This window comes from Panthera leo, chromosome B2 (genome assembly GCF_018350215.1).
Source record: "Panthera leo isolate Ple1 chromosome B2, P.leo_Ple1_pat1.1, whole genome shotgun sequence".
Taxonomy (NCBI): Eukaryota; Metazoa; Chordata; class Mammalia; order Carnivora; family Felidae; genus Panthera; species Panthera leo.
Window position 1 is genome coordinate 1,932,000 of NC_056683.1, and position 141,227 is coordinate 2,073,226.

The 141,227-nt window shown below is 46.6% G+C and overlaps 7 protein-coding genes, 1 long non-coding RNA gene and 1 other non-coding gene across 22 annotated transcripts in view; 3 read left to right on the forward strand and 6 right to left on the reverse strand.

Annotated features, from left to right (window-relative positions):
* ZSCAN31 (zinc finger and SCAN domain containing 31) overlaps window positions 1-983 on the forward strand; it is a 9,210-nt gene extending 8,227 nt beyond the window's left edge. For all 4 annotated transcript variants that reach the window (XM_042937548.1, XM_042937549.1, XM_042937550.1 and 1 more), the window contains one exon: window positions 1-983. This exon is cut by the window's left edge and continues 240 nt beyond it. In XM_042937548.1, the coding sequence (XP_042793482.1) occupies window positions 1-536 (536 nt within the window). In that variant the 3' untranslated portion in view covers window positions 537-983.
* Window positions 984-6,602: 5,619 nt separating this feature from the next.
* On the forward strand, window positions 6,603-41,748 carry LOC122219458. Of its 3 annotated transcripts, none has more exons than XR_006202374.1 (3): window positions 6,603-6,702; window positions 40,878-41,199; window positions 41,458-41,748. It is a non-coding gene; the product is annotated as an uncharacterized LOC122219458 (long non-coding RNA). The 3 variants fall into 3 exon arrangements; XR_006202376.1 differs by lacking the exon at window positions 6,603-6,702 and adding an exon at window positions 7,202-7,569; XR_006202375.1 differs by lacking the exon at window positions 6,603-6,702 and adding an exon at window positions 36,462-36,639.
* PGBD1 (piggyBac transposable element derived 1) lies at window positions 13,490-43,867 on the reverse strand. 4 transcript variants are annotated; one of them, XM_042937523.1, is made up of 6 exons: window positions 43,788-43,867; window positions 38,628-39,028; window positions 37,125-37,281; window positions 19,204-19,300; window positions 15,253-15,753; window positions 13,490-13,889 (listed from the first exon to the last, which is right to left on the reverse strand). In XM_042937523.1, exons 1-6 carry the CDS (start codon window positions 43,798-43,800, stop codon window positions 13,838-13,840), a joined length of 1,221 nt encoding a protein of 406 aa, XP_042793457.1. In that variant the 5' UTR covers window positions 43,801-43,867; the 3' UTR covers window positions 13,490-13,837. The 4 variants fall into 4 exon arrangements, with proteins under 4 accessions (XP_042793457.1, XP_042793454.1, XP_042793455.1 ...); XM_042937520.1 differs by lacking the exon at window positions 13,490-13,889 and having other exon boundaries at window positions 13,951-15,753; window positions 43,788-43,855; XM_042937521.1 differs by lacking the exons at window positions 13,490-13,889; window positions 43,788-43,867 and adding an exon at window positions 42,368-42,527 and having other exon boundaries at window positions 13,951-15,753.
* Window positions 43,868-48,900: 5,033 nt separating this feature from the next.
* On the reverse strand, window positions 48,901-70,572 carry ZSCAN26 (zinc finger and SCAN domain containing 26). Of its 2 annotated transcripts, none has more exons than XM_042937543.1 (4): window positions 70,507-70,572; window positions 53,637-54,116; window positions 53,197-53,314; window positions 48,901-49,914 (listed from the first exon to the last, which is right to left on the reverse strand). In XM_042937543.1, the coding sequence occupies exons 2-4, from the start codon at window positions 54,054-54,056 to the stop codon at window positions 49,013-49,015; spliced, it is 1,440 nt and encodes a 479-aa protein (XP_042793477.1). In that variant the 5' UTR covers window positions 54,057-54,116; window positions 70,507-70,572; the 3' UTR covers window positions 48,901-49,012. The 2 variants fall into 2 exon arrangements, with proteins under 2 accessions (XP_042793477.1, XP_042793476.1); XM_042937542.1 differs by lacking the exon at window positions 70,507-70,572 and adding an exon at window positions 56,088-56,306.
* Window positions 63,824-65,409, reverse strand: NKAPL (NFKB activating protein like). The gene has a single exon (XM_042937565.1). It carries the CDS (start codon window positions 65,285-65,287, stop codon window positions 64,076-64,078), a length of 1,212 nt encoding a protein of 403 aa, XP_042793499.1. The 5' UTR covers window positions 65,288-65,409; the 3' UTR covers window positions 63,824-64,075.
* On the forward strand, window positions 70,558-79,055 carry LOC122219347 (zinc finger protein with KRAB and SCAN domains 4-like). The gene is made up of 5 exons (XM_042937537.1): window positions 70,558-70,989; window positions 72,561-72,708; window positions 73,772-73,854; window positions 74,801-74,924; window positions 75,807-79,055. Exons 1-5 carry the CDS (start codon window positions 70,558-70,560, stop codon window positions 76,667-76,669), a joined length of 1,650 nt encoding a protein of 549 aa, XP_042793471.1. The 3' UTR covers window positions 76,670-79,055.
* A 17,150-nt stretch (window positions 79,056-96,205) lies between these two features.
* ZSCAN9 (zinc finger and SCAN domain containing 9) lies at window positions 96,206-105,113 on the reverse strand. Of its 4 annotated transcripts, none has more exons than XM_042937558.1 (5): window positions 105,040-105,113; window positions 103,078-103,584; window positions 102,752-102,899; window positions 98,804-98,902; window positions 96,206-97,238 (listed from the first exon to the last, which is right to left on the reverse strand). In XM_042937558.1, the coding sequence occupies exons 2-5, from the start codon at window positions 103,492-103,494 to the stop codon at window positions 96,637-96,639; spliced, it is 1,266 nt and encodes a 421-aa protein (XP_042793492.1). In that variant the 5' UTR covers window positions 103,495-103,584; window positions 105,040-105,113; the 3' UTR covers window positions 96,206-96,636. The 4 variants fall into 4 exon arrangements, with proteins under 4 accessions (XP_042793492.1, XP_042793494.1, XP_042793495.1 ...); XM_042937560.1 differs by having other exon boundaries at window positions 103,078-103,664; window positions 105,040-105,061; XM_042937561.1 differs by lacking the exon at window positions 98,804-98,902.
* A 6,051-nt stretch (window positions 105,114-111,164) lies between these two features.
* TRNAS-GCU lies at window positions 111,165-111,246 on the reverse strand. Its single transcript has one exon. It is a non-coding gene; the product is annotated as a tRNA-Ser (tRNA).
* A 14,362-nt stretch (window positions 111,247-125,608) lies between these two features.
* Window positions 125,609-135,255, reverse strand: LOC122219343 (zinc finger protein 883-like). 2 transcript variants are annotated; one of them, XM_042937524.1, is made up of 3 exons: window positions 134,163-135,255; window positions 133,450-133,597; window positions 125,609-127,340 (listed from the first exon to the last, which is right to left on the reverse strand). In XM_042937524.1, exons 1-3 carry the CDS (start codon window positions 134,562-134,564, stop codon window positions 125,752-125,754), a joined length of 2,139 nt encoding a protein of 712 aa, XP_042793458.1. In that variant the 5' UTR covers window positions 134,565-135,255; the 3' UTR covers window positions 125,609-125,751. The 2 variants fall into 2 exon arrangements, with proteins under 2 accessions (XP_042793458.1, XP_042793459.1); XM_042937525.1 differs by lacking the exon at window positions 134,163-135,255 and adding an exon at window positions 133,861-133,971.
* Window positions 135,256-141,227: the final 5,972 nt, after the last annotated feature.

Genomic DNA, 141,227 nt, shown 5'->3' on the forward strand with positions numbered 1-141,227 from the left:
AGAGAACCCACACCGGGGAGAAGCCCTACGAGTGCGACGAGTGCGGGAGAGCCTTCAGCCAGCGCTCCGGCCTGGTCGAGCATCAGCGGAGCCACACCGGGGAGAAGCCCTACGTGTGCGACGAGTGCGGGAGAGCCTTCAGTGCTGGCAACGGCCTCATCAGACACAGGCGGATCCACACGGGGGAGAAGCCCTACGGCTGTGAGGAGTGCGGGAGAGCCTTCCGCCTGAGCTCGTACCTCGTTCAGCACCAGAGGATCCACACGGGGGAGAAGCGCTACCGCTGTGGCGAGTGCGGGAAGGCCTTCAGCCAGAACGCGGGGCTCTTCCAGCACCTCCGCGTCCACACGGGGGAGAAGCCCTTCCAGTGCGGCCAGTGCGGCAAGCGCTTTAGCCGGCGGACCCTGCTCGGCAAGCACCAGAGGAGCCACACTGGGGAGAGACCGTACGCGTGTGACGAGTGCGGGAAGGCCTTCGGCCACCACTGCAACCTCATCAGGCATTTTAGAATCCATACCGTTGCCAAACCGGACTAATTCCCCGGACCCCCCGACTCCTAGATGGGGCCGCCTTGGAAAGTCGGCTTTTCGCGTGGCTCATTTTGTTTTGGCCAGATTTACGGTGCTCCGGATCGAGTAGCTCGTCTGCAGACTCGGTGCCGGGGTCTCCCGGTGAACGGCCGCGGTTGTGGGCGGTTCCGGGCACCCCCCTTCTTCCCTATCCTTTGGTTCGTTTCTACGGATTTCCCTCAAAAGAGACCGAAATCACCTGGAAATAAATTGCTGCGGAGGGGCCGTTCTCGGGTGATACTGAATACTGAACAACTCTGAAAAACTGGTTTCTGTGTATGTGTATACGTTTTAAAGATTGGGTAAATCCAGGAGCGCCGGGGGCCTCAGTATACTCTTTAAAGATTAGGTAAATCCAGGGGTGCCTGGTGGCTCAGTCGGTTAAGCATCTGACTTCGGCTCGGGTCATGATCTCACGGTTGGTGGGTTCGAGCCCCACGTCGGGCTCTGTGCTGTCAGTTCAGAGCCTGGAGCCTGCTTCGGATCCTGTGTCTCCCTCTCTCTCGGTTCCTCCCCCACTCCTGTTCTGTCTCTGTCTCAAAAAATGAATAAACATTAAAAAAAAATTTAAAGATTGGGTAAATTCAAAGAATATCAAGACGAGGTGCTCCCCACCCCCCCCCCCCCGTAAAAGTTACATTTTATACACACCTAAGGGTTGGGAATGAGAATCAGTGCCGTGGTCTCCCCGAGGAATGTGGTGGATGACCATCAGAGGGGGTGGTGTACTCTCTGAGCAGCGTTGTCCGTGGCGTGAAACGTGTGGAACGTGTGGTCCTGACAGCTTAGAGCGCTGTGTGCCAGGAGATATCTGAGTGCAGGTCGTTACCATATTTCAGGTTTCCAGTTTTGTTGTAAATAATGAGGGGACACTTGAGCGCTTGCTCGGTGCACTCTTTCACTTGCAGCCTCTCGGTCAGCATTCTTCCCCTGCCTCTGCCTTTTGGAGGTCAGTCGGCGACGGCGACGTTGAGTGCCCTTGCAAGAATCATGGAGGGGGCTCTGTGGAGGAGGGGGGCCGCTGACCTGGGGCGGCCTGCTGCTTAACTGGAGAGACCAGCACGCACAGACCGTCTGCTGTCAGAGTTCAGCACAGGCTCTGGCACCAGACAGCGTGGGTTCCAGTCCTGCCCTCTGTTTGTGAGCCGTGCGACCTTGGGTAACTCACTCTAGACCCTGCGCTACAGTCTCCCCACCTATAACGGGGTGCTGGCGGCGCCCTTCGCACGGGGCACAGGAGACTAAGTTAACACAGGGGCGCCTGAGTGGCTCTGTCGGTTAAGCGTCCGACTTTGGCTCAGGTCATGATCTCACGGTTGTGAGTTCAAGCCCCGCGTCGGACTCTGGGCTGACAGCTGGGAGCCTGGAGCCTGCTTCGGATTCTGTGTCTCCCTCTGTCTGCCCCTCTGCTGCTTGCACTCTGTCTCTCGCATTGTCTCAAAAGTAAATAAACATTAAAAAAAAAAAAAAAAAAAGACTAAGTTAACACAAACTTTGAAACACTTAAGCCAGAGAAACGAAACGATACCATCTAATGAATATAGGTGGCATTGTGAGCACGCTGGGGACTCCCTAGGATATTAAACGCCCCTGCGGACATTCTCATTATACTTGTCTCCACGGTCAAAATCTGAGGCAGAATTTCTAAAAAGAGGAAGTAAAAGTTCAGCTTTAAAGTATACTGTGCTAAACCTTTGTTTTTGAGGTTTATTTTTAAAAAATGTGTGTGTGTGTGTGTGTGTGTGTGTGTGTGGTTTCCCTTATAGCTCTTACAGCTTTGTGGGGGGGGGGGGTGGCTCTTTAAAATTCCTTGACTGGGGCGCCTGGGTGGCGCAGTCGGTTAAGCCTCCGACTTCAGCTCGGGTCACAATCTCACGGTCGGTGGGTTCGTGCTCCGCGTCGGGCTCTGGGCTGATGGCTCAGAGCCTGGAGCCTGCTTCTGATTCTGTGTCTCCCTCTCTCTCTGCCCCTCCCCCGTTCATGCTCTGTCTCTCTCTGTCTCAAAAATAAATAAACGTTAAAAAAAAAAATTAAAATTCCTTGACTGTTTCATTTGTGAGTAGAACAATTGGCTAAATTCAGATTATCCTAGAATAATGCTTATCAAATTTTAGAGTATCTACAAATCGCCTGCGATCTTAAAATACAGACTCTAATTCCAAAGGTCGGAGCGGAGCCCAGCAATCTGCATTTTCAGCACGCTCCCGGCGCTGCTGCTGGTTCCCAGAGCACCAAGGCCACGCGGCCCTTCGGAAACGCGAAGGGGCGCCAGGCCGGTGCGGTTTCCCTCCCGCCCCCTCCGTCCTGCAGCCTCCGTGGGCGGCAGCGTGTAGTCCCCAGAGCGGTGCTCCCGCGCAAGAGGGCGGAGGGGGAGGCGGTGTCTGGCACAGGCAAATCCAGCCCGACCTTCAGCCGGGGAGTCTGAAAGACGCCTCCATGTTCGCCTAGAGAAAGCTGCGGTCCTCGTCCTTCGTGCCTGAGCTGTGCCTGAGCTCCGGGGTGAAGGCCCAGGGGCTGCCCCGCGCCCACGAGCACACCGCAGACCCGCCGGCCCTCACCCCCGGCCCTCCCGGGGACCCTGGGCATCCAGGACCCAGGGACCAGGTCCCCGCGGAGGTGTCTGTACCTGCCGCTCCCACGTACCGCCCTGAACTGGAGTCTGCCCCTCTGGGTTCCCCACCCCAGGGCTCCGCACGTTCCAGCCTCCTTCCCTCCTTCCCTTCTCTATTCGGGAAGGCAAAGAAAAGCCCCCAGGAAGCCAGAGGGGCAAAGGAGAAAAGCAGGGGGTGGGGGAGAGGAGGCCTTCTGAGGGGTGCAGGGGGAGAGTCTGGAAGAAAGGCCTAATTCAGGGCGAGCCTGCAGCAGGGAGAAAATGGAAGGGAGAATCTGGGAATGTTTTCATTTTATTTTTCAGGTTCTGTTTCAATAATCTGGTCCAAGTGTTGCCCAGTAAACCGGGGAGACTCTGGGCCCTGGAGTCTCCACCCAGCCTGTCCCAAAGATGTTTATTTTAAACAGGAGGTTTTCGGTCTGATCAGAAGAAAGAATTCAAGGACACAGCAAATGAGCGACACAAGGGGGAAAGTTTATTTAAAAAGTACGCTCTTGAGGGGCGCCTAGGGGGGCTCAGTTGGTTCAGTGTCCAACTTGAGCTCGGGTCATGACCTCGCAGTTCATGAGTTGGAGACCCACATCGGGCTCTGTGCTGACAGCTCAGAGCCTGCTTAGGGTTCTCTCTCTCTCTCTCTCTCTCTCTCTCTCTCCACCCCCCCCCCCCCCCCCGCCCTGTGCATGCTGTGTCCCTAGGGCTTGTGTTTTTTATTGACAGTTGTTAAGGGGGTGGAATATCCATTATTTGGAGCAGGAATTTCTTGGAAGCAGGATTTTTTGGTTGTTTGTTTTGGGCCTTTTCTTCATTATTTGGTCAGGGGTTTCCGGCCTACCTTGTCAGTAATCTTGGGCCTGTGCTTTGTTCTGGAATGCTGCCAGGACAGGTCTCTGACCCTCTCCATAGCTGGCCCTGACTTCCCCTTTGCTAATCTCCAGGCATTCCTAAACAACTGCTACTCTAAGTTTCATTAATATTTGTGGAAAAAACATGGGGTGCCTGGGTGGCTCAGTTGGTTGAGCGTCCGACTTCAGCTCAGGTCATGATCTCACGGTTCATGAGTTTGAGACCCGCGTCGGGCTCTGTGCTAACAGCTCAGAGCCTGGAACCTGCTTCAGATTCTGTGTCTCCTTCTCTCTCTGCTCCTCCTCCGTTTGCGCTCTGTCTCTCTCTCAAAAATAAACATAAAAAATTTTTTTAAAATATATCTGTGGAAAAAACATTTAAAGACCCAATTTCCAAATATCTCCCTTTTAAAACAAATCTAATCATAAGATAGCATTATAATTTATGGATCTATTAATTACTTATTTTCCATTTTCCAGTTAGAACATGGCCCGTTTTATCCAAAGATACCAAATGCTACAGCAACAAACAAACCAAGCGAAGCCCAGAGTGTCTCTATGAGTGTTGGTTCCTCCCGAAAGTTGAGGCTTTACTGACTGAACCAAATGGCTTCCTAGTTTCTGATCGCTTAGTCTTCCAGCCGGTTTTCTGTAATGCTGCGCACGAGACACTAATCCAGACATGTCGAAAAGAACTCCACTTGGGACATCTGAGACTCTGGTTTTCCTTACATTTTCCCGTTAGTAAGGACTTGCAGGTATAGGCTCATATGTATTGTCCGTATAGCCTGCCAGAGTTCCCTGGGGGTGGGAGGTGGTTTTCCAGGAGTTTTGGAACACAGTTCTCTGTTCCTTTTAGTTTTATTTTTTTATTTTATTAAAATTTTTTTTAACGTTTATTTTTGAGAGAGAGACAGAGTGCACGCGGAGGAGGAGCAGAGAGAGAGGGAGACACAGAATCGGAAGCAGGCTCCAGGCTCTGAGCTGTCAGCACAGAGCCCGAGGCGGGGCTCGAGCTCACGAACTGTGAGATCGTTACCTGAGCCGAAGTCTGACGCTCAACGCACTGAGCCACCCAGGTGCCCCTAATTTGTTTTATTCTTAGACTAAGGCTTGAATAAGATCTAAGGATATTAAACGTGGTAGATAGGGTGCTGCCTGTGAATGTCACTTCTAAACAGCCGTAATACGCTCTCATGTGTCTCAGTTTCTCCCAGCAAGGCCTAAGGCCGTCTAGGGGGCCCAGAGCACTGGACAATCAGTCCTTATGGATGCGTCCCCCGATAAACCAATCATGAATTACCTTACGAGACAGGAAATTCCTATGGGAGAGCTAAATCTCAAGGAATTCCTCACATACTCCCGCTAGGCTTTCAGTCACCTGAAAGCACCATTTGGCCAGAAGAAGCAAGTGTCCCTTCATCTGAGCTGCGATTCAGTCTCTCACTTTTCTAACCAGAAAATTTTATTCGAGCCTTATATTAATAACATCAATTAGTATAATGCTAAATTAAGACAACCAACCCATAAACTTCCCCCTCTAGGTTATCCCCACTTAGAGAACATTACCTGTAACCTTTGACCGCTCCAATAACAAGCCCATCAACTCAAATTGACGAGGTCTGGAGAGCGGGAGAACACACCAGATACACCTTCGAGGGGCCGCGAGGTCAGGGGTATAAAGGGCCCGTGCTGGTGCCCGCTGTGCTTTCCCGAGCACCCTCGCGGTTTTCGGGTAAGTTGCTCTGAGCGCCTACCGGCTACACCAAGAAATGTGGGGCGCAGAATGAACAAACCTTTTAGAATTTCTTTACAAAAGGAAGAGTTTTTAATTGGAGCCCAAGTTAGGACAGCTGGCAGGGGTCCACAATCTTCAAAAAGGGCTCTGGTAAGGGAGTGTTTGGTGTTGCGGTGTATACGTTTTTACATAAAAAGTTGTAAGTCATCGCGGAGCTTATGGAACTGTTTTAGTATCTGCAGGGCAGCATGGCTTTAAACTTACTGCAACCAGGGATGGTGATTCCTTTTTCTTTTGTGTTCAGAATGCTTTCTGGTAACTTTAACCAGGCAGAGGTACAGTGTGTGTTCACAGCAGAAAGAACCCCTGCTTTGAGCTTTTGCCCAGTTGTTCTGATTGGCAAATTAGTTAAAGTATAGCTTCCCTGGGAGTCCAGGAGCAGGACCCACAAACATGAGCTGAAAATTTCCTTTATCATGGGAAGTGAGGGAGTCCCTCGGTGCAATCTGGGAAGAGGGTACGCCTACCAGCAAAGGGATGAGGTGGAGCAAAGGCCCTAGGGATGGAATGAAGATAGCTTTCCATTGGGTGTGTGTGATGATCCTTACCTTCCCGCAGAAGGGGCGGCCATGGGCATTCGCCACGGGCCTTTATAACTGCGTCAGCGGAGCCCCGCATCGGCTTCATGTTGTACTTGATTGAGGTTCATATTTGAGGCTGACTGACGCCCCCATCTAGTGTTTCCTATTAAGTGCCTGGAAACTTTGTGCACCTGGAAAGTCGCTTTTTCCTTCCTCGTCTAGAAGGAGCAGGTGGTGCCTCACGCACAGGTATCAGTGTAATTGCTGGGAGACTCGCAGCGTCCGGAGCCCACGGCCTTCGCGCGCACGGGAGAACACGGCGCTGAGCGTGGGGACAGGTCCGACGGCCGGCGAGCGGCAGGTAGGGGACGGGGAGAAGATAGGTGGGGGCTGGGAGGGGGCGGGCGGGGCAGGGGCGGGACTGGGGGGCGCTGGGGTCCGGCGGCAGGCGCAGAGAAGTACGCTAGTTTGTCAGCACAGCGCAGGTGTTAGTTACTCTGCGGCTGTGTGCCCGCGGACGAGCTCCTCACGTCTCTGTGCCGCTGTGGAAAGGCTGGGGGGCGGAGGCGGGAGGGCGCATCTCAGGAGGCAAGGCGGCAGGTGAGAAGTGGGATGGGGCCGGGAACTGGAAGGCTAGGGCCAGCCTGGTTTCCTACGGGAGGTCCGCTTTGGGGGAGTGGGGAGCGGGGCACTTCTTACTCCCCCACCGGCCGCCCGCGAGGAGGCCAAAGAGCGGACACAGCCTCCGAGCAGCCTAGAGAGGCAGCGGAAGTGGCCGGGCGTGCGCCGGAAGGGGGTCCGCGCGGCCTCGCCTGCCCGGCTCCGGAGCCTCGGTGGTAGCCCCGCCGCGGCCGGGTGAGCGCGGGCCTCGGCACGTGAGTCGTCTGTGATGGCACAGAGCGCTAGGGTGCGCGCCCGCGGGCCGCGTCGGCGTGACGCGGTGCCTCCCTGGGCTCCGAGCCGCGTCTGGGAGGAGCGCTAATCCCCTCAGGCGGCCGGGCCGGACTTTCGTCCCTACGGCCCTCCTAGAGCGGAGGGCGCGCGTTGCGGGCTGCTCCCGGTGGGCTGGCGTCGAGGTCGTGTCCCGTGGTCGCTGCCGGGGACGACATCGCCGGCCGGACTCGCGCATGACCGAGAGTGACGAGCGGCTCCCCGCGCACGTGCCGGCGCGCTTGCCGTTCGCGTCTGCCGCCTGAGGTTTTCCTCGAGGGTGTCCCGGCCCATGTCTGTGAGTGCTGCTACTTACATGTGGCGGCGTATGTTTACACGGTGCAATATTCTGTGTGTGTGTGTATGCTGTGTACCTACCAGACGTACATGTGTGTCGTCACTGCGCTCGGGCGTCCTCCCTGCTTTATAGAACACACCTCCTTTATCACGCACTTCGGTATGTGATCTCCTTCAATTAAACGATGATGGTAAAAGTGTACTTTATTATGCCTACGCACCCATGCTTCCCGCTTTGTGTTTTGGGTACTGACCCTTTAGGGGATATGTCGTTTGTAAATCTCTTCCATTCATTGTTTCGTCTCTTAGATGGTTCCTTTGCTGCACAGGAGCCTTTTATCTCCACGTGCTCCCAGTAGTTTATTTCTGCTTTAGTTTCCCTTGTCTCGGGAGACACATCGAGAAATATTTTGCTGCCACCAAGGTTGAGAAATTACTGCCTATGCTCTTAACCTAGGATTCTTATGGTTTCAGATCATATATTTACGTCCTTAATTTGTCTTGGGGGCATATTTTCATCTGTGGTGAACAAAGGTCGTCTGGTTTTATTCTTTTGCATGGAGCTGTCCAGTCCCAACACCATTTGTGAGGATTTTTTTCCATTGTATATTTTTGCCTCCTTTGTCGAAGTTTAATTGACCATATAATCTTGGATTTTTTTTTGGATCTCTGTTCTGTTCCAGTGCTTCCTATATCTGTTTTTGTGCCGGCACCATACTGTTTCAATTAGTACAGTTAGGGAGAATAGCTTGAAATCTGGGATCGTGACACCTCCAGGTTTGTTTTTTCAACGTTTTGGCTATATGGGGTCTTCTGTGGTTCCTATACAAATTTTAGGATTATTTGTTCTGGTTCTGTGAAAAATGCTGTTGGTGTTTTCATAGTGGTTGCATTAAGTCGGTAAAGTGCACTGAGTAATATAGATCTTTTAAGAGTAATTGTTCTCTGGCTCCAGGAGCGTTCATGTTTTATTTATTTTTGAGAGAACACGTGTGTGCAAGCAGGGGAGGGGCAGAGAGGGAGGGAGACACAGGATCAGAAGCAGGATCCAGGATCCCAGCTGTCAGTCCAGTGCCAGATGTGGGGCTCCAACCCACAAACCATGAGATCATGACCTGAGGTGGTGCTTAACTGAGCTGCCCAGGCTTCTGGGGAGCATGGACTGACTGTGTCATTGCCAGTTTATTTCACCAGTGTTCTTACAGTTTTCAAAGTACAGCCCTTTTACCTCCTTGGTTAAGTTTGTTCCCAGGTATTTGATTGTTTTGGTATAATTGTAAATAGGGTTGTTTTAATTTCCTTCTGCTACTTCATTATAAGTGTATTGATTTTGTTTTCTGCAACCTTACTGAATTCATTTATCAGTTCTAGTTTTCTGGTGGTATCTTTAGGATTTACTCCATGTAGTGTCATGTCATCTGCAGATAGTGAAAGTTTTCCTTTTTCCTTACCAATTTGGATGCCTTTTATTTCTTTTTCTGGTCTGATTGCTGCCGCTAGGACTTTGAATGCTATGGTGAAAAAAGTGGTGAGAGTGGGCATCTTTGTCTTGTTTCTGATCTGAGGGGAAAAGCTCCCCCCCCCCCCCCCCCCGGCCCCCACCGTTGAGTTTGATGTTAGCTGTGGCTTTTTCATATCTAGCCTCTATTATGTTGAGGGATGTTCCCTCTAAACCTTCTTTGTTGAGGGTTTACACTATGGATGTCGTACTTTGCCAAATGCTTCTTCATCTATTGAAATGGGTCATATGGTTTTTACCCTTTGTCTTGTTGATGTGAGGTAGCATGTTGATTTGCAAATGTCAAACCACATTTGCATCTGAGGGATAAATCCCAGTTCATTGTGATGCATACTTTCTAAAATATATTCTTGGAATCAAATTTGCTAGTATTTTGAAGATTTTTGTGTCTGTGCTCATCTGAGATACTGGCCTGTAGTTTTTCTTTTTTGGTTAGTGGTGTCTTTGTCTGGTTTTGGTATCTGGGTAATGCTGGCCTCATAGAATGAATTTGAAATCTTTCCTTCCTTTTTTTTTTTTTTTTTGCAATTGTTTGGAAGAGTAGATGTTAACGCTTCTTTAAATGTTTGATAGAATTCACCTGTGAAACCATGAGGTCCTTGACTTTTTTTTCTTGGGAGCTGATTACCAGCAATGAAATTTGAGTCTGTAATCATTCTGTTCAAATTTTCTATTTCTTCTTGATACAGCTTTGGGATGTTACATGTTTTTAGGAGTTCATGCATTTCTTCTAGGTTGTCCAACTTGGCATGTAATTTTTCATCATATTCTCTTAATCCTTTGTATTACTGTGGTATCGGGTGTCAGCTATCTTTTTTCCGATTGTGTTTGAGTCATTTTAGGAGTCTGGTTTAAGATTTATCGATTTTTGTTGATCATTTCAAAGAAACCATCTCCTGGTTTCATTGATCTGTTTTGGGTTTTTTTTTATAGTTTTAATTTTTTTTTATTAAGTAGTCTTCATGTTCAGTGCAGAGCCCAATACAGGGCCTGAACTCACAACCCTGCGATCAGTCCCTGAGCTGAGATCGAGTTGGATACCTAGCCCACTGAGCCACCTAGGTGCCCCTGCTGTAATCTTTCTTACCTTGCTTCTACTGATGTTGGAATTGGCTTTTTTTTTTTTTTTTTTCTTCTTCTGGCTCCCTTAGGTGTAAGGTTAAATGGTTTTTGAGATTTTACTTTTTGTTGTAGGCTTGTATTGCTATAAACAAACTGCTTGTGCATTTCAAAGATTTTTGTCCTAAATGTTTTCATTTTCATTTGTTTCCATGCTTTAAAAAAAAATTTCCTCCATGATTGCTTGTGTGACCCATTCATTGTTTAGTAGCATGTTATTTAACCTTCTTTTATAGGTGTTCTTTCCAGATTTTTTTCATGGTTGATTTCTAGTTCCTCAGCATTGTGATGGGGGTGCAGGAAATGCATAGTATGACTTTGCTCTATTTGAATTTGTTGAAATTTGTGATCTATTTCGAATAGTGTTCTGTGTGCACTTGAGAATAAGTGCATTCTGCTGTTTTAGGATGGAATGTTGTAAATGTATTTGTTAGATCCATCTGATCCAATGTGTTGTTCAAAGCCACTTTTTCCTTGATGTTCTGTTTGGATGATCCATTAGTGTATAGGGAGTAATAAAGTCCCCTATTAGTATATTACTATGGCTACTTCCTTTATGTTTGTTACTAGCTTCTCTGTTTTGGTGATTATGATTATATAGTGTCCTTTCTTCTTGTAACAATCTGTATTTTAACACCTATCCCTTTGAGTTAGTGTTCTTGTATTTGGGGGGTAAATACCCCATAGTGCAATCCTTGAATCATAGGGCAATTCTGTTTTTAATATTTTGAGGAACCACCGTGCTTGTTTTTCATAATGGCTGCACCAACTTGCATTCCCAGCAACAGCGCAAGAGGGTTCTTTTTTCTCCACTTCGGCAAGGACGCTTATTTTTTGTGTTAATTTTAACCATTTTGAAAGATGTTAGGTGATACCCCATTGTAGTTTTGATTTGCATTTCCCTGATGGTGAGTGACATTGAGCCTCTTTTCATGTGACTGTTGACCATCTCGATGTCTTTTTTGGAGAAATGCCTGTTCATGCCTTCTGTTTCTGTTTCATGGTGTTTTTGGTCTTCTGCTTATTAGAGTATTTGTTTTGTTGGTCTTGAGTTGTAGAAGTTCTTTATATATTTTGGATAGGTCATTTGCAAGTATCTTCTCCAATTTAGTAGGTTGCCTTTAAGTTTTGTTTTCTTTGCTGTGCTGAAGCTTTTAATTTTGATGTAGTCCCAATAGTTTGTTTTTGCTTTTATTTCCCTTGCTCTGGAGAACAATGCTGCTATGGTCAGTGTCCGAGAAATTACTGCCTGTGTGCTCCTTGAAGATTTTTAGGGTTTTAGGTCTCACGTTTAGGTCTTTAATCCTTTTTTGAGTTTATTTTTGTGTATGGTCCTCCAGGGGCACCTGGCTGGCTCAGTTGGTAGAGTATATGGCTCTTGATTGTGAGTTTGAGCTCCACATTGGGTGTAGAGGTTACTTTAAAATAAAATCATAGGGCACCTGGGTGGCTCAGCTGGTTGAGTACCCTAATCTTTTAAAAAAATTTTTTTTTTAATTTTATTTTTGAGAGGCAGAGACAGAGCACATGTGGGGGAGGGGCAGAGAGAGAGGGAGACACAGAATCCAAAGCAGGCTCCAGGCTCTGAGCTGTCAGCAGAGCCAGATGCGGGGCCTGAACTCACAAACCATGAGATCATGACCTGAGCCGAAGTCAGATGCTCAACTGACTGAGCCACCCAGGCACCCCAAGTACCCTACTCTTGATTTAGGCTCAGGTTAGGACTCCACGGTTGTGGGATCAAGTCCCACATTGGGTTCTGCACTAAGTGTGGAGCCTGCTTGAGATTCTCTCTCTCCCTCTGCCCTTCTTTCATGCACACTCTCACTGTAAAATAATAAAATGAAAAGAAAACCTTTAAAAATATTTAAGTAACGTCTACACCCAACACGGGGCTTGAACTCACAGCTCCAAGATCAAGAGCAATATGCTCTATCAACCTAAGCCAGCCAGGCATCCCCAAAATAAAATTTAATTTTTTTAATTTGTAAAAAATTTACATCCAACTTAGCGTATATCACAACAGTGATTTCAGGAGTAGATTCCTTAGATTGCTTTAGCTATTTGAGGTCTTTTATTTAGAAAATCTTAGGGTTTTTTTTCTAGTTCTGGAAAATGCTATTCATATCTTGGTAAGGATTGCATGAAATCTATAGATTGCTTTGGATATTTATAGATGTTTTAACAGTATTTGTTCTTCCAACCCATGAGCATGGAATATCTTCCATTTGTGTAGTCTTCAATTTCTTTCATCAATGTTCTATAATTTGCAGAGTACAGGTAGTTCACTTCCTTGGTTAAATTTGTTACCTACGTACTATTTTTGGTGCAACTGTAAATAGGACTATTTCTTTCTGCTGGCTCATTGTAAGTGTATAGAAATGCAGTAGATTTCTGTGTATTGATTTTTGTATATTGCTTCCTTACATATTATCAGTTCTAGTAGGTTTTGGTGGAGTCTTTAGGGTTTTCTATATATAGTGTCATGTCCTGTGCAAACAGTGAGTGTTTTACTAATTCCTTACCAATATGGATACCATGGATACCTCTTATTTATGTCATCTAGTTGTTCTGGCTAGGACTTCTCAGTGCTATTTTGAATAAAAGGGGTGATAGCAGACCTCCTTGTCTTGCTCCTGGATCTGAGGAGAAAAGCTCTGTTTTTGACATTATGTTGGCTATGGATTTTTCGTATAAGGCCTTAATTATGCTGAGATATATTCCCTCTAGACCTGCTTTGCAGAGGGTTATCATGAATCAATGTACTTTGTCAAATGCTTTGTCTACATCTATTGAAACAGTCACCTTGTTTTTATCCTTTCTTTTATTAATGTGATGTATCACATTGTTTTGTGAATACTTAACCACACTTGCATCCTGGGAATTAATCCTGCTTGATAGTAGTGTATGATTTTTTAAAATCTGTTGGATTCAGTTTGCTAATATTTTCTTGAGGATTTTTGTGTCTGTGTTCATCAGATATTGGCCCTTAGTTTTTTGTTGTTGTTTTTTTTTTGTTGTTGGTGGTGTCTTTATCTGGTTTTGGCATCAGGGTAATGCTGGCCTCATAAAATTAATTTGGAAGTTTTCTTCCTATTCTATTTTTGGAATATTTTGGGAAGAGTGGGTATTAATTCTTCTTTAAATGTCTGGTAGAATTTTCCTGTGAAGAACTTTCCTGTGAAGCTGTGTGGCCCTGGACTTTTGTTTTCTGGGAGTTTTTTGATTACTTATTCAATTTCATTTCTGGTGAATGGTCTGTTAAAATTTTCTATTCTTTTGCTTTGGGAGGCTAGGTTTCTAGGAATTTGTCCATTTCTTCTAAGTTGTCCAGTTTATTGGCACATATGTTTTCCTCAACTGATTTTAACAGGGTCTTTATGTCAGCTTTACTCCTAACTTCTTTTCCTGATGGTGCTGTCGTTACCTGATTTGCTTCATATTTCATCATTTTTCTCAGTTTTCAAAGGCACTGCTTCACTTCGTTTTTCCTCTGTAGCACTCTTCTTCAGCATGCTTGCCTGGCCCTTCTCTCCTATGCACCATCTGATCCAGTTTTATAGTAAAGCTGAGGTCTTCAGCCTCTTATCACCTAAGGTTTTAAGATCATCTGTACATCATGAGCCCCGCCTTAATTTTTCAATTGTAGATTCAGCATCAGTCTTTGGTTATTATGGCATTGCCTGAATTAAAAAAAAACAAAAACAAATAAAACCTCCACAAAGAATTAAAGAGACACAATTTCCTCCTTTCAATGCACAAATTAATCCAAGTTATTTCCCACATGTTTCACACCAAAATTAGTCATAGAAAAAGGTGTAGCACTCAGTCAATACAATTTTTTAAATTACTTCTTTGAAACTTTACATAGGTCATAGATACGACTTTTTAAAATGTTAATTTCATTACATCAGGTTTGCTTTGGAAGGGTACAATCTGATATATACCTGTGATTTTATCTTGTTAATACTAGCATTATGCTCATTTTATCTGCCTTAATCTGATAGATTAGCATTGTTCTCCAAGTAGAAATGTGCAACATATCTCCGAAAATCCAAGAGGTCTAGAGAGGTATCTGGGTTACAGGCTCTGTGTAGCTGCCATGCATTGTTCATGGCTACGTCAATTATGTAGCTCACTAAAATTGAGTACCATTTTTTGCTTCTTATTCTCACCCTGTATTTGGAAATGATTTCATCCATTTTAGCTACACCTTCCTTGCATTCATCATACAATTTCACTATAGACGGTTGAGCTATCTGATGGATCTCCTCATCATCGGCACAACTTAGCTCACTGGCCGGTTCTATGCCTACGGCATTGGAGCACAGACTGATGATGCCATCTCCATGCCAACGACACAAAATTATCTCCTCATTTTCTTCGACTTGGAAATCGAAATACCCCTTCTTCATTTTTTTCATATGTTCTACATTCATAAGGGGACATTTTTCAGTCCTGTTCTCACGAATTGTTCCTGTTGCCCTCACTCCTTTCTTCTTCAAGGCTGACACCAATTTGACACTTGTAAAGAAGCTATCAAAACACAGGTGATAGGGATATTGGCCTCTCTCTAAAAGGACATCAGCAAAATGCATCACTAGATTTCCACCTAAACCAAGGTTAAGATCCTTATCCACCATCACAGATGATTCTTCTTGATGGGGCTCAAACCAAACCAGATAACCCTGTGTGGTTGTGCCACACCAAATTTTATAGCCAATTCTAATAGGTTTCCCATTCAGGAATTGGTCACTATCAAAGCATTCACACATTGTCTTATCAAAATAATAGTGTTCTTCAAGGGGAGCATAGAGGAGGAAATTTCTATTCATTTGCTTTATGAGAGGCCTCAACTTTGTAAACTTATCTTTTTGATCTAGGTGGTTGTTATCTGCAAAATGTAGGTATGAGAAAATCAATTCAAATCTGTCCCTTCTAATTGCATCCTTGACTAGGTTCTGATCGGTATCAGAGATTTCCCAATACATTCCCCTTCTGGGACGCCTCACAAATCCACTCAAAAGCAAGATCCCAAACAGACACCTTATTTCCTGAACTGTGACTTCTAAGTTGACATTTTTCTGAGATGCATAATTATTGGTTTCATTGACAATCAAGCTGAATGTTTCGTCATCAAAAAATAATTCAAAGAGTTCTACTGGGTTCAACTTTTCACTTTTGAGATTCAAAAGTCCAGAATCCAGTGCTGACCAGCTTGGAAAGTTGGGTTTAAGGTCTCTTTTGGTCCAATTCTTCTCTGGGACGTTTGATATCTTTAGCCTTTTTGGAGCAGGGTGGGCCTCAGGCTTGTTCTCTTCTTCTACATCTGAGTCACCAGAAAATGCAAGGCCTTGGAGCAGTTCACTCACTCGAGCTTTGTCCTTTTTTCTCCCTTTTCGGGTAATGTCTCCTGCAGCATATTCCAAGGAGGAGATGTGCATTCGGGCCCACAAGTCACCTGGGTGACGGTCCTTCAGGGTGTTCATATGTACAACTGTCCTGTCAGTACAGACAGAGGTACCAGGTGGCTGGGGCACACAATCTCTGGAAATGAAAAAATTACCATATTACAAAAATCCTTAGTCTTCCTCACCATGACATCATGAATCTGGTGACACCTAAGTATTCTTCTGCAAAGACTACCCCCTTCTCACTCCTAGGACTTCGGCCAGACCTAACACTGGGGGCCTCCCTCCCAGTAGCTGTTGAGTCTGAAACAAGGAACTGGGCAGCTGAGGGCAGTGCCTCCCCCATCTTCAGGAGCGAGTGGCAAACATCCCATGTTCCTTTGGGCCCAAGTTGAATCACCCCAGCCTCTACCGGGGGAGATGGGCTGAGTCCTCTGCTTCAGGGCTTCCCTGTCCAGTTGAGCTTCCGTCAGTAACGAGGCTGAGGTTTTCCAGAATCTTTTTACTCCGGTAGCTCTATCAGTTGACTCTAAACCTGGACCAGGAAGGAGGTTATTTACTGGGCTCCTTCACACCTCTCAGGATTTCTGAACACGGAAGGATCTACATTCACCTGGTGGACACTCTACTCTGGGGAGAAACTCAAACTTCCTGTCTTTGAACTGATTTTTATAGGGTTACAAGGAAGCGAGCTAAAGTTACCAAGATGAAACCAACAGGACATTAAACAGTCTAGTTCTAAAAGACTGAAGGGCAAAAAGCAGTGAAGGGAATAGAATTCACACTACATGTATTGACTCATTGCCTTAAAGCCTTTATCATCCGAGGTGTCTCCAGTGTGCTTGTCTGGCCCATTCAACACACCACCCATCCTAGGGTTCCCAAATACTCTCAACTGCAGGGACCCTCCTGGGCCCTGTTGTCATGCTCAATCGCTGCCCTCCCATCTCACCAACTCCTCCCTTCCCTCCCTACTTGTGGACCTCATGATCCATCACAGCAGCCCCTCTCGGGCCGGGATCATCAACCCCCTGCTGCGATGTCCCTCCTCTAGCCCCAGACCAGCAAAACTTCACCCAGTGGAGACCCTGGCTGGTTCTTCTCAATCCACACCCCAGAGCGAGCAGGGCCGCAGATATCCCACGAGGGACACTGACGCTCCTTCCCTCTTGCCCCTTTATCCCCTTTCCCCACACTCCACATCTTGGTATCCGCAAACAGAGCCTTGTTTCCTACTCCAAAGAGGACCATTTCTCAGGCAGAAACCTGCTCATTGAGACGGTCTGCCTTCCATGGCTCCTGTAACTCCTCCCAGTCTTCTCCAACCCTGTCTGGGCACAGGCACATTCACTTCCCTGTCTGCTTCCTCTCCATCTCCTCTGCATCTAGCAAATTCCTGCCTGGTGCCCGAGTCTTGTTTCAGAGGTCAGTGCTCTGGGACGCCTCCTCCAGCATCCCAGGTCTCGGCCGGGTGCCTCTCCATACCCACAGCACAGGCACATGTCCCGCTGCACTGTGGTTCTGTCTGCTCCGCTGTGCCCTCACATGATCCACTGCAGGTGGGGGTCTCTGTCACACAGGCCTCTGAATACAAGTGATAAAATGCTTCCTGAATGAGTGGAAGAAAAAAATATCTAAGTTGGAAACTTCTAAAGATGTGCCTGGAAAATGGTCTTGTCAACCAAACTCTCTTGACCTCTCCTATCAGTTCATCCTGGATTCTCCAAACCAAGTTCTTGATGCATACCTCTGTCTAGTTCACCTTGACCTGTGACACCCAGAGAAAGCTTCCCTAATTATCTGCTTCATGACAGTGGCAGAGTCGGGGACTTTCCTGCCAATGCCCCTTGCCCTCTTCCCTTTAGCCAGTCAGAGACCCTGTTCTGGGGGCAGCAGTGCGTCCAGGTAAAGGCATGAATTGGTCTCAGCCAGGCATAGTAATCCCATTCCCCTTTCCTTGGTACCCCCCGTCCCCAGCCTCTCTTATAGCCAGAGGTGGTCACAGAAGTCCATTTCTGCCCGTGAGGAACGGGGGAGGGCGGGGGGGGGGGAGACCTCTCCTTTCGTGGTGCCAGGAACAAACAAGGGTAAAGATGCCCTCCTACCTCCTTTCTGTGCTCGAGTTGCAGGGACCATCATGGTCCTCGGTCAGAAACCAGCACACTAAGGAAGGTAGAACAAGAGACCAAGAGCCTGGATCCTTCAGTGTGAGAACTGAGTAATGACAAATGCTGGAAGGGTGTGAACCCTCTACTGAGCCGAGTACAGGTGGGGTGTTCTTCCCAGAAGTCAAGTCAGCAATACTGAGCTAACTTTAGTAAAACACACGCTACGACTCGGAATTCTGTTCCTAGGTGTTTGTCCCAAAGAAGTTCTCGCACAGGGGGCACGTTAGAGGCTGTTCCGTGCAGCAGTGTCCTGCTGATGGGGACCTGGAAGCAGCTGGGTGACCATCTCTGGGGAAGCTGACAGGCCATAGATGTACGTTACAGATAGTATGTGGCAGCTGTAGGTAAAGGAGTAGATGTGTGCAGATAACTCCTAAAAAGTTATGCTGAGTGACAGAATATTCACAATACTATTTAAGTAGTTTAAAACACTCACATCAAAGTGCATATTTTTTACAAACAAATACTGATAATGGGTACACATTATGGCCCTAAATGGTAGAAGGAGGAAAGGAGAGTTAGTAGTGGGGGAAAAAGTGGGAAAGAAAGTGTGTAAGTGTGGCTGGGCAGAGGTAGTGGTGGGGAGATGCTGAGTCAGTTTCTGTTCACTGAAGTTAAATGTCTGACAGGCACAATATATTCCTATTTTGCAGTTAGAATGGTCACAAAACGTTTCTGGTAGAGCTTGGTTCGGACCTCAAAAGCTTTATGAAAAATTTCACTTCTCTTAAGCTTGAAGACATTTCCATTTTCACTAAGATTTAGCCCCATTTCCCTGAGATGAGCAAGTGTCCCCCCACCCCAGGCTTCAAGCTAATTGTCCCATGATGCTTTCTTCCTCCTCTGTGCTCATCTCGGAGCCAATGGCCTCACCCAAATCCAACCCCCTGCCTTTGATCGGGTCCTTCCCTGTCTGCTTTAGGAGTATCTGTGCTACATCTCCCTCCCTTCCCTTAACCCTTTCCTCCACAACCAAGGCTTATTAAGTACCTACTACTATCTTTAATTTCCGCTTCATCAGCTACTTTCCTGGTAGTTCTTGTTCAGGACTCTCCCAGTGCTCTTCGTTTCTGCACTGCCATGATAGCCCTCACTCTTGTCTGAATTCTCTTCCTTTTCTGGCTTTTCTTCTCTGTGGCTCCACCAAGACAGAAGGGAACCCAGGGAAAGGTGGCCAGGCAGGGTAAACAGAGTCAGGATAGGATTCCTGGGGGCAACTGTGTACCCACCGAAGGTTCTGTATAATGAGGATACTGACCGGTCCCCTTCCTGGCCCGGGGCCTCCTACCATTCCTGAAGTGAGAGTAGTTCTCTTCCTGTATTCTTCCAGGGAAGCAGCTTTGACCAACTAGGTTCTCTGGTCATTCCAGTTTGTTCTTACAGCTGCAGGATCAGTTCCACTTAACATGGACACTCACCTGTTGGGTGCTCCTGAGGCCTCAGCACCTTGCTGTATTTCTTCAAAAGTTCCTTGCTTTGCATTAAACAATCCATCTTTACTTACAGCTTCTTCAGCTAAAATAAGAATATAAATGTCATCATCTGCATTTTCCCCCTCAATTCAATATCCAGAGGGAATAGGATTTTCAAATTAAAATAATCATCAGGTGCCCCAGAAGTGCCATCACAGCCAGTCCTACGAAGTGTGGCACGGCATGGGAAGATAATAAGAAACGTCAGTTAGCTGGAGAGAATGTCTAACAAGGCAAAGCAAATTTAGAGAAAATTCTACATGGACAATAGTATTCTCAGAGAGTGAAGAGAACTTCCTCCAATATGAAGAAGGGATCAGGCAGAGGAGTTTGTGAGACTTCCAGACATGAAGAGCTGTCTGAAGATGACAATTACATGGAACCCTTTATAGGGAAGAAAATGGGAAGCAGAGCAGGACTCGTGAGAAATGATCAGAGAAGATAACAAGAATCATTAAGCTGACTGATGGGGAGGGATGCAAAATGGTAAAGACAGAGAAGTGTGTGGGCAGAAGCCGAAGGGAAAGCAAGGGTCTGGAGGGAATGTGGGCTCCCCAGGGCCAGGTCAGAGTTAATGATGGGACAGGGGAGCAGCCCGAGGCTGTCACTACTTATCAGATGGAAGTCTGTAACCTTCTGAGCTGAGTTCCCATAGAGGAACTCTCTCTCCTCTGAGCCAGACTCAGAAGTGGCCATTCTGGGAAATCGACAAAGGACAGCCTCTTGGGGTCTTCACTGTGGTAAGGACAGGGGTCCAGTTGTGAAGGGTGGTGGCTTCCACACTCTAGACCAGTGGTGCCAAGACAAGGACCATCCTTGCCTCTCTCCTGGGCTGTGGGGGTCGGCAGCAGTCCAGAGGGTTCTCTGGCTGGGAGGTCCCTTGTTCTGATCTCTGCCTTCACATTATAAGGACACCAGTCACCAGCCCTGGGGCCCTCCCAGATCCTGTACAACCTCATCTTCACTTGCTTATACCCACAGAGTGTCTTTCAAAATCAGACCACACTGATAGGTACCTACAGTTAGGGACGCAGATCTTTCAGGGGGACACAGTTCAACCCACACCATCAGTTACATTGAAAATCCTGTAAGTTTTACTTCCTATACAATTCTTTTCATAAGAGTAAATTAAGAACAGAAGACTCTGGCTTCAACAGGATCAGGAACCAATTAGAATCCGCAGTAAGGGACCAAGTGAGGAGAGGACTCCACAGGCACATGTTCTGAGAAAACTGAGGTAGCAACAAGGACTTAAATTTTAACTAAATGACTAGGAAAATGATTGAACCACCGTGAGATCAAGGAAAAAAAAAGGGTCATCTGTGGTAATGTGAAGTTTTGCTAAGGACAGAATTCCCATTACCATCGTAACTGTGAGGTCTGTGCAGGAACACCAAGAATATAAAGGAGTGTGAGGAGGAACCTCCCAAGATACAGCATCAGGCCCTGAGCCTCAAAGGAGTGGAGGCACGGTCTGCGACCAAGCATCTCCCTGCCCTCCCTCCCTCCAGACGGGGACGTGCCTCCTCCACACGGTACAGAATGAGGCAACAGCCGGTCACTGAGATGAGCCCCTGCGCGAGGCACGCGTGGTCTGCTCTCGTCACAAGGGGAACGCAGGGGGCTGGTGCCGCCCCACAAGCTCCCACAGGTGAGGACTGCTACCCACGCGACCGTGAGCTGGGAGGAGACAGGAGTCCCGCGTGAGACCTGACAGCCTTGACGAGCGCCTTTTGTGGGGGGCCCGGCCTGCACACCTTCTGCTGTACATTGAACATCCCCCATCGCTGTGTCCACTTCGCCAGGGAGCCTACCATTCTAACACTTCAGGGTCTGCCGTCCACACAACTGAGTGCTCATGAGCTGGTCGAGTGCTTTACGGTGATGCACTTGTACATAGCAGAGGAGGGAGAAGCTAGTGCTAAAGGAGAAGTTAAGCTGAGAACAGATACAAGGCCAGGGGGAAATGGGAAAGTAGAAGAGGGAGTTGTGGTGACAGGGAAATAATGACACCCCGACACCCCCCCCCCCCCCAAGACACAAATACAAGTGGCATTAGACGTGAGGTAAAAATGTTGGGAATGTGCCACATAGGAGCTGATTCCAGAACAACCGACAATAAGTGGGGCACCTGGGAGGGGGGCGCTCAGCCAGTTAAGTGTCTGACTCTTGATCTTGGTGCGGGTCATAGGATCCAGCCCCAGGTCGGGCTCTGTGCTGGGCCTGGAGCCTGCTTGAAATCGTCCCTCTCCCCGACTCTTACACGCTCTCTCACATAAAAGTGAGCTACACTACCCATGAAACTAATGTAACATTGCATGTTAACTATGCTGGAAGTAAAATTAAAATAAATAAAAAATTTCAAAGGCATGTAAAGTCAGGGGCACCTGGCTGGCTCAGTTGATAGAGTATGTGACTCTTAATCTCAAGGTCATGAGTTCAGAGCCTACTTAAAATAAAAATTCTAAAATAAAGGTACATAAAGCCAAACAGACCTTTGTTGACTGACTGCTTAATCAATGACCCATTAATTAACTTGCCCAGGTCACACCGTTGGCAGATAGCAGAGCTGGAATTCAGACCTCCACATATCCTTCTTGTCTTTCTGGAATGTTTTCCTCCTGTCCTGGAGCCTGGGGACAGAATGCTTCTCTCACCTGAAGGATGCCAGGAATGAAAGTAGGCTGTGGGCTGCACGTGGCTCTCCCACACCGTCAGTTCACATCACCTTTAGGCCATCGTGCTGTCTGGTCTTGACCCTGATGGACAATCCTAAGGCCTTGGCTGCTGGGGCAACCACACCACTGAGGCAGGCACAACTCCAGCCTGCTCAGTTGAGAGAGAGAAGGATTCCAGTTTGGAGGCTAAGGCCTAAACCGCTGCCCTTTAATGAAGGCAGGGATCACACCATTCAAATGCCGATATATTGTACCACAATGTGAAACCCTTGACCACTATCTCCTCCTAACTGCTCTGCTGCCTCAGCATCTAAGTTCAAGATAACAGAAAATTGGATTCCTTGGATAATGCAAGAGGCAATTTTGCAAATCACCCTGAGCTAAGAAGAGGCACCAGAATACTACAAAATCAGTTACTGCCTAACGAGATTCTGTGGTCAAGTTCTGTATTTAAGGTTCACACCTGAATACTGACAGTAAGAAGAGGTGTGTCTAAAAATTCTCAGAGGAGGCACAGTTCCCTCTTTCAACCATCTGACCATTGTTTGGGTGCACGGGAGGGAAGGAAGGGTGGAATTTTCTGGTAAAGACAGCTAAGAACTATGTGAGTATGGGGGCTATGTCATCTGATAATGAGGCCATAGAATTGGCAGGCAGAGAACAGGACACAGGCAAAGAACTGAAGGCCACGAACCAGTCCTATGTGGCCCCCAAAGGAATGAAGAGACAAACTCAGCAGGAGCCAGAACACTCATCAGCATCAGCTATTAACTGAGCTTCGACTATACGCACAGCAGTGGGCCTGGAGCAAAGGAGGTACAAGCTAAGGAGTTTGCTCTCAGCGGGTTGGCTTTACAGACTGACCAGAGAAAGAGAATGCAGACAAACTGGGTTTGCTGGCAAAAGAACAGGGTTAGACTGCTGGGAAGATGGCACTCACCTCGTTTCTTGGACACAACTACCTAACACTCACCATAGTGTAAATGCCCCAGAAAGCAACCCGAAGGCTGGCAGAACAGAGCCACAACTCAATGTAAAGAGGAGGACACATCAAAGAAGGTAGAAAGGGCGAAGATACAGTGAGGAGCTAATACCCACAGGACTCTCCCCGGGGTGGGGGCATCTGCAGGCACAGGGAGGGTAGACAGACAATCACAGGGTTGCCCATGTGGGAAGATGAAGCCTCATAACATTTGGCTTTGAAAACCAGAGGGGCAGAATTTCAAGATTCTTACAACCAGCAGAACTTAAAATCTGGAATTTTAAAAATCACCGGGCTTGGGGCACTTAAGTGGCTCAATCGGTTGGTTCATCATCCAACTTCAGCTTGGGTCATGATCTCATGGTTTGTGGGTTCAAGTCCTGCGTCAAGCTCTCTGCTCTCAGTGCTGAGCCGGTTTCTGATCCTCTGTCTCCATCTCTCTCTCTCTGCCCCTGCCCCACTCGTATCCCTGCCTTCTCTCTTTCAGAAATAAACATTTAAGAAAAAAATCACCGGACTCCGCTCTGGGAAAGAATGGAGGCCAAGAGAAAACTAAGTCCCTGCCCTTAAAGAGACGACACAACAGCCCGTGGAGATTCAGCATAGAAGCGGGAGTTGGAAAAACACCTGGGGCCTATGGGAGGCAGAGTTCTTTGCTAAGCTCGGAGCATGTCTGCAGGGACAGAACCCTGGAAGACCACCCCCCAGGGACAAAGGAGCCAGCAGGTGCCATTTCTCTCCCCCAGCCCCCAGGATAGACACATGGAGACCTGCGGGAGCTAGTGCAGCAGTAACAGTCACTACCTAACTTACACACACCTCACCCTGCACTTTGGGGGATCCGACCCCTCCAACCAGGCCTGCCCCCGCACTGTGGGTACCCTCCCCAGAGGACCGTCGAAAACCTTGCTAACACCACCTCTCCCCAGCTCGCGAATGTGATGGATCTGCCTCTTCCAACCCAGCTGGCCTCAGTCCCCATTCACAGAGGGCTGTGCAGAAAACCTTAGTAAAGCTGCACCTTGGGGATCCACCCCTCCACTACACTTGTGGCCAGAGCCCATCCAAACCGGGGCCACAGGCATGGCAGCATGCAAGCAGCCCAAATGAGCCACCGCCACTCCAGAGTGACTCCTGCTCCGGGGAGAGGAGAAGAGAGTCCTACGTACCACTCCAGGTATAGCCCCAGCAGTGGGCCGGGGGCAGAGAGCTGGTCTGGTCTGATTGCAGGTCCCACCACCAACGAAAAGCTTCTCAGGCGACAACACAGGGAAAGTGCCCAACAGTCGCCTGCTACTGCATCTCTGGCAAACACCTGGTCTGACTCCATTCGTGCTCGATGCAGTCGCAAGCTGCTTCGCTAACACCACAGGGATCCCAGAAGGAGTAGGGAGAGAAAAGAGGGAAGAAAATTTATTTGAAGAAATAATAGCTGCAGACTTCTAAATGCAGGGAAGGAAAAAGAAATCCAGATCCAGGAGGCAAGAGATCCGCCCCAAAAACTCAACCGAGGAGGTCCACATCAAGACACATGATAAATAAAACGGCAAAAGGTCACGATAAGGAGAGTTTTAAAAGCAAGAGAGTCAGCTGGGAAGATGGCACAGGAGACGGACCTTACGCTCGCCACGCCCCACATGAACAACTAGAGAATATCCACATCAGTGTATATGACCTGGAAGTTACCTGAAGACTGACAGAACAAACTCACAACTAAAGACCAAGAAGAGAGCACGCTGAAGAAGGCAGGAAGGGCAAGGATGCGGTCTGAGAGAGAAACAGACCAGACCATGGCCGTCCGTGGTGGGGAGGGAGCTGGTGGCAAGATGACGGGCAAAAACAGGCCTTCACACAGGGAGTCCACAAAAGAGAGGGCAAATTCCCAAAACATCTGCCTCTGAAAGTGAGAGGGGCCAAATTTCTTGAGTTCTTATAACCAGTGGGACTCACATCCTGGAATTTTAAAAATTGGCGGGCTCAGTTCTGGGAGAGCCCGAAGGTATTAAGACGAGTCCCCACCCTTAGCGTGACAAACAGCCCGTGCAGGTACAGCGTGGAACGAACAGTCTGAAAAATGGCAGGGGCAGACAGGAGAGTGGTTTGCTCAACTCGGAACATGGCATGGAGAGACAGGGGTCGTAGGGAGACCCCTCCAGGAACAAAGGAGCTGGCAGGTGTCACTTATCTCCCTCACCCCCAGCATAAAAAGCAGCCACCTGAGGAACCAGCTCAGCTCCAACACTCTAAACATGACTTCCTTCCACCAAGCCCCCACCCCTGCATGTGGTCAGAGCTGCCCTTTCTAGTCCTCCTCAGATTAGTCTCTGCACCCAGGGCCTCGGCCCGCAGAAGAGCTGCACAAACCCTGCCAACACATCTCCTGACAGTGCACTTTGTAGGACCTCAGTTCCGGCAGCGACCAGGGCAGGTCACCTTTCACAAGTGACCTTTCACACCCCTTATTAAAACACACCCCACTCCCACTAGGGACTAAACACTGCACAGAAGAGGCAAAGAGAAGCTCTGCAGACAACTGGCTCACGGAAAAACAGGCCAAGATTCAAAAGCAGAACACACACAAGAGACATAAAAAACACTCCCTGGAGCACCAGGCCTAGGAACAGGGGACACTGCAGGGCAGGGCACTACAGGACCTCTTCTTCATAAGGCTCTTATCCTTAGGAGCAAGAGAAGTAGCTAACTTTCCTATCACACAGAAACACAGAGAACTGGAAAAAATGAGGAGAGAGAGAAATACGTCCCAGAACAAGACCAATCCACAGCAAGAGACCTCAGTGAAATGGATATAAGTAACATGCCTGATAGAGATTTTAATAATCCTAAAGATATTCACTGAACTTGAAAAAAAAAGTGGAGGACATCAGTGAGACCCTTAACAGAATGGCAAAAAAGAACCAATCAGAGATCAAGAACACAATTCATGAAATTAAAAATACACTTGAAGGACAAATAATCCAGTGAAGAAATGGGCAAAAGACACGAATCGACACTTCTCCAAAGAAGATATCCGGATAGCTAATAGACACATGGAAAAAATGCTCAACGTCACTCGTCATCAGGGAAATACAAATCAAAACCACAATGAGATACCACCTCACACCTGTCGGAATGGCTAACATTAACAACTCAGGCAACGACAGATGTTGGCGAGGATGCGGAGAAAGAGGAACCCTTTTGCACTGCTGGTGGGAATGCAAGCTGGTGCAGCCACTCTGGAAAACAGTATGGAGGTTCCTCAAAAAATTAAAAATAGAACTACCCTACAACTCCGCAATTGCACTACTAGGTATTTATACAAGGGATACAAGTGTGCTGTTTCGAAGGGACACAGGCACCCCAATGTTTATAGCAGCGATGTCGACAACAGCCAAAGTATGGAAAGAGCCCAAATGTTCGACAGATGAACAGATAAAGATGATGTGGTATATATAATGCAGTATTACCCAGCAATCAAAAAGAATGAATCTTGCCATTTGCAATAACATGGATAGAACTAGAGGGTGTTATGCTAAGCGAAATTAGAGAAAGACAAATACCATATGACTTCACTCATGTGGAATTTAAGATACAAACAGATGAACATAAGGGAAGGGAAGCAACGTAATATAAAAACAGGGAGGGGGACAAAACATAAGAGACTCTTAAATACAGAGAACAAACAGGGTTGTTGGAGGGGTTGTGGGAGGGGAGATGGGCTAAATGGGTAAGGGGCACTAAGGAATCTACTCCTGAAATCATTGTTGCACTTTAAGCTAAGTTGGATGTAAATTTAAAATTAATTAATTTTTAAAAAATAAGCACATTGTGAGGAAAAAAATACACTTGAAGGAATAAATAGCAGGCTAGTCGAAAAAGAGGAATGAATTAACAAACCGTAAGACAGAATAATGGAAAGTAACCAAACTGAGAAATGGAGAAGCAAATTATGCAAATTAAGAATCCTTAAGGAATTCAGTGGTTCTACCAAGCCTAACATTCATATTATAGGGATCTCAGAAGAAGAGATAGAAAGGAGGGAGGGCTGCCTGGGTGGTTCAGTCAGTTGAGAATCCAACTCTTGATTGCAGCTCAGGTCATGATCTCATGGTATGCAGGCCTGAGCCCCTTGTGGGGCTCCGTGCTGACAGTGGGGAACCTGCTTGGGATTCTCTGTCTCTGCCCCTCCCTCTCCCCTGCTCATGCTCTCTTAAATAAGTAAACGTTTAAAAAAAGGAGGGGGGGGAGAAAATTGACTTGAAAAATAACTGAGGGGTGTCTCAGTGTCTCAGTCAGCTAACCACCCAACTCTTGATTTCGGCTTGGATCATGATCTCATGGTCGTGGGATCAAGCCCTGCATTGGGCTCCATGCTGGGCATGGAGCCTGCTTGGGATTCTTTCTCTCCCTATCCCTCTGCCCCTCCCCAACTCGTTCTCTCTCTCAAATAAAAAAAAAAAAAAAAAAAAAAAAAAAACCTGAAAACATCTCTAATTTGGAGAAGGAAACATATCCAGATAGATTCAGGAGGCACAGAGATCCTCCCAAGAATTTAACTCAAGGAGGTCGACACCAAGACACATAGTAATTAAAACGGCAAAAAGTAAAAAAAATAAAAAAGGCAAAAAGTAGTGACAAAGAAAAAAATCTTAAAAGCATCAAGAGAAGAGAGTTGCATACAGGGGAAACCTGATAAGGCTATCAGATTTTTCAGCAGAAATTAGCAGGCCAGAAGGGAGTGGCCTGATACTCAAAGTGCTGAACGGGAAAAATCTGCAGCCAAGAAAACTCTATCCAGTGAGGCTATCATTCAGAATAGAAGGATAGATATAGAGTTTCTCACAAACAAAAACTAAAGGAGTCCATGACCACTAAAAAAGTCCTGTAAGAAGTATTAAAAGGGATTCTTTGAGTGGAAAGGAAAGACCATAAGAGTATGAAAAGTAAAAAAAAAAAAAAGAAAATAAGTAAAAACGAGTATATCTGTAAAAATCAGTCAAGAAAGAGATTAGTAAAATATGACACCATATACCTAAAACTTGAATGGTGGGAGGGGGAGAGGAATAAAGAATGAGTTCAAAACTAAGTGACCATCCTCTTTAAATGCAGACTGCTATATGCATAAGAGGTTATACACAAACCTAATGGTAACCACAAATCAAAAGCCAGTCACAGATATGTGAAGAATAAAAGAAAGAAATCCAAATATACAAGAAAGAAAGCCAACAAGCCATGAAAGAGGGCAAGAGGAGAAAGGACGAAGAAAATCTATAGAAACAATCACAAAAAAGTAAAAAATGGCAATAAATACTTGTCTATCAATAATTATGTTGAATGTAAATGGACTAAACAAATCCAATCAAAAGACATAAGGTGACATAGTAGATAAAAAAACAAGACCCATCTGTATGCTGCCTATAAGCGCCTACTAAAGGCGGCTGCAGATTGAAATTGAGGGGATGGAGGAACACTTATGAATAAAGCCAGAGTAGCAATACTTATATTGGACAAGCTAGACTTTAAAACAAAGACTGTAAAAAGAGACAAAGAAGAGCACTATATAGTCAGAAAGGGCAAAATCCAACAAGAAGATATAACAATTGTAAGTATTTATGCACGCAACATGGCAGCATCCAAATACATAAAACAGTTAATAACAAACATAAAGGAAATAAATGACAATAATAATAGTGGGAGGGGGTTAACACCCTTTGTGCATTAATGCACTGATCATCCAAACACAAAATCATCAAGGAAAAACTGGCTTTGATCGACCAGATGGATTTAACAGATATATTCAGAACATTCCATCCTAAAACGCCAGAATACACATTCTCTTCTTTTTCTTTTTTTTAATGTTTATTTATTTATTTTTGAGAGAGAGAGAGAGAGAGAGAGAGAGTTAGAGAGCAAGCAGGGGAGGGGCAGGGAGAGAGGGAGATAGAATCCCAAGCAGGCTTCAGGCTGCCAGCACAGAACCCGATGCAGGGCTTGAACTCACAAACCGTGAGATCACGACCTGAGCCGAAACCAAGAGTTGAATGCTTAACCGACTGAGCCACCCAGGTGCAACACACATTCTTTTCAATTACACACAGAACATTATTCCAGAATAGATCACATATTAGGCCACAAAACAAATCTCAAAAGATTCAAAAAGATCAAAGTCATACCATGCATCTTTTCTAACAACAATACTATATTACTAGAAATCAGGGCACCTGGGTGGCTCAGTTGGCTAAGCACCTGATTCTTGATCTCAGTTCAGGTCTTAATCTGAGGGTTGTGAGTTTGAGCCCTGCACTGGGCTCCATGCTGGAAGTGAAGCCTAAAGAAAGAAAATAAAAGGGGCGTCTGGGTGGCTCAGTCGGTTGAGCATCCGACTCTGGCTCAGGTCATGATCTCGCAGTCTGTGAGTTCAAGCCCCGCGTTGGGCTCTGTGCTGACAGCTCAGAGCCTGGAGTCTGCTTCAGATTCTGTGCCTCCCTCTCTCTCTGCCCCTCCCCCGCTCACGCTCGCTCGCTCTCTCTCTCTCTCTCTCTCTCTCTCTCTCTGTCAAAAATAAATATTAAAAAAAAATTTTTTTTAAAAAAGAAAGAAAATAAAATTAAATGAAGGAAGGAAGGAAAACAAGAAATCAACCACAAGAAAGAATCTGGAAAGACCACAAATAACATGGAGGTTAAATAACATGCTACTAAACAATGAATGGGTCAACCAGGAAACAAAAGAAATCAACAAGTACATGGAAACAAACGAAAATGACAATACAACAGTCCAAAACCTTGGGGATGCAATAAAAGTGATTCTAAGGGGAAGTTTATAGCAATACAGGTCTACCTCAAGAAGCGAGAAAAATCTCAAACTACCTAACCTTACACCTGAATGAGTTAGAAAAAGAACAAACAAAACCCAAAACCACCAGAAGAAAGTAAATAATAAAGATTAGAGCAGAAATAAATGATATACAAACTAAAAACACAATAGAACAGATCTGAGGGGCACCTGGGTGGCTCAGTTAAGCATCTGACTTCAGCTCAGGTCATGATCTCACACTTCATGGGTTTGAGCCTTGTGTCAGGCAGGCTCTGTGCTGACAGCTCAGAGCCTGGAGCCGGCTTCAGATTCTGTGTCTCCCTCTCTCTCTCTGCCTCCCCCATCCATACTCTGGCTCTCACTCTCAAAGATAAACATTAAAAAACAAAACAAAAACAGATCAATGAAACCAGGAGCTGGTTCTTTGAAAAGATCAACCAGATTCATAAACCTCTAGTCAGATTCATTAAAAACAAAACAGACTCAAAATCACAAATGAAAGAGTATAAATAACAATCAACACCACTGAAACACAAACCTAATAGAATATTATGAAAAACTGTATGCCAACAAATTAGACAACCTAGAAGAAATGGATAAATTCATAGAAACAAAGAAACTACCAAAGAATCAGGAAGAAACAGAAAGTTTGAACAGACTAATTACCAACAAGAAGATTAAATTAGCAATCAAGAAACTCCCAACAAAGTCCAGGACCAGATGGCTTCACAGGCAAATTCTACCAAATATTTAAAGAAGAGTTAGCACCTATTCTTCTCAAATGATTCCAAAAAGTAGAAGAGGAAGGAAGGCTCCCAAATTAGTTCTATGAGGCCAGCATTACCCTGATTAAAAAAAAAAAAAAAAAAAAAAAAAAAAAGATAAAGACACTACCAAAAAAGAACTACAGGCCAATATCTCTGATGAACAGATGCAAAAATCCTCAACAAAATATTAGCAAACCTAAGCCAACAATACATTAAAAACATCATTCACCACAATAAAGTGGGATTTATTCCAAGGATGCAATAGTGATTTGATTCAATATTTGCAAATCCATCAATGTGATATATCAATAAAAGGATAAAAACCGGGGCGCCTGGGTGGCGCAGTCAGTTAAGCGTCCGACTTCAGCCAGGTCACGATCTCGCGGTCCGTGAGTTCCAGCCCCGCGTCAGGCTCTGGGCTGATGGCTCGGAGCCTGGAGCCTGTTTCCGATTCTGTGTCTCCCTCTCTCTCTGCCCCTCCCCCGTTCATGCTCTGTCTCTCTCTGTCCCAAAAATAAATAAAAAACGTTGAAAAAAAAAATTAAAAAAAAACCCATATGATCATTTCTTTCTGTTTTTAAGTTTATGTATTTATTTGAGAGAGACAGAGCATGAGTGGGGAAGGGGCAGAGAGAGAGGGAGAGAGAATCTCAAGCAAGCTCCACACTGACAGCACACACAGCTCTGTGCAGGGCTCAAACTCACAAAACCGTGAGATCGTGATCTGAGCCGAAACCCAGAGTTGGACACTTAACTGAGTCACCCAGGTGCCCCCATACAATCATTTCAATAGAAACTAAAAAAAGAAAAAATATTTGGCAAAGTACAATATCTATTCATGATACAAACACTCAACAAAGAAGGTTTAGAGGAAACAAACCTCAACATAATAAGGGCAATATATGAAAAACCCACAGCTAATATCAGTCTCGAAGGGGAAAAACTGAGAGCTTTTCTCCTAAGGTGAGGAACAAGACAAGGATGTCCACTCTCACAACTTTTATTCAACATAGTACTGGAAGTCCTAGCCACAGCAATCAGAGAAGAAGGAGGAATAAAGGTCATCCAAACTGGTAAGGGCAGGAAAACTTTCACTATTTGCAGATGATATGATACTATGTAGAGAAAACCCAAAAGACTCAACCAAGAAACTACTAGAATTAATAATTCAGTAAGGTCACAGGTTACAAAATCAATGTACACAAATCCACTGTATTTCTATATAATGACGAAACAGCAGAAACAGAAATTAAGAAAATAATCCCATTTACAATTCCACCAAAATAATGAAATATCTAGGAATAAACTTAACCAAGGAAGTTGTAAAACACTGAGGAAAGAAACCGAAGATGACACAAATGAAAGACTCACGGATTGGAAGTACAAATATAATTAAAATGTCCATATTATCCAAAGCAATTTACAGCAGCATTTTTTACAGAACTACAACAAACAATTCTAAAAAATTGTATGGAACCACAAAAGATCCCCAAATAGCCAAAGCAATCTTTAAAAAGGAAAAAAACAAAGCTGAAGGTATTACAATTCCAGATTTCAAGTTATATTACAAAGCAGTAATAATCAGGGAGCCTGGGTGGTTCACTCGGTCAAGTGTTTGACTCTTGATTTAGGCTTAGGTCATAATTTTCCAGTTGGTGGGACTGAGCCCTGCGTCAGGCTCCATGCTGACAGCATGCAGCCTGCTTGGGATTCTCTCTCCCTCTCTCTCTGCACCTTCCCCACTTGCACTCCCTCACTCTCAAAATAAATAAACTTAAAAAAAAAACAAAACCCAGCAGTAATCAAAACGGTATGATATTGGCACAAAACAGACATATAGATCAATGGAATAGAGTAGAAAGCCCAGAAATAAACCCATGATTATATGGTCAATTAATCTTTGACAAAGGAAGCAGGAATATGCAATGGGAGAAACCGTCTTCTCAACAAATGGTGGTGGGAAAACCAGACAGCTCCATGTGAAAGAATTAAACTGCACCACTTTCTTACACCATACACAAAAATAAACCCCAAATAAATTAAGGACCTAAATTTGAGACACGAAACCATAAAATTCTAGACAAGAGCATAGGCAGTAATTTCTCTGACATGGCTGTAGCAAAATCTTTCTACATAGGTCTCTTGAGGCAAGGAAAATAAAAGCAAGATAAACTATTGGGACTATATTGAGATAAAGCTGCACAGCAAAGGAAATAACAAAACTAAAAGACAACCTACTGAATGGGAGAGGACATTTGTAAATAGCATGTCCAATAACGGATTAAAATCCAAAAAATACAAAGAACTTACACAACTCAACACCAACAAATAATCCAATTAATAAATGGATAGAAAACACGAACAGACACTTCTCCAAAGAAGATATGCACATGGCCAACAGACACATGAAACGATGCTTAACATCACTTATCATCAGGAAATGCAAATCAAAACTACAATGAGGTATCACCTTACACCTGTGAAAATAGCTAAACTCAAAAACATAAGAAACAACTAGTGTTGGTGAAAATATGGACAAAAAAGAATCCTCCCACATTGTTGGTGGCGAATGCACTGGTACAGGCACTGTGGAAAACAGTATGGCGGTTCCTTAAAAAATAAAAGATAGAACTACCCTATGATCCAGTAATCGCACTACTGAGTATTTACCCAAAGAATATGAAAACACTCATTCAAAAGGATATATGCACCCCTCTGTTTATAGCAGCATTGTCTACAATAGCCAAACTATGGAAACAGCCCAAGTGTCCACTGATAGATGAATGGATAAAGATGTGGTACGCATATAGAAGTATACACACACACACACACACACGAATGGAGTCACACCAACACACACAGACATACACAGGAATATTACTCAGTCATAAAAAGGATGAAACCTTGCCATTTGCAGTGACATGGATGGAGCTAGATAATGTTATGCTAAGCAAAATAAGACAGAGAAAGACAAATACCATATGACTTCATTCATGTGGAATATAAGAAACAAAACAAAGGGAAAAAAAGAGAAAAACCAAAAAGACTCTTAATTATATAGACTCTTAACTACATAGAAAAACAAAAAAAGACTCTTAACTACATAGAACAGGGTGGCTCAGTCAGTTAAGTGTCCGACTCTTGATTTCAGCTCAGGTTATGATCTCAGGGTTTGTGGGATTGAGCCCTGCATAGGGCTCCATGCTGACAGGATGGAACCTGTTTGGGATTCTCTGTCCTCTGCCCCTTTCCCCGCTTGAGCTCTCGCTTGCTTGCTCTCTCTCTGAAAATAAAACATTAAAAAAAAAAAACAAAAACAAAACTACATAGAACAACAGACGTTTACCAGAGGGCAGGTGGGTGGGGGAATGGATGAAATCAGTGACCAGGATTAAGAGTAACATTTACCGTGGTGAGCACTAATACACAAAATTGTTGAATCACTGTATTATATACCTCAAACTGATATAAGACTGTATGTTAACTACACTGGAATTAAAAGAAAAGAAAAAAAAGAACTAGGTTACAGCTGCAGCTGTGTGACCTTGGGCCTGTCAGTCTTGCTAAGCCTCCCATTCCTTATCTGTGCCACGGGGAAAACAGAGTCCACTTTACAGGGCTGGTGAAGATCAAATGAATGAACACAAAAGCTCTTTGTAAAACTGCAAGACCCCCCTGAGGTCACGTATTATTATATTTTCAGATCAGCTTAATACCAGCTACACAAAACTAAATGAAGAAGACATGATCATTCTAACCCAGAATTTATCCAAGACTGTAGCATCACTTTTTTTTGCTCCAGACACAATGGATCACCATAGCACCTTTTCGCTGGTGGTGTTTCGTATCTAGAGGAACTAATAAAGCTTGCTGGAAAAACAGGCTTGTCCCTGATGCACTGTTACGACCTTACCCCCAACTTCCCCCAACAACACATACATGCCAAACCCTTCAACTAAAAAAGCACAATGTGAAACAGGTCTGGTGACAGAGAAGGGGCTATATTGAGAAGGGGAAGATGGGAAAGAAAATGGAAAGGGGCAAACATAAAATGCAGTGAGGAAAGAAAACAAAGACAATGGAAAATCTGAGATAGCAAAGGTCAAATCAGACTTTGTGTTTGCTCCTTATCATCCTCCTCAGGTGGAAGAGCATTAGGGTTAAGCCTGAGAAAGAGGCAGAGGGATGTTTTCACATATGGGAAAGTTCAATACAAACACCACACTGATCTACTGCTGTGCATCCCTGCTCAAGACAGAACAGGAGGAGGCAGGCTTCAGGTGCAGTCTATCGGGTGATACCTCAAGGTCCCTTCTACTTCACCAACATGCAAACACTCAACAATGTGTCTGACACTAAGACTATCACAACTGAGCATTGAGAGACTGGGAAAAATACAGTACTCGTGAGTTTTCATTTAATTCTAGTGTCCCATGACAGATGAGAATACCACACACACACACACAGACACACACACACACACACACACACTACAATTGCTGTAAATCATATTTTTGATTAAAAAAAAAAAAAGGCTGGGGCGCCTCGGCACCTCAGTTGGTTGAATGTCCAACTTCATCTCAGGTCATGAGATGTTTGTGGGTTCGAGCCCCGCATAGGGCTCTGTGCTGACAGCTCAGGGCCTGGAGCCTGCTTCGAATTCTGTCTGCCCCTCCCCCACTCACACTCTCTTTCTCTCCCTCTCTCTCTCTCTCTCTCTCTCTCTCTGTCAAAAATAAAACATTATAAAAAAATTTTTTTAAAAAGGCTTCTATGGCACCCAACTTTTTAATGACAGTCCAAACTTTAATGCCACAAAACGTTCCCACGTGACTTCCCCATTCCTCCCACACACTCTTTCGCAAACAAACCCTACCCTCCAGCCACACTGGTGAACTTACTATCCCATCCCAGCACAGGAGGAAGAAACCCCACTAGTCTGGGAAATTGGTCTAAGTCATGTACTGTCAGGTAGCCTGGAGAAATGTGCTGGGTTTATAACTGATAGGTAGGCCTTTAGCTAGAGTCTTTAAATATTCAGAAGGAGCTAAAAGGATATATATTAAAAAAAAAAAAAAAAAAAAAGTCCTTGAAAATGACAAAGCATGCTTCCGGAAGGCCCAGAGAGCGTTCTCATCTGGATAACACCTACCACAGCAGTGGTGCCTCCCTCTGGGGACACAGAAAACCACAAGAGGCCACTGTCCTGCCCACAGTGCGGCTAGGGTCCGGTTTGTGAGCCATGTCATGCTGTTTTAAGCATTCACTTACACGAAAGAATCTTACATCCTACGATCACTGTTACCTATTTGTCAACTACCATCCTCGCCATTCTGACAACTGCCCACCTCTGTTCATTACCCCTCTCTCCTCTCCAGTCAAAACAAAATTGCTTCCAGTAGGTGTATATTCATCATCTCATAGGTAAGCAGGAATGTCTGCTCACTGTGGGGCTCCCCACTACCTCTCAACTTCTTCAGATAAACAAACTATTCTGGGGCTTTACGCAATGCTGGTTTTTCACAGCTGCAGAAATATGACAGAACCATCAGCCAAGTAAGCAGGGAAGTATCAAGTCCTATTCATGCTACATGATATGAGTAAACACCATAAGCACTATGAGCCGTATACATTTCATCTCCCTCTAGTGATTTATTATATGAACCGTTTATTCATTCTACACTTACTGTCAAAATATCAGTATTCACAGATCACCGACGTAGCGAATTTGGTAAACCATGGTAAACCGTGACTGGGGTAAACCACGAACCCTCTGAAATCATATGCATTAATTTGGCATGTACCTACATTTTCCAGGGAAGAGAGTCAAGTTTTCAATAACTTCCGGGGAAAAACTAGTAGCACCCCTCATGAGAAGGTTAAAAAACACTGCACTGTGGAATTCTAAGGTCTCTTCTTTGAACTTTCTGTGTACTTCTGTCTGTTATCAATCCATCTGCAGACCTCAAACATTGTGCCAGATGCCCGCACAGAGCTCAACAATAAGCAACAGTTGGGATGGTTTCCTGGAGGTGAAGCCTGGGTATGGAAAGTGGGGGGACCCTGCACACAGAAGAATGCACTTCAATGGAGAACAGAGAGAACCTGTTTAAGCCCACAGCTGCATTTAAAATGACTCCAGGTTAGACGCAGGGAGGATACTGAAGACAATGTTATTGTGGGGAAAAAGGTAAATTTGTGGAAAGCTGCCAAGTAAATCTTGAAAACACCCACAAGTGTAGAATTACACATGTAGAGCAAAGGTAAGTAGCAGAGAGACCTCCGGTCAGAAGGTCAGGTGACTTGAATTCTAGATGTCGCTCTGCCTCTGATGACCCTGGGCAAGTCATTAAACAGCCTGACTTTTGTTTTTCCCAACTATTGGGAGGGGAATTGGACAAGATCTCAGGATCCTAACATTTTACAATTCCAAATGTTTTTAGAAGCTTGCTTAGATACAGGGTAGGGAAAAAATATAGACAGATAGATACACACACACACATATATAGACATAAATATAGATATAGATCTATACCTACCTATATATAAAAACTGAAAGACACAGATAAACAAGCGCCTGTCAGTGTCTGCTCCCAACTTCCGTACTACACACGCACTGGCACTCACCACTCACTTCTCCGGGGTTCTCCTGGCGGAGCTCTGGAGGTTCACACTTCAAGGCAGTTACCCTGGGCAGGAGCTGGAGGCTCTGACATGCTGAAGAGGCTCCCTGATACTCTGTCACCAGTGAGTGCATGTCCTGTCCCCGAGTATAGACAGAAGCCTGGGGATAAAAGATTTACCTTGAAAATGCATCCCGGTGGGAACAGGACTGAACAGCGGTTAGGGACATCTTCAAGGAAATACCACACATGCCCCATTTGATCTTTCAAAGCAGCAGTAAGTAAGAGAGTAGCAGACCGAGATGTCCACCCGTTTGGTAAAGAGGGACTGCACACCTACGGAGACTCGGACTGTGTTCTACGTGCTGGGGATACGCGGCAAACGAGGACAGGGCGGCCAGACAGTGCGGATGCCCGCCCAGAAAGAAAACCAAACAAACCCAGGTGGATGCTCACACTGGCGGATGGAGACTATCCCAGGACAGCTCCCACAGGCTACTCAGGGGACTACCAAGGGGAAAGTGGTAACTTGAGGAAACGGAAATCTGACAGACACCACCTTAAGCTCATCAGTAATGCAACAACCCATCCCCATGTGCCTCCCTGATGTGATGCACTAAGGCAAACACCTCTCCTGTGGCATTCTAGGCAAAAGGAACAACATGGACCTTATCAAGAGAAAATGTAAGACAAATATCAATGTCGTGGCAGACAAGGAAAGACCAAGTGGGGGACCTGGGTGGCTCAGTTGGTTAAGCGCCCCACTCTTCATTTCGGCTCAGGTCATGACCTCACAGTTCGTGAGCTCCAGCCCTGCATTGGGCTCTGGGCTGACAGTGCAGAGCCTGCTTGGGATTCTCTCTCTCCTTCCCTCTCAGCCCCTCTCCTGCTTACACACTCTCTCTCTCTCAAAATAAATAAACTTTAAAAAAACAAAAAAAAGAGACGAAGTCACTGTTCCAGATTCAAGGAGACTAAAGAGGCAATTAAATGCAACATAGGTTGCTGGACTGTATCCCGGACCGGAGTAAAACTGCCACAGAGAACACTACGGAGGTGACCTGGCAGGACGCGAACAAGGACTACTGTGTAGATGATAGTCCATAATAATTTTAATTTCCCAAAACTCGATCTTTGTATTCCAGTTATACAAAAGAACGCCCTCATTCATCAGAAATACACACTGAACACTAAAGTGTTCAGAGATAAAGAAGTGTAGTATCCGCAAATAACTCTCAAATGGTCGAAAAAATACTGCATGAGTGTGCAAGTGTGTGTGACACGCAGAGAGAGAGGAAAGGGGGTGGCTTGCACAAGAGCAGGCACATCATGACACAGTGTCAACAACTAGGGAGTCTGGGTGAGCAGCAGACAGTTCTCTGTACTACTTTCCCAGATACTTCTGTAAGTTATAAATTATTTTTAAAAATTAAAAAAAAAGTTAAAAATTAATAGACAAACGTTCCCCACTTCTCCTCCCATGCCACCGTACACATCCTCTTCCAACCTGCTGTCCTGTGTCCTTCTCCAGACCCTCCAGCGCCATCACCACCTCGTCCCCGCTCTCCGGATGGTGCTCCCGCACCCAGGCCTGGAGCTCCGCGGGCAGGACGGTCAGGAACTGCTCCAGCACCAGCAGCTCCAGGATCTGCTCCTTGCTGTGGGTCTCGGGCCGCAGCCACTGGCGGCAGAGTTCGTGGAGTTGGGCCAGAGCCTGGCGGGGCCCAGTCCCATCCCGGTAGGAGAACTGCCGGAAGCGTAGGCGGCACAGCTCCTGAGCGTGGCAGCTGCTTTCCCAAGAGCTGCACGCCTGCTCCCAGGGGGAGTCCTCCTCCTTCACTGTCACACGGCTGTCTGCACCTTCAGGTGCGGGGCCTGGCACAGCTTCATCCATGGTGAGCCTAAAGACTTAAAGGAAAACGTTCACTTAGCCCAGGTTCACACTTCAGAATGTTTTCCAAACGAACGTCTGAGGCATACGAATGGATCAGTAACAGCACAAAAACAGACATTAAGATCTGTGGAACAGAAGAGACAACCCAGAAACGGACCCACAAACCTCTGGCCAACTTATCTTTGACAAAGAATATCCAATGGAATAAAGACAGCCTCTTCAGCAAGTGGTACTGGGAAAACTGAACGGTGACAACGCAGAAGAATGAACCTGGACCACTTTCTTACACCATACACAAAAATAAATTCAAAATGGAGGAAAGACCTAAACGTAGGACAGGAAGCCATCAAAATCCTAGAGAAGAAAGCAGGCAAAAACCTCTTTGACCTTGGCCGCAGCAACTTCTTACTCAACACATCTCTGGAGGCAAGGGAAACAAAAGCAAAAATGAACTACTGGGACCTCATCAAAATAAAAAGCTTCTGCACAGCAAAGGAAACAATCAGCAAAACTAAAAGGCCACCGACAGAATGGGAGAAGATATTTGCAAATGACGTATCAGATAAAGGGTTAGTATCCAAAATCTATAAAGAACTTATCAAAGTTAACACCCCGAAAAACAAATAATCCAGTGAAGAAATGGGCAAAAGACACGAACACACACTTTTCCAAAGAAGACATCCAGATGGCCAACCGACACATGAAAAAATGCTCAACATCACTCATCATCAAGGAAATACAAATCAAAACCACAATGACATATCACCTCACACCTGTCAGAATGGCTAAAATTAACAACTCAGGCAACAGGTGTTGGCAAGGATGCAGAGAAAGGGCAACCCTTTTGCACTGCTGATGGGAATGCAAACTTGTGCAGCTACTCTGGAAAACAGTATGGAGGTTCCTCAAAAAATTAAAAATAGTACTACCCTACGACCCAGCAATTGCACCACTAGGTATTTATCCAAAGGATATTAAAATGCTGATTTGAAGGAGCACACCCACCCCGATGTTTATAGCAGTGTTATCGACAATAGCCAAATTATGGAAAGAGCCCAGATGTCCATCAACTGATGAATGGATAAAGAATACAATGGAGTATTATTACTTGGCGATCAAAAAGAATGAAATCTTGCCATTTGCAAGATTGGAACTGAAGGGTATTATGCTAAGTGAAATTAGAAAGACAGATATCATATGATTTCACGCATGTCGAATTTAAGATACAAAACATGAACACAGGGGAAGGGAAGCAAAAGTAATATAAAAACAGGGAGCGGGACAAAACATAAGAAACTCTGTTTTTTAAATGTTATTTTATTTTTTAAAATTTACATCCAAGTTAGTTAGCATAAACATAAGAAACTCTTAAATACAGAGAACAGGGTTGTTGGAGGGGTTTGGGGTGGGGGGATGGGCTAAATGCACAAGGGGCATTAAGGAGGACACTAGTTGGGGTGAGCACTGGGTGTTATATGTAGGAGATGAATTACTGGATTCTATTTCTGAAATTATTACTGCACTATATGCTAACTACCTTGGATGTAAACTTAAAAAAATAAAAATAATTTTAAAAATGGATCAGTAAATTAGAAGAGCTTCAAAATTCTATGAAACATACTTGTATTTTTGTCCCCACTGTAAGTCATGCTCAGAAACTGAGCCTGCTTGCCTATACTACCAGTGAAGTTAATGAGAAGTATATCTTGAACCCTGAGGGGGGGTTGATCCAGGAGGTAAGGGATGTGAGGGAAGCAGAGTAAACAAGAAGATGCTTCAGCAGCCTACACTCCAGCTGGAGAGAAGAGAATTTCATCCGTGGAGGAATCCTAACATACTCTCTCATCTGTGTATTTCCCACAGAATATTCCACCTTAAATGCAGGGGAGGTAGACTGTTTACAAAGTCTCCTGTCCTCTAAAACTTCGTACGATGAGATTCTGTCACTTCTGTCATCAAAAGGTGGAGTCTACTTGTCCTTCCCTTGAATCTATGCTGGCCTGTGACTTGCTTCGGCCAAGAGAATACGGGAATAATCGTTCTGCAAGAGGAAGTGCTTACAGCTCTTGGCACACTGCCACGAGACTGCCATGCATAGGGCATGTGGATTGGAACCCAGGTGCCCCCAACTAAAGCCCAGCGGGGCCTTGTTCCCAGCTGATTCACCACCTGAGTGCAACCACAGGTAAGTCCAGCCATAGAGGTGCCCAGTCAACCCACAAAATCAATGAAAAGTAATAAGCTGAGGTGGTTTTGAGCCACTAACTTTGGTGTTTTAATTTTTATTTTTTTTAATGTTAAGAATAGACCATTGAAACACACGCTTCAAGTTCTCTCTCTCTCTCCTTACTTTCTTCTTGTATGATCTCATTAATCACAATTTCAGTTCTATTCCAGGAACACTCAAATCTCTGGCTGACTCCACCTGCCTTTTACATTCCAGACTCACGTCTTGAAATGACAGTAGATGCCTCCAGCTTCCAGCCTCTCCTGGGTCGTAATTCCAGCACATCCCAAACTGAAATCAAAGTGCCCTCGGAGCTGAACTCACTGTTTCCCCCATATTTCCATTGGCATCACCACCATCGTCCATGCATTCAGGCTTAAAACCAGCCCCTGTACAATATTATTCTGAGTCCAGTCAATTCTTCCTCCAAAACGCCTCTAACAGCCATTACTTCCCTTTTATTCCCCTATTACCATTTACATGGCAATAAAATTTGCAATACAGTAATTTTCTGTGTGGTATCCCTGCCCCACAGTCCACTCTATTATGGGTTAATATTTCCTAAAGTACATTTGGGACCTTGTTCAACGCATCTCCCCCACCAAAGAGTTTCAACTGCTCCTTTTGAACTAAATTCACACTCCCCAGGACCTGCCCTTCCCTGGGCTTTTACTGGTTTGTCTGTCACTGGATAGACATCTGAGCACGTCTTTATCCTGCGGGAATGTTAACCCCGGAAAGAAAGACGCCCTCGCCTTCGCAAACTCCGCATCCCTGCCACGCTGACTGCTCAATTTCTATCCGCCCGCCTTCTCCTTCGCGGCCAGAACTGCCCTTCCAGGAGGGCCGATTTCCCAAGTCCCAGCGCAAACACCTCCCTGAACCTCAAGTCCACACCGGGAAAACCGGAGAGCGAGCCCGACCAGCCACGCCCACCCGGTCCCCCTTCGCCGGACGCCCGAGGACGGGGGCTCCAGTCCACACGGTCCAGCGCCCACCTGGTGCCCGGTCCGCGCGGCGGGTGCAGAATGCACCGAGGGCTCCCGCAGCCCAGCACACGCCCCCACCCGCCCCCCGAGGTGGCCTCAGGCACCCCGGAGGCACTCGGCTGCCGCTCAATACGTACTCGTCCGACTAGCGGTCAGTCCACCAAAAGCCCAAGGACCGCGCTCAACGAAGACGTCACGGTCTCGCGAGCGCCAGCCTCCCGGCAGCCCCGAGGCCGAGTCTCCACAGCTCTTTCTTCCGCCCCACGGGCAGTCGAGTCTCGGCTTTTCTAGGATCGCGGTCCCGGCCTCTCTAGGATGGCGGCCGCGCTTCTCTCTGGTGCGCCGGGAGGACCCCGTCGCCCCTTCCGCCCCGCGCAGGCGCGTCCCGACGCCCCGCGCCCACCCTCCTCTCTGTAAATCTTTTCAATTAAAAACATGACGGCAAAGGCAAAACTGAGACTGTTTGGGATCTTCTCAGGCTGCTGGTTAGACAGATAAATGAACAATTACAAAATAAGAAGCACAAGTTCTTAAAATTTAAGTATGCAGATCATAGAAACTCAAGTTGCATAGAGACTGTAAAATGAAAAGTGCACCATCCCTAAGGTCAACCATTGTTAATATTTCGTGTATGTGTTTTCCCAGGACGCCACCAGCCACATAGTAGCACTCAATAAATATTTATTGAGTGAATATGGACCTATAGGATCACCATAGGATTTTGCACCTCAGCTTTTTCTGTTAAGATAGCTGGGAGATCTTTCCATACCAGCTTATTGATTAACAGCTAAATAATATTCCATTGTATGGATGCACCATAATTTACCTAACTATCCCTGTTTTATGTGTACATGTATACACATATGTGTGTGTATATGTAGGTGTGTGTGTGTGTGTGTGTGTGTGTATACAGTAAGTAATGGTGCAGAGAACATTCAGTATCTTTACATGCTTATAATCCCAGGTTAAATGCTACACATTGGAATTGATCTGTTAAAGAGCATGTGCTTTTAAAATTTTATATACAGATCCCCTGGTTAATTTTTAAGGGCACTGCTGTTTAAAGTAAAAGAAAAATCTAACAGAAAAATCCAGAAAAATGTGAACACGGCTGTTTACAAAATCAGAATTATAACTGACCAATTAACATATAAAAAGATGTTCAACTTTGACAGCAAAAATATTTGGTAAAACCACTTAAAAGGTACCAGCTTGGCAAATCAAAAGAGTAATTCCCAGGGTTGATGTGGGTATGAAAAATGTGGGCATTTTCATAGACTGCTAACACGAGGTGTAGATTAGTATAACCTTTCTGGAGGACCACCTGGCAAATGAATCAAAAGCCTTAGAAAACGTGCCTATCAGGTGCTTGGATAGCTCAGTGGGTTAAGCATCTCTTGATCTCAGCTCAGGTCTTGATCTGAGGGTGTCATTTCAAGCCCTGCATTGGGCTCTGTGCTGGGCATGAAGTCTACTTAAGAAAGAGGGATGGGGCGGGTGGGGGCGGGGTGGGAAGGGAAGAGAAAGACAGAAAAGAAAAAAAGGAAAGATGCTTACCCCTTTGCCTCATTAAGTCCAGTTACAGGAATTGAACGAAGAAAAATAATTGTACAAGTGAGCAAAGCTGTATGTACACGGATGTTCACTGAAATACTGTTTACAGTGACGGAATTATAAACTAAATGACTCACAATGGGAACATATAGAATATTGTGCCACCTATATTAAAAGTTACCTTCCATGAAGACTTTTGGTTATCTGTTTGTCTTAATCAGGGATGTTTTTGTTCATTTGTGGGCAAGGTTCAGAAACCCAGTCAAACTAACTTAAAAGAAACCTTTAACAGAAGGAAACAAGGGTATTCCCTGGACTCCAGGACCAGCTGGGAGCACAGTGGACCTGAGAAGCTGAGGGCCAGACCTGCTTCTCCTGTCTCTGAGTCTTCATAGGATCCTAGCTTCAGGACTTGCCTTCTTTATTTCTTGCTGGGCTGGTTTGTTTCTATTTGGTTTTTATGTGATCATAAAAATGGTTCGAGCTCTAGATTAGTTTCTTATCCAAATGCCTAACAGAGACCAACCAGAATCTGATCCAGTATCAAACTTCTAGGGGTATCCAAATGACCACACCTGGCTTACAGGTCCCCTCTTGGTCCAATCCTCAGTGGTCAGAGAAGGATCACGTGGCAAGCTGCCAACTCAGGATTATGGCAGATCTGGACTAGAATGGACTGGGAAGATAAGCAAATTGATTGTACTTTACTTTTACAAATAAAAATTGTTCATGATATTAAGTACAGTGAGAAAAGTTAAGTGTTTCTATGCTTCAGGATCTCAAAATACATTATTAAGAGATTATATCTGGACCATGAACAGGATGATTTGCTTTCTTTATATTTTTCAGTTTTTACAATTTATGTGAATTTCTATCATAAGTAAACATGAGTTAATTTATTAAGAATTTATGAAGATACAACATGGACAACTATGATATATTAAAAATTGAGCAGAGGGGCGCCTGGGTGGCTCAGTGGGTTGAGCGTCCAACTCTTGATTTCGGCTCAGGTCGTGATCTCATGGTTGATGAGTTCAAGCTCCACATCAGTCACCATGCTGACAGCGCAGAGCCTGCTTGGGATTCTCTCACTCTGTCTCAAAATAAATAAACTTTAAAAAATACAAAAATTAAATTGAGCAGAAACTATCAATACTAATCACAATTAGTTTGTACATATATACACATACACACACACTGAATAGTGATTATTTTGGTAAGTGAAAGGGTGATTTATTTTTCCCTTTCCTATTATTTCATGCTAGTTTTATAACAGCACATTTATTAATAACATTATGTTTTTTAAACCAGAAAGTGAGCAGGAAATGAAGACACACAAGGACTTTCATTCCACTACTGTTTGAACATTACAGGCTACTATCCCAACAGAAATGCTGATCGGTAGAATTTGTTTTTCAGATTTGTTTTAGAGAGCTGTAATACAGCTCATACTTTCTGGGTTCCTGCAGTCTAAACAGACTTCCAACTTTGCTTTAAGAGTGTCTAAGATGTGTTACATTGTGGGGTGCCTGGGTGGTTCAGTGGGTAAGCGTCCAACTTCAGCTCATGCCATGATCTCATGGTTTGTGAATTTGAGCCCCGCATGAGGCTCTGTGCTGACAGCTCAGAGCCTGGAGCCTGCTTCGGATTCTGTGTCTCCCTCTCTGTTTCTCCCCCACTTGCTCTCTCTCTCTCTAAAATAAACATTAAAAAAATTTTTTAAAGATGTGTTGCATTGTAAGCAAAACTTTCATCAATACCTGTTATAACATCTGCCCTTTGTTCAATGTTTCTGTATTTAATTTTTAAAAATTTTTAAATGTTTATTTCATTTTTGAGAGCATGCGTGTGAATCAGGGAAGGGCAGAGACAGAGGGAGACCGAGAATACCAAACAGGCTCCATGTTGACAGCAGAGAGCCCAATATGGGGCTCGAACCCACGAGTCGTTTGATCATCACCTGAGCTGAAGTCAGACACTTAACCGACTGAGCCACCCAGGCGCCCAATGTTTCTGTAATTTTCAAGAATAGATGAGGAAAGCAGATTATTAAAAGATACCTGTATTGGGCACCTGGGTGGCTCAGTCAGTTGAGCGTCCAACTCTTGGTCTCAGCTCGGGTCATGATCCCAAGGTCATGGGATGAAGCCCCGGTTCGGCTCCATGCTCAGTGTGGGATTCTCTCTCTCTTCCTCTGCCCCTCTCCCCAGCTTCCTCTCTAAAACAAATCTGAAAAACAAATAAAAAATAAAATCTACCTGTATCCTACATTCGTGTCTAGGCAGTTTTGGGTGTGCCCCGGGGGTACCTATGAGAACACCATTTTCCCCCTGGGACCGTGAGAGGAATGAGCTCATTTCAGATGCCAGTGAATTTAGAACCTTTATAAATTTATACTGTGTGTACTATAGTATCACCAGAAAAAAAACGCAGAAGTAAAATTTCCAGATATTTAAGGGTAGATCATTCTTCATACTTCATACATTCTTGTCATTGTCACTGCTTTTTCATGAGAATAATGACGACATTCTCTGTTCTTTCCTTCTTAAACTGAACAGAATCAAACAGACTTAAACCAGGACATGGAGCTGATAAGCTCAGCACAGCCCTCAAAACACACAGGGGAACATCCCTGATATCAACTCAATTTTACCCATAAAGGCAGAGAAAAAGACTTCCTGAGGGATGGCATAGGATTGTGTTTCCATGAAATACCAAAGTGCCTGAAAAGTTGCACTGTTTTTGGGGCGCCTGGGTAGCTTGGTCAGTTGGGCATCCAACTTGGGCTCAGGTCATGATCTCACAGCTCACGGGTTGAGCCCCGCATCAGGCTCTGTGCTGCCAGCTCAGAGCCTGGAGCCTGCTTCAGATTCTGTGTCTCCCTGTCTCTCTGCTCCTCCCCTGCTCACACTGTGTCACTCTCTCTCTCTCAAAAATAAACATTAAGGGGTGCCTGGGTGGCTCAGTCGGTTAAGCGGCCGACTTCGGCTCAGGTCATGATCTTGTGGTCTGAGCGTTTGAGCCCCGTGTCGTGCTCTGTGCGGATAGCTCACTGCCTGGAGCCTGCTTCTGTTTCTGTGTCTCCCTCTCTCTCTGCCCCTCACCCATTCGCCCTTTGTCTCTCTCTGCCTTTCAAAAATGAGTAAATGTTAAAAAAATAAAAATAAACATTAAAAAAAATTTCTTTAATAAAAAAAGGTTGCACTGCTTTGGGGTCAACCCTGTGTGGCTCAGTCAGTTAAGCGTCTGACTCTTGGTCAGTTCAGGCCACAGTCTCATGGTTCATGAGCTGAAGCCCCATGTCCGGCTCTGCACTGCTTGGGATTCTCTCTGCCCCTCCTCTGCACATGCTCTCTCTCTCTCTCTCAAAATATAAATAAATTTTTAAAACGTTGCACTGCTTCTCCTACAGATTCTGTCCTCCCCCAGGACATGGTACGTGTCCCCCAGGACATTGCTCTCAGTCGGAATGCATACAGCCGGATGCAGGACGAAAGGAAGTGGGTCAAAGACTGCCAAGTGTCTGTTCTGGCCTTCACGCTACCCTTTCTTCTTAGTGACAGAAGGCGGATTTTCAGCTGGGCACCCTGCAACCCACAACAAGACACTCTCCAGACTCCCTTTCCTAAGTTTTGGCGTGCGACATATGTACTTACAGGACGCTTTTTGCAGAAGGCTGGCTTAACTGCGAGGGATCTGTTGTCGCACCTGTCTGCATCTTGCATGTGATGACTGGAGCTTTGGCACCACCAAGGACCATGTGACCACCTCAAGGGCTGATGGTGTGCACTAGCATGTTGGAACAGAAAAGCAGAGGGAGGGTCCCTAGCGGTGTCATGGAACCACTTTATCAGTCCTGGACTGCTTATCTCCAGATTATTCTGAGAGAAAAACAAGCTTCCATGAAATCACTCCTACTTTTTTTCCGTAATCTATATGCACCTGAACTAGATAGATCCTCAGCCACACACGAGGCCTCGCTCCTGTGGCAGACTAAGTAAAGTCTTTCCCAGACACTACACCCTAAGCAGCTACTGCCGATCAGCAAGCAGTGACGATGGTTCATGAGTGGACTCCCTGAAGCTTACTATTCTTATCATTTCCATGACATTTTGGTATTCACAGTACAAAGATCATGATCTCCTCCCCGCTGACTTTACTGTTTGCTTCCAAAGAATTCCAGAACAAGCAACATTTTAAAACTGCATTATCAGGGCGCCTGGGTGGCTCAGTCGGTTAAGCGCAAGACTTCAGCTCAGGTCACGATCTCATGGTTCATGTGTTCGAGCCCCATGTCGGGCTCTGTGCTGACAGCTCAGAGCCTGGAGCCTGCTTTGCATTCTCTGTTTCCCTCTCTCTCTGCCCCTCCCCTGCTCACGCTCTGTCTCTCTCTCAAAAACAAACATTACAAAAAAAATTTTTAAACTGCATCATCAGTATTAAAGGAAAACAGTCTAATTTCTTTCCCCATTTCCTAAACAGTGTCTATGGAGGACCCACTATCCTGATACTGAAGTTTGTATCAAGTAAGACAGTTACTACCTGGATTCACTCAGCACTGTTCATTCACATGACTTATAAAATCTCTCCCATAGTTTAACCTGGATTTCTAACCTGAATGAGTGAAGTATTGTAGCAAGACTAGGGGTGGGAAATGGTAAAATTAGATCATCTTTGCTTTCTAAAATGCTTCTGCAGATGGTGGGGGCTGGGGGGATGCCAGTAGGGGGTGATTAGTAAAACCACTGGGGGAAAATGTCCACCATTAAACCTGCACTTTAAGACACCTTTTAGAGTGGTATATTTCCAAATGTCGTTAGTTTTATTTTACAGGCATTGTTGGTGCACCAGATGTAAAATTATCAACCTGCTCTTGTTCCGTTTAAGCCTATAAATCTGTGGATATGTGACTTGCTGCTACTTCAAAGCCCTAACTCAATCATGAGGCTCCCTACCACCTGGAGATGCACAATCAAGCGTTTACCATGTTAAAGGCTCAGAGAAGTCCTGCAGTAAAGAATGCTCTTGTTCCCACGGTACCCTCTAGGGTCAGATCTCTATGGGCCAAGGCTCAGCACAAGTGGATGTGCACAGCCTCCCGTGTGCCCCCCCCCCCCCCGCCCCCGGCGAGTTCTGTGAGGCTAGAATTGGCCGCAGTGACTCTTCCTGACGTGCTGTTTGCTTGTCGACATCCTGTCTGTGATGGTCTCCGCAGAGAGGACGCCCCGTCAAGCCATACTGTCTTTGTGGTGATATCTCTGATGCTGAAAAAGCCCCGACCTCTGCCTGAAGGCTTCTCCGCATTTGTTACACTCATAGGGTTTTTCTTCTTTGTGGATCCTCACGTGCTGAGCCAGGTGGGAGTTTAGGCGGAAGGCTTTCTGGCAAATGTCACACTTGAACGGCTTCTCTCCGGTGTGAATCCTATGGTGTCGAATGAGGTCTGAAGTCAGACTGAAGGCTTTCCCACACTCATTACAGCGATGGCTTCCGGAGTGGCTGTGGGTCCTCTGGTGGTGGGTGAGGAGAAGGGCCTGGCTGAAGGTTTTCCCACACTCCTGGCACTCACAGGGCTCCTCCTGACTGTGGATTCTCTGGTGTCGGTTGAGGTGGGAGCTGCGTCGGAAGGTCTTCCCACAGTGGATGCACAGGTAAGGCTTCTCTCCAGTGTGGATCCGGAAGTGTTCCAAGAGGCCTGTGTTCTGGCTAAAGACCTTCCCGCACTCTTTGCACTGGTAAGGCTTCTCGCCAAGATGGATTTTCTGGTGTCTGACAAGGTGTGAACTCCTCTGAAAGGCTTTCCCACACTCGTGACACTGATGACCTTTCTCTCGAGAGCGGATTTTCTGACGTCCAATGAGACCAGTACCGTGACGTGCCGCAGACTCACAGAGCTTCCCTCGCGTGTGCACGCCTTCGTGTGTGACCAGGTCCGAGGGGCGGGTGAAGCCCTCCCCACATTCTGAGCACTTATACTCGGGCTTCTCCTTGGGCTCGACCCGCTGCCTTTCCAAGTGAGATTCCTCAGAACGAGGCTCTACGGGCTCAGATACTTTCCTGGCTGATCCCACTCCTCCACAAGAGTCTGTCTCTGCAAATACCTTCCCGTTCTCAACCCTGGTCTTCTCACCTGAAACATTAAACATATATCACCAATTACTTGGTTTTTGATGCTTTGGGAAAGGAACCTGCATTTAGGAGGAATAAATTTAAATTTCTTTTTTTAACGTTTATTCATTTTTGAGACAGAGAGAGACAGAGCATGAATGGGGGAAGGTCAGAGAGAGAGGGAGACACAGAATCTGAAACGGGCTCCAGGCTCTGAGCGGTCAGCACAGAGCCCGACGCGGGGCTCGAACTCACGGACCACGAGATCTTGACCTGAGCCGAAGTCGGACGCCCAACCGAGCCACCCAGGCGCCCCTAGGAGGAATAAATTTAAATCAAGTCGTGTGTGCTGGTAGAAATGCTGTGGTTGTGTGTGTCTGAACAGGACATACGTGCAAGGGGACACAAGAAACTATTAACAGTGGCTGCTTGGGGGAGGATGGGGATTGTGGTAGGAGGCAGCTTATCCCCATTGGTTTGAACTTCATATGTGATATACACAGCACACAGTTAGCAAACAAGGAAACAGTCTTAAAAGGCCTGCCTATACATTCTTCAAAATGGCTTGTCAGCTGGAGTATAAAAAAATGAGGTCAGGGCACCTGGGTGGCTCAGTTGGTTGAGCGTCCAACTTCAGCTCAGGTCATGATCTCGCAGTTCATGAGTTCGAACCCCGCATCGAGCTTTGTGCTGACAGCTCAGAGCCTGGAGCCTGCTTCAGATTCTGGGTCTCCCTCTCTCCGCCCCTCCCTGCTCACGGTCTCTCTCCCTCCCCCTCTCTCTCTCAAAAATAAATAAACATTAAAAAAAAATTTTTTTTAAAGTGAGGTCAACTGAGGACCTTGGGGCTCATAAGGGAAAGCACCGGAAATGAAGAAAAGTGGACACAATGCCCACTGTATCACTGCTTAGCTGTGTAATCTTAGAAAGGTGATTTAAACCCTCTGGGCTCAGTGTCCTCCAGTGAATCAAAACCACTGGACCACAAGACCTTGCGGGTGACATGAAGCTGACGAAAGTGTCTTGGGCTTTCCCGATACCCTTGGACAGCAGCAGCTGCCTTCCTGTGCAGTTCAACAAGACAGGGGACCTCGGTCCTGGGATAATTAGCTCACGTTTCTGGTACGTGAAAGACCGTAAGCAATGTCTGCCGATAACACCTAAGCTCAGGCCCGCGGGCACAGGCGGGTGAAGAGGACAGGAGTGAGAACAAAGATGCAAAGCGAGAACGACAGGCAGGAGCCATTGTAAGCAGCACGAATAACCAGCCAATGCGAGCTCATCAGTGTGAGCCACAGAAAGCAGCAGGCAGCGTAAGGTGAGAGCATGCGAGAGTCCGTGTAATGCGGACGACTGGCAAGGAGCCGCCAGAGACCGTGGGTCCCCTGTGGGGCAGGAAGATTCAGCGGGACAAGTCACTTTGTGTGTGTAGGCCCTCTGCAGGAGGGAGGCCGCCCACAGGGGAGGGAGGGGTTACAGGAAGACGAGAGCGATCCTTTACCAGCCATGATATAACGACATAAGCACTAAAAAGAGGGGAATGTCTTGAAACCAGAAAATAACTTGAACTTTGAGTGTAAAATAGCATTTTTCAACAGACCCAGAGGGCAAGGAACAGCGTCAAGGATCTCCTGTGACTGCATTTACTTGTTGCATTTCAAATAGTGCCCATCATGGATGACAGGGCCTAAATTCATTTCCGCAAGGCTGTTCACAAAAGTCAGGCCCCTCTCTTTCAGCTACTTTGCTCAGCAAATTTCCATTAGGCGGACCTTTGAACAGACTCAGAAATTGAACAGGGGAGGTGGAAAGAAGGTAAAAGAAGGTTTAGAATCACAATCAGCCATTCATCAAACATTTACTGAGGGTCTGTTCGACCCAGGAGCCACAGCAGACTCAGGAAACAAAACAATGTCCTGCCCTTTTCTGGCAGGAGAAAAAAAGACATGAACCAGCAACAATACGACGTGGTCAAATGGGAGAAATCTTGGAGCTCTAGGAACACAGGTCCTTTTCCACAGAAAAGTCGTCCAGGTTTGGGGGACCTTGGGAAGGTTGAGAAAGGGAGGTCTAAGGCCCTGAAGGAGGAGTACGAATTAGGGAAAGCGAGGACAAATTACTCCAGACAGAAGAAACGTGGCAGGAGAAACTCAGAGGAGACAAACAGCAAGGAGCAAATGGGAAACAGAATGTAGCTCAGCATGAAGGGGACCCACGGTGTGATAGGGTCACAGGGGGAAGGACAGTCCTGATTTGTCCAGGACTCAGGGGACATGCAGTGTGATGGGGCCACGGGGGGACAGACCATCCTCATTCCTTCAGGACTAAGGGGACCCGTGGTGTGATGGGACCACAGGGGGACGGACCGTCCTGATTCATCTGGACTAAGGGGACCCGTGGTGTGAGGGGGCCATAGGGGAACGGACTCAGGGGTTTCCCAGGACATGGAACCGTCAGTGCTAAAAGTCTCAAGCAAACTGGTAAGGTCACGCTCATAGATGTGAGGCTGAGAAGGCAGTAGACACCACTGCCAGGGAGGCCTCTCTCACTGCCTGCTGGAAGTCACTGCAGGTGGTAGGTTTCTTCTTGGTTTTATTTCTTCCTTTTGATCATGGAATTTTTCAAATGATAAAAAAAACATGTAGAAAAAATAGCATAACTCAGCTCACTGAAGGGTTTTAGGGACGGGAAGAGCGTTAATGAATCTAACAGTGTAAATGATGGAGAAGGAGCAGGAGGTAAGAATCCCAGCGAAGCACTGAGATGACACAAGTAGCAGGAAGCAGGATTGCAAGGCCGGACTTGCAAGGGGGAGAAATGTAAGCAACAGAAACACGAAAGGCGGATTTCAATGACGAAGACAATAGAGTAAAAACTAACCTAGGTGACATCTGGAAATAAAAGTGATAATCATACAGTAATTTGAAGGAGACAAGAAAAAATGAGCAATGGAGCACGGGCTGGGTGAGAAACCAGCCATCCTTTCTTTATTCACCCCCGCAGCGAAGGAGGGAAGGAGAAGGCCAGGGCAGGAGAAGTCCTGTTTCGGCTGAACACAAACACCACGGAAGGGATGGGGGGAAATGTGGGGCGACGAGAGTCCTCCAGTCCTGACTGTGGCAGTGACTGCGTCACGGACTGCCTTCCTGTCTGAGGAGACAAACGGACCAAACTCCCAGAGTGGACTCCACCACGTGGACACCGCACCTCGACAGAGCCACCTCAAGACAAACACGACAGCGGAGCCTCGGAAGGGACGCCGATGCCCCCCTCTCTCCCGCCCCGAGATGCAGCTGCTTCTTACCCTTGTCTCCTTCAGGCTCCAGAACTTCGCGCTCGGGCTGGGCGCGCCGCCCCCGCACTGCTTCCACCGAGGCTGCCGCCCCCGCCAGCATCGTCTGCTCTTCAGCCCGGCCTGGGTCCTAGGGACATGCGGGGACATGCAGGGACAGTTAGGGACCTGTGGGCTGAGGAGGAAAGTGCTGTTCAGAGAGACACTCCCACGTGAGAAGAAGAAGGAGAAAGCCCAGGGGACAAAGAAGAGGCTGGGGAAGCAGCACGGCCGGTCCCTCCCAGGGGACAGCAGGTGACACCGTGGGACGAGCCAATGGCTCTGAGCACCGGACTGGAAAGAACCCGAACAGGAGCTCCGCAGGCCGTCCCCGGGTGCCCAGCTCATGCCCTCGCCTCCGGCCCCAGGTCCCAACTCCTGCTTTCCTGCAAAAGGGCACATCTGGTCCTCACCGCCTGCTTTCCTGCGTCTCCAAGCTCTGGCTGCAAATCCTCCAGAACCACCACCACCTCGTCCCCGCTCTCTGGATGGTGCTCCCGCACCCGAGCCTGGAGCTCGGCGGGCAGGATGGTCAGGAACTGCTCCAGCACCAGCAGCTCCAGGATCTGCTCCTTGCTGTGCGTCTCGGGCCGCAGCCACTGGCGGCACAGCTCGCGGAGCCGGCGCAGCGCCTCCCGGGGCCCTGTGGTCTCCTCATAGCGCAACTGCCTGAACTGTCTGCACAACGGCTCCTGCCCCGGGCCTGTGCCGTCTCCTGGCAGCCGGACTCCCTGTTCCCCAGTAGAGTGGGGATCCCCCTTCGTGGTCCGAAGCACCTCCTTCTTCAGATTCAGAGGAGCTGGGGAACGGGTGCCAAGCGGTGCTGTCGCCATCCCCAGTGTCAGCGTGTTTGCTCTCTCTGCTTCAGAAAACTTCCTTTTGATGGTCTCCTCCTGAAAATGTAAAACCAAGAATCACGGAAACAATAACAGTAGTAGGAACAATAATAACAACAGCAACACGCCTTGGTTGGGCTTATACATTTGCAACAATCGCTATCAAATTTTCTTTCTCTGAAACAACCATTCCTAAAAATGAAACACACATACAGAATGAGAAAACTCTGTTCTACAGAAGATTGCCGGCTGACAGAGCAGGAATAACACATCTGAAAAACCACCATTTTGCAGCTTGATGAAATAACCAACTGAATCCAGGACCACATGGGCAAAGGCACTGGGCAAAAGAACTGGGTAAAAGGGCATTCTCACGGTCTCAAAGAATCATCATGCTAACTGTGTATTAATTACAAAGGGAAATAAATGGAGATGTCTGGCAGCCACAAACCTAATCAAATGATCAAGCCTGGCAACAACAACAGACAACTGCTGACCTTCTGCCTTATCACTTATGCAGCATTTTCACTAAATATTTAACATGAATCTAATAATGAGGAGACTTTCTGATAAATCCCAAAGGAAGCTTATCAAAAAAAGACACGGACTCCTCAAAACAGTCGATTTCACAAAAATAAAAAGTATTGTTCTGGATTACACAGACATCTAAATGAATTGTGAAAAATGGCTCCTGGGTTTAAAAAGAGCTATAAAACCCAGTTAGGCTCCAAATACAGCTTGCTGTTATATAGTCCAGGATGTGTGCATGGTAAGTCCCAGCTAATGCATACATATACGTTTTTTTCTTTTGGTCAAAAAATGGACCTAAGATACAAAAAGTCAAATCCAGAGCACCTGGGTGGCTCAGTCGGTTAAGTGTCCGACTTTGGCTTAGGTCATGATTCCCCAGTCTGTGGGCTCGAGCCCCACTTCTCGCTCTGTGCTGACAGCTCAGAGCCTGGAGCCTGCTTCGGATTCTGTGTCTCCTTCTCTCTCTGCCCCTCCACCGCTTGAATTCAGTCTCTTTCTCTCTCAAAAAAAAAAAAAAAAAAAAAAAATTAAAATTTTCTTATGACTAGTGAACTTTCAGTTCCTCAGACTTTCAATGCTCTCCTGTTCCTGGGTCCTCCCACGTCTTACTCCTTCCTGGAACACTCCTCATCGTCCAATTTTCTCATTTGTGCCCACACACCCTTCATGTCTCAGCATAATGAAACAATAAGCCAGCACAACTGTTGCATGTACTTTTTTAAATTTTTTAATGTTTTATTTATTTTGGGGACAGACAGAGACAGAGCATGAGCAGAGGAGGGGCAGAGAGAGAGGGAGACACAGAATCCGAAGCAGGCTCCAGCCTCTGAGCTGTCAGCATAGAGCCTGACGCGGGGCTTGAACTTACGAACCGCGAGATCGTGACCTGAGCCGAAGTCAGACGCTTAACCGGCTGAGCCACCCAGGCGCCCCATAACTGTTGTATGTGCTTTACGAAAGTTATGCATTTAATCCCCACACAACTGCATCTAATCCTCACACAACTGCATCAAGACACGAGTGCACGAGTGCAAATTTCACTGTACAGAGCAAGGTACCGGGACACGGACAGCTAAATAACTGACACAAGGTCCCAAAGCTCAAGCCCAGATCTTTCCTTCAGTAGCTCTTGCAGCCGCAGGCCAAACCCTTGGACTGATCGTTGCCTCCTTTCTCACAATGCACATCCGCTCCAACAGCAAAGCCTGCTGGCTCCGCCTTCCAGGTAGGTCAGCAATCTGGCCGCTACTGACCACTTCTCTGGTTCAAGAGCCCCTCGGGTCTCATCTCATCGTGAGTCCCCAACTACAGATGCCCCCCAAAACCTCCACACCACCCCGCACACTGAGCCCCGCCCACGGTGGCCTGGTGGCCTGGCTACTCCTCCGGTGCGTCAAGCAGGCGGTTCCCTCTGCCTGAAAGCTCGTCCCCCAAAGGCCACATCGGTCTCACCATGTCCTCCGGGTTTCTGCTCCAGTATCAGCCTCCGAGGCTTACCTTCGATAGGGATTTAATACTGCGCTCAGGGGACGACGCCTGTGCAGCCGACGCTGTGCCCCGTTCAGCGGACATCTCCCGCCCGGCTCCTTCGTCGCCGAGCGTTTCCCTGCACCCGGGGCCCCACTGCCCCCCAGTCTCGGCCGCAGGCCCTCCCAAGCCCCAGCACTGACACTACGCACCCGACAGCTGACGAGCAGGCGCAGCCACGCTCGCTCGGCACCGTCTGCGCTACGCGCCGAGCGCCAACACCCGCTCCCCAGCGCGACGTCGCTTCCGCTCTAGGCACGCGGAGGACCGCGGCTCGATGGTGTCCGGCTCAACCCGCCCTACCGCGGCGTGCAGGTGCGCGCGCGAGCTTTTCTCTTTTTTAAGCCGGACTTAATTTCCTTCAAATAAAAACAGGCTAGCCCAGTTCAGTGTTTCCCTGACGAGCCGTCGTTTCCACTTTGCTGCTTCATAAATTAAACACGGTCACATACTTTTCCATTTCACCCCGATTTAAACAGTCGTTAAACACAATGGCCAAAAAAAAAAAAGTCAACGCATGGGGTTTTTCCCCTTTTTTCATAGTAGCAAAGATCTGAAGATTAAATTGAACAACGAAAATGTATTTGGACTGGAATATTTAAGGTAATGAAATTTCAGTCTATTACTGTAAAAGGATAATCTACAATACTTTGCAATGAATGTAGGTTTCAGGGGAAAAAGCATTAGATATCACTTTACCAAAAATTCTACAGAAGAATACAGAATATTCCCTCTTGTTCATTTTACCAAAAACTGTATTTAGAGTCTTTGAATGAGATAAGTCCTTTTAAAAATCTAAACAAACGTCTGATTAGTTAATAGTTTTGAAAAATCATTAAATATCAGACTAATCATTGTTTTATGACAGGTAATTTATTCAGTGTCTTCAGCATTGAAATGATCAGAACAAAAGAAAAAAAACAAAACACGTTTCATTGTGACAAGGAGAGTTACCCTTTCCTCCTTGGGTGCCAGAAGCTTGGAAGTATCTTTTAAAGTAGCAATGAAACATGTTCACTTTAAAACTTCCTAAGGCAAACAAATCCAATGAATGCAAATATTTTACTAATTAGAACTTAACATTTTTTCTTGAACAGAAAACTCATGTCTTTCTAAAGAAGGGCTTATATATTTTACACAAATTATGTAAGGGATAACTAGAAAATTTAATTTAAAAAGGAAGTAAATAGGAGTGCCTGGGTGGCTCAGTCACTTGAGAGCCCAGCTCTTGATTTCAGCTCAGATCATGATCTCACGGTTTGTGGGATCAAGTCCCATGTCACGCTCTGTGCTGGCAGCATGGAGCCTACTTGTGATTCTCTCTCTCCCTCTGTCTCTCTGCCCCTCCCCCTCTCGTATTCTCTCAAATAAATAAATAAATAAATAAATAAACAAATAAATAAAAAAAGTTTTAAAAAAGGAAGTAAAGATCTTAATTCATTTACTGCCCCTTTCAAACTCCCTACGATGGCTGGCTTCTTAAATGTCACTCATAGTATCAAGGCTCAGATTATTGGCATTGTATTGGATATCCCATGAAAATCAAAACCAGTAATGCAGGTTAACAAAGTATTTTTACAAAATTCAAGGTGCGCATTTTTATGTAGTCTGTATCTTTTGGAAGGGGTAGATGTAGATGAGAATAAATAAAAATGCTACCTTTTTAAAAAAAAATTTTTTTAACGTTTATTTATTTTTGAGACAGAGAGAGACAGAGCATGAATGGGGGAGGGTCAGAGAGAGGGAGACACAGAATCCGAAACAGGCTCCAGGCTCCGAGCTGTCAGCACAGAGCCCGACGCGGGGCTTGAACTCACGGACCGTGAGATCATGACCTGAGCCGAAGTCGGCCGCTCAACCGACTGAGCCACCCAGGCGCCCCTAAAAATGCTACTTTTACCAGGATAGTCTACATGTTGCTAATAACAAAAATCAATTTTCATACTTGAGATTTTCATTTTCCAGAATTATCCTTAGTTTTGTTTTTTTTTTTTATTTTTTTAATGTTACTATTTGTTTTTGAGACAGAGACAGAGCATGAGCAGGGGAGGGGCAGAGAGAGGGGGAGACAGAGAATCTGAAGCAGGCTCCAGGCTGTGAGCTGTCAGCACAGAGCCCAACACGGGGCTCGAACTCACGGACCGCGAGATCGTGACCTGAGCTGAAGTCGGACGCCCAACCAACTGAGCCACCCAGGCACCCCCAGAATTATCCTTATTTTTGTAAACAAAATGGTGGTCTGTATGTTTTCATCAGGTCCATTCTTAAGATATTCAAAATAAGTTTCCTTTTCTATATGATCACTAGAGGCACAATTGCGTTACAAGTCATGCTACCGTGCTATAGCATAAGATTAGCAGTTATCTTTTTGTAATGATGCTTTCTGCATTTCTCTCTGCTTCCACCCGTACAGCAAGATATTATTATTCTGAAATTTTTAAAGTTTATTTATTTATTTTGGGAGAGGGAGAGTGCGAGCAGGGAGAGAGAGGGAGAGGAGAATCCCAAGCAGGTTCTGTGCTGCCAACGAGGAGCCTGACACAGGGCTTGCTAAAATCAAGAGTCAGATGTTTAACCATCTGAGCCACCGAGGTGCCCCATCATTATTCTGAATTTTAAATAGAAAATTATGTGACCAGTGAGTGGTACAAACGACCAAATACCTACAAATGAGTCCAATAAATTTAATTCATAGTTTAATATTAGGAAATCTATAATTCTTTTCAACGTGTATTTATTTTTGAGAGACAGAGAGAGCGCGCATGCTCAAGAGAGAGAGTCGGGGAGAGGCAGAGAGAGAGGGAGACAGAGGAATCAAAGCTGGCTCCGCACTGATAACTAAGAGCCTGACACAGAGTTTGAAGCCATGAACCTCAAGATTGTGACCTGTGCCAAAGTTGGACACTTAACAGACTGAGCCACCCAGGCGCCTGGAGATCTATAACTTTAAACCATCTTATTAATAGGCAAATAAAGAAAAATCCTATGACCCCTAAATGCTAATAAGTCATTTAATAAAATTTGACATGCATTTCTGATTAAAAGGGGAAACTCCTAATAAAATAGGAATAGATGGATACTACCTTTATATGCCAAAACCATATACATCTCAAAAAAAAACACCCTCCCTCAAGACCGTGAAATCTTACAAGGATTCTCATAAAAATGCCCCTGAATTTGTTAAGAATAAAAAGACAGCTATTTGCCAGATTAATAATTTCTTACTCCCTAAGTTGCTTATAGCTATAGGTAGAAAATATCTCCTCTTGTGCTAAAGAAGAAGGAGAAGGTGAAGAAAAGGAGAAAATCTACCGCAAAATCCTCATTAGAACCCCTTATTCCAGTGGAGGAGTTTTTATATCTCGTGAAACACTATTTTACATAATCCCCCAAAGTCATAAAATAATGGCTCATGGTAAAATTAACGATGTCTCACAAAATTTATGGATTGTAATTAAACAGCAGTAGCCAATCTAATTTGCTTTCTTGGGCTGTTTCTCAGTACTGAATAAAACTAAGTGTAGGGGTGCCTGGGTGGCTCAGTTGGGTGAGCATCTGACTCTTGATTTCAGCTCAGGTCATGACCCCAGGGTCGTGGGATTGATCCCCAAGTCGGACTTCAGGTTGATCTGGAGCCCGCTTAAGATTCTCCCTCTCCGGGGCACCTGGGTGGCTCAGTCGGTTAAGCGTCAGACTTCGGCTCAGGTCATGATCTCACGGTCCGTGGGTTCGAGCCCTGCGTCGGGCTCTGTGCTGACAGCTCAGAGCCTGGAGCCTGCTTCAGATTCTGTGTCTCCCTCTCTCTCTGCCCCTCCCCTGTTCATGCTCTGTCTCTCTCTGTCTCAAAAAAATAAACGTTAAAAAAAATTAAAAAAAAAAAAAGATTCTCAAAAAAAAAAAAAAGAAAAAAAAAAAAGAAAAGGGGCGCCTGGGTGGCGCAGTCGGTGGCGCAGTCGGTTGGGCGTCCGACTTCAGCCAGGTCACGATCTCGCACTCCGTGAGTTCGAGCCCCGCGTCAGGCTCTGGGCTGATGGCTCAGAGCCTGGAGCCTGTTTCTGATTCTGTGTCTCCCTCTCTCTCTGCCCCTCCCCCGTTCATGCTCTGTCTCTCTCTGTCCCAAAAATAAATAAATGTTGAAAAAAAAAAAAAAAAAAGATTCTCCCTCTCTCTCCCTCTGCCCCTCTCCCCTTACTCTCTCTCTTAAATAAAGTAGTAGTAGTAATAATAATAATAATAATAATAATAATAATAAAATAAAAACCCTCAGTGTAACTCTGGTGGTTAATTCAAGCTATTTGATCTGTTCAACTGGCTCCTTGAGTAGAGTTTAGTAAACAATGATTCTGATGGTTTTTGAAGCCTAAATATGACACAAATTTTTTGTTGTTCTGTTTTTCTTCTATTCCACAACCCACAACCATGTACTCTGGGCAACACTACTTAAAAAGGAAAAAAAGTTCTACTGCCTTTTATTATCTCCCCTGAGACAACATGATCTGTAATCAAATTATAAATCTCACAGTCTTGTTTTAAGGCAGATATATTGGCAGGACCCTAATAACAACATTAACCAGCAAGTCAATCCTACTGACGGCACGGAATACTGTCATGGGAACTCTGCTGTGAGCATTGCACTGTGTGTTGCATTGTGTGTATTTTATCATTTTGGCAAAACCCTCTAATTCTGCCTTGCCTTCTCAGAAGGCACAGCTCCTCAGCTGCATCTTTCTGCCAAGTGAAAAAGACAAAGATATTTAATTGGCTAGTATTAGGGAATCTTTGGGCCTTAAAGAACAATATGATCAAGTGTTTCCCAGAAAAGCTATTCAGAAGGCAGACAAGAGGGGAAATATTTCCAAGACATGTGAGAGAGAGATAATTTATTATTTGAAGAATTCTTATGATTAATAAGAAAAGACCAACAAGCCAGTAGGAAAATGGACAAAGCCTATGTGAGTACTTCACACACACACACCAAAAAAATTATAGGACTCATATATATACGTATATATACATATATACATGTATATATATACATATATATATACATGTATATATACATGTATATATATATATATGAAAAGATGCTCAACTTTGCTCTTAAATGAACATAAAAAAATAAAATGCCACTTTTCACCCATCAGATTGGCAAAGATCAAAAGGTTTAGAAGTACAATATTGTGGATGATAAGGTGTGAGAACTGGTAAATTTTATTTGGAAAGCAATGTTGCAATCCTATTAAAATGTAAAAACACATACAACTTACACGTGACATTCTTAAACTTTTCCTGAACACCCTTTTTAAATTTTTTTAAAAAAATGTTTATTTATTTTTGAGAGAGAGAGTGAGACAGAGCGTGAGTGGGGGAGGGCCAGAGAGAGGGAGACAGAATTGGAAGCAGGCTCCAGACTCTGAGCTGTCAGCACAGAGCCCAACTCGGGGCTGGAACCACGAACCGTGAGAACATGACCTGAGCCGAAGTCCGACGCCCAACCGACTGAGTCACCCAGGTGCCCCTCCTGAACACTCCTTCAAAAATGTCCCCCAATTACTGTCTCTAGTCCTTTATTTTCTTCACAGCATACTGCAATTAATACATATTGTCTGTTAGTTTTTTAAAGGCCTGTCTCCTCCAGTAGGATGTAAAATTCTGTGATGGCAAAGATCAAACTTAATTTGCTCTCTGGTTTACAGCCAGCATAGTCCCTAGTATATAAAAAGCACCTATTAGGGGCACCTGCGTGGCTCAGACGGTTAGGCATCTAACTCTTGGTTTCAGCTCAGGTCATGATCTCAAAAGTTCATGAGTTCAAGCCTTGCATCAGGCTCTGCACTGACAGCACAAAGCCTGCATGGGATTGTCTCTGCCCCGCCCCAGTGCTCTCTCTCAAAATAAATAAGTAACTTAAAAAAAGAAGACACTATACACATTTAAAAAAAGAAAAGCACTTAATAAATATTTTCCTTTTGATCCAAGAACTCTACTTCTAGGTGGCCATATCCACAAAGATTTTCACTACACTACTGTGTAATTGCAAAATATAGGAAACATCTTAAACATCCAATAAAATATGGTCCTTTCATTCAATATATTATGAAGTCATTAATTAAAAAGAATAAGGTAGATTTATATGCACTGATTACAACATCTCCAAGATATATTAAGTGAAAAATGCAAGGTGTTAAGTCCATGCATGTAATGCTGTATGGTTTGTTTCTAAAAATAGAAATATACATATGTAACACTGGTTTTTAGTAGTGTTGCCCAACCCTCTTTGGGGAAATTCTCGAGGTAGTGTGGTCCGGCGTCAATGTCATCTACTAGGACGAAAGTGCCCTTCCGCATCACACTGCCTGTGAGATTCTAGAACCCCTTCACCTTCAGTTCTGTGGGGCTTAGTAGGGTCTTGAGCCTTGAAAAGGGAGTTTATTCTTTTTTTCTTCTCCTTCTCCTCGCTTCTACTTCCCCTTCTTCTTAAGAGATAGTGCATGAGCCAGGGAGAGGGGCAGAAAGAGAGGGAGAGAGAATCCCAAGCCTGACATGGGGCTGACATGGGGCCCAAGTCCTGGGATCATGACCTGAGCTGAAATCAAGAGGTGGAGTGGATGCTAACTGAACTGAACCACCCAGGTGCACCACAGGGCCCCTTTTCAAATGAGGTAGTTTGCCTAGTGATGAAATGAAATCTTAAAATTCAGGCAGATGTCACTGGATAAAAACAAAGGTTTATGATAGACCATGAGTGGAGCTCACTCTAAAGTCTCCAGTACTGGTGCTAGCCAGGTTCTCAATGTCAACTCTGTTGTCCATGAGGTCCCTCCTGATCTCCTTTCCATGAGCTCCACCAACTGCATTCTTCTTTATACCTTCTCATTTCTTTCCTTGTCCTCTTAGTCTAAGGTGGCAGCTAATCCACTCTTTGGAAGACCCAAGCACCATGGACCTTCATCTTTTCTTCTTTGTATCTATTTTATGGATAAACCCTATGTCCCCTCCAATCAGCTATTCCCCAATATTCAAAACCAAGCTTCAGCAAAATTTTGGCTTTCAGCACATGTATTGGTTTTTAGAAATCATTCACAACTATATTTGGCATTTTTTTCGTTGCCTATCTGCCTTCCAGTTCTTCCCCATGTATGTAGCCTATAAACTGACTATACCTATAGCTCCAGGAGTGGGCCTATTTCCATGGCAACAGTACATTTTTTTGAGAGTAGGCATGTAACTTAAGCTAATCTAATTAGGGTGAATCTCAGGATTCTTATTTGGAATGCCAAGACAGAAATGTTCTTTCTTCAGAGGTGGACCAGGAAGTATATAATCAAATCCAGGACCTTTGGCAGCCTTTTTGTTATTTAAGGGAAACTAGCCTCAGGAGGAAAATGACCCATGATGAAGAAGAAAGCCAAAGTCGCATAAAGCCACACAGGACACCCATTCTCCTGGAGGACTTTGCAATTTCATGAGCCAGTAAATCTTTACTTTTTAACACCAGCTGTTAATTGCAACCAGAAGTCTACATTCAATTGAATCCTCTCTTCTTTCTGGGGTTCTTCTGGTCTTCCTTGGGGCAAATGAAGGGCTCCATAAGGCCCTTCAAGAGAGAGAGAAATCAGAGCAACAGGGAAAATAACCTTCAGGTTAATATCTCCAGCCTTTATCCTGAAATATGCTTGCATAGACACGGAACTTATGAACAGACATAAAAGACATCAAAAAGATTTCTTTGGGGAGAAGAATTAGCGACTAGGGTGAAAGACCTTTTATTAACTTCTACTATAGCATTTGAATATTTTTTAAACTATGTGCACATATTAAGTTAAAAATACAGATCTCAGCAGCTTTTTCTTGAAGGACTTTCTAACATCATAGATACAGTAGCACCGTTAAGTCTTTTCATATTGTTTTGATTACATAAAATTGTTGTTAAAGTCCCACTGTACAACACAAAGTCCTTACTTGTCATCTTTCCCTCTTGTCTTTCTGTACACCATCTCTCGGAAACTGGCTAGAATCTTATTCTCTCTCTTTCGTCTTTCTTCTTGGTTAAAGGATGCAAGAGCTCTCTTCTCATCAGCACTGTAGATCTGGTTCTCTTTACGCAGTCGTACAGCCTCCATTCTACGATGCCTGCTACCACTCATGACATAACCTGAGCATTCAAATGAAGCAATCTCTTCACTTGTCAGCCCAATTTCACCTCTTCGTGGGATTCGCTTTCCAGCTTTCACATATTCAGCCATTGCTGCACCTTCACCTGGGAGCAGAGCATGGCCATAGTTCAAAGGTTTCTCATCTTGAGAGATATGTATTACAGGTGCTTCTGGACCTATTAGATCCATGGTATCTGTAATCTTTGACTGCTCAATCCAGGTATCTTCTGGCAACTCCCCTTCTGAATCTTTAAAGCTTGAGTCGCTGGATTCTTTCTTAGTCTTCTTATTCTTCTTTTTCTTGGTTCTTTTTGCCCTGTGTTTCTTCTTCTTTTCCTTCTTCTTGGCTTTTTTGGCCCTCTTTTGATCATCAGAACTAGAATTAATGTCGGAGTCTGAATTACTATCACAATTATCAGAATGTTTCCTATGTTTCGTTTTAGACTTTTTCTTTCTTTTTTTCTTGCTTTTTAAACGACTGGTGTTCCCCTTTTCTTCGGAGCTGGAATCTGAACTGCTGGTCTCCTGACTCTTTACCTCTTCATCCTCCCCTGGGGTATGTTCATCAGAATCCGGCTCAGGAAACTTTGGAGAGAGCCCCCACACCCCAGGAGCTCCCAGCTCCCCAATCCTCTCTCTCTCTTTCAGCCACCTCTGACGATAGCTCTCCTCCTTCTCCTTCTCATACTCTTTGGCCCACTGCAGGTCGCCCGCATAGCGGTGGTGATGGAAGCGGTATCCGCCAGAGTGGACGGAAGAGGACGAGAACGCGTAGTTGCGGGGCCCCGAAGGCTGTGCCCGAGACTCAGATCGGCACAGCGGACTCGGGTCGCCAACGCCCGACACCCCCCACGAAGGCCTGAGGCCCTCGCGGCCGCGGGAGTGAGAGCGGGAGCGGCCTCCACAAGGGAAGCGTCTGGCCAGCGCAGACGGCGGGCTCCCCACAGAGCTGCGTCGCCGCCTCCGAGAGCCGGCGGCGTCCTCGGGATAGCGGGACTGGGACACCGGGGCCATGAGCCACGCCTCCACCGGCAACCAAACGGCCAACGCCGAGCAGTGGCCACGGAGACTGCGTACGGCCGGCACTTCCCGCCCACTCAGGCGCCACAGCAACGGTGCCCACGCAGGCGCGTCAGCAACGGTGCCCGCAAGGCTTCCGCTTCCGGTGGGTTGGTAGGCGAAGGCGTGGCGCGCGGGCGAGGGCGGAAGGCGTCAGGCCGTAAGGTTTCTCTGGGGCATTTGGTGGAGATGCGCCGCTCCTCTCGTGGTTCCGATTTGCCTGCGCTGCTCTTGGCCCTCGGGGACGCAGAGGAATTTGCGCCAGTGACCCTTATACTGTTCAAACGTCTCCTACTCCTCTTGGGTATTCGCCTTTCACCATCTTGATACCCTTCAAGTCTCCATGCTCCCCTCGGTCCTCTTTATCGTCACCCCTTGGTGGGAGCCCCTTACTTCCCGTGCTCCTTTTGTTGATCCCTTAGAAAGGAACCTGTCCACCAGTTTCATGGCAGAAGCACGTTTATTGACTTCAAAACCCCACTTGTTCCTACTGGAAGCAAGCACCAGAACTTTTGGAATCAAAAAGTTTAAGCTCAGCCTCTGAGCCAAGTGAAGACCAGAGGCATGATTTTAATTCTTAAAATTCACAGACGTTTCTACCCTTGAAATGCAGGGAAGCATCCAACCCAGTCTTGTAGATGTCTCCTAATTTGGTTAATTTCTTCAGGAATTTTGTGGTTGGGAGCCAGTTTATGCATACACTGTGTTCACTGTCTGAAATGGCTAGCATTTCATGCAAGATCATTTCCCTCTTAGCTTAAAAGGTACATAGGCATTACCATCACCTTGGTTGTCTGTAGTTAAGTTGACCTCAGTTATTTAACAGACTTGGAAAGTGACAAAAACTAAATCAGAATTTAGGTATAAGTGCTTTCCTGATGCTAAGACTCTAAACAGTGAAGTGGGAAATTAAATCGAATAGGATAAAATTAGATTTTTATATATTTATCAGCAAGATGCATGGAAGTTGGCAAACCGCAAACTCTCAAACTTGATATCAGTATTCCCATCGCCTATCACTTCCTGTGCAGATATACTAAGTATCTCCATGCCAGCAGGAAGGCATTGACCCCGTGCCCCTTCATCTGTGAGATGACTGCAGGAATAGGACTATATCCTGGAAAGCCCTTCCAAGCTAGCTGCTGACTCCTTCCTCCTGGCCGGCTACGTGAAAAAGTTCAGACACTGGGCTCCTACCATTGAGTATTACGGTGGCTACAAGACCTCTGATCTTCACCCCTTGATCAACCAGTTGGACATCCTGCTGATTTTGTGTCCTTGCAATAAGCTGGAGACTCTGCATTCCAAGTATTCTCACCAGATCTTCTTTGAAGTCACCAAAATCTCTCCCTTGGACGTTTTGAAGCTGAAGGAGATTTTGAACTATGCTAATTCTGAGGCTGAGAATTCACTCCGGCAGCAGCCAACAGGGCCAGGCAGGCATTTAAATAGGCTATATTTATTCTATCATTGAATTTGTCTTTTGATCACTTTTCTCCATTTTTATTCTGTTTGTCTTCCCAAACTGATAAAATTGTAAATACTTACGTTTTTTAATGAAAGAAAATAAAGTATTATAGTATTTGATTAGAAACTGAATAAAAGTTAATTTTGTTAAAATATATAATTAAATACATTTTTGTAACACAGGTCTTCTAACGGGAAGAATAAATTTTTTAAAATATATTTAATGTTTATTTATTTTTGAGAGAGAGAGAGAAGGAGACAGAGTGTGAGCGGGGGAGGGGCAGAGAGAGGGAGACACAGAATCTGAAGCAGGCTCCAGGCTGCAAGCTATCAGCACAGAGTGTGATGCGGGACTCGAACCCACAAACTGTGTGATCATGACCCGAGCTGAAGTTGGATGTTTAACTGACTGAGCTACCCAGGCGCCCCCCAAAACTTTTAACACTTACTTATTTTTGAGAGACAGAGAGAGAGATAGAGCATAAGCAGAGGAGGGACTGAGAGAGAGAGACAGACAGACAGAATCCAAAGGAGGCACCAGGCTGTCAGCACAGAGCCTGACACGGGGCTCAAACTCTCCAACTGTGAGATCATGACCTGATCTGAAGTTGGACACTTAACTGACTGAGCCACCCAGGCACCCTAAGAGTATAAAAAAATTTTTTTGAGGAATAATATTTTGCTGAATTGCAGTTCTACCATTGTAGAGTGAAAGCAGCTATAGACAATACGTAAATGAACATGAATGTGTTCTAATAAAACTCCTTATAGACACTGAAATTTGAATTTCTTTAATTTTCACATATCACAAACTTTTATTCTTCTTCTGATTTTTCCCCTATAATTTAAAAATATAAAATTTCTTGCTAAGGCCATACAAAAACAGGCAGGGGAACAATTTGGTCTGTAGGCAGTAGTTTGTTGACCTCTGATTTAGTAGAGAAAGCAGTGGTGTAAAAAATATGACAATAGGAATAAAAATAAATGCCTACCATAACTTTTGGTGGTGAGAGTCTCTTATTTTCTTAATTTTACTTATAGATGAGCAAATATCCATTCAGATAGAGCACAGAAATGTATTGAAAGATCTTTCTCAAAATTTCTCAAAATTGTTTTACATAAATTTCCCCCAAATATTAAAAAAAAACTTTCAAACCTACAGAAAAGTTAAACACTGGCATATCCTTTACCTAGATTCACTAATTGTTAAGATTGTGTTTCTTACTCACTGAAAGTTAGACATTATGATGCTTCACCCATAAATACTCCACTAATCAATGTCTAAGGACAATTCTCCTTCACAACCACAATGCCATCATTATTCTAAAGAAATTTAATATTATCATTAAATATTAGGTAGTGTTATCTAATATGCAGGATATGTTCAAAATTCCTCAATTGTTCCAATAATGTCTTTAATTTTTTTTGATGTTTTTTTATTTTTGAGAGAAAGAGAGCCAACAGAGCACAAATGGGGGAGGGCACAGAGTCTGAGACACAGAATCCAAAGCAGGCTCCAGCCCCACTGTGGGGCTTCAGCCCACAAACCGGGAGATCATAACCTGAGCCGAAGTGAGACGCTTAACCGACCAAGCCACCCAAGCACCCCTCAATAATGTCTTTAAAATGGGATTAAAATTCAGTCAAGTTTCCTTAAATGCATTTGATTGTGATTACTTATTAGTCTGTTTAATCTAGAATAGTTTCTCTACCTACACTTCTACATCCACTTTTTAAATATTACTTGACACAGTTTTGCTGAGTCCGGGGTGATTGTTTTGTAAAATGTCCGACAGTTTGAATTTATCTGATAATGTCCTCATGATTAGATTTAGGGTAATTCTGTTTGGCAGATCACAGGGGTGGAATATAATTCTTATGGTATCTCAGCAGTAAGCACATAACATTAGTTTGTCACCATCTATACTTATTACTAAGAAATTCCTAACACACAAGTTATATAGAACTCTGAGAACAAGCTGGAATTAAACATCCCTCCAAATTACATTTGCTTATGGCCTTTACAAATATGCGGGTCACCTTTACTCACCAAGCAACAAAAGCAGTCATTCACTAATGACACTTACATGACCTGACAGTCCCCTCCAGCTACTCATATCTGCACGTCCACACAGTGCTCTGATTTACATTTTACAGTGTTTTTACAGGAGTTATCTCATGGCTATGCTCCAGATTACTGAAATCTATGTTGGGAAGAGGAAACAAACACCTGTATTATGACTACAACCTATGTTTCTTACCCTGATAAAGGCAGGAGCAATGGGACTAAATGAAGAACAGCTGACCCTTGAACAACATGGGTTTGAACTGCAGGGGTCCACTGGCACACGGCTTTTTTAAGAGTTGACAGCAAAAGGCATAAGGCATTTACTTTCAAATGCGCACCCCAGTCTACACAGGAACCAATGTAAGACTGGAGAAGTGGTTGCACCTGCTGCCCTTGAGTACCAGGGGCCCCGGGGTGAGCAGCTGCCAGACCCCAGGACTGGGCAGGGGTGGAGGTAGCTGAGTGTGCCCACCGGGTAATCATGCCCAGGCCAGGAGATTAATAGAAGAGATAGACTGAGGAATTAAAACTCAGGAAGGTACTACCATATTTTTTCACTTAAAAAACATCTACCAAACTTACATTCTGAGTAGAAAGCAGACTCACATCTCAGTCCAGCAAAATAACTGCTGTCACTTCTGGCTTAAAATCTAGCCTCCTTTGGCTCAAAGGAATCTCAGGTTTTCCTACCGTTTTAGGGTAGGCCTAGCTTATTACAGGTTAGCCATTATTTTAAGAGCTTTACATAAAAAAACCTCACCCACTGCTCACAGCCCTATCTATTACTATCCTCAGTTATAGATTCAGAAAGTCAGGCACAGAGAGGTTATATAGTTAACTGCGGTCACTCAGCTAGTAAGTGGTAAATAAAGCCAGGATTAGGAGCCCAGGTAATGTGGCTTGAGAGTGTGTAGCTTTCACTGTGCTAGAGTGTGAATGGGAACTGGAAGGAACAAGAAGAGAGCGACCAGGAGTGAACAGGGTCCCCTGGCCACCAAAGACACGGGAGTGGCTGGAAGCAGGGAGCAGCACAAGCCTGGCTGCCCGAGGGGAGGCCACAGAAAATGGAAAGTGGTAACTGGTGGGGGCCGTTGGGGATCTCGGGTTGCTTTTGCAGGAAGGATCCCAATGGCGCTGGTGGCGGCTCACGCGGACAAGGTGTTAAGGATGCATGGAAGTGAGGACGAAGTCAGAGGCGGGGAGGGTCTTCCCGCCGGCAGGCCTCGCAGGAGAGGCGGAGCTGGTCAGGCTCAGGTGCAGCCGCTGCTCTCCCAGCCTGGCCCAGTGACGTCCACGGCCGCGGGGAAAAGCCTCAGGCCCGAACTCTGAGGGCCCAGCGGGCCCGCGTTCGCTGCAACGTGAGACGTCGGCTTCAGCCAAGCATGAACCACAGCCCCCCCGTCCTCTCTCGCCGTCTCGCCGGCGGCGGCCCGAGAGCCGAAGGGTTAACGGGCCGCCACCAAGAGACGCGTCCTAGAGGGCCCAGGAAGTGGCTCGGCCCGGCTTCCGGCCCCGCGCTCCCGCTCTCCCGCGCCGAGGGCGCCCGCGGATTCCGGCCGGCGGCGTGGAGACTGGCTGCGGGGCCCGGGGCGGGAGCGGAGGACGGCTCCGGCCGCGGGAAGCCGTAGGAGTGACTTACGCACGACTTACGTCCCCAGAAGCGCAGCCGTCCGCCAGCGCCAGGTCCGGGATGGCCGGGGAGTCGAAGGCGAGCGCGACCTTGGATGCCGGCACTGCAGAGGAGCGGCCGGGGTTGCTGACGGGCATCCTGACCGTGAAGGTGGAGGAGGAGGAGGAGGAGGAGGACGTCCCCACGGCCGCGCCCGGCAGCCCGGCCCCCGGCCCCGAGCGCTCGCGCCGGCGCTTCCGGGGCTTCCGCTACCCTGAGGCCGAGGGGCCCCGCGAGGCGCTGCGCCGGCTCCGCGAGCTGTGCCGCCAGTGGCTGAGCCCGGATATACACACCAAGGAGCAGATCCTGGAGCTGCTGGTGCTGGAGCAGTTCCTGACCATCCTGCCCGCCGAGCTCCAGGCCTGGGTGCGGGGACAGCACCCGCAGAGCGGGGACGAGGTGGTGGTGCTCCTGGAGCACCTGCAGAGACAGCTGGAGGCGCCGACGCCGCAGGTAGAGGCCCCAGCCGGGTTTCTAACCCAAGTCTCGGGGCCGAGGGCGGGGCGGGGCCGAGGGCGGGGCGTGCCGTCAACATCGGAACTTCTCCGTGTCTGTCTCTCTCTCTCTCTCTCTCTCTCTCTCTCTCTCTCTCTCTCTCTCTCTCTCTCTCTCTCTCTGCCACTCGGGTGGAGTCCCTGGGCCCCTCCTCGTAACAGAATTTTTAGATACATGAAGGATCACGGAAGAACTCGATTATGTTGAAATAAACCCAGCAAAGCATTAAACAAATGAGTGACAACGTTATGCGTGCGTTTTTTAAAAATGGTGCACTAATCAGTAAGACCTGGGCACAGGCCCAATAGCCCGGGTGCAGTTTCAAAGTCGTTAGAAGCATGAGTGACTTTGACACTGTTCGTTGTGCTGTAATGTGGTGTGAAAACATCTACAATTTTTCTTTTTAAAAAATTTTAAGTGTTTATCTTTGAGAGAGACAGAGCATGAGCGGGGAAGGGGCAGAGAGAGAGAGGGAGACACAGAATCCAAAGCAGCCTCCATCCAGGCTCTAAGGTGTCAGAACAGAGCCCGATGCGGGGCTCGAACTGAGCCACCCAGGCGCCCCAAAACATCTGCAATTTCTATTGGTGGCGAAGTGCCGTGGCTTATGCCACATGATTGCTGCTTCAATTTATAACAGAAGGGAAGGCCACGTTCCCTTAGAGGCTGGTAACAATAAAACTACTCCTTTCCTATTCCAAGTTCATGGACCACATGGGAGGAGTCCAAGGACCCCAGGCTAGAGAACACCCCTGGTGGAAAACAGGTTGATCTCCCCGCCTCTTCTTGCTTTGCCAGTCTGTTCTAAGGTGGTGTCCTCTGTGCACCAGTTAATGTTCCTTCAGGGGACTGCAGCCAGAGCCTCCTAACCACTGACCAGGAAGTACGGGTCTGCACTGGGGCCCACTGCCCGAGAGCCCTTCACAGTGAAGGCGTTTCAAGTCTCTTAGCTTCAGCCTCCTCAGTCATTACAGAAGATGTGGGGAGTTCTGAGCTGCACGTGAGAAAGTAACTTGACAAGTGCAATTTGCCCATAAATGCACGGAAGCCACCTTTTAGTGGGGATAGACTGTGTGTCCTGCGTTAGGTGATTTCACATTCTGTGATCTTTCTTGGTTCTCAAAACCAATAACAAAACCCTATAAACGAGAAATTATTACCCTCACTTGTCAGATAAGATAGGAGTATTTTGAGAGCCAGCACCGGTTCCCAAAAGTCTTTGTAAAAGCACGACGTATACAACGCGGGAGCACCTGGTAATGGCAAAGAGCATGGGCTCTGGGGTCCCTCTGCCCGAGTGCCCATCCTAGCACCGCCACTTATTAGCTGGGTGACCTTGGGAAAACTGCTTACACTGTGTGTGCCTTCGCTTCCTCATCGGTGAAATGATCACGGTAACGGTACCCACCTCAAGGTTGTTGTCTGTGTTACCTGAGTTAATGTTTTTCGTGGCCCTGGAAACTGTGAGGCACATGGGAAGTGCTCCAGAAATGTCTGACAAATAATGAAAACGAATGAATAACCTCTAGGTCCCAGGTGGTGACCAGGGCCAAGAGCTTGTCTGTTGCGAGATGGCAGCACTGACACCTTCCCGCGGATCACGGAGTGCCCAGTTCCAGCCGGTGAGGGCTCTGCTCAAGCATGAATCCCTGGGATCACGGGCCTTACCAGGCACAGGTGAGTGTTCTCTTCTGGGCACGTGAACCTGCAGACTTCGTCCAGCTTCACTGACAATCATCTGATAGGGGCGCTGACCGCGACTTTATTTGGCCATCACTGACGGACTCCACTTTGAGACTGAAAGGGAAATTTCAAACGGTGGTTTGGAAAGAATCGGTTCCCCATTCATGTAACACGTAATTCTGCCTCCTACGTGGTAGCCAGTGTGGTTGGTGCTGAGGACCGGCCGCTGGTGAGACAGAGTCCTTCCTGGTGGCACTGGGGTTTACATTCTAGTGGGGAAGACAGCACATACACACAACAGTACAGCTTCCAGTAGTGGTAAGTGCCAAGAAGAAAACGAACAGACTCTGTAAAGCCCGTCGGAATATCCCACAGACTACAGGACTACTGCAGATTAGAGTATAAATGTCTAAACCCTGGGTCTCTTATGAAAATAGCAGGATTTACTCCACAGGACTGGCTGTATGTCCTGCGGTGTCTTCTCACGTGCCCTGAACGTGTCCCAAGACACACAGCACTGAGACGCTGGCCAACACGCAGTCCTGACTTCCAACACAGGCTCTAGCTAAACCAGCTGTTTTGTGCTCCATGTAAAGTTTGCCTCCTCCAGGGAGACCTCCGGTTCTTCTGGACGCTGAGCAAGTTCTGTACAAGCAGATGCCCATTTCTGCCTTCTGGTTCCAGCTTTATTTTACCTCTAGTTCTTCCAAACCAAAGCAGAAAGCCCTTAATGACCCCTAAAGGCATTTTAACTGAAATCTTACTCTTCTCCCCTTCGCAAGCAAAACCCAGGGTATCTTCAGATGAAAAGCTTGTTTTATGTGGTTTAAACTCACCATCCCTTCCAAGGATCCTGCCGTTTTTGCATAGATTTTGTGTGTCGGCAGAGCACAGCACAGGTCTCTAGCCCCCGGGACTGGAGCGGGTAGGGATCGGGCCTTTGGGAAGACACACTCTGTACGAAGTTCCAGGCCCAGTGTTTGAGCTTGGATTCCGCAGGCCAGGGAGGGAGGCTGAGTGCCAGGGACGTCTCATCCAGAGCTTCTTTCCTTCCTAGTTCTCCAGGATCCTGGGCTTGCCCCGGGAGGGCGCTGCAGAGGAGACGCAGTGGTGGCGGCCAGGCTGCCCCCAGAGCCCCAGGTGAGCCGGAGCCCCTCCCTGCCCTTCGCTACCGTGGTGCATCCTGGGAGGGTCGCCCCCTCCCCGTCTACATCCTCCAGCCAAATGCCAGATGGGATGTCAACTTTCTCGTGTATGCTAGTGTCGTCTGTCGCTGTCTGACTTCCTGGTGCCTAGTTGGGAGCCTCGTCCTATTTCATGACTAGCTTGGGTGCCGTCTGCCAGACCCCTACTCCGTGTCCTTGGCCAGCCCCTTCTTCAGTGGGATCTTCTTCATCAGTAACGGTGATTCTGCAAAAGCAAACTGAAGCTTTTGTTGTGACGGTGCTTTTGTTCCGAAGGTTTTCTTTTGCTTTCCTGCCCTGTTACCGGGGGGTAACCACGTGGTCCCTTAGCTTGCCGGGACGGATACGGCATGCCCACGTGTCTCAACTAGTCACACGATCGCAACAGTCTGTACTTAAACTGGATTGAACTTCTTACCCGGTCCTTCACGCCCTGGAGGCTCTGGGGTGTCCATTGGCTTCCCTGACTTTCCTCACTTCAGACCCACGTTTCACTGTATCTGAATAACTGTTAATACAAGTGAGCCACCATCACTAGCGGGGGTCAGTTCCGGTCCTTGCAGTGGCGTGGCCTCCGTTTTCCAAATCTCTTTACCTTGTGCCCTGGTGTCCGGCTCATTTGTGTGGAGACGCGGGCGTCCGGGGTATTTGTGTAGAGACGCAGGCGACTGGCGTATTTGTGTGGAGACCCCTGTCCTCACGTGCTGTCACTCTACTTCCGCAGTGGTTTTGTTGATGAAGCCGTCACTTGAGACCGGGAGAAGTAGCGTTAGGTGCCGCGCCGGCTTGGTCTGCGGAGCCTTCGGGGACTGTCCCCTCACCGCCTGAGCCCCTCTGCGCAGCACCCGGCTCCGGGAGGGACTCTGGGTAAGAGGAACTAGGAGGCCCGTGTGCCGTTTCAGGGCTTGCTGAAAACGGAAGACGTGGCCCTGGCTTTCTCCTCTGGCTGGGCGCAGCTGGATTCCTCTCGGGGGAGCTTCCACGGAGACGAAGGGCGGGAGAACCCCGGCGGCCTGACCTCCCCGGGTAAGACTGACGGGGGCTGGTTTGTGGTAGGCCTTCGTGGCTTCCTCTGTCGGTTGGAACCTACTGGGCCGTAAGACGCTGTCTGAATTCTGTCTGCGTTCAGAGCCACCGTTTCTGAACCCAGCTACTAACCACGTGCGTGACCCGATCTTTAACCCTCCCGGCCCGGCTCCCTTCCCTTTCCTGCCGCGTCCTGGCCGGGTTAAGTGGGACACGGCAGGTAGAGCCCCGAGCACAGGCCTGGCTCATAGTAGGGCTGTCACCGTTGGTCCCCTCTCTGTTGCTAGTTCCGACACGGGACGAGAGCTGGGGTGTCCTCGGGAAATGGGCCGTGGGACTGTAGGGCGAGAGCGAGAAGCGAGCTAGAGATCGGGGTGCAGGACACACGGGACAGCCTGGCCCGTCTGAGCTCGTGCCGCTCGACCATGGTGCAGCAGGAGCGTTGGCTCAGACCTGTCAGCACCGAAGCCCGTCGTGTTGGGGCCCCTGCCTTCGTCTGGGATAAGAGCCAAGAGGACCGTCCCTGACCGACGATGGCTTTCTACGTGCCTGCTCTCCTTGTGTCGCACGGAACACTTCCAGGTCCTCACGCGTGCCTGCTTACCGCTGCCATCTGCCCAGCCCTCCTCGAGTCCAGCCCCAGTGCAGGGCCCTGCCTTCGTCCTCAGGACTTAGAGCCTCTGCGAGTGTCCCCAGCACGGTCCTTCCCACCCTCCTCCACCCCCCATCACCCCGCTTCCAATGACCCCAGGCCCGTTCTCCCCTTCGTCCCCATCCTCGTTCTTGTACAGAAACCCTCATCCCCGCGTATGTGGAACCGTAGTCACAGCTTTCCTGCGTGGCAGGGCATCACTGACCACGTGTGGCCACTTGTTATTTCAGGTGGTGAGACAGAGGCCGAGATCCGGGCCCTGCCTGTGGACGAGGTCCGGCCAGTACAAGAGTCCGGGGGAATGCCACGCCCCCCGCGTGAAGACACCGCCCAGATTCCTGAAGGCACCGAAGCTGGCGAACGGGAGGGCAGGTTCCCGAGAAAGCAGAAAGCTGCCACGGGAAGTAGGAGGCACTACTGTCACGAATGTGGAAAGAGTTTTGCTCAGAGCTCAGGCCTGACCAAACACAGGAGAATCCACACCGGGGAGAAGCCCTATGAGTGTGAAGACTGTGGCAAGACCTTCATCGGGAGCTCTGCCCTCGTCATCCATCAGAGAGTCCACACCGGGGAGAAGCCCTACGAGTGTGAGGAGTGTGGCAAGGTGTTCAGTCACAGCTCAAACCTCATCAAACACCAGAGAACCCACAGCGGGGAGAAGCCCTACGGGTGTGAGGAGTGTGGGAAAACCTTCAGCCAGAGCTGCAGCCTCCTTGAACATCACAAAATCCACACGGGGGAGAAGCCGTACCAGTGCAACACGTGTGGCAAAGCTTTCAGGCGGAATTCACATCTCCTCAGACACCAGAGGATCCACGGCGATAAAGATGCGCAGGATCGTGAATGTGCAGAGACCCGGGAGGGTCGGGGGAGGGTGGAAAGCCGGTGGGAAAGCGTCGAGGCTCCCGCGTCTTACACGTGTGACGAGTGTGACAGGAGTTTCACTCGGAGTAGAAGCCTTCTCGAACATCAGAAAATCCACACCGGTGAGAAGCCCTATCAGTGTGACACATGCGGGAAAGGCTTCACCCGAACTTCATACCTTGTTCAACACCGGAGGAGCCATGTTGGAAAGAAAGTTCTGTCACAGTGAGCCCCGTCGTACGTGCCAGAGTCGTTCACTCCTCACAGAACGGGGCTGAGGCTTTACTGACCGCTACATGCCATCTTGGGTTAGAAGGCCGAGTCTGGAGGGATGCGTGGTCTTCTACATTCTAGAAGGTGGCTGGGAAACAGCTTGTTTGGTAGGAGGCTCTGGGAGAGTTTTCTGGAAGAGGTAGGACATGAAATGATTGTTCTCACCTACTGGACTGAAATGGGCCTCCAGACTGGCTAACCACCTCCAGCCAGCACTTGATGACGTCTCCTGGCGAGATGGCTCTGATGTGGGGGCTGCTGCTCTGACCATTTTGCCTATAACGAATGTTTCACCAGTTGGTCAGACCTGTGCCATATTATACTCCCCACTGTGCCTTGTGTGTAGGTGCTATAAACGTTTATTTAGTACACCAGTGAGGTGACCTCCATAACTCTGAAAATCTGACGTGGTCTAGATTTCTGAGGACTTTCTAAGGCTATTTGTGTTTGTGTCTAATTCTCTGAGGTTCTAGATTCTGGGTCAGTCTAATGCATTTATTACCAAATACATAGGGTTGTCAGATTTGGGGTGGGAGAATCCATATTTCTTCACCAGCATAGTAGTTGTAAGAATGCCTTAAGCAGCTTCTAATTAGATTTGTGAGATTGCTGCATCCATGTAACTCCATTCTTTGGTCCGTATTATATTTGTTCACATTAATTTTGCTCCTTTTATGGGATAAACCTTTCACGTTCTGGTAAATAAATGAATTGATCAAGTCAGATCAAAATGATGATGGATTTTGATAGAAATCCTGTGATGTTGAACAGCTTGTTTCTCACCTCGTAGTTATCTTGGGCCTAACAAAGTGCTAAGACAGCATCTGCATGCCTCTCTCCCAATTCAGAGCCAAGTTGCACCACAGCTTATACCAGCTAAGCTTCCTCCAAGTTAGAGGAGTCATGCCAGATATTTATAACAAATTTCACTCATGTTTTCAGAACTGGTGTGTTGGTTGGGGATAGGAAGATAGGGTCAGAGGCAGCCAATGAGGATGGGAACCCAAGTGTAGACAGAGACAATGTATCTGTTCAGAATCACATTGGGAATCCTACTCCACAATATCCAAAGTATCAACATGTGAAGCCACAATAAGAATTTTGTGATATCTCTTGTTTTCACTCAAATCACCTTCTACAGAGTTCTTCAGAGACTTAACATCTTCCTGATGCCACCAGCATCCAGCTTTACCAAGCTGTGCCGAAAATGGTGTCCATTTCTCATGGATCTCAGACCATGTTTTGTTGAGTCACCAACATGGTATTCTCTGGGTTCGTGCTCTGAAGCACCGCAAACTGACTAGAGACGCTGCAGACTGTGGGGCTCTCCCTGTACCACTTCTCTGAAGTCTTTCATTGTCTTCATTTCTGCTCATTGGAGTCTAATTTAGAACTTCTGTAGCTTTCCAAAATTCCATGGACTTTCTCCATTTAATCTGTTTTAGCCTTTTAAAATTTCCTTAAATTAACCTTTTGTTACTTTTGCAAAGCTAGCCATTTCCTTTCCTCTGTTTTTTCTAAATTTTTCCTAATAGCCTTGATCTTAAACACTGTTCATTTTCCTTTGGTATTTGTTTGTGTCATGGAGATAAATGTATGTGAAAGCTTTTGATAAACTAGACAGCGTACATGTGTAAGTCATAGAGATTGACAAGGGACCACTGTGCCTCCTTTCATTCTTTCCGCTCCTTCTCAGCCTAAAATATTTTTCTGTGGAGGAGGACATATTGTAGAAAAATACTTTCAAGTGCCTACTGTGTCCAATAATAAATAAAGCACATGCATACATATATACATACCTAGGCTTAGGGTTTCAGTATACTAAAGTTGATAAGACATGTACATAAATCAGTGCCGTGAGAAATGCCTTGTGAATAGTGAGCTGAAGGGTGTGGAATCTCAGAGAGGAAAAGGTTTCTTCTGGCTGTGAGCTGTTATTATCACATGGATAGGGCAATGTTTGACAGAGCTAGAAAGATTGAGTTTGTCAGATTTAGTAAATAGAGCAAGTTTAAAGTAGGTACATTGTAGGGGTCTTCACTGCCAGAGCAAGGAGCTTAACTTTTATTCAGTAAGTACCAGAGACCCAGTGACGTGATCAAAATATTATCTGTCTGGCAGTATTGTGTAATTTCACCTGAAAAAATTACCTTGTTGATAGTCTTTTGGACACCTTGCTTTTGTATAAAGCAAAGGTATGTTGATAAAGTGAATTATAAAGTGGCTTCAACACTAGCCTATTGAAAAAAGGTGGTCAAAAAATTATTTCTAGATGAAATTAGATCCAGTAAAATACGTTGCTTAGTTAAGCTATAACCAATATTTAAAGTAGAATAAAATACTACTTTCTGTGCTTTTTAAAATTGTTTTTATGAATTTTAGTGTCGGTTGGTCAGCCATTCTACTTAATTCCTCCATCTGCTGCAGTGCAGTCTTCCATTTTCTTTTTTCTCCCTTTGCATGAGTTAAGGGGCTGGTTAAGACATATTTTTTTCCACTTGGGTAGAATGAATAGTTATTATGAAAAGAGCTTTTGATGAATAGCCCTTCTAGACATGTTCTTAATTTTGGTAAAGAAGCATATAACCCTATGAAATACTATTTCTCTGCTTTCTCCTTTAGAAGGAAAAAAGGTGCAGCTTACCCACGGGGTTGTGAGGATCACCTATACAAACAAGTGCTCGGAGGTTGTAGTTCCGGGTGGTTCCATAGGAGACTTTGAACTCACCTGTTCCCACACACTGAGTCCAGCTACAAGGGAACAATTTCCTCTTAAAAAACAAAGGCTGGCTGAGTGACAACTACACACGGGCAAACCAGAAGAAAAACATGTTGAAGCACATAGAAGAGTCCGGGACAGAATCCCCTCATAAAGCCCACTCCTGGCACAGTGACGTACAACTGGGAAGGAACTCAAAACCTGGAGCTTCTTTGTGAGGAGCACTGGGCTCAACTCACATTAGGCATAACAACTTTTAAGACATACGCTTGAGAGACAACTCCCCAAAACATACATCTGAAAACCGACAAGGGCCTGTGTTCCAAGACCCACAAGACTAAAGTGATCTGAGAAACTGCTCTTCTAGGACTCACGTGCTCAGACTCACCCATCCGAGGGCCCAGAGGCAGCTGATAGCACCCAGATTGAAAGTGAAGGAGGCTCACTTGCTTATATTAAAACATTGGCCACAGCGTCAATCATCTAACTCGATACATATCTAGGAGCCTGCTGGAACATTCCAGAGAGGGAAACAGGCACCATCTTTGTATTCTTCCTTAACTGTGCTTCAGAGCACAGTATCTCTCATAAGGGAGCTTTTACATGCATCTGGTATCCTGATTTTTGTGGCTGCCACTCAGGGGATTCCTTTGGATCACCTGTCTCTGGAGGCCAGGGAGCTTACATTCCTGGTCTCATGGGACTGTAATATTTGGTGTCACCCAAAAAGGAGCTCATACCCAGTCTGGTGCCCCAATTTGTATGGCCACAAGAAAAGAAGAAAGAAACAGAGAGGAACCACAAAAACAGCCAGAAAACAATAAAATGGCAATAAGCATATACCTATCCATAATTACCTTAAGTCCATGTAAACGGACTAAATTCTCCAATCAAAAGACATAGAGTGGCTGAACAGATAAAAAGACAATACCTATCTGTATACTGACTACAAGATACTCACTATAGATGTAAGGACACACAAAACTGAAAGTTAAGGGATGGAAAAACATTTCATGCAAATGGAAATCAAAAGAAAGTTGGAGTAGTTATACTTCTAGCAGATAAAATAGACTTTACAACAAAGACTAATAAGAGATAAAGAGAGGCATTACATAATGATAAAAGGGTCAGTCCAACAAGAAGAGGTAACACTAAATATTTAGGCAACCAGCATAGGAGCACCTAAGTATATAAAGCAAATATTAACAGGAATAGAGGGAGAAATAGTAGTGCAATAATAGTAGGGACTTAGATTGATGGACAGATCATCCAGACAGAAAATAAGGAAACACTGACCTGATAGGAAATGTCAGACCAGACAGAGTTAACAGATATTTACAGAACATTCCATCCTAAGGCAACAGAGTACACATACTTCTGAAGAACACATGGAACATTTTCCAAGATAGATCATATGTCACAAAACAAGTCTTAACAAATTTAAAATGACTGAATCATGTATCTTCCAACCACACTAGTATGAAATTAATTACATGAAGAAAACTGAAAAATTCATTAATCTGTGGAGATTAAACAACATGCTACTGAACAACTAATGGGTCAAGGAAGAAATCAAAGGAAATATCAAAAGATAGTTGAAACAAATGAAAATAGAAATGTAACATACTATAATTGAGGTAATGCAGCAAAAAGCAGTTCCAAGAAGTTCATAGTGATAAGTGCCTACCTCAAAAAACAAAAAGTGTCAAACCATCTAACTTTACACATCAAGAAACTAGAAAAAGAACAACTGAAGCCCAAAGTCAATAGAGGAAAATAATAAAGATTACAGCAGAAATAAATGAAATAGAGACTAAAAAGATAGAAAGAAAAGCAATGAAACTAAAAGCTCTTTCTTTGAAAAGATAAACTTGACAAACATTTGGTTACACTTACCCAAAAAGAGAGAGAGGACTCAAAAAATCAGAAAATGAAAGAGATGTTACAACTGCTACCACAGATATACAAAGGATCCTAAGAGACTGCTATGAACAGTTATATGCCAACAACTTGGACAACCTAGAAGGAACGGGTAAATTCCTAGAAACATATAACCTACCAAGACTGAATCCTGATGAAATAGAAAATCTGAACAAAACAGTTACTATGAAGGAGATTGAGTCAGTAATCAAAAACTTCCCAACAAACTAAAAGTCCAAGACCAGATGGCTTTACTGGTGAATTCTACCAAATATTCAAAGAAGAATAACAATCTTAAATTCTTCCAGAAAAGAAAAGGGGAAGGAATTTCACACTCCTTTTATCAAGTCAGCATTACCCTAACATCAAAACCAGACAAAGATGGCATAATAAAAGAAAATTACAGGCCAATATCCCTATTGACTATAAAGGCAAAAATCCTCAAACAAAATATAAGCAAGCCAAATTCGACATAAACAGAATTGTATATGTGATCAAGTGGCATTTATTCCAGGGATGCATGGATGGTTCAACATCTGCAAATTAGTTAACGTGATACATCACCACATGACATAACAAAATGAAGGAGCAAAATCATATGATCATCTCAATAGATGCAGAAAAAACATCTGACAAAATTTAACATGTTTTATGACAAAAACTCTCAAGGTGGGTGTAAAGGGAATTTAACATAATGAATTCCATATATGAAAAGCCCACAGCAAACCTCATACTCAAAAGTGAAAAGCTGGAAGCTTTCCCTCTAAGATCAGGAACAAGACAAGACTGCCCACTCACCACTTTTATTCAACATAGTATTGAAAGTCCTAGCCAGAACAATTAGGCATGAAAAAGGGGAAAAAAAGGCATCCAAATTGGAAACGAAGAAACTGTCATGATTTACAGATAATACATGGATATACATAGAAAGCACTATACATTTAAAAAAAATTTTTTTTAATGTTTTATTTATTCTTGAGGGAGAGACAGAGCATGAGCGGGGACGGGGCACAGAGAGAAGGAGACACAGAATCCGAAGCAGGCTCCAGGATCTGAGCTGTCAGCACAGAGCCCGACGCGGGGCTCGAACCCACAAACCGTGAGATCATGACCTGAGCCGAAGTCGGATGCTCAACCAACTGAGCCACCCAGGCACCCCAGCACTATACATTTCTATGTATACATGATATACATAGAAAACGCTAAAGACCACACACATATATACACATACACGCACACAAAACTGAAATAAATTACAGGATACAGAATCAATACACAAAAATCTATTGTGTTTCTATACACTAATAACTATCAGAGAAATTAAGAGAACAATCTTACAATTACACCAAAAAGATTTACATACCCAGGAATAAACTTAAGGAAGTGAAAGATCTATATTCTGAAAACTGTAAGACATTAGTGAAAAAAAAAATTGAAGAAGATACAAATAAATGGAAAGATATCCAATGTTAATAAATTAGAAGATTTAATCTTGTTAAAATGTCCATACTACCCGAAGCAATCTACAGATTCAATGAAATCCCTATTAAAATTCCAAAGGCGGTGGAACTTAAGCAGCTCAGTTGTTAAGAATCCAACTTCACCTCAGGTCATGAACTTATGGTTGGTGAGTTTGAGCCCTACGTTGGGCTCTGTGCTGACAACTCAGCTTTGGATTCTGTGTCTCCCTCTTTCTCTGACCCTGCCCCCCCCCCCTCTTTCTCAAGAATAAACATTAAAAAAAATTTTTTTTTTTAATTCCAATAGCATTTTTCACAGAAATAAACAATTTAAAAATTTGTATGGAACCATCAAAGACCCTGAATAGTCAAAGCCATCTTGAAAAAAGAACAAAGCTGGAGTCATCATGCTCCCTGCCTTCTAACTATATTACAAAACTGTAGTAATTAAGAGTAAGGTATTGGTGTAAAAACAGGCATGTACATCAATGAAACAAAATAGTCCAGAAATAAGCCCACACATATACGGTCAATTAACTTATGACAAAGGAGCCAAGAATATACAATGAGGAAAGGTCAGTCTCTTCAATAAATGGTGTTGGGAAAATTGGACGGTCACATGCAAAATAATGAATCTGGATCACTATCTTGTACCATATACAAAAATTAACTCAAAGTGGATTAAAGATTTGAATGTGAGACTTGAAACATAAAATTCCTTAAAGGAAACACAGGCAGTAATCTCATGGATGTAGGTCTTGAATCTTTTTTGAATCTCACACCAAAAGCAACAGCAACAAAAGTAAACAAGCAGGGCTGCATCAAACTAAAAAGCTTCTGCTCAGCAAAGGAGACCACCAACAAAATGAAAAGGCAACCTATGGAATGGAAGAAGGTATCTGCAGATAACATATCTGATAAAGGTCTAATATCCAAAATACATAAAGAACTCGTACTAGTCAATAGCAAAACAAACAAACAAAACCCATCAACAATCCAACTACTAAAAGATCTGAATAGCCATTTTTTCCAAAGAAGACACAGATGGTCAACAGGCACACGAAAAGATGCTCTACATCATTAATCATCTTGGAAATGCAAATCAGAACCATAATGAGATATCCCCTCACACCTGTCTGAATGGCTATTATCGAAAAAGACAATGCTGGCAAGGATGTGGAGAAAAGGGAACCCTCATGCACTGTTTGTGGGAATGTAAATCAGTGCAGCCACTATGGAGACAGTATGGAGGTTCCTCAAAAAATTAAAGATCTAACTACCATATAATCCAGCAACTCCATGTCAGTATGTATTAAAGCAAACAACAAAAGACAAACCCAAAAACGACAAACGCCACTTAAAAATATATATGTACTTCCATGTTCACTACAACATTATTTGTGATAGTCGAGGCATGGAAACAATGTAAGTGTCCACTTATGGATGAATGGGTAACGAAACTGTAGTATATATACACGATGGGATATGACAGGACAGTGATTTAGAAGGACTCTCTATCTCCCCACTCCTCTTGGTTTAGCAACCCGTCTCTGTTGGTATCACATCCTGCTGTTAGGCAGCATTAATTGGTGGCTGATTGCTCTATTCTATATTTCAGCAATGCCTTTTGCCATAAATTATTTAAGTGTGATCCAATTAAATTTGAAGCCCTTTGTAGGGATACTTTTTGAGGCCAATATGTGTAAGGTTTCTTTCTGAGCCCAAGAGGACTCTCCTTACTTGTCTTTTTCCCTGGTTTTCCTTGGTAAACTAGCCAGCCTAAGAATTATCATTTAGCTTTCATGGTTAGCTTACTTTAAGTTGCTTACTACCAAAATCGACATTGTTTTGGAGAGTACCTTTAGGCTTGACCTTTCCCTTAATCTGTTCCAACTATAGTCAGTTCCCTTGGGGAGAGCCTCAAAGCCCTCTGCTCTTATACCCACCCCCTCCCCAGGTCAAAATCTCTGAGTCCCTGCTCCAGAATTGAGGACAGGGACAGTGACCTACTCCTCTCGGTGACACTTCTGCATTATGATTAGGGTGTTGGGCCAGGCAGTAGCCTCTAGTCTTCCCAGCATGGAACCTCTGTCCTATGTGTGGAACTTGTGTGAGGGCTTTCTGGGCTCCAGTATTCTTAGCCTGCCGTGTCTGCAGTAGAGCCTCTGCCCTATGAATGGGGGCCAGGTGGAGGAAAAAGCTCGACCTAATTGGTTTCACTTGCCTGGAATTTAGTCTCTGAAAAATAAAACTTTGATGTCTTGTCCCTCTTAAGGTGGTACCTTAGCCTTTGCTTGGTACCCCCATCTTCTTGGACATATCCACCCAGATTGGAGTTTCCCTCATGCTGAGCCAGTGGATAGAGATAGGATAGAAAGTAGTTCATGGCACAAGTGCCATAGATTGTGTTGGGGCACCTGGGTGGCTCAATCAGTTAAGCATCCAACTCGGTTTGGGCTCAGGTCATGATCTCACGGTTTGTGAGTTTAAGCCCCACATTGGGCTCCGTGCTGACAGTGCTGCTAAGGATTCTCTCTCCCTCTCTCTGCCCCTCCCCTGCTCACTCTCTCGCTCCCTTAAAAATAAGTAAACTTTAAAAAGAAAAAGTGCCATAGATTGTGTTCTTACCAAAATTTAGTAGATTTTCTTGAATAAATGTTTCCTCATTTGCTGTATGCTCTTAGGACAATTTCCAGAGACCGTATGAGGTAGTTTTCACAAGTTATGATTGTTTCACCCTGCGTAGGTCCAGGATCCCCTCATGCTGCCAATTCAGAAGTTATTTTAAGATTTAAATTTGTAACTATTTATTCCTAGTTTAATAATGGGTATTAAGGGGCGCCTGGGTGGCTCAGTCGGTTGGGCGCCGACTTCGGCTCAGGTCATGATCTTGTGGTCCGTGAGTTCGAGCCCCGCATCAGGCTCTGTGCTGACAGCTCAGAGCCTGGAGCCTGTTTCGGATTCTGTGTCTCCCTCTCTCTGACCCTCCCCCGTTCATGCTCTGTCTCTGTCTCAAAAATAAATAAACGTTAAAAAAATTTTTTTTTTAAAAAATGGGTATTAAATCTCTGTCAATCATAGCCCATCCTTCTTTTAATATGCTGTGGGTCTTTTTGGCTAGTATTTACTTAGGATTACTAAATTAATATTTATGAGTAAATTTCAGTGGCAGTTTTCTCTATGCTAGCGTTGACAGGTCTTAATATCAATGTAATACTGTATAAAAAGAACTTGGCTTAAACTTACACAGTGAGGTATGTCAATTACTTCTCAAGAACACTGAAAACAAAACCCAATTTGGAATAACTTCCTTTTCTTTCTCTATGCTCCATAAAAGTTTACATAAAACCAGCTTCGTGTTCCTTAGAATGTTTACAGGTTTTCCTGTGTAATTCAGTGAACCTGGTGCTGTCTTAGGGGTAGAACTGTGACGGGTTTTGTGTTTGTTCCGTTATTGGTCTATGGCAGAGACTGCTCACTGTGCACCCGGCGTCCACTTTCCCTTTCCTCCTCACGCCCATGATCCTGATTTTATCGAGACGCAGTGCCACTACGGGACATTTTGCAGTCTCCCTAGCAGCCAGCTGTGGCCCAGAGACTGCGTTTAAGTCAGTGGGGCACTTGTGGAAGTGCTCTGTGGCACTTGCTGAGGAGTGCCCACGGGGAGTTGACTCAGCTAGGGCTGGGCGTTTATTTTTCCTTCTGCTTTTCTTACTCCTTTACTCTTACACCGCAGATGTGATTGCTGGAGATCTAGCAGCCTCACTGGATCTCTAAGTTGATCTTGAGAAATGTCACCAGACACCATGGTGGTTTAACAGAAAAAGATGAGCCTATATCCCTGAAAGCAAAACAGATGCAGATATCTTGACACAGATAGTTAGATAGATAGATAGGTAGATAGATCGATCAATCTCCTACATGATATAGGGGAGCTGTCATAGCAGTCCCAACCTGTCTGTCTCTATACTTCTTTTACAAAAAAGATAAACGAAATTTTATTTAAGCCGCTATTACTTAGACTATTTTACCATATTCAGTCAAACTTAATTCTAAGAAATATGCAGTCTCTTTAAACTTTCTATCTTTTCAGGAGTGAATTTTAGTAATTTAAAATTTTATAGAAAATCACCATATGTTAACATGGCCAACCGACACAAGTAAATGATAAAGTATAACCAAAGAAAATTTAAATAGCTGAGCTCAAAAGAAAGAACAGGAGATTTTCCAGGTGCCAGAAACAAGGAGGGAACTTGCAGGTACCACGCAAGGTTGTGGAATGGTGCTACGGGAACTTTCAGAGCTACTGTTCCTGGACGCCGGCCATCAGTAAGGCAGTGAATGAGCTATTTCTGAATAACACATTCCCTCAAACCTCAGTGGCTTGAAACAGCATTTATTGTATTTCACAATTTCTGTAGTTCAGTAACTCAAGAATACATTAAGTGGGTAATTCTAGCTCAGGGTCTTGCGTGAGGTTGCAGGCAAGGTATCAGCCACGGCTGCTGTCATCCTTGACCGGGACTGGACGATTCCTAGCCGGCACGGCGGGCCAGCAGCAGGACTCAGTGCTACCTGGGCCTCTCCGCCCAGCTCACTCCCCCCAGGCAACCACCGGGAGGCAGTTGGGTGCCCCCACCACAGTCTAGTTGTGAGAAGCCGGTGGCTACACTCAGCGCACACAAACGTCCGGTTCCTGGTTCTGAGTGTGAGGAGCCTGGAAGTTACCACTCTGACCTAACACGGAAAGAGCTGGACAGACTGAAAAGTCAGTAACGCTTCCTGGGTCAGAAGAGAGGGCAGGATACGGCAAACTGCCCAGACTGGAGACAATCACATGAATCCAGGGAGGGAAGGTGTAGGAAGCAGAAACCAGTGTGTAAAAACCAGTGTGACACCAGTGTGGGGGCAGGAAAACTTGAATTTAAAAAAAAATTTTTTTTTCACATTTATTTACTTTTGAGAGACAGACACAGCACAAGTGGGGGAGGGGCAGAGAGACGGAGACACAGAATCCGAAGCGGGCTCCAGGCTCTGAGCTGTCAGCGCAGAGCGCAACGCGGGGCTCGAACTCACAAACCATGAGACCATGACCGGAGCCAAAGGTGGACGTTTAACCGACTGAGCCACCCAGGCACTCCTGGAAAACCTGAATATTAATGGTGGAATTGCTGGAGCTCAATGAAGGCAACTCTGAGAGTTAAAACCTCCAGGGAGGCCTGGAGTTAAGGCCTCCAGTCATAGCGATGCCCGCACAACACTATGTGTTCTACCTCCAGGAGCTCAACCAGGTTCCCACAGTAAATACTGGAGAAAAATCCCCTTTTGCTTCCAGCTGGAGGAGAGGAAAAGGAACTATTTTTAAATAAACAGAGCACTCTGTTCTTTTTAATCAGGCCTGCTTTCAGGGGAGACTAGTTAACTAGAGCCTAACCTTCTGGGGTATTATCAGATCCTGACTGGGTTGGGGGAAGAGAAATACCCAATTTCACTCGCTCTAGCCTTCCTTGTGGGAGAAGGGAAATAACAACTCTAACTACCGCATCCCATCTAAGAGGAGAACACTGAGAGATACCTGTGAAGTTCAGTCCAGACAGACTCACTGAGACCTAATCAAAGGACTTTAGCATTAAAAAGCCAAATTCGGGGTGCCTGGGTGGCTCAGTTGGTTGAGCAACCGACTTCGGCTCAGGTCATGATCTCACAGTTCGTGGGTTCGAGCCCCGCGTTGGGCTCTGTGCTGACAGCTCAGAGTCTGGAGCCTGCTTCGGATTCTGTGTCTCCCTCTCACTCTGCCCCTCCCCCACTCATGCTCTGTCTCTCTCTGTCTCAGAAATAAACAAACGTTAAACAAAATTTAAAAATAAATAAAAATAAATAAAAATAAAAAGCCAAATTCAACTGAGTAAATTTTAAAGATCTTGCTGGCTTCAGCAATTCATGAATTGCGCAGCATCGCACCCATCAGACGGAAGCATGGAGAGGAGCTGTAAAAATGAAGGACTTGAAGGAAGAAAGGTCTGGGAACAAGGGAGCTACTCTGGGCAGAAAAAGCAGGTTGGTTATTGAACGGTCACTTTCCTTTAGGGGATGACAGGCATCTGCCAGGCATATTACCTAACTAGTGCTGACCAGGTGATTCCTGATTGACTAGTTTATTTGATATTCCATTTCCAGGAGAGCCGGAACTGTATTTAAGTTACATCTCAGTTTGGTGACGTGGGACTTAGCGTAAGTGACTGCATTTGGGGCCTGTTTTGTTTTTAATAACAGAATGCTTCCCACACATCACAACCACATTGCTAGAGGCCATTTTATAGCACTTCCTGGGCGCCTGTGTGGCTCAGTTGGCTAAGCGTCCAACTTCAGCTCAGGCCATGATCTCGCGGTTCATGGGTTTGAGCCCCGCGTCGGGCTCTGTGCTGACAGCTCAGAGCCTGGAGCCTGCTTTGGATTCTGTGTCTCCAGTCTCTCTCTGCCCTTCCCCTGCTCGCGTGCTGTCTCTCTTTCAAAAATAAGCATTAAAAAAATATATGTATACATTTACAGCACCTCCTTTTTACTCAGTACATCTTGTCTAGCTTTCAAGAAAAAAATTACAAGGCATACCAAACAGCAAAAAACACAGCTTGAAAAGGCAAGCAAGCATCAGAACAAGACACGGCAGGAAGTTTGGAATGGGCAGACCACAAATTTAAAATAACTATGATAAATATGCTAAGGGCTCTAACAGATAAAGCAGACAGTGTGCAAGAACAGATAGGCAATGTCAGCAGAGAGATGGAAATCCTAGGAAAGAACCAGAAAGTGCTAGAGATGAAAAACACCGTTAACAAAAATGAATAGTGCTTTTGATGGGCGTCTTAGAAAACTGGGCACATGTGAGGGAAAAAAAAAATCTCTGAACCAGAGGATAAATTCAGCTCACACTCAAGGAGAATGGGATTAGACTCTACCTCTGGAAGGGAGGGGTGTCAGGGAATTTGTGGATACATGTTAAAACACAACAAAAAGAGACAAAAAGAAACTAGAAATGAGACTCCCTACAAGAAGCAAGAACAACTGTGCTGCTGACTTAAGAGGACTTGTCTCCTGAGCCTCTGGATGGAAGTTTAAAGCCCATTAGAGAAGAGGGGAGGTGAGAAAGTGTAATCACAATTCACAGTACCTCCGCTTTTCAGGAATCTGAAATTCCAAAAATTAATATATTCAGAAATCAGTATCTATGGTCTTGGGTCCAGGAAACCCTCGAGTTATTTAGCAGAAGTAAATACAGAACAAGCTCGTAGCAACAATTCCATAACCTCCAACACAGGGTGCTGCCACCGATCAAAAGAATCCCTCCTGGGGATGAGCAATGGCAGAAAATACAAACCAGAGTAAGCATTTACCCTGGAAAAAGGCTGTAGAAATGAATAGCAGAGTCTGCTCCCTAAGAGCTTCAGATAACATGATAATCTGAAGGAAACGGTAAAATGTATTTTACCAGGAGACAGTTCTGAAAAAGAATCATATAAAACATCAGGAAACGAAATATAAAGGCATTGAGATGAAAATCACATACAGTAAACAGCACATTAAATACAGCTCATGGAGAATACGTAAACTATATGACTGATCTGAAGACATATATCACAGAGAGATCAGCAAGACACAATGGGAAGGAGGAACCTGGAAGACAGCGGGAGAACGCCCAATGCATACATGTAACGGGAGAGCCAGGAGGAGGTATTTCCTGAGAGAGAATTTGGACGGAGATGTTGACTGAGAATTGCCGGACTTGATGGAAGCCATAAATCTCAAGTTGGAAGAAGCACTTCAGAGCGCTGAAAGAGAAAAACTGTAAGCCTTCTACACAGACTGAGTGAATGGGGGCTCTGTCACTGCAAATACATGGAAACCAACATTCAAGGGGGAGAGTGGAAAGAAAGCATGTTCACACAAAGCCGAAGGGAACTCACCACCGCTAAACCACCAAAAGACATGCTTCAGTGAGAAGAGAAATGAATCTCCAAGGAAGCCTCAGTGAGTAAAATCAGCTTGTTAAAACACACACATGAAAACCTAATTAGTCATTGACTATTAAAAACCCAGTGACAACAAGAATTATAATGACAAGGTCAATTTGGGCTCAAGCATAACTAGAATACTAATCCACAGTGGTGTGGACTTCTGGAGCAGGTTCACAGGAGGTATTCAGGTTTTGGGTAATATCATGGAGAAGGGCACAGATAGAGATCAGTTTCATAATCTCACAAGTCAGGTGGGCATATTAAAATGTTACGCGTAACCAGTAAAAATAAAGACTAAAAATGTGTAATTTTCAAACATGTAAATGGGGGAAAAAAGAAGAAAATACAAACTAAGCAGCATAAAACAGGAACGGAGAAAATTTTTTTAAAAATCATGGAAAACAGAAAAGACAAAATTGGGTGGTAGAAATAAACCGACAATCAGAATAGACAAAACCGGATCACACCGAGGAGTTAAAAGACAAGATTGAACACAGGAAATTTTACAGAGTTACTAAAATCAATTAAAACAAAAACTCTAGTTAGTAGGAGAACATATGTAGTAAAAGTATAAAAATAGGAAAGCACGAAATTATAAAATCAGGATTTAAGATGACGTTCCTTTAATTGGGAAAGTGAGGTACGGGATGAGGAAGGGGTACCAAGTGACCAGATAACACAGGTGTTTTTCAAGGTCTTTTTTGTTTGTGTTTAATGGCATGTTAGTGAGTGCTAAGTACTAAATTAACTACCTAAGTTACCAAACTAATAACGTAGTTAGTCATTCGTGGACCATGACTCCTATCAAGCATTATAATTAATCTAATTCTGTACACAGGTTATTCCAAGGAAATAATTTTTTTAAAAAGGATGGGAAAAAGTAAAAGTAAAAAGGATGGGAAAGAGATACTAGGCTAATATTCGCTGAAAGATTTTGGACCAGGGCACCTGCGTAGCTCAGTTGGTTGAGCATTCAACTTTGGCTCAGGTCATGATGGAGTCCCACATTGGGCTCTCTACTGTCAGTGTGGAGCCTGCTTGGGATTCTCTCTCTTTCCCTCTCTATCTGCCCCTCCCCCACTCATGCACATGCGCACATGCACTCTCTCTCTCAAAAGTAAATATTAAAAAATGATTTTAGACCAGCTGCATTAGTATCAGCAATATAAGCTTATTAGAGAGAAAAAAAATCATTAAAGGAATAATTCCACAAGAAGACACACAATCCTTGGACCTCTATAAAAAGCAAAACTGACAGAACACAAGGAGAAATGGGTAAGTCCCCTCCCACAGCAAAGTCTTAACACACCCTCCCAGCAGGCAATAGATGAAACAGACAGAAACTTAGCAAAGATGTAGAAGAATTTCAACGGTACAATTAAACTTGAAAAACCAGTATTTTAACAAGAGAAAATGTGTTAACAATATTTTAACAACAGAAAATCATTCATGATAAAGAATTCTTGCAAAAATGAAGAATGGGTGTGAATATTCTTAACGTTATGTGGATAATCACCAGAAACACTGAGAAAATGTGATTTTTGCCAAATCATTAGATGCATCCTTCAAAACTAGGAATAAGATAAGGATGACCATTGGTATGATTTATGCTCCACACTGTGCTGGAGAGACTGGCTAGTGCATCAAAGTCAGAGAAATGAGCAAAAGAAGAAGTAAGTACTTTAGTACTCCTTAGTCACAATGACAGGGTTACGTAAAAATACAGGCACGTTTAGCTCTCAAGCAGAGCCAGAGAAACAGAGATGTGCAGACAGCAGTGCCTGGAGGCAGCGGGGCAGTGTTACAGACTGAATGTCTGTGTCCCCTTCCGTTCTTGTTAAAGCCTTAACCCCAGGGGCGCCTGGGTGGCTCAGTCAGTTAAGACTCCCACTCTTGATTTTGGCTCAGGTCATGATCTCAGATTTCAGTTCATGAGATCGAGCCCTGCGTCGGGCTCTGCACTGACAGTATGAAGCCTGCTTAGGATTCTCTCTCTCCCTCTCTCTCTCTGCCCTTCCTCTACTCATGCTCTCTCTCTCTCTCTCAAAATAAATTAAAAGTTAAAAAAAAAAAAAAAGCCTGAACCCCACAGTGTGATGTTATTTGGAGATGGGGCCTTTGGGAGACAATTAGGGTCAGGCAAGGTCATGAGGGTGGGGATTAGTGGGATTAGTGCCCTTTTAAGAAGAGACACCAGAAGAGCTTGCTCTCAGCCTCTGCCTGTCTGTTCTGGGTCGGTCTCTCTCCCTACCCCCTCCATCCCCCCTACCCCCCCCCCCAAAAAAGGGGTCACATGAGCACAGAGCAAGATGCAGCCAGCAGACGAGCCAAAAGGAGGCTCAGAAGGGACGGCACCCTGCAAGCATCCCCATCCTGAACTTCCAGCCTCCCCCCCCCCCACCTCGCCACATAGTGATGGCAGCCCCAGCCGACTGCGACAGGTACACGCGAGCAGGGGACAAAAGAGGTCGGGATGGGAGCATTCCTAGATGGATTCGGTTGACAAACTGTCGCAGATTTATGTTCCACACGAACTAAATGCTGAACCGCATGTGCGGGAAACGAGGAATTGTACTCCAGACACAAGTCTTTACTTTTTTCTCAGCTCCCTGATGCAAATATTGATCTACTTAAAAAAAAAAAAAAGTTTATTTTTGAGAGAGAGAGAACCACAGCGTGAACAGGGGAGGGGCAGAGAGAGGGAGACGCAGAATCTGAAGCAGGCTCCAGGCTCAGAGGTGTCAGCACAGAGCCCAACTCAGGGCTCAAACTCACAGACCACAAACGAGATCATGACCTGAGCCAAAGTCAGATGCTCAACCGATTGAGCCACCCAGATGCCCCTTATTTTTTTTTTTTAATGTTTTTATTTATTTTGAGAGAGCAGGAGAGGGGCAGAGAGAGGAGAGACAGAATCTCAAGCAGGCCCTTCACTGTCAGCACAGAGCCCGGTGTGGGATTCAAACCCATGAACCGTGAGATCATGACCTGAGCCAACATCGGACACTCAACTGACTGAGCCACCCAGGTGCCCCAGTATTGATCTACTTTTTTTTTTTTTTTTAATTTTTTTTTTTAATTTTTTAACGTTTATTTATTTTTGAGACAGAGAGAGACAGAGCATGAACAGGGGAGGGTCAGAGAGAGGGAGACACAGAATCCGAAACGGGCTCCAGGCTCTGAGCTGTCAGCACAGAGCCCGACGCGGGGCTCGAACTCACGGACCTCGAGATCATGACCTGAGCCAAAGTCGGCCGCTCAACCGACTGAGCCACCCAGGCACCCCTTGATCTACTTTTAAACCCATGTGACAGCAGTCTGTAATACATCTTTTTTTTTTTTTTAATTGAGGTAAAAGAAAAAGTCCCACAAAAACCTTAACTTACGAGGAAGTCTCTCACTGCTGTCCAACCCTCCTTTTCTGTATCATGTTCGCATTTAGTAATCACGTCCCCTTCTCCGTATCTGACGTGTACTTTACGGACCCCAGTGTCCCTCCGTACCACTGCCGTCTGCTGCTCCTCAGAACAGTCCTGCAAAGGGGCGGGAACAGGCCCTGAGAGCCTGGGCGCAGTCACAGATGCCAGTGGTTCTGTGCCCTGGCCTTCACCCGGCCAGCGCGCCCGTCCCCACTGCCGTGAGGGCAGCCCTCGATCGGTGAGTGCCGGCACACGAGGTAAGTTTTGTTCAAGAGGCCCTTCCTCCAAATTAGGCTAAAGCTGGACTGAGACCACATCCTGCTCAGCCCTTTCCTTCTCCATGTCCCGTTTCCCCTGCTGTTACTTCTCCGAGTGACCACCCCCCCCCCCCCACCGCCCCCCGGAACCTGAATCCCTGCCCAGGCTCTGCTTCTCAAAAATCCAATCCAGGAGACTTATCCAAGGCCCCACCTTCCAGGATCCACTGAGACTCCATCCCAGGGGCCCTGGCTCCTGGTCCTCAACCTCCCCGCTGCACCACGTGGTTTGCAGACATAACAAGGGATGGGGACAGGCTACTTTCATAGTTGAATCTTTGAGTCTGAACTCACACAAGACCGCAGACTCTATGACAACTGACATCATCAGCAGGAGCGAATCCTCAGACCATGTCTGTATTTCATGCTAACATTTCTACCAAATGATCCCAGGGCCTACCTTCAAGCCTACTATGATGTGGAAACTCACCTTGGGCTTCTCAGAAGTAGAACCTTCCATGACAGAGTGAGGGAAATGGCTCAAGCTGGTGCTTCGTGGAATCTGCATTAGGTAGTTTCTCTCCCTGTGATGGGAAACTGTTCGTAAGAGTTTTGACTTAAAATCCAACTTCCCAAGAAACAAGAAGAAAGGAGAGGGAGACTTGGACTGAGAAGGGGCTCAGTCCTAAGAGCCACTTAAGGATCTCAGCCTGACCGACCTCTACATTGTAAGTCTTCCTCCAGCTCCCCCAGAGGAAGCGGAGAAGGTGTACACAGACAGAACGCGCCCCGCGTCATAACCGTGGAAGCTGGTGCTAAGGACACGGGGGTCACCACTGTGCTCCACTTCTGACTGAAATTGTCCCTTGGAGGTAAAGGACAGAATCCCCAATTCCAGGGCCGGCTGCCCTGGCCAACTGAGGGCACTGCTCCTGTGCCTGGGGGACGTCCGCTCTAGCGGATCGAAGGAGAGAGATGGGGCTGCAGCCTTGGTGGAGAAATCATAAGAGGGAGTAAGGGAGCCGCAAGCCTCGGGTCTGTTCCGCCCTGACCAGGGGAGCCTCGTCTCCCAAGGACACGTCCCCGGGAAGGCAGCTCCCTGGAAGGCAGACACTCAAGGCCACACAGCTGTCCTCTGAGCTGCTGCCGAACCGCTGCACCAGCTGTGGAACCGTAGGAAAACCCCAACATGTTCAGGGGGGAGTCTTTCTCCGGACCGAGCCAAGTGACAGAAAAGAAGGACTCAGGAGATCTAAGAGGGTTGTTTTAAAAGCACGTTACATGGCTCATGATCCAATTCCCTGGCCTGACCCTGGACTCGGGATACGAGTGACCTGTGGTGCTGACGATGGACAGGCACCAGGGGGGTTCCGGGTGACCAGAGACTGCCAACATGCAGCACAACACCCCAACAGACTGAGGATAAAGATAAAGTCTGAAGCCAGGGGTTTAACTACGTGATGTTAGATGTCAACACTAGGGAACCCAGTTAAGAGCATGTGAAAACTCTACCGTTTTCAGGAGCTCAAATTATTCCACAATAAAGGTCCAGGTTTTCAACCTTGACTCCCAGCCTGGACTTGAGTCTTCCCGTCTGCATTCATACAAGGGACAAGGACAGTGCAGTGTCCCCGCCCCTTGCGGGTAGGTAGACCCCGCACACGGTGGCCCCTGTTCCAAGGGCACACTGAGCGCATCACGGGAAGCGGTGGGGTGGACAAGGAGTGAGCGCAGAGGAACTGGCCCTGGGGACACTGAAGACCCACGTATCATAAAACATCAGCAGGGCTTTATGTGACCTTATGGAATTAAACAGGGACGCACGTGTTTCAGGCATATCGGCCTGGCAGCGCCGTTTATTCCATTACTAGGAAGGTTCAGCAGCTGCCATCTGAGTAAACAAGAAGGGTGAGTACAGGGCGAAGCAGGGTGGGGACGGGGCGAAGCAGGGTGGGGAGGGGGAGAACCAGGGCGCGGAAGCAGCAGGTGCAAACACCCAAAGCTTCCTCTTCGGATTTGCCCAGACCACGGCTCAGCGTCTGCTCCAAAACGCGAGGAGGGGGCGATAAGACGACGCTTCCTGGCCTTCCCCTCCCCGGGGCCGGGCCCCTGACCCGGGACAGGCGCGCCCCGGGGTCACCGCGGCCCCGTGGCCGCGTGAGTCTTCTGGTGGCGGATGAGGTTGCACTGGCGGGTGAAGTCCTTCCCGCAGCGGGCGCAGCGGTGCGGCCTCTCCCCCGTGTGGCTGCGCTCGTGCTCCAGGAGGAAGGAGCGCCGGCCGTAGCTCTTCCCGCACTGGGCGCAGCGGTGCGGCCGCTCGGGCCGGTGGCTGCGCTGGTGCTGGATGAGGCCGGCGCTCTGGCTGAAGGCCTTCCCGCACTCCCGGCAGCGGTACCGCCGGTGCGCGTCGTGGATGCCGCGGTGATTGAACAGCCCCGAGCTGCGGCTGAACGCCTTCCCGCACTCGCCGCACGCGTAGGGCCTCTCGCCCGTGTGCACCCTGCGGTGGCGGGTGAGGCCCGAATTCTGGGCAAAGGTCTTGCCGCACTCGTCACATGTGTGCCATCCCCGCCCCGGGGGGCCGCCCCGGCGCCCCTCTGCCCAGCCGGGTCCAGGCCCGGGACCCCCGCGTGCCTCCTCCCAGGTCTGTGCGGAAAGGACTTCCCCGCGGGGCTCCGCTATCTTGGGACAGTCTTTCCTCGGCACCACTTCTCTGTCCTCAGCCATGCTCGTTCCATCTGAAACACAAGAGACCAGGCAAGCGTCACCTGCTCCGACCCCACGGGAGGGTCCCTGTGCGCGTGAAACCGCAGACTGCTTCCACCTGGTGTGATCCCAGGTCACAGAGCAGAGAGGAGCTTGGAAACAGAAGGGCCAGTGCAGAAGCCTCCCTCCAAGTAACAGGGAAGGCTGCCCTCCGGCAGAATGTGGCTCAGTCCTTCCTGACAGGGCAGGGGCCTGGAGAGGACTCCTTAGGCTTCTTCATGGGGAGGGCAGCTCAACGTCAGGGTGCCTTCTCCTAGTTTTCCCCTAGAACCCCTCCCCGATTTGGGTGCGGAGCCTCAAGGAGACCACGTACTCATTCTTTCCTTTATGGAACAAGTGCTCCCACTCTTCTGGGGGCATCGGACAGTAAGTACTACAACCGTCAGATCCGCGACATCCCAGGCGCGTCCCCGCACGTCCCAGGTATGACCTGGCCTGTCCCAGTGGGCTCCAGGCACATCCCAGGTGTGTCCCAGCACAAGGCCCTTACTGGCTCCACACTCTGCCTGGAAAGCTCTAGGCTCAGACAACAGCTAGAGTTTGCTCAGTTCCCACCTTCTTGGTTCCTGTACTCAGGGCTGCGGTTGGCCTGCCACACCCACGGCGCCCTCGATGCCCCCGACTCGCTCCAGTCCCGGCCTGGTGCACAGCACTGACCACCGTCTGACACGCGGCATCGCCACCCCATCTGTGTGCTATGTGTTTCCCCCATCCCACAGTCTAATCTCCATGACAGTGGGATCTTTTTGTTTTATTCCTTGGGTCATGGCTGGCACATGGCAGTTATTCAATAAATATTTGTTGAATGAATAAAAAACAAAGGACTGAAACCGAGCCTGCTGCTGTGGCCTCAAATGACCGGCCCAGGCATGGGCACGGGAGGCACACGGCACCCGATGGAACTGGCCCACACCGGACGCTTGTCCAACCAACCCAATCGGACTTGAAGGAATTGAAGACAGGAATGGAGACACACAGACCCAAACTGTCTAGACAGCAGAGCACAGCCCAGTGGAATCTTCAGGACGTCTCAGGTTCCCTGGGCATGACTGCTGGGGGAAGCCATCGAGACTACGAGACAGCCAACCGACCCATGAGCTGGATCTGGACAATCGAAAGCTCCTCACCCCCGCCCCTGAACTTGAAACGTGAGCTCTGGCTGCCTGCCCCGCTCCCAAAAGCTGCCCCAAGGACAGTGACTACCTGGACAGCACGCATGACTGCAGTCAGGTAAAGCCTCTACATAAACTTGTAAAATGTGTGGGCGGGTGCCGAGATCTACGCATTTTGCCATGCCCAGGACAAGCCTCCTTTGCTTATTAAAACTGCCATCCACCCCCTTTCTCTGGTCTCTTCCTGCCCCCCACATAAGGGGCAGCCTCAGGTGACACCTGGGAAGCTCCCAAGGACCTTGTGAACCAACAGATTTCCACCTTGCAACCCAGAAAAGTCTCGGGAAAACACCCACCAACCCCGGTCCTTTTGCCAAAACATCCGGCTTTTTCTCTCCCATCCAATTGTACTGTCGCTCACGCACCAGAACGGGCACCTTGTAGGGCTCCTCTGTTGTCAGACCACGGTTCTCCTGCTCCTTTTAGCTGGGGGAGGACAACAGGTGTGGAAAACAGAAATGTGTCTGCAGAGAAGAAACAGACCACAAATGGGATCAGTACTGCCCTCTGCCCAAACTTCATATTTATAGTTGAGATACACAAGGAAACCGGGTGGAATGAAAGCAAAGACATTTCTCACCTTTTTCATAATTAGCACTTACACAGCCCTCCATGACTTACAAGGCACTGTCACATGTGGTATCACCCGAACGCACCTCTTTATTCGGGGTTATTACACCACCTCTTTAACAAACTGCATGACAAAAGGTAGACCTGTAGCTAGACAGACTCTACACGTACATAGAAAAAGCCTGGAAAATACACAACAATTTAACAAGTGTGGCTACTCCTGGGGAATAAAATTCGGAGAACTTTCATGTTTTACTATATACAAACTCCTATATTATTGGGATTTTTTACTATCAGCATGAATTCTGAAAGAAAAGCAAACTCAGTACTATACAGTAACCTTAAATGCAGCTTAATTTAAAAAGATTGAAGAGCTGGACGTTGGTTTTTGGTCCTTGTAATCTCAAACACTTACTATGTTGCTTAACAAAACTGGCTTTTCCTACATGTACAACATATACCTGCGCTGACAGTCCTAGAAGAGAACTTTTTGATTTGTAGATGTCCTCTGTGTACTCTCCTATGGCCATGGCAAATGCTTAATGAATGACTGGATGAAGGGATGGATGGAGGAGAGGATGGAAGGATGGGTGGAGGGAGAGAGGGAGGGAAGGAAGGAAGGAAGGAAGGAAGGAAGGAAGGAAGGATAGATAAAGGGGTGGATGGAAGGAAGGGAGGGAGAAAGGAAGGAAGAGGGGATGGATGGATGGGAGGAAGGAGGGGTGGAAGGAAGGATGGATAGATGAAGGGATGGATGCAGGGATGGATGGATGAATGAGAGGATGGATGGATGGATAGATGGATGGGAGGATGGGAGAGAGGGATGAAGGGATAGAGAGACGGATGGAGGAATGGATGGATGAGAGGATGGAAGGATGGGTGGAAGGAGAGAGGGAGGGAGGGAGGGAGGGAAGGAAGGAAGGATGGATAAAGGGGTGGATGGAAGGAAGGGAGGGAGAAAGGAAGGAAGAGGGGATGGATGGGAGGAAGGAGGGGTGGAAGGAAGGATGGATAGATGAAGGGATGGATGCAGGGATGGATGGATGAATGAGAGGATGGATGGATGGATAGATGGATGGGAGGATGGGAGAGAGGGATGAAGGGATAGAGAGACGGATGGAGGAATGGATGGATGAGAGGATGGAAGGATGGGTGGAAGGAGAGAGGGAGGGAGGGAAGGAAGGAAGGAAGGAAGGAAGGAAGGAAGGAAGGAAGGATGGATAAAGGGGTGGATGGAAGGAAGGAAGGGAGGGAGAAAGGAAGGAAGAGGGGATGGATGGGAGGAAGGAGGGGTGGAAGGAAGGATGGATAAATGAAGGGATGGATGTAGGGATGGATGGATGAATGAGAGGATGGATGGATGGATAGATGGATGGGAGGATGGGAGAGAGGGATGAAGGGATAGAGATGGATGGAGGAATGGATGGATGAGAGGATGGAAGGATGGGTGGAAGGAGAGAGGGAGAGAGGGAGGGAGGGAGGGAAGGAGGGAAGGAAGGAGGGAAGGAAGGAAGGAAGGAAGGAAGGAAGGAAGGAAGGATGGATAAAGGGGTGGATGGAAGGAAGGGAGGGAGAAAGGAAGGAAGAGGGGATGGATGGATGGGAGGAAGGAGGGGTGGAAGGAAGGATGGATAGACGAAGGGATGGAGGCAGGGATGGATGGATAGATGGACAGGAGGATGGGAGAGAGGGATGAAGGGATGCAGAGACGGATGGAGGAATGGTTGGATGAGAGGATGGACTTACTCAGATGTGCTTCCTGAAGGGAGAAGAAAGGGAAACATGCCTGGAAAATAAAAAGTCCAAGTTCATGGAGAGGAGAAAGAAACAAAGGAATTGACTGGGAAGATGTTCATAAAAGAGGAAAATGAAATCAAAGGAATTTAATCTGATGAGGTCACGGGAGCCAGAGGAAGGTCTGCAGAGCACATTTACTAAGAAAAAAAAATCTTTTAAAATGAAGAGATATGTTTCAAGTGGCAGAAATCCATGATAACTACATGACTGCTACAGTAGACGAAATAGAGGCAGGAAGCAGAGAGGCAAGAGAAGTTGTGGCTTTGATGAAGTGAAAATGCAAACAGCAGACGCCACTGCAGACTGACTGTTAGAAAGTTAACAGGGGCGCCTGGGTGGCGCAGTCGGTTAAGCGTCCGACTTCAGCCAGGTCACGATCTCACAGTCCGTGAGTTTGAGCCCCGCGTCTGGCTCTGGGCTGATGGCTCGGAGCCTGGAGCCTGTTTCCGATTCTGTGTCTCCCTCTCTCTCTGCCCCTCCCCCGTTCATGCTCTGTCTCTCTCTGTCCCAAAAATAAATAAAAAACGTTGAAAAAAAAAATTAAAAAAAAAAAAAAGAAAGTTAACAGATAGTCCGGCAGAGGCTACGCTGTCCTGGTGAGAAATCAGACAGAAGCTGAGCCAGCTGTGACAGGGAAAGCTCGAACGGGACGACAGCTGGCACAGCCCCCAGCGCCCAGGCCTGCACCCGCCACTGAATTACACACCAGGAAATGCCAGACTGATTCCACTGGATTCCCCCGCCCAGTCTGCCACCCACTGCGCGTTCCCCACCCCTTCCTCACCCTTTATACTGCAAACGTAAGCCCACATGGGCAACGGGGACCTGGAAGAACAGCTACCATATAGTAAGCAAAATGCCTGCCAAGTGCTTTTCATCAGTGGTCTGTTCTGTGCTTGCAACTACCTTCTATGGTACGTACTTGTTAGACTGAATTGTGTTGTCTCCCTCCCCCTAGAGTCACATGTTGAAGCCCTAACTATATTTAAAAATGGGGCCTTTTAGGAAATTAATTAGGGTAATTAAGAGTGGGGCCCTAAATGGGGCGCCTGGGTGGCTCAGTCGGTTAAGCGTCGGACTTCAGCTCAGGTCATGATCTCACGGTTCGTGGGTTCGAGCCCCGCGTCAGGCACCGTGCTGACAGCTCAGAGCCTGGAGCCTGCTTCAGATTCTGTGTCTTCCTCTCTCTCTCTCTCTGCCCCTCCCCTGCTCACACTCTGTCAATCTCTCTCTCAAAAAGTAGATAAACATTAAAAAAAAAAAAAAAAAAAAAGAAGAGTGGGGCCCTAATCTAATAGGACTAATGTCCTTATAAGAGGTAACAGCACCAGAACTTTCTTTCTCTCTTCCAACAGGAACGTATACAGAGAAAGGCATGTGTGAGAACAAAGCGAGAAGGTGGCCGTCAACAACCCAGGAAGGCAGGTCTCACCAGAAACCAAGCCTGCTCGTATCTTGATCTTGGAGATCCAGCCTCAAGAACTGTGATCAAATGAATTTCTGTTTCAGCCACCCAGTGTGTGTCATTCTATTACAACAGCCCAAGCAAACTAAGGCAATGCTATTATCAACCCCATTTTGGAGATGAGGGAACTGAGACCAAATGGTTAAATAAACCTGCCCACGTACAAGCAGCTTCTAAAACGCAAAGCCATGATTTGAATGTATCATACCCATTCCCTAAAGCTGCCCTCCACGGTGATTCCTGAAAGTCTTCCTAAGGTACCACGTGCCAGAATACCAGAGAGATGACAGGATAGTTCACAGGGGAAGCCTGAACGCAGGGAAGGGGACAAAGTGAGGACACTGGGCCCTCAGCAGCTGTAGCGCTGACCTTACCTGGTAAAGGGACTTCTGAGCCCCTGGTTCCCCAGGTCTGGACTTTTCATTTGTTTTTGCTTGACAAGAGGGGATGTGTTCAACACCAGAAAAGTCCTGTCCCTCACCTGTCTCTCCAGTAGGGTGGGACTCTTGGGCAGTGTCACGCGGGAGCTGGGGCTCCTCGGGCTGGGACGGAAGGCTCAGTGACGTCTGCTCGCCTAGAGGCACCGTCTCTCTAGAGCAGACTTCTCGTCCCTGTCCGTAGGCTACCATCTGGAAACAGAGAGGTGACATTTGACTTCTGAAGAAGTTAACTGTCTAAAGAAACCCTTCCCAGAAAGCAGCAGGAAGCAGAGTCAGTGTCAGAGTCAGTGAAGGGGATACAAAACAAGGGATCCAAGGGTCCTTGATGACACACATACACTTTTTCCCTGCAAATCTCCCTTCCTACCTCAAGTTGTGGTTCATCGAGCTCCTTCTCCAGATCCTCCAGCAGAATCACAGCCTCTTCCCCGCTCTCTGGACAGTGCTCCTGCACCCAGGCCTGGAGCTCCTTGGGCAGGATGGTCAGGAACTGCTCCAGCACCAGCAGCTCCAGGATCTGCTCCTTCGTGCTGGCATGAGGCCTCAACCACTGGCGGCACAGCTCTCGGAGCTGGGTGAGAGCCTCCCTGGGTCCAGGAGTTTCCTGGTAACACAGCTGTCGAAAGCGCGTTCGGAAGACTTCCCTCGCCAGGGGACTGCTACGTTTCAGTCTGGATTCCTGCATCTGGAGGCGACTTTCCGTCTCCACCTTCACGGTCAGTTCTTCCCAAGCCTCAGGACCGTGTACATCCATGGGCAAAACCTCCTGTGAGTCTGTATTCATCCTGACTTTGAATAGTTTACAAAGCACCCTCCAGCTGGAGTCGTGTTTTAGAAGCACCTTGAGAAGTTCCCTCTTGAGCAGTAAAAATCACTGTTTATATAGAAGAATGACAACAGCTAGAGATGGGCACTGATACCATAAGCAACTGTCATAGACCCCAAGCCTCTTCACTGAAAGTAAAGTCATTTGGTGACCAAAGGACGGGAATAATGGAAAACATAAGGTCATAATGTGCAAAAATCACAGGCTTTCAAGTTAAACAGAACTGGATTCTATTATGGTTCTAACATTTACCAATTTACTGATTGAGTGACTTTCAGCCAATTTCTTATCGTCCTTCAATCTCAGTTTCTCAATGTAAAGAAATAGCAATAAAAATACCTTACAGAGCTCATGGAGAAAAGAGGGACCACACAATTCACTCGGAATTGTTAAAAAGTTCAGACTCGTTTTTTCAAAGTCAAATCAGAGAAAGAATAGATGAAAATACTGCTCTTATCTTTGATAAATGAATGAGCTCTCATTGGACTCTTTGCTAGAGTTTCAAAACAATCTTGAAAACAACCATTCCATTTCAGGTTGTTGTCCTTTGAGCTAAATTTATTGAAAACTTTATTAAACTGAGAGTAACAGCGCTGCGCTGCAGTCCACAACACGCTTTCGGCTACGAGACCACATTTAAGGCTCACGTCACCCTCTGAGGTTTGGTGACAACCACGATGTGAGGTTGCCTAAGGTCAAACCCTCTGTGAGGACAGGCCCTGGGGGAAGCGGTCTGCTCCCAGCCAGGCTGCGCCTCTCAATCACCTGGAAGTGCCGCCCCGCAGCTGAGTTCCAGCTGGACAGGCGGGGGGGGGGGGGGGGGGGGGGGGGGGGGGGGGGGGGGGGGGGGGGGGGGGGGGGGGAAGGAAGACAGGAGGGGTGGACAGGACGTCCAGGGAATGGAATCCTGGGTGGATGGAGATCCGGGGAGGGACGGCGATCTGGGGTGGAGGGGGATCCAGGTGGGAATCGGGGACGGCTGCGGAGCCAGGGTGTATGGAAACCCGGGGTGTATGGGGATCCCAGCACGGAGGGGAATCCGGAGACGGAGGAGGATCCAGGAACAGATGCGGATCTTGGGACGGAGGGGTATGCGGGGACGGATGCGGATCCGGGGTTCGGGCGGGAGGGAGGCAGGGCTCCCAACGCCGCAGGTGCGCTCCAGGGCGCGAGGATCGCGAGGCTAAAGGAAGCGGAAGGGCAACGGGCACGTTCTGCGCCTGAAAGCCAGTCCGCTCCAAGCCCCTTCACCGGCTTCGGAACCGAAAGGAGAGGGTGTGACATCTTACACCCGTGCTTGCCTCCCCCGCCCCCGAGGCCGGACGCCCAGGCCGTTCCCGCCGAGTCCAGCCCGCGGCCGTCATGCCAGTGGCGGCCCTCGAGCCTCGCGGCCTTCCCAGGCCCTGCCCGCGCGACGTCCCCTCCCCGGGCGGAGGCCCGCCTTCCGCAACCCGCCCCCCACCCCCCCAGCCACGCCCGCCCGGGTTCCCGGCGCCGACTCACGGGAGCTGGACGCTGCAGGGAGACGGAGAGCGCCGACGCGGCGTCTGCGGGAGCGCGCCGGCCGGAACAATGCGCCGCACCGAGGGGGCTGCCGGCCGCGGGGGGCGCTCGGGGCCGAGGCACTTCCGGGCCGCTCTAGGATCCCGCGTCTCGCCGCCCGCCGCCCGCCGCCAGCCTCCCCGCGGCTCACGTGGTTGGAGCTGCGGCCGCAGGTGCGCCCCGCGCAGGTTTTAAACTGAAGCGCAGGAATCCTAGGTCATTAACTTGACGACACTTATTTTTAAAACTTTTTTTTTTTTTTAAAGAATATATTACCTGTGGTTTTTAAAAAACCTCAGGCAACGCCAAAATTAACCAAGTAAAAGGTGAAATCCCATCCTGTCACTACGGTCCCCCTACCCTGGGATCGCCGCTGTCATGGTTCGCTGGGGATTTGCGTGTATACTTCCGATCTTTCTCACGTGCAGCTGCATAGACAGGCATTAAGCTATTTTACATTTAGGGGTTTTTTTAATCACTTATTTTAACGTTTTCACTTCAGGTATCTTAGATCTCTTTATTGGTCGTGTAGGTCCGACTCATTTGGTGGCTGAGAACATCAAGCACAGAGACTGCAATTTATTTGTCCAGGCCCCTATACATTGATAGACTTTCCTTCTTCCTTCCTCCCTTCCTTCCTTCCTTCCTACCTTTTTTCCTTCTGCTTTCCTTCTTCCTTCCTCCTTTCCTTCCTTCCTTTTGTTTTTTGCTACAGAGGTTTTTTTTTTTTTTTGGGATTTTTAGTGGTAATACAAAATCTGTCCAAAATAAATTGGCTTTATTTGTACAAAAGAGTATAATTATTAGTACAGCTAGTCATCCATCAATTTTATCATGCCAACCAGAATGATAGTATTGCATAAATTATGTTTGTTTTGTTTTTAACACAACCTCATTATTTAATAAATATTTTTAATTTTTATTTTAGAGAGAGAGAGAGCATGTGTGCTAGCCCGGGAGGGGCAGAGAGAGGGGGACAGAGAAGATGAGGCAGGCTCTGTACTGACAGCAGAGAACCTGAGGTGGGGCTTGAACGCACGAACCTTGAGATCATGACCTGAGCAGAAGTCAGACACTTAGCCACCCAGGCGCCCCCAAAACCTCATTGTTTATTTTAATTACAGCAGTAGGAAAGTATCTTGAATGTTAATGTAAATTCTGTGATGCGTTTTAACTCCAAAACTATAGCTCTATATATTTCTTCGGTTGGTCTCCTCAACCTAGCCATCTCGGGTCATTAAATAAACACAAGCTTCATCCTTTATGTTGACTTCTTCTGAATATCCAATAAGTCTGTTATCATTAAGAGCAGCAGCATGAAGCAAATCTGCTCAAAATCCTGATCACTCTCTTCTACACACCTCACTTCCAGAGTCCTCAGTACAAACTTTTCCAACAAACTATATAATGGCCACAAATTCCCAGCTTCCCTTTAACTGGAATACAGTTCAAATATGTTATTCTTGGGGCACGTGGGTGGCTCAGCCGGTTAAGCATCAGACTTTTGATTTCAGCTTAGGTCATGATTTCACAGTTCGTGGGATCGAGCCCCTTGACAATGAAGCACCACAGAGTCTGCTTGAGATGCTATCTCCCTCTCCCTCTGTCCCCCTCCTGCTCATGCTCTCTCTCTCTCAAAATAAATAAATAAACATTTTTTTAAAAACCCACGATTCAGCTCAGACAAGAAGAAATGCTGACTACAAGAACATTGAGCGTTACCTGAATTTGGAAACAGGTATATTGGGATATTGACTCTTCTGTGGGTTATGTCATAAGCTTAAAAAAAAAAAATGAAGAAGGAGGAGGGAGAAGAACAAGAAGAAAATGGAGAAAAGGATTTGGAGAACTGTTAACAAAGAGATTGAGGGAACTAGCTGGTATGAGGATTAAAATGTATCAAGTATAACAATATTGATGTCCCATGTGAACCTTCCCTAACCCAAGATAGTTTCAGTAAGTACGTGGGCAAGCTCATCTGCTCTATGGATGTCACCAATCAATTCTGAACCCTAGGTATGATGTAACATTCCATTTGGAACAGCCAGTCACCTGTTGATTACATTGGACTCTCTCTATAATGGAGAGAACAAAACTGCTTCAAAGCGATACATTTTTTTTGGATTTCCATTGGCTCTCCATGCCCACCATCTTGGTATTGACTTGATGAAAGCTCTGCTCACACCAGCCCTAACTTAGTTGGGCATTGAAATGAAGTGTTTTTCCCCCCAGTCTACTTTCTAAGTTTATTTATTAATTTTTGAGTGGGGGGACAGAGAGAGAGAGAGAGAGAGAGAGAGAGAGAGAGAGAGAATCCCAAGCAGGATCCTAGCTGTCAGCGTAGAGGCTGATGTGGGGCTCAAACTCATGAACCGGGAGATCATGACCTGAACCCAAACCAAGAGTCAGGCACCTAACCCACTGAGCCACCCAGATGCACCCCACCCCCAGATCTGTACTTTCAGCTAGGTTCTTGTGAATCCTTCTTTCCTGTCCTTTAATGCTACCTTGGGCATACCCCATAGCTTTCTGGTCAATTTTAAGTATTAAAGATCCTATCCAGAGGTGTCTGGCTGGCTCAGTAGGTAGAGCATGTGACTCTTGATTTGGGGGTTGTGAGGTTTGAGCCCCACCTTGGGTGTAGAGATTACTTAAAAATAAAATATTAGAAAAAAATAAAGATCCCATTCAATTTATTTTTTTTATTTTAATGTTTATTTATTTTTGAGAAAGAAAGAGACAGAGTGCGAGTGGGGGAGGGACAGAGAGAGGGAGACACAGAATCTGAAGCAGTCTTCAGGCTCTGAGCTGTCAGCACAGAGCCCCACGCAGGGCTTGAACTCACAAACCCAAAGATCATGACCTGAGCCAAAGTCAGACGCTTAATCAACTGAGCCACCCAAGTGCCCCCCATTCAACTTATTTTTAGCTTGAAAATTTATTATCTATTGAATACGTTACATAGCAACAGATTCAAAATACAAGAAGTATAAAAGGGCAAATGTTGAAAAGTCTCCCTCTGGAGGGTACTTGAGATGAGCACTGGGTGTTATAGGTAAGTGATGAATAACTAAATTCTACTCCTGAAACTAATATTATAATATATGTTAACTAACTAGAACTTAAATAAAAATGTGAAACATTAAAAAAAATCTCCCTGTGAATTTTTTCTTCTGTTGACTTTGATAATGATATTGTAGATCCATAGGAAAATGTCCTTATATTTTAGAGATGGGTATCGAAGTATTCAAAGGTGTTATGTGTAATGATGTCTATAATTTACTTCGAAATACTTCAGCAGAGGAAGAAAAAGCAAATATGGCAAAATGAACAATTATAAATGTAGGTGCGTGTATGGTGTTCATTATATATAAACACATAAATCCTTGGGAGTAACTGTTTCCGAATTCAGATTTTCTTAAGACTGTGTTTGCCCCAGATGACCGATGGCTTCGGACGAAACACCTTCAGCGGTTTCTCCTTCGCCCAGTAAGGGCAGGCAGGTGTCCAACCTCAGAGCCAGGGTCACCACGCCGCCCAGTCCCGTGGGGGCCTGGGCCTCCGGACGCACGGAGCCCAGAAGTAAACGCGGCCCCGTCCGGGAGGTGGGCGCAGCGGTGGGCTCCCGCCGACCAGGCAGAGACACACTGCCCCCTCAACCCCCGGCCAGCGCCCCCATCTCACACACACACACACACACACACACACACACACACACACAGCAGGCGTTCTGCCCGTCCCCCCGCGTGCAGCCTCCACATCACTGTGGACAAAGCCCATCCCATGGGTCGTGTGGCCAGAACCCCTGCCGCAGGGGGAGGGGGTGCCCATCGAGATGCTGGAGGCTCGGCAGATGAGAACCAGCCTCCAAATGCAGCTGACGGCCGGCGTCGCGCCGCCCCGCCGGGTGTACGGCCGCGCCCCCTGCTGGACGGAGGCCGCCCCCCACCCCCGCCCCGTCTCTGTCTGTCTCTGTCTCAAAATAAATAAAAATCGAAACAAAATTAAAAAAAAAACAAAAAACTGCAACTCTCTAATATCTAAAAGTGATGCCACCCCAAATCTTCACCAAATTTTTTATCTTTGCAAAGCTCATAGGCAAAAAATGGTATATTATTGTAGTGTTAACTAGCATTTTAATTATGAAAACATGAGTACATTAATATTCATGTGCATTTCCTTTCTGTGAACTTTCTGTTTACACCCTTTCCCTTTTTCCTACTTGTGCTCGTTTTTCTCTTGACTCGTATAATCATCATATACTAAGGAAATTAGACCTTTGTGATAATTTGTAATATTTCCATTCTACTTTCTTTATGGGGGCTTTAGTTTACAGCAATTTTTAATTTTTTAAGTTAAATTTACTAATTTTATATGTTTTCTGTGATAAGAAAGGCCTTCTTTGTGCGATGACTATAACAGAAAATTCTCATGTAGTTTTTTTCTAGTACTTTCACAGTTTTACTTTTTTCCTACTTAAATTTTGAACCACCTGGAAATGATCCAGTTGTAAGATGTGAAGTGCGGACTACACTCTACTTATTTTTTTCTTCAGATTTTTACACAGATGTCCCAGTACCATTTCTTGAATGATTTATCTTTTCTCTAGTAACCTGAGATGACATTTTTATCAAATGCTTAAATATCGATATTGCCTACTTCTGGATTTTCTATCCTGTTTATACTACAGTACTTTGTTCATTGTAGCTTGTAATATGTTTTAAAATCCCAGAGGCTTGCGTTTTCCTTGTTACTCTTTTCTGAATTTTCCTGGCTATTAATGCTTGTTTACTTTCACATAAACTTGAGAAGCAATTACCCAGTTTGAAAACAAAATTCTATGTTAATTTTTATTGGCATTATATTAAATACCTAGACTCACGTGTAGAGAAATTGATTTTCCTCTTTCTCCGTATCTTTGGTCAATCAACAATATATGAAGATTTTCTTTTAATGTTTATTTATTTTGAGAGAGACAGAGCAGGAGACGGGCAGAAAGAGAGAGAGAAAGAGAATTCCATTGCGGGGCTCGAGCCCAAGAGCTGAGATCATGACCTGAGGTGAGATCAGAGTCTGACATTCAACCGACTGAGCCACCCAGGCCCCTTGAGATCTACCTTTTAAGTGGCGATAATCAATAACCCTCCAGTTTGCCCTCCCGAAGGCAATTCCCTCTCCCACCGCACGTGTGTGACAGCGACTTCAAGCCGGACCCCAGGCCACCTGGTCCTCCGCCTGTCTCCGCCTCCACCTGCGCTCCGGTCTGCTTGGCCCAAACCCCCTCCGGCGCGTGTCCTGAGCGGACGTCCTGAGTAATAGGGGTGCCCAGCTGGCTCAGTGGGTAGAGCATACAGCCCTGAGGTTGTGAGTTCAAGCCCCACCTTGTGCATAGAGTTTCCTTAAGTTAATTAATCAAAAAGATAAAATAAAGAAAAAGCATGTGTCTTGGGAAAAATGGAAATAATTAAATGAAGAACTATGTTATCCCCCCCCCCCCCAAAGTTCTGCCAACATGGAAGTCACAGTAGAAACTACACAAGACTAACGTTTTCCTTTGCTCCCCTCAGGAAGAAATCTTTAGCCCTAACTGGGAATGTGACTTTTAGTTTGGTCATACCTCTAAGAATTCATATCCCTCCTTGTCAAAGACAGGAATCCTTAGGAAATAACGGTTGCTTTTAAAGCTAGTATAAATAACAGATGAAAACTGCAGTAGAGATAACATTAGTTTGAAAATGCCTTAAATAAGCCGCGGCGTCCAGTGTTACAGTGTTACTCGGCAGACAATCTTATCAGTTCCTCTTTGTTAGGCAACATGTTTCTCTGGTGCTCAATTATCCGGTCGTTTCCTTAGTGGGGAATCCTTTCTAAGCAGAACTTGTCAGGGAATGAGAATTCGGCGGGAGGCTGAAACGTGAATCCACTAACTCAACTGACAAAGTAGGTTCCAGCAGGAGAAGAGCTACCGAAAAGGCGGGGAAGGAGGGGTGGGGCGGGATTAGAGGGAATTACTCCACCGGGTGGAGAGTAAGGAATTAACTCTGCAAAAGAGAGCACCTACGCATCGCTTGGGAGGGAAAGCCAGCCGACGAGGATGGGATTCGAACCCACGCGTGCAGAGCACAATGGATTAGCAGTCCATCGCCTTAACCACTCGGCCACCTCGTCGCACGGGAACCCAGGCTGTTCTAGTTCTTCCTCCCCGCTGCACTCCATGATTTCCCCCAATGCGTCCGGTCGCCCTTCCCTGGCTTGCTCGCCACACCCGGTCCGAGTCAAGTGTCTGAAAGGACACAGACCCCACGGCCCCGGCGCGGGGGGCAAACGCCCTCCGGCAGGTGGAACCAGGCCCGGGCGCTGACCAACAAGGGCGAGAATGGGCTTCGGAAAGAAGCGGGCAGGCGAGAGCGTGCGGGGAGGTCCCTGCGGGAGGCGGGCGTGGGGAGGTCCGTGCGGGGAGGCCCATCCGGCTGGGCACCAGGTGCGCTCACCTGTCGCGGTCCGTCCTGCAGGGCGGGGGTGCAGGTGTGGCTCCGTCCCGAGCATCTCTGACTGCGGCCCCCACTTCTCATCTGCACCCCCCTCCCCTCCTCCCGCACTCCTGAGGGTCTGGTGCTTGCTTAGTGCAGAGCTTTGGGGGAAGATGTGCTTTTTCCGCCAAAATGTTGGCGCTTCTTTCCCTCCCTGTGCAATCTCTTAGCTCTGTTCTCAGCTGTGTTGCGGGGAGTGGTTTTCTCTCCCCCGCGGTCTCCGAATTTCAGAATCCCTCCGGTCAGCACGAAACTACCACCTCGGCTACTGCATCCACGCCGCTAAATGGGACCGTCTTTCCCGTTCCTCTGCAGGGACACTCGCTCTTCAGAGAGTCAAGGGCAACCCCATTCCCACCAGCAACTTCAGAACGATTCCCAGGGGAGGGGGAGGAGCGGCATGGACAGACACCACCCTCCCTCAGCTGGAGGGCAGGGAATCGTGTGTGCGTTCTGATCATCCCCGTCCAGCAATGCCGGAGTAAGCAAACAGTAACTGTAGCTAAATGCAGGATGAAATGTTCTACATTTAATTCAAACTCTGAGCATCAGGGTCAAGATACCTAGAAAGGATATTTTCAATTAATTAAACCTCTTGGGTTAATAATCCTAGTTTTTTTTTTTTATCATAAGGTTCTGATGAATATTAGTTAATATCAATAAAATGCTTAGAAAATTATCTTGCAAACAGTAATTGTTGTGTAAGTCTTTGACACTGTAAGTTGTTTTCAGACTAATGAATAAACTAATAATTAATTACATGAAATTGTATTCAACAAGAAAAAGAAAACCCGGTAGGAAAAAAAAAAATTTAAAAACCGCACCAGGTATGGTCAATGCACAGAAGACAATCGGATGGTTAATGAACATAACTGAAGTGCACCAGCTAACTTGTACATGGGGATAGGACACTTAAAACCTCATTCTCCCTCCCCTACTCCCACTTCAGATTTCTGAAATACTGCCCATGCAGGTGTTAACTGGCCCAGCCACCCTGAAGGACAATTGCGTAAGACCTATTAAAATTTACAAAGTTCATACCCTTCCTTAACCCAACAGTCAGCCCACTAGTAGAGAATTCTGCTAGAGAAATACCAACACTAGTGTGAAAATACACACACACACACACACACACACACACACACACACAACATTACATACATTTTCGTGGAGGGCTACTTCTGATAGTTAAATATTAGAGACTGCCCAATGCCTAACAAATGGAATAATTTTATGATCAAGCATAACATTGGAGGAGTCTGTGGTCATTAATAAGAACAACACAGAGCTACATGTAGTAACTTACAAATATTTTCCCAATTACTTTTTCTTAAGGCAAATTGTAGAACCGTATGTATAGCATTTTCATATTGTTTTGGTACTGTGTTTCATTTTAGGTGATAAAATGAGTTTAGATATTTATTATTATTTTTAAAAGGGGGTTTTATTTAATGTTTAAAAATTTACTTATTTTGACAGAGAGGACTCACAAGCACATACATGAGCGGGGAAGGGGCAAAGAGAGAGAGAGAGAATCCCAAGCAGGCTCCACTGTGCCAGCACAGAGCCCCATGTGGGGCTTGAACTCATGAATTGAACCTTGAGATCATAACCTGAGCTGAAGCAAAGAGTTGGATGCTTAACCTACTGAGCCACCCAGGTGTCCCCAGATATTTCTTATTTTTTAAAGTAATCTCTACACCCAACGTGGGGCTCCACCTTACAACCTGGAAATCAAGAGTCACACGGTCTACTGACTGGGCCAGCCAAGCACCCCTGGTTTAGATATTTAATATCAGTGAGGGCCATTTAGCTGCAGCATCAATTTTATCAAGGTCCCAAACTTCGACTTTCCACATTACCCTCACAGAAGTATTTACACCTACACCTACGTATCTATTAAGCATCACACAACAATTGTGCATTTCTTTTTAATGAGTTAGCTGAAGAGTTTTTAACATATCCCAATATTTTCAAAATTTATTTGGCATTTATTTTTTATATACTGGGCACGAACCTTTTGCAGTTTCTGAAAAGTCTCTGATATGAAAATTAAAAAGTCCTGAAGGATGTGTGTCAATTGTTAACAGCTGAGTTTTTCAATGTTCTTTATTAAGGTTTTTCAAGATTTCACTTTTTCTCTAACCATATGTTACTTAACAATTTCATTATTTTAAAGAAGGATCCACACCCAACCTGGGGCTTGAACCCATAACCCTGAGATCAAGAGCCAGATGCTCTACTGGTTGAGCCACCGAGGCACCCCAGTGATTTCATTTTAAAAGGTAAAGGTAAATTTAAATGAAGTATTTAAAGGCTGAAGCATGGTGACCAGCGCCAAATGATGCTCAGAAATGAAGATACAAAGAAATGGCCACTAGGTTTACCAACAATCTTTATATATGATAGGAAGGAGTTTCATCTTAACATCTTACAGATCAAGCTGATGGACGCCACTTGTAAGAGGTCGGGTCCTATAGACGTCTTCAGGACAGTGGGAAACAGCCTTCTCACTATATTTGATAGCACAGTGAATTGTGCTCCTGCCTGGGCTGTCTTCCCACCAGATTCCTAAACCCATTTCTTGTTTCTCACCCAACCACAGAGGATGGGGCTCCACTTCCCCATCTCTTCTCAGTGGGGATCCGAGTTGCAGTTTTCATTTCCTCAGAGAGAGCATTTGATCTTCGGGAAGGTATTTGATCACTACCTGCTCTCAAACGGTCGGAGTGGGATTTCCACCAGGCACCCTGCGTTAACCCTGTGTCTCCACCCTTTTCCCCCATAACCATCCTTCAGATGGTCTCAGGTCCTCTGTGCCTGTTATTCTGGTTTTTCTCTCCTTCCTACGTGTGTAGATAATGCTCAATCACTGAGCAGTGTGGGCACTCACGGTTCAACTTGGGACGTGTGTTTGATGTTGATCCTGTTTAATTAATATTGTGTAGTTGCAGGAGGAGGAGAGGCTGCCGCAAATCCACCGAACGAACTCGAACTCCGAGCGTGATGAAATCACAGCACCTGCCGTCCACGCCTCTGTTCTCTCAACAACTATTTAACAAATGTCCTTTCTCTTCCCGTGCAAAGCGTACACTGTCAGGGGGAAGACAGACGTTTAAACAAAGAACACACGTAAGTACATGACCACAAATTTTGTTAGGGGACAGGAAAAATGTACAGAGTGGCATGAGAACAATCACAGGGGGGAATTCACGTTCACTGGGAGATTAGGGAGTGTGGCTCTGAACAGATACCCTTTAGGTGAGTAGGTGACATTTAATATAAAATTAGGGCAGTGTAGGGACAGGCAGGGGCAAGTGAAGTGAGGGGTATTCCGGGCAGAGTGAGAGGTGTGTGTAGGGGAGGGGGGTCGTGGTCAGGAAGCTTGGGAGAAGGCCAGTGTGAGCCAGACCCAGTAAGCAGTGGAGACAGTGGGGAAAGCGAGCCCACTGGGGACAGTGTGGCCAATTCACACAGGCATTGACTATGTTCAGGATTTGAAATTTTACCCCAACTACAATGGGAACGTATTGAAGCCTCACAAGCAGAGGACGAATACAGTCTAATATTTCTGAAAGACCACATCCAAGATATATTTATATATCCAAGATACACCTGCAGCTGACTCAGATGCACACTGGCAGGGCCTGCAGGGTGACCACTCGAGTTTGATGCTGAGAGCTTTCCCCTTTGAGCTCCCCTTTGAGTTCCTCCTCCCTGGGGCGCCCTCAGCCCCAGGCAAACCCTGGGCAAAGGGCAAAGAGTTTGCTGAAGAATTTAGCTTTTTAAAAGACTGTAAAAATTATCAGATTTATATCCATAATGAGTGGTTGACTCCCTAGTCAAGATTTTAATTACCAAGGGTAAAGATTCTGGAACTTGTGTGTGTGTGTGTGTGTGTGTGTGTGTGTGTGTGCATGATATCTAATTCACCAGGAGATCATTTGATTCTTGGTTTGTTTTGCAGCTTTAATGACTCTGTTCTTTCTTTTTTTTAATGTCTATTTATTTTTGAGAGACAGAGACATGGCACGAGTGGGGGAGGGGCAGAGAGAGAGGGAGACACAGAATCTGAAGCGGGGTCCAGGCTCTGAGCTGTGAGCACAAAGCCCGAAGTGGGGGAAGTGGGGCTCGAACTCACGGACGGGGAGATCATGACCCAAACCAAAGTCAGATGCTCAACCGACTGAGCCACCCAGGCACCCCTGATTCTATTCTTTCTTTTGACAATTTATTTAAATACTGCACAATTGTATGTGTTTAATTTATTCAAAAGAATAGGGAAAATGTTTAAGAAAACTTCCAATCTCGCAAAAGCTTTGATAACCAATTTGTTTGAATCCATATTAACTGGAATAAAGACACTCTTGTATTTGTAGATGTCTTCTTAGCTAGGGTGGCAGTTGGTCTTGAAACCTGAAGATCCAAGTACAAGCTTCTGAGAAGAAAGTGTGTTTTGACAGAAAAAGGACCCAGGCTAAATGTAAAAGAGTAAATGAAGTCCAGGGAAAAGAGACTTTAAGGAGGCAATTGCAAGGTATTCAATGACAGCAGGGAAATGGAGGGAGATAGCACACATCACTATGATCATGAACATCTAGGTGACTCTGTTCCTGAAGAATATTGCAGATTATGTTCAAATTAATAAAATCAGTATTTAACATTGATCCCTTACATTCGTTTGAAAAACTTTTTAACATTTATTCATTTTTTAGAGACAGAGTGTGAGTGAGGGAGGGGCAGAGAGAGAGGGACACACACAGAATCTGAAGCAGGCTTCAGGCTCTGAGCTGTCAGCCCAGAATCCCACTCTGGGCTCAAACTCACGAACTGTGAGATCATGACCTGAGCTGAAATCAGAGGCTTAGCCGACTGAGCCACCCAGGTGCCCTTAACTTTGATCCTTTAAAAGGAAATGGTCCTGCTTATGATGTAAGCAAACCTCTATCTACCAAATTTGGGCAATGGAATTGATCACCTGACTCTAGGGGAGCCTGAGTGGCTCAGTTGGTTGAGCTCAGGACTTCGCTCAGATTATGATCTCACATTGTGGGTTTCAGCCCCAAGTGGGGCTCTGTGCTGACAGCCTGCAGCCTGCTTTGGATTCTCCATCTGCTTCTCTGTCTCAAAAATAAGTAAACATTGAAAAAGTAAATAGGGGCACGTGGGTGGCTCAGTCCCTTGAGCATCTGACTCTTGGCTTTGGCTCAGGTCATGATCTCAGGGTTTGAGCCAGTGTGGGGCTCGGTGCTGACAGCTCAGAACCTGGAACCTGCTTCCGATTCTGTGTCTCCCCTCTCTCTGCTCCTTCCCCACTCACGCTTTCTCTCTCTCACAACTTAATAAATAAATAAATAAATAAATAAACAAATAAATAAATTTTAAAAGGCCATTCTAAGAAAATTATCACACTGATCAAAATAAAAAAGAATAAAACAAAGACATCTGAAGAAGCCACTTTCCCCCCTACTAGACGTGCTCACTAAATACGCAGTGCTGGTATTTAAAATTCCCACCTCTCTTCTCTTACACATTGGAATCTTTATGGATAAAATAATGATACCTGGATTTTCCTCACAGTATAGGAGGAAAATGGTATAGACAGAGGGGGCTGGGAGGGAGAGGGTGGGAGAGGCACTTGGAGGCTTTACAGGTTTCCTTGTTTTGTTTTGTGTGTAAAAATTTCTATAATAAACAGCCTGACACCTGTCGGGCTGACCCGGTCAGGAGAGCAAGCGACTCTTGATTTAGGGGTTTTGAGTTCGAGCCCCACGCTGGGGGTAGAGTTTACTAATTAAAAAAAAAAAAAAAAAAAAAAGGAAAAACTTTAACATTTTCTGTAATAAAATATTTTGACCACATGGCAAAATACGCCAGATGCGGTCCCCGCACACGAGGCACTAGACTCCGGAGGGGACACCGGATGAGCGACGACACACGGACGAGCTGGGGTGGGGAAGCTTCGTCCCCCCGTTGGCGGAAATTCCCGCGCACGACCGAGCCCAGCACGTGGGACGCGGGCGCGCCGGCGCAGGTGCACGGAAGTGCTCGCCCCCCGCGGGCCGCGCCTCTGCCCCGCGACCACCAGGTGCCGCCTCAGAGCCCCGGCTCCGCTCCTTCCCGGGAAAGCGCAGAGGCCGCGGGAGCGCGAACTGCGGGCGGTGCCGCCATACCCGCTCCCCCGGGCAGGCGGGGGGCGGGGGGGGGGTGTCTCCCCGCAGGCTGCCGAAGCCCCGCACCGCCGCGTGGTGACGACCCCCCAGCACCCCTCCCTAACCCCAGGCCGCAGGGCCACCCGCCAGGTGTGCGCCCTCCCCCGGGTCCCTCCGCGCGGCCAGGGGTGCGCCCTCCCCACCTCCCCCAGCCCCCCGGGTTCCTCCCCCCACCTCCCGGGTTCCTCCCCCCACCTCCCGGGTTCCTCCCCCCTACCAGGTGTGCGCCCTCCCCCGGGTCCCTCCGCGCGGCCAGGGGTGCGCCCTCCCCACCTCCCCGCGCCCCCCGGGTTCCTCCCCCCACCTCCCGGGTTCCTCCCCCCACCTCCCGGGTTCCTCCCCCCTACCAGGTGTGCGCCCTCCCCCGGGTCCCTCCGCGCGGCCAGGGGTGCGCCCTCCCCACCTCCCCGCGCCCCCCGGGTTCCTCCCCCCACCTCCCGGGTTCCTCCCCCCACCTCCCGGGTTCCTCCCCCCTACCAGGTGTGAGCCCTCCCCCGGGTCCTTCCGCGCGGCCAGGGGTGCGCCCTCCCCACCTCCCCCCGCTCCCCGGGTTCCTCCCCCCACCTCCCGGGTTCCTCCCCCCTACCAGGTGTGAGCCCTCCCCCGGGTCCTTCCGCGCGGCCAGGGGTGCGCCCTCCCCACCTCCCCCCGCTCCCCGGGTTCCTCCCCCCGCCCCCCGGGTTCCTCCCCCCACCTCCCCCCCGCCCCCGGGTTCCTACCCCCACCACCCGGGTTCCTCCCCCCACCTCCCGGGTTCCTCCCCCCGCCTCCCCCCCGCCCCCCGGGTTCCTCCCCCCGCCCCCCGGGTTCCTCCCCCCGCCCCCCGGGTTCCTCCCCCCGCCCCCCGGGTTCCTCCCCCACCAGGTGTGAGCCCTCCCCCGGGTCCGTCCCCGCCGCTTCACAGACTGACAGCCGCCTGCGAGTTTGAGAGGCTGGTGGGGGGCGGGGCTCGCGGCCGCAAAATCGCTCCCAGAGCAGAAGCGCCTCTCGTCCAAGCGGAAAGCCACGGATGGGGGTCGCTAGCGCACAGGGGAGGCCCGCCTCGCTCTCGGGGCTCCGCCTGGGGAGGTCGCCGCTCCCCCGCCCTGCCCCCCTCCCCTCCCCCCGCCGAAACTTCCCCACGTGCTGACGACCTGGGGGTGGGGGGCGGCCACACGGCCCGAAGCCGGGCCGAAAACCGGGTGCATGCCCGGTTCCGCGCTGGGGGCGCAGGGCCGGCAACCTGCTGGATGGGAGAAAAGATTTACAAATCATGTGTCTGATGGGGACCAAAACCCCCAATACCCGCAGGCTCCATTTTACCGCTCGTCACAGACACTGCCTTTCTCCCCCCAAAGTGTAGGTGGTGGTAACAACCGAGCGTCCAGCGGGCTATTGGCGCCATGTTTTCAACATTCGCTCACTTCGTTTTGGTAATTCTCACAACGTTTTCAACCTTTTGATTTCATCCTGTTCAGTATTATTTGTTATGGTGATCTGTGGTCAGTGGTTACAGCTTGTGGGAAGCTCAGATGATGGTTAGCACATTTTAACAATAGAGGATCTTTAAATTAAGGCATCTATGTGGTTTTTGCAGACACAATGCTATTGCACACTTAATGGACTTCAGTATAGTGTAAACACAACTTTTATACGACTGGGAAACGAAAACATGCATTTGACTCACTTTACTGCAGTGGTCCGGAACTAAAGCTGCAGTGTCTCTGGGGTATGTGCCTGGGTATAAAGAACCCATGCAACGCGATTGAAAAAGAAAAAGAAAAACACATCCAAACTGATTTTAAGAATTTAAAAATGGGCAGAGGATCTGAATAGACGTTTCCCCAAAGATGTAAAGGTGGCAAACAGGTACATAAAAAAGTGCTCAGCAGGGGCGCCTGGGTGGCTCAGTCGGTTGAGCGGCCGACTTTGGCTCAGGTCATGATCTCGCGGTCCCTGAGTTCAAGCCCCGAGTTGGGCTCTGTGCTGACAGCTCGGAGGCTGGAGCCTGTTTCGGATTCTGTGTCTCCCTCTCTCTGACCCTCCCCCATTCATGCTCTGTCTCTCTCTGTCTCAAAAATAAATAAACATTAAAAAAAAAAAAAAGTGCTCGACATCACTCACCATCAGGGAAATGTAAATCCAAACCACCCTTGTTAGGATAGTTATTATCAAAAAGACAAGAGATAACAAGGGTCTGGCAGAACGTGGAGGAAAGGGATCCCTTGTTCACTTTGGTGGGAATGTAAATTGGAATGGCTGCTATGGAAAACAGCATAGAAGTTCCTCAACAAAATAAAAATAGAGCTACCACATATCCAGAAATCCCACTTTCAAAGGCAAAGAAAACACGAGCTCAGAAAGAGATCTGCACCCACATGCTCATGGCTGCATTACACACAGAAGCGAAGACACGGGCACAACCACAGTGTCCATCAGGGGATGGTTGCATGAGGAAACTGGTATATAAATACAACGGAATACTGTTTAGCCATAAAAAAGAATGACATCTGGTCATTTACCTGGATGGACACTGAAGGCATTATGCTAAGTGAAATACGTCAGACACAGAAAGACAAATACTGTATGATCTCACTGATATGTGGAATCTAAAAGAACAACGAACCAAACTCAGACACAGAGAACAGACTGGTGGTCACCAGAGGCGGGAGGCGGGATGGGATGAAATGGGTGAATGTGGTCAGAAGATACAAACTTGCAGTTATAAAATAAATAAGGGAGGAGGCTGTAATGTATCCCATGGTGACTATGGCTAATGATACTGTATTGCACATTTGAGAGTTGCTGAGAGATCTTAAATGTTTTCATTCAATGAAAAAAAGTGTAACTATACATGGTGATGGATGTTAACTACACTTACTGTGGTGATTGCTTCAGGATATATACAAATACCAAATTATTATATTGTAGACCTGAAACTTATATATGTCAATTATATCTCAACTTTTTAACAGTTGAGCTTATGGCAATTCACATTTGAGTGGCGTCTGAAGGCCTGACACCACCTTTGATAACTTTTGATGCCCCTCCAGATGTCAATTCTTTTTTTTTTTTAACGTTTATTTATATTTGAGACAGACAGAGACAGAGTATGAACAGGGGAGGGGCAGAGAGAGAGGGAGACACAGAATCAGAAACGGGCTCCAGGCTCTGAGGGGTCAGCACGGAGCCCGACGCGGGGCTCGAACTCACGGACCGTGAGATCATGACCTGAGCCGAGTCGGACGCTTAACCGACTGAGCCACCCAGGCGCCCCCAGATGTCAATTCTTTTAAGAACACATTGTATTTGCAAGGATAGGGGCACATGGAGATCATATTATCGGCCTGTAACAGAAGTGATTTCTATTCCCTACAGAAGTGAGATGTAAAAACTACAAAAAGAGACAGGGGAGGGGCATCTGGGTGGTTTAGTTGGTTGAGCACCCGACTCTTGACTTCGGTTCAGGTCATGATCTCACAGTTTTTGAGATGGAGCCCTGCATCAGGCTCTGTGCTGACAGCATGGGGCCTGCTTGGGATTCTCTCTCTCTGCTCCTCCCTCACCCGAGATATCTCTCTCTCTCTCTCTCTCTCTCTAAGTAATAAACTTTAAAAAAAGAGAGAGAGAGAAACAGGAGGAACATTCTCAATGACCAGGGAAGTGTGAAGAGTCTTAGTTTTGGAGGATCAAAGGGTGTAGAGCAGAAAAGTGACATAATGACAAATTAGAAGACTAGACACCCTAAGGGAGACTTATATTCTTACCATAGTTGGGCCAGTTTTTCATTATTGAAAGGGAACTATGTTGCCTATAAACACCGTAAATCCAGTAGGAAGTCAGGAGCAGTGGTCTGAGACACGCCGCAAATCAAGCTTCTGTTCTCTGAATGAAATAAAATAAAAATAAAATAATTTTTGCCAATAAAGCACTTTTCATCTTGGAAGAATGCCCATTTCACATCTGCTAAACATTTTTTGCATCGTTTTCCTTTACATGGTTGGCACTGGGTCGGCACTTAACAAAGGCTTGAGAAAGGAGTGAGGGTGTTTTGTTTTGATCTCTTCCAGCTCTAAACCTGCATTATTTAATGCTTATGTCTAGTGAGGTGAACGGCGGCTAGAAGAATTTCAGTGTCTGTGAGGTAAGTGGTGTGTGAGTTCATCTTAAAGGAGTCCTGAGTCTGAAAGAAGCTTGCTAATCATCCAGTAGAAAATGTAGATGCTACAAGAAAACACTTCGGTGCAAAGTGGCCTCTGTTGGAAAGAAGAAATCCAATGAGAAAACCTTCCTTCCATGAGAAGTTTCGAGTGTCTGGTAGAGTTGTCGAAACAACCCAGAATATACAGACTAGTACTGTCACCAAGTGCGTTCCAGCCTTTCCTATACTGAGACATCTGTCACTTACCTCCCTCCTTCCACAAGTTGTCCTGGCTTATCACATACTCTCTACACTTCTCCAAAAAAAACCAATACTTGATATTCACTCTTCGGGTTTGTTCTGGTGTGGGTATGGTTTTTATTTCAACATTTACTTAGAAAAAATTATAGGAACAACATGAGTGCTATATCCCTTTTACTGAGATTTGCCTATTATTCATGCTTGACGCTTGGTTTTCTCCTCCACGTATACCTGACTGCTGTCATTCGCTAACCCACTAAACTTCCTAAAGATGTGTTGTGGTACCAAGAACCTTCATCCCTGAACACTTTAACATGCACATTCTAAAAACAGAGACATTCTGCCTTGGGACCACAAAACAATGCCTGACTCAAACTGAACACTGATACAATACTATTATCGAATGAATGGTCCATGTTTCCATTATGCCAACTGTCCCAACAATGTTCTTCACATAAATTTTAGTCCAGTCTAGGGTCCAACCTAGGCTCACACATTGAGCTCACGTTACACTTCTTAATCTCCTGTAATCTAAAACAATTCCCCAATGTTTGTCTCTCAAACATAGATATTTTTGAAGAACACAGGGCAGTTGGTCTGTTGAACACTCTGCCCCAAACTTAGGTTTGCCTAATGTTTCCTCACGACTACATTCAGGTTATGCATTTTTTTTTTTTTTTTTTTTGCCAAAAATACCACAGAAGTGATGTGTCCTCAGTGAAGCAATGATATCAGAAGCCATATATCAGTTCATCCCATTACTAGCTGTTGTTGGATTACTTAAGGTGTTGTTTACCAGATTTCTCCCACAGCAAAGGTATCACTTTCCCCTGGATTATGTTTTTGAACTTAGGCCTGTAGGTCCTCGGGCAGGATGGTCAAGAACCACTTAATATACCAGGAGCTCCAGGATCGGCGCCTGGTCGTGTCTCCAGCCTCAGCCACTGGTAACTAACTCAGAGCTGACCAAGGCCCAGAAGCCTCCTTTCCTTCCTTCCTTCAATATTTATGGAGCAACGAATACATGTCAGGTACTGCTTGAAGTGCGGAGATAGGCTGAGAATAAAACAGAATCCTGCTCTCAGCCATTCTTAGCTCCAGAAGTCCTGGCGGGCTCCCTCTGCTGGGCCTCATCACGGGCTCTCCTGAGATGTAAGAGTAACCAGTAACAGAAAAAACCAACACAGACTTTGATAAGAACCCAACTCTGGTCCTCTGTGTCTGTTTAGAATGTTTGTATTCCTGTCTACGGTTGTTCTCAAGTCAAGATTAACAAAATCTGATGTATTTCTTGGAGAGAAAGGGGTAGAGTGTATGTGGGTTGAAAGCCAGTTCAAAATAACAGCTTTTATCAAAGACAAAGATGCTATTCAGAGATACATTCAAAAACATTATAAACCAGTCAGGATGGACTTCCAAAATCATGTTCAAGAAGGCAGGGAAGAGAAACCACAGAAATGCAACACAGGGAACAAGAAAAAAAATAGCAGACTTAAGCCTTAAAATAGCAACAATGACATTAAGTAGAAAACGCTTCAGTTCAATCCACCAATCCTAAAACAACAGTTGGTGGAATAAATTAAAAACCTGTCACCCAAATATGTGCCGTCTGTAAGAAACGCTCTTCAAATTTAATGATACAGGTAAATGGAAAGTAAAAGGATGGAAAAGAGACATGATGCAAACATGAAAGAAAAGGAGAAGCAGGATTGTTCTCTTGCTGGCTGTCTAGATTTAAGAAAGTGTTGAAGACAGCGTTAATAATGCAGATTAAACTTTAAAATGTGTCACATCTGTAGCCGTTCCATTATGGACAGCACAAAAAAATGAGAAAATACTCTCCAGTATTTGAAAACTATTATGAGGTTCAGCACAGAAGTCCCCCATGTCATTGCCCGAGGGACACAGGTAGTTCCGGAAGAGGTTTTCAGTTGTGTAAATAGAACTTGTAGTTGGGCGAAAATGCTGGAATGAAAAGTTCGATTTTCCCTCTTCCCTTCTGTCCTCGGTTGTGAGCTCAAGGAGCGTGCTCACAATGAGAAGAGTATGCCCTTGGCCTTGGTCAGAATGTGCCCCCACCCCTGATTTTGAGCTGCTGGAGGCCAAAACACTATGGTCTCCACGTCACTCAGACTATAGCACATCCTCGGGGCGCCTGGGTGGCTCAGCGGGTTGAGCAGCGTCCAACTTCGGCTCAGGTCATGATCTCATGGTTTGTGAGTTCGAGTCCCACATTGGGCTCTGTGCTGTCACCTGCGGAGCCCGGAGCCTGCTTCAGATCCTCTGCCCCCTTCTCTCTTTGCCCCTCCCCTGCTTGTGCTCTTCCTCAAAAATGAATAAACATTAAAAAAAAAACCGACTATATAACACATCCTTTCTTCATCAGGAAATGCTAATTATAGGGGTGGAGATCAGGAAGGGTCTGCAGGCCACCCACTTGTGGCTAAGGGCGTGGTTAGGGAGGGAAGGAAACAAGACAACTCATCTCACACATTCCAAACTTGGACATTGTAGTCTCCCGGGGCCGGTACTCAGAGTAGTAATTTCAATGCTGGGCTAAGCTAAAGCTAGTGAGGAATTAGAATGGGTTGAAAACACACTACATGAAAACTTGTGAATTCAGTAGAAAATATAATTTTTTTTATAGCTTCCCTTGTGGACTTTTCATCCTATTAACTGATACTTAGTTGCATTTAATAAAGGTAATCACATGTAAATTGCTTGTTGACGTTTAGTTTTCTAAATTCTCAACTTTTCCAGCATCAATGACCTTTATAAAAACTTATTTTTTAAGTACATTTATTTATTATTATTTTAAATTTTTTTGTTTGTTTTTTAATGTTTATTTTTTTTTTATTTTTTTTTTTTCAACGTTTTTTATTTATTTTTGGGACAGAGAGAGACAGAGCATGAACGGGGGAGGGGCAGAGAGAGAGGGAGACACAGAATCGGAAACAGGCTCCAGGCTCCGAGCCATCAGCCCAGAGCCTGACGCGGGGCTTGAACTCACAGACCGCGAGATCGTGACCTGGCTGAAGTCGGACGCTTAACCAACTGCGCCACCCAGGCGCCCCTAATGTTTATTTTTGAGAGAGAGACAGAGACAGAGACAGAGCATGAGCAGGCAAGGGGTAGACAGAGAAGGAGACACAGAATCTGAAGCAGGCTCCAGGCTCTGAGCTGTCAGCACAGAGACCGATGCGAGGCTTGAACCCACGAACTGTGAGATACTGACCTGAGCTGAAGTCGGACACCTAACCGACTGAGCCACCCAGGTGCCCCAAGTTTATTTATTTTTGAGAGAGAGACAGAGCGTAAGAGGGGAGGGGCAGAGAGAGAAGGAGGCACAGAATCCGTAGCAGGCTCCAGGCTCTGAGCTGTCGGCACAGAGCCCAACATGGGGTTCAAACTCCTGAATGGTGAGATCGCCACCTGAGCCAAAGTCGGATGCTTAACGGACTGAGCCACCGCAGCGCTCCTATAAAAACTTTCCAATGTGGCATCTCTGGTTTTCTTTAAATAATGAAGTTCAAGAAACATTTTATGTCAGTTAAGAAAAGGAGTCGTGGATTCTCCCTGCAGTTTTCACCTCACGCCTGGGCGGGGTGTCGGGGTGCAGCGGATTCTCTGGTACTGGGTCGGGGCCCCCAGGGGGATTGCCCGCACTCACTCGGCCGGCCGGGCTCAGCTCCCCGTGGCCCCTCAGGTGCTGGAGCAGCGTGGCTCTCTGCCTGTAGGCCTTCCCACACTCCTCACACGCATAGGGCTTCTCCTCCGAGTGGACTCTCTTATGTTTCTTGAGATCTGACTTCCAACTGAAGGCGCGCCCACATTCCGGGCACTGAAAAGGCTTCTCTCCCGTGTGGATTCGGACATGGTGACTAAGACCCGTCTTCTGACTGAAGGCTTTGCCACACTCTTTACACTGATAGGGCTTTACCTTGTTGTGAATCGCCTGGTGTTCGATAAGATGCTCGCCCCTGGTGAAGGCCTTCCCACACTCAGGGCACTGGTAGGTTTTATCCCCAGTGTGGATTCTCGTATGGTTCCGCAGGCCGGTGGACCGAGTGAAGGTCTTCCCACACTCAGCACACTTGTGTGTTCCTGGCTCAGGGGGGTTCCCGTGCTTCCCCCCCAACCTGTGCTTATTAAGGCCCGAGCGTTGGCTGAAGGCTTCGCCACACTCACCACATTTATAGGGCTTCTCCCCGGTGTGGCTTCTTTGATGTATGACCAGGGTTGAGCTCACGCTAAACGTTTTGCCACACTCAGCACACTCATAGGGCTTCTCCCCCGAGTGGATTCTGTGATGTATTATGAGTTCTGAGGTCCGGCTAAAGGCGCGTCCACACACAGGACATTCAAAAGGTTTCTCTCCAGTATGGATTCTCTGGTGTTGGTTAAGTCCTGCATACTGAGTGAAGGCTTTTCCACACACCTTGCATTCATAGGGTTTTTCTTCACTGTGGATTCGCTGGTGCTCAATCAGATGTGAACGTTGCCGGAAGGTTTTCCCACACTCGTTACATTCATAAGGCTTCTCCTTGTGGAATCGCTGATGTTCAGTTAGGTCTGAACTATGGCAGAAGGCTTTTCCACAGTCTGTACATTCAAAAGGTTTCTCTCCAGTGTGGACACTTTGATGCTTTGTAAGAACTGATCTCCGACTAAAACACCGGCCACATTTACTACATCGATATGGCTTTTCTCCAGTGTGGCTTTTGAGATGTTGCAGGAGGCCTGCTTTCTGACTGAAACCTTTGCCACACTCTTGACAGTGACAAGGCTTTTCCTTGCCATGAAGCTCCTGGTGCTGGCTAAGCTCTGACCGTCTGATGAAGGCCTCTCCACGTTCTGTGTGTGAGCATGGTGTCTCCCCGTTGTGGGTCCTCCTGTGCATGTGAAGGCCTCTTGTCCAGGTGAAGGTTTTCCTGCATTCTTCACAGGCAGAGACTTTTCTGCCTGGGCCACCCCCGTCCTGCCTTTCCAAAGTTCCACGGGGCTCCCTGTCCCCTGTGTATTTGGCATGCTGAGATGAAGTTCCATCCTGTCCATCAGACCCCTTCCCACAAGGCTCTGTTTCTTCACAGAGTTCCTGCTTCACGTCTAACATCACGTTGTCAGTCCTCACTCCACCATCTGAAACAACAGACCACACAACTTGAGGAGAAAAGATAACTCAAAAGCAATGTAAGAGATAGACAGCTGGAAAGGTTAGTCTTGATTTTAGGTTGATGTTAACAGAAGATATCGCATCATCTCTTATGTTAGTCGTGGTACAGGTGTGGAAGTGAGAAAGAACAAAGCATCGCTGAGTTACCAGCAGCGTGTGGCAAAGGTGACAGGCTGTCACTTCTGTAGTGACATAAGACTGTAAGTGCCATCTTGCTGATGGACTCTCCACTAACACCCTTCCTTGCTGGCTTGCTGGCTTTGATGAAGAAAGCCACCACCACCACCATACAGAGAAGCCATGTGGCAAGAGTGGCCTTGGCCAGTGGCCGGCAAGGGACTGAGATAGAGAAGTCCCTGTCTGACAGAGAAGTGAGTCCTGCCGGCATCGATGTAAGGCTGGAAATAGATCCTTCCCCAGTCACAACTCAGATGAGACCTCAGCCCTAGCACCTTGACTACAACCTTGTAAGAGACCCAGAAGCACGGGGCCAGCTGAGCCAACCCAGACCCTTGACCCACAGACATTGTGAGATAAAACGTGTATGGTTTTAAGCCACTAACTTTGTGGTACCCTTGTTAAGCAGCAGTTGATAACTATGCACAACTAGCACAAAAACACAAAGCTTCCCCAGTATGAGAACTACTACAACTAACAAGAAAAGAGCGGAGGGGCGCCTGGCTGGCTCAGCTGGAAGAGCACGAGACCCTTGATCTCAGGGTTGAGGTCAAGCCCCATGTTGGATGTAGAGGTTACTTAAAAATAAAGTCCAAAAAATAAAAATAAAAAAAAAGTAAACAAACCACACGTTGAAAAGCATATACACGCACGTGCACACACACATATGTATCTATGCACATATGAATGTTTGTACTTCTGTTCATATATTCATATGTGTATAGAGGACACGTAGAACAAAAAACATAAGCAAATTACGTTAAAGTCAAACATAATTGTCCTAACAGCCATATCAATAAATGCAAATGGCTTAACTCATTAAAAAACACTAGATTTGCTCACAGAGCAAAACTGAACTCTATTTTATATATATTTATATGTATGTGTGTGTGTGTGTGTGTGTGTGTGTGTGTGTGTGTATTTATTTTTTAAGTTTATTTATTTTTGAGACAGAGAGAGAGAGAGAGCGAGCTGGGGAGAGGCAGAGAGAGAGGGAGACACAAAATTTGAAGCAGGCTCCAGGCTCTGAGCTGTCAGCACAGAGCCCAACACGGGGCTCAAACCCACAAACCACGAGATCATGACCTAAGTCAAAGTTGGACACCTAGCCAACTGAGCCACCCAAGTGCCCCTATTTATTTTTATCTTTTTAAGTTTATTTATTTGAGAGAGACAGAGACAGTGGGGGGGGGGGGGCGCAGAGAGAGAGAGAGAGAGAGAGAGAGAAAATCCCAAGCAGGCTTTGTGCTGTCAGTGCAGAGCCCGATGTGGGGCTCCATCCCACAAACCATGTATCATGTATCATGATCTGAGCCGAAACCAAGAGTTGGAAGCTTAAAGGACAGAGTCACCCAGGCACCCCTATTGTATTCGTTTTGAGAGAGAGAGCGTGCACAGGGAGGGGAAGACAGAGAGGCAGAGAGAGAGAGAGTCCCAAATAGGCTCCCCACTGTCAGTACAGAACCTGATGAGGGGATCAAACTCACAAACCAGCAGATCATGGCCTGAGCCGAAATTAAGAGTCAGACGCTTAACCGACTGAGCCCCCCAGGCTCCCCTCAACTCTATGTGTATAGTCAAGAGACACAGATACAGCAAAATATGTGAATAAGGATAAATTAAGCAAATGCAAATAAAAAGAAAGAAAGAATCAAGATTTTGAAAGGGGAGATGCAGGCCAAAAGCATGAAATGAGACAAAGAAGAGCACTTAAAAATGCTAAAATAAAGAATACAATTTGCAATGCAGATGTAACACATATGAATAATTATACAGAAAATAACAGAGTGGCAACTTTCCTAAAGCAGAAACTATAGGTGATATAAAGAAACAGACAGGGGCACCTGGCAGGCTTAGCCGGTAGAGCATGCAACACTTGATCTCAGGGTTATGAGTTCGAGCCCCATGTTGGATGTAGAGATTACTTAAAAATAAAATCTTAAAAGAAGCACATGGGTGGTTCAGTCAGTTAAGCATCTGACTTTGGCTCAGGTCATGATCTTGTGGTCCATGAGTTCGAGCCCCTTGTTGAACTCTGTACTGACAGCTCAGAGCCTGGAGCCTGCTTCTGATTCTGTGTCTCCCTCTCTCTCTCTGCCCCTCCCCCACTCGCACTCTCTCTCACAAAGAAACATTAAAAAATTTTTTTTGAATAAATAAAAATAAAATCTTAAAAAAATTTAAGGAACAGACATAACAAAGAATAGGCTTTACTTGTCCTCTCTATGTCTCAAAAACACCAAATGGACAAAAAATTAAGATACAGAAGATTTACAAGGTGAAATCGATAATCTTATAGATACATATGTATTTCAAGTTCTATATCCTGAATGCAGAACAACTTTTCAGATGTGCAGTGGACATTAATGAAAACTACCTATGGGGACATAAGAAAACCACAATAAATTGTAAAAATTATGAATTAACACAAACATTCTCTGATCACAATGCAATAAGTTAAAAACAAAATCAGAAAACAAGCTCTTTCATCTGAAAATTCTGAACTCAAACAACTAGGACGCATGGATGGCTCAGTAGGTTAAGCGTCTGACACTTGACTTTGGCTCAGGTCATGATCTCACAGTTCTGTGAGTTGGAGTCCCATGTCAGGGACACTGTGCAGCCTACTTAAGATTCTGTCTCCCCCTTGAGGTGCCTGGGTGGCTCAGTCGGTCAAGCGGCCGACTTCGGCTCAGGTCACGATCTTGCAGCCTGTGAGTTCGAGCCCAGTGTCGGGCTCTGTGCTGATGGCTCAGACCCTGGAGCCTGCTTCGGATTTTGTGTCTCCCTCTCTCTGTGCCCCTCCCCTGTTCATGCTCTGTCTCTCTCTCTCTGTCAAAAATAAACATTTAAAAAAAATTAAAAAAAAAATTTTTTTTAACGTTTATTTATTTTTGAGACAGAGAGAGACAGAGGATGAGTGGGGGAGGGACAGAGAGAGAGGGAGACACAGAATCGGAAGCAGGCTCCAGGCTCTGAGCTGTCAGCACAGAGCCCAATGCGGGGCTCGAACTCACGGACCGCGAGATCGTGACCTGAGCTGAAGTCGGACGCTTAACCGACTGCGCCACCCAGGCGCCCCCCCACCCCAAAAAAAAAAAAAAAAAGATTCTGTCTCCCTCTCTCTCTGCCCTTCCTCTGCTCGCTCACTCTCTCTCTCAAAAGTAAATAAACAAACATTTGAAAGAAAAAACAACTGTTATTTCAAAGGCAAAATATAAACACACATTTCAGATTTTATAGAAAATAACAATGAGAACACTACATTTCAAAACATTTGGAATTCATCTAGAGCAGTGTTCAATGAAATATTCATGTCATCAAATATTTATATTAGTAAATAGAATGAAAATATATAAGTCAACCCACATCAAAAGTTAGAAAAAAACAACAACAAAGACAACTAAATAAACCAAGACAGCCTGCTCACTCATGCACTTTATTGGCTTTTCTCCCTTTAGTGTCTCCATTCCCACTCCTGTGCTTCTCGGGATCACCTGATACTGTCACAACCTTAAGTAAATAAGTGAGCGAGTGAATGAATAAACCAACCAACCAACCAACCAACCAACAGCCAACCAGCCAGCCAAAGGAGAACATAAGAAATGAATTAAAAAAGATAAATGCAGACACCAAATACAATAGAGAAAAGTAATGGAACACTGTAATGGTAAAACAATTGAATACATCAATATAAATTCATGCGTGTTAGGAAAAAATATATATTGTGTAGCTCTGCCCGTGAAATGTCCTAGAAGCAGTGTTACCCACATGATAAAGAACACTCCTCACACCCAGATCTTATTCTCCATTTAAAAAACCAAGGCTCCTTCAGGAATGGTTGACAGCAGATCTGGGTACAGGGAAGATACAAGGTGAGCCTGAAACAATTTATTTTGTTCAAAAAGTAAAAGCAAGCATTCAAAATTAACAGAGCCAAAATTAACAGAGATGGGAGCAAGACTGAAGACATCCACACAAGCCAAAGATGTGTGGAAGAAAGGGTAGATTGAAATGTGGTGGGTTGAAACACGCCGACTCAATACAAATGCCTATGTCCACAATGATACCCACACAGGAAAAGTCCTAAAATCTCATGTCACCATTTAAGGTGCCTAATAAACCACTTCCTGAATTTGAAAACTGGTCAATAAAAGAGGGAAACTAAGCATCAATCATGACTGCCTAGAAGGAAGTGACCAAACAGACATATCGGATGAAGGAAAGCTTTACTATGAAGAATGCCAGTTAATAACAGAGAAGGAATGAAAGAATTACAAATTCATCCTGTAACTCTTAATAAAATGGTTGACCCATACGAGGTTTATCAAACATTTGTAATTTGTTGATGGGGAACTGGCTATTCGCAAAGTGGCAAGGCGACACCTCACAGTTAGCTATGAGGGGGAAAACCAGCTATTTCCTGTCATCATGCTAAGCCAGTGATTTAAATAGCGGGTCACCCAGGTATTAATGTCTCTCATTACCTAATATTAATTCTAGCCCAAAATGTTTAACTCAAATCCTTCAAGCCGTTAGATGCAACTGCCAATTTATAGCAAATACAAGGTACGTGGGCAGCAAAGTAAATGATACAATGAGGAAGCAATTAAAAAACTCCAGAGGCTGGGAAACTGGCCTGGGCTCATCAAAAAGTCTGGGTTATGGGGAAAAAAATAGGAGTGGAATTGTTTTAATGTAGCAAAGAATTAAGAGGCATTAACAACCCCGGATTCTACCCAGAGTTGGACAAATCAGCTTTAAATACATTTTCGGAAAAAACTGAGCCAATCTGAATTTGAACTGAATTTAGGTAACATGAAGATGTACTGATGGGGGAAAGGAAAGATCATTAGCTGAACAAAATAGATCAGAAAATAGCAGAGTATGAGCTCTCTTTGGTAAAAGGTATGTGTGTGTATGCACATGTGTGTACACATACCCGCATATAAATACACATGCACATAAAAAGCTACACAGAGGGGCGCCTGGGTGGCGCAGTCGGTTAAGCGTCCGACTTCAGCCAGGTCACGATCTCGCGGTCCGTGAGTTCAAGCCCCGCGTCAGGCTCTGGGCAGATGGCTCAGAGCCTGGAGCCTGTTTCTGATTCTGTGTCTCCCTCTCTCTTTGCCCCTCCCCCGTTCATGCTCTGTCTCTCTCTGTCCCAAAAATAAATAAAAAACGTTGAAAAAAAAAATTAAAAAAAAAAAAAAGCTACACAGATATAGAATAAAAAGTCATCAGTTGTAATAATCTCTGGGTGATAGAACATGGTGCTTTATTTTCTTATTTTGCTACTATGTATTTTCTAACTTTGTACAATGCGTATATACTTCTCTAGTAATGATAAAAGGTAACTTTCAAAACAGTTAATATAGTTGTACAGGGTTAATATCCTATCAGTATCAACTGAAAAACGTAGGCATCAAAATGCTTTAAATAACATTTCTACTAGACCATATGCAGAAAATTCAAAGATAGATATACATATTTTTTAATGTTTATTTACTTTTAAGAGAGAGACAGAGCATGAGCAGGGGAGGGGCAGAGAGGGAGACACAGAATCCAAGGCAGGCTCCAGGCTCTGAGTGATCAGCATAGAGCCTGATGTGGGGCTTGAACTCACAAACCACGAGATTATGACCTAACCTGAAGTCAGGTGCTTAACCAACTGAGCCACCCAGGTGCCCTGCAAATACGGATATTTAAAACCAACCATACCGCTGAGGCTGTTCTGATATGACTTACTGCCTTTTAATCATTATTACCTAAAATGTTGCCTTCATCATGTTCTTTAACAACCCTCATCACAAGGAATGAACATGTCATACTCCACACAAAAAAATTCAACTCAGGGTTCATTTCCGTCCAAATTCCCTAGAGAAAGTATTGCCTCACCTCCTTCCTCTGATGGTTGGGGCTCAGGTCCTTTGCCCTTGAACTGGATTGCTGGGGGCTGAACCCATGTGTATGAAGATTCTTCATCCAGCGTCTGAAGGGTCACTCTCTGCAAAAGGATTTCCTGTTCCAGAACACAGGCTGAAACCTGGAGACAAGCAGTAGTGATTAAGCCCTAAGGACACTGAAAATTTAAGAGACTAAACTGGTTTGGAAGGACTCCTTGAGGAATCCACAAGAAATATCCCCCGAGACACTAGGAAAAAGAAAATTGAAAACAGGGCCTTATTTACCTTCTGGGGCACTGAGAAATAGCTAGAAAAGTAAGCAAAGCAAAATCTGATCAAGACTTGTTTCTGTCATTTCACTATTGCCTGTGTGTCCCTGGCCAAGTTACACAACCTCTCTGACCTTAGTTTCCATGTGTGCAAACTGGGAATGATTTCACGTCCTTCCTTGTTGCTGAGAGTTGAGAGACCTCTAAAGTCAGGAGCATGATGCTCCTCCCAGTGTCTGAAAGATAAAATGTCTCCTTATCTTTACTCATCATCCCTGAATCTGCAGTTCCCTCCCTCTCCCTCTGCTCAGGGCTGGCTTAGCAAGACGCTCAGTCCCCTGCTGAATGCTGGTTCTGCCCTTGCTCCCTCAGAGCTCCACAACTGAGGGTTTTGTTCCCAGTCACCCACAACCATATCAGACCAGTGCCTTCCTACTTGTACATTTCTTTTTCCGTCCAGATCCTCCAGCACGGTCACCACCTCGTCCCCGCTCTCCGGATGGTGCTCCCGCACCCAGGCCTGGAGCTCCGCGGGCAGGACGGCCAGGAACTGCTCCAGCACCAGCAGCTCCAGGATCTGCTCCTTGCTGTGCGTCTCGGGCCGCAGCCACTGGCGGCACAGCTCGCGGAGTCGGCGCAGCGCCTCCCTGGGTCCAGGCGTCTCCTGGTAGCAAAAGTGTCTGAAGCGCTGTCTGAAGATCTCCCAGGCAGGGGGCTGGTTGTCCGGCACCTGACTCCTGGGGTTGTCCTCCTCCAGCTCCACCTTCACCACCGCAGGCCCCTGCTGACCCCATTCAGGGTGGAACTGGCCGGCAGACTTTCTTGTGTCCACAGCCATCCTGCCTGGCTTCTGCTGGCGTGTCACCTGGAGGCTGCTGAGGGCGCTCTAGGGCACAGAACTAAATAGGGGGTAAACGGCAGATCCCGCGAAGAACCACGCAAGACCTGTGACCACAGTAACTATTTTTATTCATTCGGTAAATCCACAAAAATGCACTAATAGAGGCCGAGCCTGTGCAGAAAGCATTGCAGGCATTCGAACTGCGTCAGTGCACAGAGCCCTGGCATCCTGGAGCGTCCACTCCACGCGGGGCAGTCAGCAATCACAACTACCAGCGGAACCCCTCGCGTAGGGTGGTGTCGCGTCACTGGAGGAGGGGCGCGCGGGCCGAGGGAGCCTCCGAATCCGGCGCCCCGGCCTCAGGGAACACTTCCAAGCCTCGTGAGGTGGCACAGGGTCGTCCGTCCGCGCGCAGGTGCACCCACCCAGAGGGAGAGAAGCGCTGAGGAACCGCGGTCACAACAGCAGTGACCTTCGTTCGTGCTGGCTTGGCAACGACGAGCGCGGAGCCCTACTCCCTGCTCGCATCGAGGGGCCCCCACTCCGGGTCGCCCTCGCGGCTCAGCTCGTCGGGGGTCCGCAGGGCCGCTCCCGCCGGGGTCCGAGCCCGAACCCTGGACCCCAAGGCGAGGGACACACCAGGCCGCTCAACCAGCTCCGCCGCAGCGTGCGGGGCCCAGCCCCCGGCTCCCGGAAGCGGCCGCCGGGCTCCCGGAAGCGCCCCGCCCGCGGCTCCTGGAGGCCACGCCCCCTGGCGCGCGCGGCCGCGTCCCGCTTCCGGCGTCTCCCGGAATACACGCAACAGGATCAGGAAAGCACAGCGTGCCGTCAACAAAATGAAGTCGTTTTCATTGAGGTACACTTCTATTTAAGTTGCCTTAAATATTAGAAAATAAATGTAACCCAGTGTTTGGGATAAGAATGCTTACTTTCTAGGAACATCCTGTATAGACGAGGAAAAATAATTTGTTGAGCCTAAAGCCCATTTGTCTGGTAAAAACAGGTTATCCTTGCTGTGTGGTAATTTACTAAAAACAAATGACAACAACAAAAAGTTGACCTCACTGTGTATGTGAATAGATGCTCTAATCAGCTGATACAGCCTTGGGAGGGCGGTAACATCGGTCCAACCCACTCCAACCCATCTAAGGGTGACCTTGCTTCAAGCCTACGCACTCCTTGCTTGCTGACCTAAGTCCTTTGGTCCGTAGCAGAAGTAACCAACTTCCCTTGAGATTTGCGGACCATTTGCCTTGAGGAGTGAAGGACCAGACCTTCCCAGAGGATAAAGCCTGACCGGATTGGAAAGCGGCGCGAGTCTGTCCAGGGTCATGTCCACCTGTGACTACCCGCCAGACCACCTGTTCCTGCCGCATGCATCTCCCTCCCTTACCCCCGCGCGCCTTCCCCTTTAATGCCTCCAGCTCCCCGGGGGGGCAGGGAAGCCGGTCCATCCCCAGCAGCTCCAGGATCCAGGATCCGCTCTTCTCTTCGGTGTGCAGTATGCACGTCTGGCTTCGGCCACTGACGGCGGTTCCTGGAGCCCGTTAGGTCTTCGCGGGGCCCAGAGGCCTCCTCAGCAGAAGCGCCGGAAATGCAAGAGTGCGGACAGGACGCACCTTCCCAGACAGTGTCGACAGCTCCCCAAAATGTTCTCTTCCCGGTTCACTACGTGCAAACCCTCCTGCTCTCAGGGAGCGTGGACGACAGGAGTCAGGGTCACACCAAATTTTAGACAACTAAAAGGGCTGGGCTGTGAAGGCTCCAGACAAAACTCACTGGACTCGGGGCACAGTCGGAGTCAGGGTGAAGGCTCTTCTGGACTCTGGGGGTGGGGGGAGGGGATCAGAACGTATTGTGAACGCAACAAAATGACCCGGGCAGCGGAGAACTTGGATAAGCCTGATAACACGATAGCGGTGATAAGCCGACCCGAACAATTTAGGGACACCTTGCACCCAGGCTGCGGAGGCAGGTCTTTGCGGCGCTCACAGCCCCCGGGGCTACAAGTAATGCCACGCTCGCCCGGGCGTGAGCGGCGTGAGCGCCCGCCCCCGGGGCCGGCTGGGCAGGCCAAGCAGAGGGTCGCCCCACGCCTCCAGCCCCAGCCCTCTGTCCGATCCCTTCTCCGCGCCCCGCCGCACCGCGAGCCCACGCCGACGCGCAGCTAGATGCCGTCGAGTGGTCCGCCGAACTGGATCCCGAGAGGCTACTTCCGGGTTTGCATAGGTACCGGGAGGTCGGGGCGTCTCTAAGGCTTGCGCTCCCGGGCCGGTGTGGTCACGACACCCCCGCCCGCCTCCGGCTCTCGGAGCCGCCTGGCCGCTCGCCACCTGCCTCCCCACGTACCCAGTCTGTGCGGGAGGGTAGGCTTGTGCCCTTCCCGTGGCCCCAGCACCGAGACGGCTTGCTGCCCGGCCATGCTCTGCTCCTGCGCGGGACGCGTTTACGCGGACAGGAGCACCGCGCACAACCCGACTGCGCTGCATGGCGCCCTCGGAAGAATCGCGTGGGACGCCGGCGGCGTTGACTGCGCCCTGCGCCTCTCCTGTGCTGGCTTCACGCTCCCACGGCGCGGCTGCTGTCGCCAAGCGACCTGGTACATGGGGTTCACTTCTGGGATCGGTTGACTTGAGCAGAGACCTCCCTTCCCATTCTCGCACGGCCGGATGAGCCTTGGCTAATCAGCCAAAGGCCCTAAAAGTTAAAAACATCCCCAAGAAGGCATTTTGCCTCAAAACTGTAACGTGGACATCCTGCCTGAGTTCCCACCCTGGCAGCCTGCTTTGCAGGTCGTAGACTTAGCAACCCGCGCAATTGCCTGAGCTGATGCCCTACAAAAACACATGTTCATACTCTATTTCTCTGGAGTACCTGAACTGATAAAATTCATCCTTAAAGTCCTACGAATGCCCTTGCCCATTTTCTTTGTATACCTTCCCAGTTCTTCCAGGCAGGATTGTTTTCTTGATTTGTGTTCATTTGTCTTTCCCATTAGACTGTAAATTCATCAAATTTGAATCCATGTTTTACTGAGTAGTAAAGTACTACTTGTAGTAGTACATACCCTTAAAATACATGACATATACGTATGCAATGACCACTCTCTAAACAAGTAACATGTTGAGAAATGTGTGTTGTCCACGTCCCTGTGCAGAGAGCTCTTCTATCTACTTGTGAATATGTCTGGCCACAAAGGTCAAATTACTGACATTTACAGTACCTATTTATTACTTTCACTTAAGCTAAATCAAGCAATAATCCTATTTTTAGGGGTGCCTGGGTGGCTCAGTCTGTTTAGCCACCTACTCTCGTGTAGGCTCAGGTCATGATCTCACAGGTCATGGGATCCACCCCAGAGTCCGGCTCTGTGCTGATGGTAGATGATAGGATTCTCTCTCTCCCTCTCTCTACCCCTCCCTGATCTCTCAAAAATAAACTTTAAAAAAAAAAAAAAAGAAGAACAACCCTGGGGTGCCTGGGCAGCTCAGTCAGTTGACCGTCACACTCTTGATTTTGGCTCAGGTCATGATCTTGAGGTTTGTGGGTTTGAGCCCTGCGTTGGGCTCTGTGCTGGCAGTGCAGAGTCTGCTCCTGTCTCTCTGTCCTCCCCAACTTGCTCGCATGCTCTCTTTCTCAATAAATAGATTTAAAATAAATAAATAATCCTAGTTTTAAAATTTCCTCAACTTCTGGTCACCCCCCCCCCTTTTTTTTTTTTGCAAACAACCAATCAAAAAGATCAAGCTTCACATTGTTTCTATTTTCTCTGCCATTAAACATAAACCTCTTCTTACGTTGTCATTCTCCAGAGAAGCAAATTCTTGTCTCCAGGGCCCAGATGCATCATAAGCTAGAGGGTGATGATGCCAATGAACTAGAAAGCATATCAAGAGAGATCTGGCCCAATGATGCCAGGTCTTAATTTTTCAAAATAAGATGGAAATCCAGGCTTTTACATAAAATCTCTAACATTTTAAAGTTGGCAGCTAATTCAATTCTTAAAAACAACGAAAGGGCTACAAAAATGTCTGCTAAATGTACCTGAACCTTTGGCTACCAGTTTTCATCTCTGGCATAATTCCTACTGCCAGAAAGCTCAGTGCATCAGCACACTTCATGGGAGAACTCATTGAATCGGCTGAAAATTCCTCAAAAGTACAGGTATTGTGTGAAAGCCTAGATTTTCAATTTCGAGGTGTCTAACTTCAGGGAGATTTAATGTCTCCACTTCTCTCTTATTTTTAAAATATTTATTGACTGTTCCCGCTGGCCTGTAGACGTCAACCTCTCAAGTATTTCCTATCTAGACCTTGAAACAGAGCAAAACAATAGAAGTACTTTGATGGTAGTATGAACAATTAGCACCTCCAACGTTTTCTTGGTATTTATTCATACCATCCCCATACAAATATTAATATAGTGAAATACCCAATTTATATATACTCTCTATAAGCTTTCTAATTTCTTTTTTTAAATCTTTTTTAATGTTTATTTATTTGTGAGAGAGACAGAGAGCGAACAGGGGAGGGGCAGAGAGAGAGGGAGACACAGAATCTGAAGCAGGCTCCAGGCTCCGAGCTGTCAGCACAGAGCCCGACTCGGGGCACAAACCCAGGAACTGTGAGCTCATGTCCTGAGCTGAAGTCAGATGCTTAATCGACTGAGCCACCCTGGTGCCCCATAAACTTTCTAATTTCTTAAGTCCTGGTAGTGAAAAGTGTATTTCATTCAAAGTAGAAGACGACACCAATGCTTCTCAGACTGTTTATTTCAAGGCTGAAAAAATAAACTAATGCCTAATGAGAACATCAGTGTCCAGACGATTACAGTGGGCAGTGACCTCAGCTTGAAACATCTACTGTTTTTTAGCATAAGAAAGTCAGAAGGGGGAGGTCCACCTGGCTTGCTCAGTTGGTTAAGCCTCTGACTCCGGTTTCAACTCAGGTCATGATCTCACGGTTGGTGAGTTCGAGCCCCACATTGGTCTCTGTGCTGACAGCCTGGAGCCTGCTTGGGGTTCTCTCTGTCTCTCGGCCCCTCCCCCACTCTCTCTTTCACTCAAAATAAACTTAAAAAAAAAAAAAAGGAGGATGCAGGAGAAGGATTAGAGGCTCTGGCACCTGATGTCCCTTCAGTCCCACTACAATATGTGAGCACATCCACCTGGACTGCTGGATGGCCAAAGGTAATTCTGGGACTTTTCCCCCAGAGATAAACTGGAAGAGAAATGTGTATCACTGAGATTTAAAAAGGAAAAAAGAGGACGTATGAATGAAGTGCGGAGTTGAGGATGCAAATATACATTGTAACTCCTTCCTAAAAACTGCCTTTCCCCTAAGCTGACAAAGTGCACCGCAAGGCGTAAAATTTCATGAGCTGCTTTGATGTGTTTGAGCCTCACAGGGACCCTTAGGCCTAAGTGGGCTCTCCTGCTCTGGCCGGATCTGCCTCCCACTCAGCAGGAAATGCTCCCCACGCGGCTGGTTCAACATTAGACCAGCTGCCCTCCACCTCAGCCTCAACCTACCGGGTTTCACCTCCTCACCTGTGCACAACATTATTCAAACATGCCAGTCACATCCTCCCAAGAAATCGGGGCCACCTCGTCCTCTTGTTACTGCAAAGCCTGCATCCCAAAGTCCCGGTTTGTTCCTCGTGCTCCCCTGTGGCCCTGGATGTCGTGCTGAGAGTGTACCTCCGTCTGGCACCAGGTGTCACCTGTTTGTCCATCCTCAGAACATGAGGGCAGGTGGCCCCCCACCCCTGGCACCAACAGGGTGAAGGGGAGATGAACAAAAGGGCAAATTACCTCACTGAGCAGTCATTTGAAAACTTCTCCCTAGTTCACCCCTCATTTATGTAACTTTAAAAACAGCATCACAGGGGCGCCTGGGTGGCTCAGTCAGTTGAACGTCTGACTTCGGCTCAGGTCATGATCTCTCAGTTTGTGAGTTCAAGCCCCGCATCAGGCTCTGTGCTAACAAACAGCTCAGAGCCTGGAGCCTGCTTCGGATTCTGTGTGTCTCTCTCTCTCTCTCTCTCTCTCTCTCTCTCTCTCTCTCTCCCCCTCCCCTGCTCATGCTCTGTCTCTCAAAAATAAATAAATGTTAAAAATTAAAAAAAAACAAAAACAAACAAACAACAAAAAAAAAAACAGCATCACCTATCCCCATGCAGCCTGCTAAGTTCTCTGCAGGGAACACACATGACATCTTTGTGGTCCTCTGCCCACAACACGCGAGTCTCTGGGTCGTCGGGATAGTCAGGGTATGTGATGACAGGGACTTCAGGAAGCAGAAGGGCAGACGGACCACAAGGGAGGAGACTGGAGGAGCAGGAGGCAGGGCAGCATTCCCTGCAGAGTCAGGCAGGATGCGAGCAGTCTGTTCCCCTGATGCCGCCAGATCTTTCAACCGGATGTGTGACATCAGACTGTCTCATGGCCTAGAATAACAACGGAATGGACACACCACATCCTGACATCCCGAACTTACCACACAGCGATAGGGTCTGTATTCAGCATAGCTTTCTAGAGTGGTTCAGTAAGGCCGGATGCATGATTAAAGGCTTTCTTACAGTTAGGACACAAACGCAGACTTCTGCCCTCTGTGGATCCCCTGATGATGAACAAGGCTTGACCTCTGAATGAAGGCTCGT

Coding starts and splice junctions, on each gene's coding strand:
- PGBD1 (XM_042937520.1), bottom strand. Junction 19,301..37,124: donor GAACCCCGGAGAAGTGAGTG/GTGAGTGCCAGT, acceptor TTCTTATTTTAG/CTGAAGAAGCTGTAAGTAAA. Junction 15,754..19,203: donor GCCTCAGGAGCACCCAACAG/GTGAGTGTCCAT, acceptor TTTCATTTCCAG/AGATTGTGTGCCCCAGCCAC.
- ZSCAN26 (XM_042937542.1), bottom strand. CDS start 56,162: ATGTCCGCTGAACGGGGCACAGCGTCGGCTGCACAGGCGTCGTCCCCT. Junction 54,117..56,087: donor GTATTAAATCCCTATCGAAG/GTAAGCCTCGGA, acceptor TTACATTTTCAG/GAGGAGACCATCAAAAGGAA. Junction 49,915..53,196: donor GGAGCCTGAAGGAGACAAGG/GTAAGAAGCAGC, acceptor TTAATGTTTCAG/GTGAGAAGACCAGGGTTGAG.
- NKAPL (XM_042937565.1), bottom strand. CDS start 65,287: ATGGCCCCGGTGTCCCAGTCCCGCTATCCCGAGGACGCCGCCGGCTCT.
- LOC122219347 (XM_042937537.1), top strand. CDS start 70,558: ATGGCCGGGGAGTCGAAGGCGAGCGCGACCTTGGATGCCGGCACTGCA. Junction 72,709..73,771: donor ACGGGCCTTACCAGGCACAG/GTGAGTGTTCTC, acceptor TTTCCTTCCTAG/TTCTCCAGGATCCTGGGCTT. Junction 73,855..74,800: donor GGCTGCCCCCAGAGCCCCAG/GTGAGCCGGAGC, acceptor GTGCCGTTTCAG/GGCTTGCTGAAAACGGAAGA.
- ZSCAN9 (XM_042937558.1), bottom strand. CDS start 103,494: ATGAATACAGACTCACAGGAGGTTTTGCCCATGGATGTACACGGTCCT. Junction 98,903..102,751: donor CCACCCTACTGGAGAGACAG/GTGAGGGACAGG, acceptor TCTTCTCTGCAG/ACACATTTCTGTTTTCCACA. Junction 97,239..98,803: donor CCTACAAGGTGCCCGTTCTG/GTGCGTGAGCGA, acceptor CTTGTGTTTCAG/ATGGAACGAGCATGGCTGAG.
- LOC122219343 (XM_042937524.1), bottom strand. CDS start 134,564: ATGGCTGTGGACACAAGAAAGTCTGCCGGCCAGTTCCACCCTGAATGG. Junction 133,598..134,162: donor ACGGAAAAAGAAATGTACAA/GTAGGAAGGCAC, acceptor GCTTGTCTCCAG/GTTTCAGCCTGTGTTCTGGA. Junction 127,341..133,449: donor CCAACCATCAGAGGAAGGAG/GTGAGGCAATAC, acceptor CTGTTGTTTCAG/ATGGTGGAGTGAGGACTGAC.